Source organism: Ahaetulla prasina, chromosome 6 (assembly GCF_028640845.1).
Source record: "Ahaetulla prasina isolate Xishuangbanna chromosome 6, ASM2864084v1, whole genome shotgun sequence".
Classification (NCBI taxonomy): Eukaryota; Metazoa; Chordata; class Lepidosauria; order Squamata; family Colubridae; genus Ahaetulla; species Ahaetulla prasina.
In genome coordinates this window covers 25,571,127-25,700,991 of record NC_080544.1, presented here as the reverse complement: position 1 = coordinate 25,700,991, position 129,865 = coordinate 25,571,127, and the positions used below count along the sequence as shown (strand labels likewise).

The 129,865-nt window shown below is 42.9% G+C and overlaps 1 protein-coding gene across 3 annotated transcripts; it reads left to right on the top strand.

Moving 5' to 3' along the window:
• The first annotated feature begins 29,999 nt into the window (after nt 1-29,999).
• Nucleotides 30,000-68,084, top strand: DNAJB12 (DnaJ heat shock protein family (Hsp40) member B12). 3 transcript variants are annotated; one of them, XR_009155722.1, is made up of 9 exons: nt 30,008-30,462; nt 42,391-42,565; nt 43,776-43,921; nt 49,028-49,207; nt 52,310-52,389; nt 54,563-54,672; nt 62,017-62,189; nt 62,929-64,641; nt 65,604-68,084. XR_009155722.1 is itself a non-coding variant. In XM_058188268.1 (9 exons), the coding sequence occupies exons 1-8, from the start codon at nt 30,330-30,332 to the stop codon at nt 63,048-63,050; spliced, it is 1,119 nt and encodes a 372-aa protein (XP_058044251.1). In that variant the 5' UTR covers nt 30,010-30,329; the 3' UTR covers nt 63,051-63,080; nt 65,604-68,084. The 3 variants fall into 3 exon arrangements, 2 of the variants coding, with proteins under 2 accessions (XP_058044252.1, XP_058044251.1); XM_058188268.1 differs by having other exon boundaries at nt 30,010-30,462; nt 62,929-63,080; XM_058188269.1 differs by lacking the exons at nt 62,017-62,189; nt 62,929-64,641; nt 65,604-68,084 and adding an exon at nt 57,233-57,867 and having other exon boundaries at nt 30,000-30,462.
• The last annotated feature ends 61,781 nt before the right edge of the window (nt 68,085-129,865 follow it).

Genomic DNA, 129,865 nt, shown 5'->3' with positions numbered 1-129,865 from the left:
GAGAGCATTGCAATAATCCAACCGAGATGTAACCAGAGCGTGAGTGACCGTGTATTATGATAGGGCATGTGAGGTAAAACCAGCTAAAGTTACCTTGTAATTTTTCAGCCTTTTTTTAAAGTCTATTTGAATATTCTCTGACTTATTGCTTGTATTTTGAGTATTTATTTTATTTTTGTTTTATTTATTTATTTTGTCAAACACAACAATATATATAAGTATAAGCATGAAATAACCACACAAAATGAATACAACCAAAGGGAACGTTAGAACAGGAATGGTAGGCATGCTGGTGCTCTTATGCACGCCCCTTACAGACCTTTTAGGAATGGGGTGAGGTCAACAGTAGATGCAGTATGACTGACTGCATTCTAGTATGGAGAGAGTAGACAGCATTATGGGTGGCATTGCAGAGTTTCTAAAACGGTCCTCAAATCTTCAAAGAATCATAGAATTGTAAGGAACCTGTGATGTCATCTAGTCCAAGGCTATGCGTAGTACCAGATCCACTAAAGCTTTATGATGGATGACTCTCCAGCTTCATCTTAGCATTAACCATTGAAGGAGAACAAACCATTTTCTAAGGCACTCTATTTATTAGTTGACAGCCCTTACCCTCAGGAAATTTCTCCTAATAGCTATCTTGAGTCTACTTCCTTCTCGTTTCAAATCACTGCTTCTGGTCCTGGCTTCCAGGACAGCCAAGAACAAATCTAGAAGGCCCTCTTCCTTGTGTCAATCGTTTAAATGTCTGGAGATTGCTCTCTTTTCTTCCCTCAGTCTTCTGCTCTTCAGACTGAAACTAGTGGTCCACGTAGAACGTGATTTCTAGTCCTCTCACCATCTCAGTGACCTTCCCCTCAACATGTTCCAAGTTGTCAATATTCTTTTTAGATGATGTACCCAAAACCTTATGTTCACTTTTGTTCCAATGTTAAAAGCAAGAATAATCACTTTAAGATTTCAAAATATCATAGAATTGTTTTTAGTTCTCTAAAACAGTTTTCCATTTCTTTCAGGCTTGGAAGCTATTAATTAAAATATATATCAGAGAAACTTGGCTCAAGAGACCAAGCTCTAGTGATAGAAAATTGTGTTTGAATTAATTTTATTATTTTTTGGCCCTTAGTCTCTTACCAAACTCTATAAAATTTTTTGGCATAATCCTTAGATTCTACAGCATACAGTTTGATAAACCCTGCTTTAGCATGCAAAGCATATATTGAAACTCTAACATCTGTGAAGGGAATGGCCATGCAGATAAACCTCAACTTACAAGTGGAATTAAATCTGATGTAAAGTTAATTATATCATCACTTTTTCTACCTTTTCTGTGGCAGTTGTCAGGTGAATGCCCCTGTTGTTAAATAAATGCTGCAATCATTAAAGCCATTTTAGTCAGCGGGCATTTTTTGCCAGAAATGAGAAGTAAATACTGGTTTCCAGCAAAGAAAAATCACAGTCATTTGATTACTAGATGTTGCTAATAGATGTAAATCAGGAGTGAAATCCAGCAGGTTCTGACAGGTTCTGGAGAATCAGTAGCAGAAATTTTGAGCAGTTCGAAGAACCGGTAGAGGAAATTTTGAGTAGTTTGGAGAACCGGCAAATACCACCTCTGGCTGGCCCCAGAGTGGGGTGGGAATAGAGATTTTGCAATATTCTTCCCCTGCCATGCCCACCAAGCCACGCCCACCAAGCCACATCATGCCCACCAAGCCACGCCCACAGAACCGGTAGTAAAAAAAATTGATTTCACACTGCTATAAAGACAAGCCAGTACCCCAAATGCAGTCATGACTTGGGGGGGCAGCTATCAGAACTTCAAAACTGGGTTGTAGTTACATTTTTGGCAGTCTGTTCAAACAGTCATCAGTCAAGGATTACTTTTAATCTTAATCAGTTATGCTGGTGACTAGAATAGTTTTCTCAATTACTTCAGGCTGCAAAAGGATTGTTCAGTGGTCACAGTAACTGGCCCTGTTTAATCATTTCATTCCTGTTGGAAGAAATATCCCTCTGATTCAGTTTCAAGCTGGGAGAAAGAGGCTGGAAACATGGAGGCTGATTGGAAAGATGGTTTAATGATGAACAGAACCAACAGCAGTCCTGGGTCAGCTGAACAATTGGTTTGATGAGTACATGGATTTTTATAAGTTTCAGAGATGATGCTGGGGGGGGGGGTGTGTGCAATGTCTGAAATGCCCTTAGAAGATGGTGCAATGTAGGGAGCTCTGTGTCTTCTGCTAAATGGTAGTGGGTTAATCCTATTATGTCCTGAAGGGTCATGTCCTGTTTTTCTAAATCTCACCACCCTGAAGCTGAAGGGCTTTTGTTTTGTAGATAGGCTGGCCCAATCTTTCTTAATGGACGCAAAATATCTGCTGGGGCTATTAAGAAAGACTGAGTCTGCTTCCTGCCTCTAAAAAAAACCACGTTTCTCCATTTCTCATTTAAGGAAATATAATATTCTGCCTTTTTAATATTTCTCAAAATATTTCAGTCTTCAAGGAGGTGGGGGGTGTTTCCCATGTTCTGAAACATCACTATTCCTGATGCAGATGGAAATTTCCGGCAAAAAAAAAAGCCCATCGTTATGTCAGTATAATTTATAGATAATTATGAAGAACTGCAGTAGTTTCCCAAGGCTTAAATAAATGCCTTGAGCAAATTGATGCAAGTGAAGCTGAGCTATCAACATTCCCAAGGGAGTGTGTGTGTGTGGTTATATATGCACATACACACACAGAGTGTTATATATATGGTGTTATATATATGATTATATGGGTAGATAGATAGATAGATAGATAGATAGATAGATAGATAGATAGATAGATAGATAGATAGATAGATAGATATAGATATAGGTCTTTGGTTGTTCGGGTTTTCTCCCGTGTAAAATTGGAAGTGTCTTGGCGACGTTTCGACGAAGTCTCATTCGTCATCTTCAGGCTTCAGCTTCGTGCTTCTGGGAGCAATGAAAGAAAATGGCACAGCCCTCCTCCCATATATAAAAGGCACCACAGACAGAATCAGCAAGATCCTCCACAAACATAACATCAAGACAGCATTCTGCACAAACCAAAAAATATCCACCATCCTAAGAAACCCCAAAGACAAAATTGAGTTAGAAAATCAAGGAGTATATGAAATCCCATGCACCGCCTGCCCCACCACATACATTGGACAAACCAACAGAAGAATAAGTGCACGCATTGAAGAACACAAGAACTCATTCAAAAAAGAGGAACCAACTTCTTCCCTGGTCCAACACTTTAAAGTCACAGGACACGATATTGACTTTAAAAAGACCAGAACTATCGCCAAAACTGAACACTTTAACAACAGAATAATCAGAGAAGCCATCGAGATAAACGCCCACACAGCATGAACAAGCGAGATGATACCTCCGCCTACCAGCCATTTGAAACCTGCCCTTATTGACAAACGTGTCCCTAACACGAGGAATGACACCAGACCCACACTCACGAGGTCCACACAGGATGTCACCACCACACATCCACCCAGAAAGCACACCCAAACCCACACTGATCAGGAAGCACGACCAAGGACCAGAAGCCAGACCGCAGCTGCAACATTAGCCACTTCAAACCCCTCCAATCCATACATGCAGCAGACTGACACCCACTACGAAGATGTAGCACGACCACGAAGCCAAACAGCAGCAGTGCAGCTCACCAGCTCAAATCCCCCTGCAGCACAGATTAGACTGAGCACAACCAAGCCCCACCAACACAGGACACACCCCAGCCAATCAGAGCACAGAAAACCCCATCCAATCAGAGCACAGCCAAGCTCCCACCCAATCAGTTCAAACCCCACTAGCAGTTAAAAGGAAGAAACAGCTGCGATCACACATTGCTCCCAGAAGCACGAAGCTGAAGCCTGAAGATGACGAATGAGACTTCGTCGAAGCGTCGCCAAGACACTTCCAATTTTACGGAGAAAACCCGAACAACCAAAGACCTATATACAAACACCCGTGAAAACCTCAGAAAACAAATATTGCACCTCTACGGGAGAAATCCACCATCTGACCAGGACCTATGAAAACTAGAAGTCCAAGAGCTTCCATTTTATGTGACCTCGCATTCCTCTGAAACTGCCGCGATGAAAATTTAATCCCCAAATGCTTCCAATTGAAATTCACTCCAACTCTGCAGCCACCAAACGCATCCTAAAAGAACAGAATTGGCCTTAATCAGAAATGAACTTCACACAAAAGATTCCTCCTAGATCAAATCAACAAAGATCTCCTCACACTTCACCTCAAACTCAGCAACAAGATGCACCCGCACTTTGGGACAAATCCAAAACAACTTGCCGTCTGGAGCCGAAACACAGACCACCCTCAAGACAGACACGCACACCAACAAACTCCGAAGACTACAAGAACGCCAGAAACAAACCCCTCCACCCTCACAGCAACACATGAAACAAACAGTGCATAACATCTCAGATAGGATCCTCACCAAAGCTGAAACCGATGTCCTTTCCAAAGGATTCAACTTTGCAGTCACTCCCAAATACATCCCCACTGAGACCATTATATGCGAGGTTGAATCCAGCCTGACCAAAATCAACCCCGATGACGCTAACAAAACCAGACACAAAATCACCAACACCCTCTGCAGCAGCAAGCCACCCAAAAGCAACTTACCCAAAGAGGAACAGACAGCACTACTTAACCTGAAAAAAGATACCAGCATAATAATCCTACCAGCAGACAAGGGCAACGCCACGGTGGTTATGAACACATCTGACTACCAAACCAAATTAACCAACCTACTCCAAGACCCTGCATACAAGCCCCTAAAACAGACCCCACCACCTACCTAGAAAAACCACTAGATCCAAAATAAAAGCCTCCCCATCAGCGAAGAAATCCAACAAAGAATCATTCCCAGAGAGAAATCATCCAGATGCCCTAAGCTCACGGCCTCCCAAGATACACAAAGAAGGAACCCCACTCAGACCCATAGTCAGCTCCATAGGCTCACCTCTACAAAACCTAGCCAAATTTCTCGCCAAACAACTACAGCCCTATGCAGAATCCATCGCTCACACGTAAAAACTCATTCCAGTTCATAGAGATCATAAAGAAACAAAACTTACAGCCCAGCGACCTACTCGTGAGCTTTGATGTCATATCCTCTTCACCCAAGTGCCAATCAAAGAAGCCTTGACAGCTATCCAAAACAAATATAACCCCCAAGCACATACTAGATCTGACCAACCACTGCCTATCCAACACATACTTCATCTATAACGGACAAAATACAAACAAATAGAAGGCGCACCCATGGGATCACCCTCTCACCTGTCATTGCCAACCTCTACATGGAACACTTTGAAACCCAAGCACTAGAAAAATCTGATCACAAACCCAAACTCTGGCTCAGATACGTGACGACACCTTCATAATCTGGCCACACGGGAAAGAAAAACTTGAAAACTTCCTCACACACCTCAATAGCCTACACCCCAAAATACAGTTCACCATGGAAACAGAAGTTAACAACCAACTTCCTTCCTAGATGTCTTAGTCTACAAGAAACCCAATGGCTCCCTAGGACACACCATCTACCAGAAGAAAACACACACAAACCGCTATCTGCATGCACTCTCACACCACCACCCAGCACAGATCAACTCCGTAGCCAAGACACTCATCTCTAGAACAAAATGCTTAGCTGACGAACAACACCTAAAACCGAACTACACACTCTCACAAACGTACTAACATCCAATGAATTCCAGAGAAATAAGATTACCAAACTAATCCAAAAGAACCCCCACTAAAACCCAAGACAGAGAGCAAGAAAATGGCACAGCCCTCCTCCCATATATAAAAGGCACCACAGACAGAATCAGCAAGATCCTCCACAAACATAACATCAAGACAGCATTCTGCACAAACCAAAAATATCCACCATCCTAAGAAACCCCAAAGACAAAATTGAGTTAGAAAATCAAGGAGTATATGAAATCCCATGCACCGCCTGCCCCACCACATACATTGGACAAACCAACAGAAGAATAAGTGCACGATTGAAGAACACAAGAACTCATTCAAAAGAGGAACTAACTTCTTCCCTGGTCCAACACTTTAAAGTCACAGGACACGATATTGACTTTAAAAGACCAGAACTATCGCCAAAACTGAACACTTTAACAACAGAATAATCAGAGAAGCCATCGAGATAGAAAACGCCCACACAGCATGAACAAACGAGATGATACCTCCGCCTACCAGCCATTTGGAAACCTGCCCTTATTGACAAACGTGTCCCTAACACGAGGAATGACACCAGACCCACACTCACGAGGTCCACACAGGATGTCACCACCACACATCCACCCAGAAAGCACACCCAAACCCACACTGATCAGGAAGCACGACCAAGGACCAGAAGCCAGACCGCAGCTGCAACATTAGCCACTTCAAACCCCTCCAATCCATACATGCAGCAGACTGACACCCACTACGAAGATGTAGCACGACCACGAAGCCAAACAGCAGCAGTGCAGCTCACCAGCTCAAATCCCCCTGCAGCACAGATTAGACTGAGCACAACCAAGCCCCCACCAACACAGGACACACCCCCAGCCAATCAGAGCACAGAAAAACCCCCATCCAATCAGAGCACAGCCAAGCTCCCACCCAATCAGTTCAAACCCCCACTAGCAGTTAAAAGGAAGAAACAGCTGCGATCACACATTGCTCCCAGAAGCACGAAGCTGAAGCCTGAAGATGACGAATGAGACTTCGTCGAAACGTCGCCAAGACACTTCCAATTTTACACGGGAGAAAACCCGAACAACCAAAGACCTATATACAAACACCCGTGAAAACCTCAGAAAACAAATATAGATATAGATATATACCAAAAATGGCAAGAGACACTTCCTTCCTTAAGCGCTACTGCAACAGCTCTATTGTAAGGTGTAGAACAGAGGAAATTCTAATTTCCAGATAAGTATCAGAGAATTGTGCTGCAGACCGAAATGTGGAGCTTGTGATTTTTCAAGGGATTTACCCGTTTATTACAGCAAAGAGCTCTCAAGCCTACAACATCATTATTGCTTCAGAATTTAAGCTCTGGAGCTTCTTGTTACTTTAAACAGGAAGGAGAGATTTTACAAAACCAATTTTTGGATTAAGTTTGAATTATGCTTTGAGTCGAAGCACCTAAAGTTTAGAAAAGCACTAAAATGCCTCCTCCCCTCCCCCTGAAGCTGCCTTAAAATAAACACATTCTTTTTTTCATATTTAATACAAAGTATTCAAGAGTTAAAATGCAAACTTGCAAAAAAAAAACACCCAATGAAGAACAGAACAAAACTCAACAGGACAAAAACAAAAATAAGTGCATTTTTTTTAAAAAAGAAAAAAATACACATGCATAATTTTATTTTACATTTGAACCCAATCCAACATGAATTGGATGTCACAAGACCTTTTAACCAGTGGTGGAATTCAGTCGGTTCGGGTTAGTTCGGCGAACCAGCTGTGACATTGCTGGCTGGCCCTGCCCCTCTCCTCCCCACCCCTTCCAGAAGTCCCTACATGGCCTGTTTTTGCTCCCAGGAGGCTGCAGGGACATCTACTAGGCCCAAAATGGGGCATGAGGGCGTGCAGCGCCCCCTAAGGCCCATTTTTGCTCCCTGGCGGCTGCAGGAGGCTGAGGGAGAGAACCAGTAGTTAAATTATTTGAATCCCACCACTGCTTTTAGCTAAGAGGCTTTTTTATTTTATTGTGTTTTAAAGTATTGCAATAAGGCAACAGTTGCTTTTTTTTGCGCACCTAACTTGTTTATAAGGGCACAATTAATTATATATTGCAACTGCTGCTGCTCCTGCTCCTGTTATTTCTACTAAAAATTGCACACCCCTGTCATGATGGGCCTTGTCTGTTCAAAAGTATACTTTAGCATCCTCATTTTCTAGAAAAACAGGAAGTTGCAGACTTGACGTAAAAAAATGTGAGCTTGGCACATCCCAACTGCTGTGTGTTTAAATTCACTTAGCAACATTTTAAAATAACAGAGACAAACAGTTTGTCGTAAGGAGTAATTGTCTTCACTTGCCGTCTTAAAAATCTCTCTTCCTAAGAATTAACAACCACATAGATAAGACTTTCTACCAGATGACCTGTCCCCAGCCTGGGCCTTCAAGTTTTCCTGTGGAACACCCATCACTCCAAGGTTGAATTCAAGGATCAATGTAATAAAACTATTTTATTTGGCATCATAACATACTCATGCTTTTCGTTTAAAAATTCAGTGGTTTAAGAATGATTTTGCTCAGTGTGAGAGTCTGTATAGCAATATGGGAAGACAAAGATATACACACACAGAGAGAGAGAGAAGATTGAAATATTTTGAGGAATATTTTAAAAAGACAGAATATTATATTTCCGTTAATGAGAAATGGAGAAACATGTTTTTTTAGAGGCAGGAAGCAGACTTAGTCTTTCTTAATAGTCCCCAGCCAGTGGTGAAATACAGCTGGATATATCTGGCTCGCGTGAACCGATAGTGCCGACTCCACCCACCTACCGGGAGATCATTACGTCCCGTTTTTGACTCTCTGTGCATGCACAGAAGAAGCAGGTGCAAGCATAGCGAGCATGTGCAAGCATGCGCTCACATTCCCAAACCAGTAGCAAAGGTAAGTGCATTTAACCACTGTCCGCAGCAGATATTTGTGCCCATTAAGAAAGTTTGCGCCAGTCTATTCAGAAAGCAGCCCCAGTCTCCCTGCCCGCCCCCCCAAGCAGAAACTGAGGAGGCCACCTTTTAGAAATGCAGATTTGGTAATCCATTCAAGTCAGGATATTTTGAAACTCCTTGGCAGAATGGTAGGATTAGAAGCAACCCAGAGCAGTCCAAAGCCCCTTCCGTATACCACCCCCCAGTCCAAACTTCACCTGGGAGCTCAGATAAATGATAAACCAGAGATTAACCAGATTAGCTCAGACAAGCACCTAGGATTTGCATTTCCCCTTTTGCCTATAGAGCCAGCTATGACCCTTACATGACCCCCCATAGGAATCTGACAACAGCCAATGGAATATTAAAGGACATGTTGTTACACAGGAACAGGAAGCTCAAGCCCAAAGAAGGTATGAAAACCCCTCACTCTCAACTCCATTTTGTCAGCTGCACCAGAAACATCTGCTTGGTGGTTCTGTTCATCATTAAACCTTCTTTCCAATCCGCCTCCATGTTTCCAGTGTCTTTCTCCCAGCTTGGAACTGAACCAGAGGGATATTTCTTCCAACAGCAGACTCTTCATTTTCTGAAGAACCACGGCTGTTGAAAACATCTGTTTCTTGACACATATTTATATGCACTGTGCACATAGAAGACTCCCCCCAATGCATCATGTAGATCCACATGAAGGGTTAAAACCAGTCAAGATGACACTACAACCATGCCATGAAACTATACCTTTTTTCCCCCCACATTTGTCATACGCACTTAAAAAATGGGGAAGGAAAGCTTAAATTGCACAACTGCAACTTCCATCTTGACTTTTTTCCTCCTCTGGAGACACCACGCCAGCACATTCTTCTAATGCCCTGGGGGCATTTGCTACAGAAATGATTGCATATTGTGTTGAGTTCCTTAAGGATAAAACAGTCCCACAAACTCCAGTTGCATCTGCTGTTGTAGTAAACAGCTCACATAGAGACCGGTGCTCCTTATGTAAGTAATCTGAATCCTGGGCTACTACTGCCATCGCTCACTCCTGGTTAAGATAGCTGCAAGCATTCAGTTGAAGGTCATGTCTCCAGCAGAGCTTCTGAGAGGCTCAGAAATGGTCCTTACAAGAGCACCTCTGCCATCTGGTGGCCTAATAGATTCATAGCCCCTTTTGCTAAGACTGAAAGATGGCCCTTCTTTTTATTAGATTTACACTCCTCCTTTTCTTCAAGAGTTCAGGGTGACGTGCATAGCACTCTCACTATTCTTACACCGCCATCCATATAAAGCAAAGCTGGCTGTGGAATTCTGGGAATTGAAGTCCACCCATTATAAAATCCCCAAGGTTGAAAAACGCTGCTGTAAAGTATTTAGGGCTGAGAGTCATAGAATAGAATAGAATAGAATAGAATAGAATAGAATAGAATAGAATAGAATAGAATAGAATAGAATAGAATAGAATTTTATTGGCCAAGTGTGATTGGACACACAAGGAATTTGTCTTGGTGCATATGCTCTCAGTGTACATAAAAGAAAAGATACGTTCATCAAGGTACAACATTTACAAACACAATTGATGGTCAATATATCAATATAAATCATAAGGATTGCCAGCAACAAGTTATAGTCATACAGTCATAAGTGGAAAGAGATTGGTGATGGGAACTATGAAACGATTAATAGTAGTGCAGATTCAGTAAATAGTCTGACAGTGTTGAGGGAATTATTTGTTTAGCAGAGTGATGGCCTTCGGGAAAAAACTGTTCTTGTGTCTAGTTGTTCTGGTGTGCAGTGCTCTATAGCGTCGTTTTGAGGGTAGGAGTTGAAACAGTTTATGTCCAGGATGCGAGGGATCTGCAAATATTTTCACGGCCCTCTTCTTGATTCGTGCAGTATACAGGTCCTCAATGGAAGGCAGGTTGGTAGCAATTATTTTTTCTGCAGTTCTAATTATCCTCTGAAGTCTGTGTTTTTCTTGTTGGGTTGCAGAACCGAACCAGACAGTTATAGAGGTGCAAATGACAGACTCAATAATTCCTCTGTAGAATTGGATCAGCAACTCCTTGGGCAGTTTGAGCTTACTGACCCAGTGAGGTATAGATCCAGTGAGGTTCCGTGCCAATGGATGGACCAGAATCTATGTTTCCTTGCTCCAGGTCCACGCAATGCCACGATCGCTCTTCATGTCAAGCGGTACAATAGTTTGCCTTGAATGTGAAGGAATGGCAGTTCTGGTAATTTTAACTGCAAGTGAATTCCCAATCCAAAAAAAAAAGATCCCTGTTTCCAAAAAAAAAAACCTGATGGAGAAAGTGGAACCATACTGGGTCATGTTGAATTATTATTGATACTCTGCATCTCCACGACAGATGTGATGCTCTGGTACCCAGAACATCCTATTTTCAGTTTACTTATTCATGGAACACAAACACGAAGGATGGTGTCAGAAATCACAGCATCATCAGAATGGAGCTCGAAGGGATCTTGGAGGTCTTAATAATAATAATAATAATACTAATAACAACAACAACAACAACAACAACAATAACAGAGCTGGAAGGGACCTTGGAGGTCTTCTAGTCCAACCCCCTGCCCAGGCAGGAAACCCTACACCATTTCAGACAAATGGTTATCCAACATTTTCTTAAAAATTTCCAGTGTTGGAGCATTCACAACTTCTGCAGGCAAGTCGTTCCACTTATTAATTGTTCTAACTGTCAGGAAATTTCTCCTTAGTTCCAAGTTGCTTCTTTCCTTGATCAGTTTCCACCCATTGCTTCTTGTTCTACCCTCAGGTGCTTTGGAGAACAGCCCAACTCCCTCTTCTTTGTGGCAACCCCTGAGATATTGGAACACAGCTATCATGTCTCCCCTAGTCCTTCTTTTCATTAAACTAGATATACCCAATTCCTGCAATTGTTCTTCATATGTTTTAGCCTCCAGTCCCCTAATCATCTTTGCTGCTCTTCTCTGCACTCTTTCTAGAATCTCAGCATCTTTTTTACATCGCGGCGACCAAAACTGGATGCAGTATTCCAAGTGTGGCCTTACCAAGGCATTATAAAGTGGCACTAACACTTCATGTGATCTTGGTTCTATCCCTCTGTTTATGCAGCCCAGAACTGTGTTAGCTTTTTTAACAGCTGCTGTACACTGCTGGCTCATATCTAAATGGTTATCCACTAGGACTCCAAGATCCCTCTCACAGGTACTACTATTGAGCAAGGTACCACATGTACGGTACCTGTGCATTTTTTTTTTTGCCTAAATGTAGAACCTTACTTTTTTCACTGTTGAATTTCATTTTGTTAGATAGCGCCCAATATTCAAGTCTGTCAAGATCCTTCTGTAACTTGAGTCTTCTAGTCGAACCCCCTGTTCAGACAGGAGAACCCATACCATTTTTGACAAGTGTCTGTCCAGTCTGTTCTTCAAAACTTCCAACGATGAAGCACCCACAACTTCTGGTGGCAAGCTATTCCACTGGTTAATTGTTCTCATTGTTAGGAAGTTTCACCTTAATTCCAGATTGCTTCTCTCCTTCATTAGTTTCCCTCCATTGTTTCTTGTTATTATTCTTCTATCATAAACATAATTATTTTGTAGAACTACCACTTTTTTGTGTGTCTTCATCCCTGTTGACTCCTGGTGATTGCCTGGACAAGTTTTCAGAAGTGGTTTGGTCTTGCCTTCTTCCTAGGGCTGAGAAAGGAAGGCTGGTCCAAGGTCACCCGGCTGGTTTCATGCCCAAGGCAGGACTAGAACTCACGGTCTCCTGGTCTCGAGCCTTAACTACTACACCAAACTAGCTTTCATTCTTTAGCTATCTTTAAAACGAAAAGTTCTGGTAGATGGATAGGGTGTGGGAGAAAACCAGTTTTCAAATAGATGTCTTGGTGACTTCAATACCCTTTTGGCAGTATTGGAAATACAGTCTAGTCTTTATTCCCTCTCAGGATGCTGGGATATGTAGTGTCGACAGGGGTGGTATTCACTTACCTTCGCTACCGGTTCACAAATATGAGCACACACGCCACCTTCACGCATGCACAGGACCTGCCAAGCATGTGCAGGACCTTCCAAGCATGTGCAAAGCATCAAAAATGGGACATAATTACATCTGGTTGGGTGGATGGAGCCTCCTGCTGCTGCCACTACCGGTTTACCCGAACCGGATAGAATCGGCTGAATACCATTACTGAGTGTCAAGCAGGGTGGATTTAATTCAAGCAGGATCACGATTTAAATCACAATTTAAATCACTAGTAAAAAGGCTTGATTTAAAACAACTCGATTTAAATCATGATTTCTTTTGGATCCAGAGACAAGAAGCATACCGGTAAATAAACACATCTAAAGCTTTATTATTAGCTTAGGCAAACAGATTGAAAAGCCTAACATAAAAAGCATATATACAAACCAGATAATATCCGAATCTCTTACAAGTTGCCAGAAGTTCCTTAATAACGATGCAGAGGTACCCCTAGGGCAGCCAGTTTCCACAGTACTCAGTGCTAGGTTCCATACAGAAGTTCATCACATACAACACAAGCCCAAGATTTTTCTCAAAACCTGGCCTCATGACTTCGTGGCCTTGCTACAGTCAGGAGACTGCAAGTTTTGACTTGACTGGTTGAACACACATGACTCTGGGATGGGAATCGAAGGTCTGAGAGTTTCACAGCTTTCAAGCTATGTGAAAATTTTCCCTTTCTCCATTATTCAGGGTGAAAAACAAGCACGTTATCTGAAAGTGAGGTCTAAATGGCTTAGGACCGGGGTATTTGCGAGACCGCCTTCTGCCACCGATTGCCTCCCAACGACCTGTGCGCTCCCACAGAGCGGGCCTCCTCAGGGTGCCGTCAACCAAACAATGTAGGTTGGCGGCCCCCAGGGGGAGGGCCTTCTCTGTGGCGGCACCAGCCTTATGGAACGAGTTACCTCCGGGGTTACGCCAACTCCCCGACCTCCGGGCCTTCAAACGTGAACTAAAGACTTTATTATTTCACCGAGCGGGACTAGCCTAAGAATGTATTTTAGCGAAATTTGAATGGGTTTTAATCGGTCTTTGACCGTTTTAGTGATTCGGCCACTAAATATTTGTTTTTAAATTGTTTTTAAATAGTGTTTATTTATTATATTTATATTATAGTGGTATGTGTATTTTAATATTGGCTGTACACCGCCCTGAGTCCTTCGGGAGATGGTGCGGTATAGAAATGTAATTATAAATAAATAAATAAATGAATGAATAAATAAATAAATAAATAAATAAATAAATGATTAGAATTTTCTTAATGTGGAGGAAAAATCAAAACGTGATACTAAACTTCTTGTGATGAGCCGGGGCAAGGCACAGAGGCAACACAGTCCGCTGATAGTTCAAACTGCCCCTTTATTGCTCCAACTTTCCTCCAAACTCTCCCACATTATGGCAAGTCCAAGACCAAAGTGATCACAGACACACACTCTCAGCAGCCTCTTGGCTGCAAGGCGTCCAGCAAAACTCTGGGAGCACAAAAGCTGCAAAGCAAGAAATCCAGTGGGGCAAGGGAATGAGTCAATGAGTCCAGGAAACAAAGCAACAAGGCAATGGTTTCAGGAAGCAAAGGAAAAAGGCAATTAATCCAGGAAGCAAGAAATAAAGCAAGAAGTCCAGGAAACTCCAAATGTTGGCAATGGCACACAATACTCCATGAATTCAGCATTTGTTCCCGACAAACGCCCCTTCCCACAGCAGCTCCTTAAGTCACAAGTTGTGCCTTGTGAAGAGGGGCGGGGCACTCTCCTCCCAAGTCGTCAGGTTGGCCTGCACTGTTCCCACTTCATCTCCTCTATCCATGCTCAGGGATCAGGAGGGGGCGGTTCTTGCTCATCGCCTGAGCTCCTTAGCTCCTCATTTCCACTGCCTGCCCTCTGTTGGTCATCCTGGCCTCGTTCCTTCCTGCTAGCAAGCCGTCCCACTCCTGAGGGGGCCCTGGCCTGCTTCCTCCCCATATTCCTCCGAAGCCAATGAAGCCGCCTCCCTCAGCTCCAGCTGCGTCTCATCTTCCTCAGCAGATTCAGGCTCCGATGGGGACATGACACTTCTCCAAATAGTCTTCCGCATTGCCACTACAGGGCGGTACTGCTGGGCTTCCCTGATGATTTTCTTCCCAAATACTAATCAAGCCGCAACTTGGTTAGATCTAGAATCACCTGCGGTACACTTTCAAAGTATTGGACAAATGAGGGCTAATACCATCATGATCTATCACTCAGGGCAAATTATGGCCCGCTAGGCTAACAAACTCATTTGCTTCCCTCTCAGCAGATTTCTTCCCGTCTAGAATTAGAAACAAATTCAGATTGTTCTCTTTACTAGGTGCTCTGTCTGCATTACTGTTTCAAAAGCAGCACTCTCCAGCGTCTCCCCTTGTGTATGAAAAGGCAATTTAGGAGTGTTGATTAAGCACAGCTCCTGCGGAGAAAGATTGAGGAGAGTGCCAAGAACAGAGAAAGGGAAGCAGGAGCCTGAGACAGAAAACACGCCACTACGATGTTCGAAGGCAGTGCTTTCCAAAACTGGATAAATGACCCCAAATTGGGTAAAGATGGTTTTTCTTTGGGTAACGATACATGAGCCCATTATCCATCACAACTGGGACATTTAAATTGACTTAAAGCAGGGGTGTCAAACTCGATGTCATTGAGGGCCACATCAAGATTGTGTTTGACCTTGGGAGGAGGAAGGGGGCGTGGCCAGCTTGATGTCACTCATGTCAGGGGCGCCTGTGATGGCCCGAGTTCTCTGCCAGTGAAAACGGGTTCCCAAGCTCCGTTTTTGGCTGGGACGGCCTCCTGTAGCCCTCTGCCAGTGAAAACGGAGCTCAGGAAGGCAGAAGCATCGTGAGCCAGTCCCTCACTGTTTCCAGGGCAGAGCTAAGTACCCCACAGGCCTTGAGTTTGACACCCCTGACTTAAAGTTTGCCATTTGTTCCGAAATATATTCGACATTTCCCCCAAAGTATTCCGATTAAGATAAAAATGGATGAAATTACCCAGGGTAATTTATTGAAATGACGTAAAGATGATGCAGTGACATTTTTATAATAATACAGGTAGTCCTCAAGTTATGATGATTGAGTCAGTGAGTTTGAAGTTACAGTGGTACCGAAGGATGGGACTTACGGCTAGCGCTCAAGGTTCTTAAGACATTTTGATAAGCAGTTTTGGATAATGAAGGGGGGGGAGTTTGGGCAGCACTGCTAAGGCGTGGAATAGCATGAACATTGAAGGGAATAGCTTCCACTCTAGCAAATAACTTGATAATTGCACTTGACATCCTGCTGTGTCTAAACACAGATTCTAATCCGAGTTTTATTAATTGGGGTCAGCCTGAACGAGCTGAGTGACTTTGCTTCCTCTTTGCAAAAAGCTAACCAACTCCATGCAGAGCTCAAGTATTGCAGTCATTGCATTCATCACTTGAGACTTTCAAGAAGAGTTTGGATTGCCATTTGTCAGAAATGGTGTAGGGTCTCCTGCTTGGATGGCGGGGGTTGGACTAGATGACCTACAAGGTCCCTTCCAACTCTGTTAATCTGTAATTTGCAGTCCCAAATTTTATGATTCTGCCACCGTCTTTTCCAGGAAAAAAAACCCTCCATACTACTCTTAGCATATTCCCTGTAGATTAGTTTTGCTTGTCAACCCTTCTCTTCTCGGTTAATAAGACCCTTCACAAGGATGATATATCATCACATATTTTCTATCATCAAATTTTATCTATAACAATCCCATTATGGTAAATAGATGGGAGATAGAGATGTTCTGGAAGCAAAATTGTTCCTTTTTAAAAAAAAAAAAAGTATTTGGATAACTTTTCCATTCTGATAATAGGGCCATTAACTTGCAATATGCCATGAAAATCATAAATCCTTCCCTGGGATCTCTGTTTTGAATGTGAACCAAGGTGATCTCTTTGTAGAAGTTTCCTGATTGCTTATTTGCACCCTATGACTATCATTAAGTGTTGTAAGTGCTGAGAATTGTTGATGAAGGTATCTTTTCTTTTATGGACACTGAGACCATATGCACCAAAACAAATTCCTTGTGTGTCCAATCACACTTGGCCAATAAAAAATCCTCTTCCTATTCCTAAGCAGAAAAGAAATAATGCTAGACTTCCTCTATCAGACTAAGTTATGTATCTTATGATTCATGACATATGTATTTTTGATGACTATATGATCATGATTCATCTCTTACATCTTTTATGTACACTGAGAGCTTATGCACCGAAGACAAATTCCTTGTGTGTCCAATCACACTTGGCCAATAAAAAATTCTATTCTATTCTATTCTAGAAGGAGAGCAGCAATCATGTAATGATGGGTTGTTAATGTGGGGCTTTCCTTTGCAGTATGAGTCCATCCACTTCAGGAGTGTCTACAAAGCGAGAATTTTAAAAAGTCAAGGTGATGGACACAACATTGCAATAAAAGCTTTGCCTCTCCTCCTCCTGGGTGCTCTGGAGCAGGGGTCTCCAACTTTGGCAACTTTAAGATTTGTGGACTTCAACTCCCAGAATTCCTCAGCCAGCAAAGCTCTGGAGCTTCAGTTGGACTGTTGCAGTTGCCATTATGCCTTTTTTTTATTATTATTACAGGTTCTAGACCAGTGATGACTAACCTTGTCGTCATGTGCCAAAAGCGGGGGGGAATTCGAGATGTGTGTGTGTGTGTAGCATGCGTGCGTACCCACACTCATAATTCAATAACCGACCTGTGCGCTCCCACAGGGAGGGACTCCTCAGGGTGCCGTCAGTCAAACAATGCCGACTGGCGACCCCCAGGGGGAGGGCCTTCTCTGTGGGGGCTCCTGCTTTTTGGAATGAGCTCCCTCCAGGGTTGCGTCAACTCCCTGACCTCCGGACCTTTAAACGTGAACTTAAAACCTTTTTGTTCCACTGTGCGGGTCTGGCCTAACGCAATTTTTAAATGTGGGGATTTTTATGTGGGTTTTATGACAGTTTTAACTATTGTGGCCAAATTTTAGAATAAGACAGTCTGTTATTAACAGCAGCTGCTTGCAATTACTGCAGGTTCAAGTCCCACCAGGTCCAAGGTTGACTCAGCCTTCCATCCTTTATTAAGGTAGGTAAAATGAGGACCCAGATTGTTGGGGGCAATAAAGTTGACTTTGTATATAATATACAAATGGATGAAGACTATTGCTTGACATAGTGTAAGCCGCCCTGAGTCTTCGGAGAAGGGCGGGATATAAATGCAAATAAAAAAAAAAATTATGTTGTTTTATCCTGGCTGTAAATCGCCCTGAGTCCTTTGGGAGAAGGGCGGTATAGAAATCAAATAAATAAATAAATAAATAAATAAATAAATAAATAAATAAATGTGCCCTGCGCATGACCACCACCCCCTCTTCCCCCCGCTTTTGGCACGCGATGGCACGGTAGGACCCTTTTTTGCCCTCTCCAAGCTCCAGAGGTTTTCTTGGAGCCTGGGGAGTGGGAAAACGACCTTCCCCACCCCTCCAAGGCCCTCTGGAGGCCAGAAACCGCCCGTTTTCCAACTTCCAGTGGGCCCAGAAGGCTGAAAATCAGCTGGCCGGCACGCACATGCGTGCCAGAGCTGAGCTAGGTCAATGCTCACGTACCCACAGATATGGCTCCGCGTGCTACCTGTGGCACATTGACATAGATTTGCCATCACGGTTCTAGAGACTTCTGGTGGGCTTGAGAGTAGAAAATGCCATGGTCATGGGAACAGAGAAAAATGTTGGATTCCATCTCAAAGTTTAGAGTTCGGGGAGTAACCCTCAATGCATATATGCAATGCATCTCTCAGTTGTTCCTTCTTCCCTTCCCTTCCTTAGTTTGCTCCTCCAATGTGGCGGGGGAGTGGGGAAATCAGGGCCATAAGTTCCAATTAAATTGATTTATTGCTCATGCTCCACACAGAAATCTAGTCAACTGAGGGTTAGCACTATTTTGGCACCAGATAAGAGTTGACAGAATTCAAGAGGGATTGGAATTAGATCTCTTATGTAATGTAAAGACTCTAGATCAGGACTGCCAAACTCCCAGCCCACGGCCCGGATGCATCGTTGGCCACGCTCATGCCCGGTTTAGCAAAGCGGGGGAAAGTCCTGATATGTCACGTGATGCTGCCGTGGCAATGTGAGTTTGACACCCCTGCTCTAGACTGATTCCTCCTTTGACTCTGCCTTCAAGCTCTGCCACTCCTTCTGCCCCATCTGGGCATTCTTTCTCCTTCCTCTCCTGTGACTTTCTTTCCTCTTTCCAGCAGTAGCAAATTTTCTCTCCTTCTTTACGCCAGGAGAAGGCTCCTGGAAAGCGGCATGATTATGGCATGGTCCTGGATCTCTCTGTGAGGATCAGGATATGCATCAACTATTAATTGGATATAATGAAGGGAACAATAGGACAGGAACGGTAGGCACTTTTGTGCTCTTATGCATGCCCCTTATAGTCCTCTCAGGAATGGGGTGAGGTCAATAGTAGACAGCTTTTGGTTGAAGATTTTGGATATGTTGGATATTTTGGATATGTTGGAAAGATTTTGAATATGTTGGAAATCAGTGATTTGCCAAGACCTTCAACTCATCAGACGCTGAACTCATCTGGGCATTTGAATCAAACTGAGCAGTATACAAGTGACATGTCCTAGAGAGAGGTACAGCACAAAGCCCAAGTATTTGGAACGGGGGACCTGCTCTATTTTATGTCCTTCAAAAGCCCGACCCATTTTTATTTATTTTTTAAAAAATACAACCTTGTAAAATACACGACCGTTGTTTTTCATGATTGATCTGTAATGAACGCCCGAAAGACAGCAAAGCTCCTGCAGCTCTTCTGTGGCCTATTTTATTTCTGATAATAAAGCTGCATTGTCTACATAAAGTAATATAAGCGGTAGTGGGTGTCAATTTTTTTTTATTACCGGTTCTGTGGGTCTGGCTTGGTGGGTGTGGCATGGCTTGGTGGGTGTGGCATGGGAAGGATACTGTAAAATCTCCATTCCCACCCCACTCTATGGGAAGGATACTGTAAAATCCCCATTTCTTCCCAATCAGCTGGGACTTGGGAGGCAGAGAATACATGGGGGCGGGGCCAGTCAGAGGTGGTATTTACCGGTTCTCCAAACTACTCAAAATTTCCACTACCGGTTCTCCAGAACTGGTCAGAACCTGCTGAAACCCACCTCTGAATATAAGAGATGGGTTTCTGTCCAGTTTAGGGGATGAAATGTTCCCTTAAGGGTATTAGCCGTTGTGTGTTGATATAATTATTTTTTATTTTTTATTTTTTGCATTTATATCCTGCCCTTCTCCGAAGACTCAGGGCGGCTTACACTATGTCAAGCAATAGTCTTCATCCATTTGTATATTATATACAAAGTCAACTTTTATTTCCCCCAACAATCTGGGTCCTCATTTTACCTACCTTATAAAGGATGGAAGGCTGAGTCAACCTTGGACCTGGTGGGACTTGAACCTGCAGTAATTGCAAGCAGCTGCTGTTAATAACAGACTGCATTAGTCTGTTGAGCCACCAGAGGTCCCTAAAGACTAATGAGGCCAAAATACTCATTATTTGTGTCTGATGCTCAGCTATGGGAAACTTCATCTCCAGACAGGCATTTTTATACAGTGCACATAGAAGGATGAGTCATCTCCATCGATGATGATAGAAGCTTTCAATTTCCTCTCGAGACATTTTCTTGGAAATAGACTCAAAGGCTTGCTTAAAGTCAACAAACACACCATAAAGAGCTACTTTTGGAGCCTGGTAGTTTTTCTCTGTCAGGGGAGAAAGAACCTGTCCTTGGTCTGTTACTTGTTCAGAAAGTGGGCTGCTGTACGAGGTGGTTTTCCGCCAATTAATCTTTCCAATAAATGCACCTGGCACATATATTGATGATTAAGCTTAGAAGGCTCACTGGACCAGGGGTCTCCAAGCTTGGTAATTTTAAGTCTGGAGGACTTCAACTCCCAGAATTCCATAGCTGGCTGCAGAATTCTGGGAGTTGAAGTCCGCCAAGCTTAAAGTTGTCAAGTTTGGAGAGCCCTGCACTGGACAATCATTTGCTTGGCACATCCTTTCTTTCCTCCCCCCCCCGCCCAGATGGTGACAATAACAGCTGTGCCTCAGTCGCTAGGAATAGTTGCTGTTTTATTTATTTTTGGGTGAAAAAGACACCCAGGATCAGGGTCCATTAGTCAAAATGAGAGCATACGAGAGCAAAAAATGTTTTGATGTCAATGGTTAGGGGGTGGAGTGGAGTAGTCCAAAAATGTTTAACTCCATGCAAAACTGAAGATCCTTCAGATGCTTCAGTTATGCAAAACTGAAGATCCTTCAGATTTATTTATTTATTTATTTTGATTTTTATACCGCCCTTCTCCCGAAGGACCCAGGGCGGTGTACAGCCAAGTAAAATTCAATATATAAACATTAAGAGAAATTAAAAAGCATATTATAATGTGGCTGAAATTTTAAAACAATTTAAAATCTTAAAATATAAATAACCCTAATAATCAATCCATGAAATTAAAAAGATATGAAATTAAAAAAAATAAAATAAAATGATATTGGGGATGCTCGACTGCCATTTCAGGAAGAAAAGGAGAGAGGAGTAGAAGGAGGGAAGAAAATAGGTAGGAAAGAGTAGAGAAGGAGGAGGGGAATAAGAAGGTTAGATAGGGTGGAAGAAGGGTGGAAGAAGGGAGGAGTGGAGAAGGAGGAGAGGAAGTAGTAAAGTGAAGGAGATGAAGGATGGGAAAGTAGTAGAGGGTAGAGAGGGAAAGTAGTAGAGGGTAGAGAGGGAGGTTGTGTAGAAAGGAAGTGGCAATCGGGCAGGCCTGAATCAGTTATAAATAAAAATTAATGATTAATGATGGATAATAGTTTGTACATAAATATGATGTTGGAAAATGGAAATAAAAATTATTCAAAAAAAATTAAATAAATAAATAAATAAATAACCCCAATAAAATTTCAGTCCAGTCCTGCTTGAATAAATAGGTGCGTTTTCAGCTCACGGCGAAAGGTCCGAAGATCAGGCACTTGACGTAAGCCAGGGGGAAATTCATTCCAAAGCGTAGGAGCTCCAACAGAGAAGGCCCTTCCCCTGGGGGCCGCCAACCAACATTGCTTGGCGGACGGCACCCTGAGAAGGCCCTCTCTGTGGGAGCGTACGGGTCGGTGGGAGGCATAAGGTAACAGCAGGCGGTCCCGTAAGTACCCGGGTCCTAAGCCATGGAGCGCTTTAAAGGTGGTAACCAGAATCTTGAAGCGCACCCGAAAGACCACAGGAAGCCAGTGCAAACTGCGCAGGATTGGTGTTACATGGGAGCAACGAGTTGCTCCCACTATTACCCGCGCAGCTGCATTCTGGACTAACTGCAGCCTCCAGGTGCACTTCAAGGGCAGCCCCATGTAGAGAGCATTGCAATAGTCCAAGCGGGAAGTGACAAGGGCATGAGTGACCGTGCATAAGGCATCCCGGTCAAGGAAGGGGCGCAACTGGCGCACCAAGCGTGCCAGTGGAAGGCCCTCTTGGAGACGGCCGCCAAATGATCGTCAAACGACAGCCGCCCATCCAAGAGGACACCCAAGTTGCGCACCCTCTCCGTTGGGGCCAATAACTCACCCCCCACAGCCAGCTGCAGCTGCAGCTGACTGTACTGGGGTGCTGGCATCCACAGCCACTCTGTCTTGGAGGGATTGAGCTTGAGTCTGTTTCTCCCCATCCAGACCCGTACGGCTTCCAGACACCGGGACAGCACTTCGACAGCTTCGTTGGGGTGGTCCGGGGTGGAAAAGTACAGCTGAGTGTCATCAGATGCTTCAGTTATGCTTAGAACTGGTCTTGGATTTTATTTTCTGCAAAAGTGCACCTACCGTCCCTGTCGTAATATTCCTTTTTACTTACTCTTTTCATGTATCCAAATTATGCTTATACTTTTACCTGTTATCTTATATATGATTGACAAAATAAATAAAATAAATAAAATTCCTGAGGAAGGGGGAGAAGTACACACGATGTGTTATGTCCTCCCCCCCCCCAAAAAAGCCCCTTCAGCATGAATGCCAAAATAAGGGGCAAGGTGAAATTCAGGATGGAATTTTGTTTTACTTAGAACGATCGTAATTTCTGGAACATCCAATTCTGGATCGCAGGAAGGGAAAAATCCTGATACGGGTGGTAGAAGAGGTGTTCTGTATCCTTCCCTACCTCGGAGTAACGAGTTGGCCTTCAGCCAGTGGATTCACGGCTCTTATCAGTCCTGGCAGAGAAATCGCAGCTGCTTGCCAAAGTTCAAACCAAATGACTCGCACAGTAAGACTTCAGCTCTCTTTGAAATGGTTCAGCTAATCTTTTGCTTCCCATGGAGTGAGAGCAGTCCCAAAGCTCCTTATATATCCTGTGGGGTGGGGCAGAAGCCCTTCCCTTCGATGACGCCGCCTGTCTAATCTTCTGAAGTGTGGGTCGATCCAAGTTTGATTATTATCAGCTGTGTCTGAAGGCGTAGCCGGGGGAAGGGAGGAATCAGGGGATGATGGCCTCATTACATCCTCCGACTGGTCTGGCTCTGGCTCCTGGAGCCAGACCAAAGACATCGGTGCTCCCGAGGTAAGCCTTACCAGCCCTTCCCCCTCAGTCTCGGAGTCACTTTCGGGCATGGGGCCAGGTTCGGGGGCTGGAGTCACAACAAGAGGAGTAATTCAGTGGTTTTGGTAGAAGATGAATCTGATCATGAAAAAGCATTCCTGGATGAGATTTGGGGCAGAATTTTATTTTTAGGACAGCTTCTGGTTTCTTGATTTGTGAAGAACTAATGTTTGGACCCTGGCGTAGGAAATTCTTGATGTTGATAATAGGTGTGCTGTTTGAAGGTTTAGGGAGAAGTTGAGGCCAAGCTCAAAAATGATTTTCTGACTTTCCTACTCTTTTGGGATCCATTCTTATCTCTGGCATGATTTTCCTCACTCAATACTGAAAATTAAATTATGGTTAGGGCTGTTGCAGCTGAAAACATAAGGAATTTATTTCTGGTCTGTTTTCCCCCTGCTCTTTTGAATCTGAGGAGACTGGGCTCATTTGCAGAATGAATATTTCATAACCTATAAATTGGTTCCCTCCTGGCTCCCTCTCAGATGCCCCTTTGATTCCATCAGAACTGAGGAAAATAATAATAATAATAAAGAACATCTTATCTTAAACAGAAGGGAGAGCAAAATGGGTTAGAAACAGTTGGCTTTCCGTGAAAAACAGTTGGGTTCTCCACCTAATTGTCCATCATAGTATTTCTCAACCTTGATAACTTTAAGATACTGGCTGGTGCATTTCTGAGAGCTGAATGTCCACACATTATAAAGTTGCCAAGACTGAGAAATGCAGGTCTAGGACTAACATAATCCAGACAAAAACAGCCCTGTGAACGTTCTTATGATGTAGAGCAGTGGTGATTGAACACCCAAAATACAATGCAAGCGCCACCCCCTCCCGTGCATGTGCCGTGCCCCTGCGCGAGTCTCCCCGTGCCCCATTTTGGGCCTGGAAACCCTCCTGCACCAATCTGCACACACCCCATGCATGCACCTCACCCCCTGAGCAAGCGCACACGCGTCCCCCGCATGCCCCCTGCCCGCAGCACATGTGCAGCAGAGACCCAAGGGCTGGCTGGCCAGTGGAAGGCCTTCGCGCATGCGTGGCGGATCTGGGCTGGGGTGACTGCTGCCATGCCCGCAGAGAGGGTTCTGCGTGCCATCTGTGGCACGCATGCCATAGGTTCGCCATCACAGGCCTAGTGTCGCTTGTTGAGATGGGCAGCTATAGAAATCAAATCTATAAATAAATAAAGGCCATGTATAAGCTTGTCAATGTTCCACTGCTTGTCAATGAAAGTTGTTTCCCGCCCCCCTAATTCGGCTTTGTTTCAATAGCATGACTTTCCTTTACAGTCATATTTAACTGAACCATTTTTCAGACCTCCAGGATGGAGCTCTCTCGCTCAGAGCCATCTGTCTTGTTGAACCCCTTGGCAACCAGCAATTAAAAGCAAGGTCTCCCCTGGCCAAGGGGCCATGGCTGCTGATGACTTCCTAATTTATGGATCCAGCAAGGCTGGGGGGGGGGGAAATCTGCTCTTCAGTTCTCCCAGCAGCATTTGCAATCTGTTCTGCCTTTGGCCCGTTCTTGGAGGTGACCTGTTCTGACAATCTGCTGATGCTACTTGGTGGTTTCATTTCTGAGCAGTCTTCTTCCATCAGCCTGATGGGACTGAGAAGATACCATCCATCTTAATAAAGACAGTAACCTTTGCCAGGGCAGCCTGAATAAAATTACTGTCTCTTTTCCACTTTCTTTCCTTAAGCAACATTCCTGAAACTTTCTGCCATGGCAGGTGTGCCCTTATCAGCGCCATATGGAAGCCCACTTGGAGTGCAATGAGCCACCTGGTTTTCTTGGTGGCCAGTAATATTGCTGCCAGTTCACTTCCACTTTGCCCCCCCAGGCATCTGTTCCTTTCAATGTTGTCTAGCTTGACCATCTTCGAGTGACATTGTTGTGGTCCGCCAGTAGCCTGCGGAGCTGGCAATGGAGTGGACAGCGATGAGACTGAGGAAGAGCATGGGCCAGTCCTGGGGGCTGGGGAAGGCCTGGATGAGGGCTCTGCATAGGAGGCTGAGGTGGGGCCAGGGCCATTGGGGAGTGATGTGAGGACTCCAGAGACTCCAGAGGCTGACAGTAGTGAGGCAGAGGAACAGGACGAGCCTGTTCCTAATGCACGCATGAGAAAAGCTGCCAGAAGGCAAGAGCAGCTCAAGCAAAGAGGACAACTCAGGAGTAGGGCCAAGAGATGATTGGCCTCTTCCATAAGGCTTAAAGGACCTGCAACTGTGTTTGGGCTCTTTGCTGGAAGACAACGTTGATATCTTTGTCTTGCTGCATTTGTCTTCTGAACTTTTGCCAAGAAAGGCCTTTGACAGTTTGCCTAATTGGACCAAGGTTGGTGATAGGACTGAGGAATTGTGTTGGGAGGAATTTGCTTTAATTTAGTTGAACTATGCTGAGAATGAAGTAATTCTCAGCTGTTCGAATAAAGTTTGTTTGTTTTTACACTGACTGAGTTTCCTACTACCTACTTGGGCCTGGGTCACAACAGACATAGAAATTGAGACTAGCATACCCCTGGCTGCCCTGGTATTGAAACGTGGTGCATAGTAACCAAACGGTTGTGTTTTTGAATGGAAAGAAGATGGTTCCCAACTGTTTTCACACAGACAATGGTCTCTGATCCTTTCCAAAATAATTGGAACAAAAGGAGGGCAGTGTGTTCTGCAAATACCAAAACAGGATGAATTGACCCATCAATAAACTTGCTAGGGGTTAACTGAGCCCCAGGTAGGCCCAGTCACACTCAATATCTCTACTCAGTCTTATTGCGGAAATATCTTAACTTCTGTTCATTCTTTGTCTTCTTTGCTAAATCAGCTTTCTTGAATTTCTCTTTCAAATACAGGGATTATGACTTTGTATCTCAGGGGCTGCCACAAAGAAGAGGAAATAAAGCTATTCTCCAAAACACCTGAAGGCAGGAGAAGAAGCAATGGATGGAAACTAATCAAGGAGAGGAGCAACCTAGAACTAGGAAGAAATGTCCTGACAGTTGGAACAATTAATCAGTGGAACAACTTGCCTCCAGAAGTTGTGAATGTTCCAACACTGGAAGTTTTTAAGAAGACTTAAGATGATCATTTGTCGGTTTCCTGCCTAAGCAGGGGGTTGGACTTGAAGACCTCCAAGGTCCCTTCCAAATAGCAATAGCACTTAGACTTATATACCGCTTCACAGTGCCTTTACAGCCCTCTCTAAGGGGTTTACAGTGTCAGCCTACTGCCGGCAACAATTTGGGTCCTCATTTTATGGATGGAAGGCTGAGTCCACCTTGAGCCTGGTGAGATTCGATCTGCCAAACTGCAGGCAGCCGGCAGTTAGCCTGCAGTACTGCACTCTAACCACTGCGCCACCGTGGCTCATTCCTATTCCTATTCCTATTCCTGTTCCTGTTCCTGTTCCTGTTCCTGTTCCTTTTCCTATTCCATTACCACGGCCAGACATGAACTGCAAGAATCCTCATTGCACCGAAGTGCCCAAGTCCTCATTAAATCTGGAACACAAGAGCCTTGCTTTCTCTCATTCTCATTTGCCATTTGGACTCTATTTAATTCAGTTGAATAGGTTCTGAACCCCATCAGCTTTGGAATTAATTCACCTCTTTAAGTTCAACAGCTGCTAATCCAGGGTGTGCAATCACCTTTGGCCTGTGGCAAGCGCAGGGAGTTGCGGGAGTTGACTTAACATGCCTACTGTGGGAGGGTTTCGCAGCGGAAATTTGCTGGCGAGACCTGATTGCTGCTTTTCTGTCCTTTGAACCTGACCATCTAATTTGAATAGACATCTCTGAGGCCGTACAGCCTACAGAAGCTCCAGCAACTTCCTTTTTCTCTGGTGCTGTGGTGGATTTTCCTCGCTGCCAGCCCATGAATGAAAAGAGGCTCTGACTGCCCTTAGAAGTACGAATAATCTTCTTCCCTTGATTCTGACCTTCAGATTGAAGGTGTGCAAAATCCGCTGGGCTTTGTCACTATTGGGAGTAAATCAGGTGTGGGCTGACGGGGGTTTCGCAGGGGTTCGGGAGAACCTCTAGCTAAGGTTCTGTGCCATTCGGAGAACCCCCAAATCCCACTCCTGGCTGGCCCCACCCACCCGGCTGTCGCTACTTCCTGGTTTTAGCCAGGAAGTAATGTGTTTTGTACCTCCTGCGCATGCGCAGAGGGTGTGTGCGCGCATGTGACGCGTGGCGCGTACACTTCTGAACCGGTAAGGAAGGTAAGTAGATTTTACCCCAGGGGCAGGCCTTAAAAAGCATCCGGAAGCTTCAATTGGTTCAAAACGCAGCGGCTTGCATGGTTTTGTGCAGAACCGGGTGTGCCCATATCACCACTCCTGCGGGAGCTGCATTGGTTGCCCATTTGCTTCCAGGTGCAATTCAAAGTGCTGGTTGTCACCTTCAAAAGCCTTCATGGCTTGGGACTGGGTTATGTGAGGGACCATCTCTTCCCAGTTACATCCACCTGTCCCACAAGAATGGAGAGGCAAGGAATGTCATGGGTCCTATCTCCTGAGGTACATCTGGTGGGACCCAGAAGAAAAGCCTTCTCCGTGGTGGCTCCCTCCCTTTGGAACATCATCCCTGCAGAGATTAGACTGGCCCTTCACTTTTGCAAGGCTCTAAAGACTTGGTTCTGCCAGGAATCCACAGTGGGATGGAGACCATCAAGTGGTTCCTTTGATTGTGTATTATCTCCAGGGGGTGGGGTGGGAATATTGGTTTTTATTCTTGTGTTTTTATTGTATGTAAGCCACCCTGAGTCACTGAGAGTGAGTGGGCAGCTGTATAAATCTTCTAAATAATTAAATATCTATTTGTAGATTTATTTTTAACTGTATCACCCTTAGACTTACAGATTCCCAAAATGGAAGAATGGATGATGAAGTTAATGGAACTGGCTGGGACGGCAAAATTAACTATCTTGGTTGAAGGAAAGATTTGTCTATGTTTCCATGTGGAGACCATATAGAAAGCAAAGGAAAGGCTATATTAATTTTGTGATTTGATGAAATGTTTATTATAGAAATACTGGGGGTTATTGAATTTTAGATCTAAAAATTAATGTATTTCATATTTGTACCTGTACTGAAGAAAGTTGGAAGTTAACCAGAATCACTGCCATCCAAGAGCCTTAATGAGGGTCAGGAATACTTTTCAAAACATGCATAAAATATTCATATGTTAATTATATATACATACAGCAAAGCTACCCTCATGCTTTTCAACTTTCCCACTGTCTTAGCACACCAAGGGAAAATGTTAGAAGGGAAGAGAGCCTTTGGCTGCCAACATACCAGGGGTGAAATCCAGCAGGTTCTGACAGGTTCTGAAGGACCGGTAGTGGAAGTTTTGAGCAGTTTGGAGAACCGGTAGTGGAAATTTTGAGTAGTTCGGAGAGCCAGCAAATATCACCTCTGGCTCGCCCCAGAGTGGGGTGGGAATGGAGATTTTGCAGTATCCTTCCCTTGAAGTGGGGTGAGAATAGGGATTTTGCAGTAGCCTTCTCCTGGAGTGGGGTGGGAATGAGGATTTTGCAATATCCTTCCACTGAGTGGGATAGGAATGGGGATTTTGCAATATCCTTCCCCTGGAGTGGGGTGGGAATGGAGATTTTGCAGTATCCTTCCCCTAAAGTGGGGTGGGAATGGAGATTTTGCAGTATCCTTCCCCTGGAGTGGGAATGGAGATTTTGCAGTATCCTTCCCTGGAGTGGGGTGGGAATGGAGATTTTCCCCTGCCCCGCCCATCAAGCCACACCCACCAAGCCACGCCCACAGAACCACTAGTAAAAAAAAATTGGATTTCACCACTGCAACATACCCATGTGCTCCTTAACTATCAGCCCCAAATCAAGAGGGACAGAAACTGAAACTTTGATATTGACTTAAAATAGGCTAACCCAGGGGTCTGCAAACTTGGCTCTTTTGAGACTTGTGTACTTCAACTCCCAGAGTTCCTCAGCCAGCTGAGGAACTCTGGGAGTTGGCTAAACTGGCTGAGGAATTCTGGGAGTTGAAGTCCACAAGCCTTAAAAAAGCCAAGTTTGCAGACCCCTGGGCTAACCAATATCCACAGACGTTGAATTGCTCATTGCAGCGGTGATCATTAACAGGGATGATCAATGGAAGCAACAGTTGCCCAAAATCCAGGTAAGTGGGATTACATCAGCACAGAATTTCTCAACCTCAGCTCTGAAGATGCCTGGACTTCAATCCCCAGAGTTCCTCAGCCACAGTTGTTAAAGTTGAGAAACGCTGGTCTAATGCAGAGGTCTTCAAACTTGGCAGCTTTAAGACTTGTGGACTTCAGCTCCCAGAATTCTCCAGCCAGCATAGCTGGCTGAAGAATTTTGGGAGTTGAAGTCCACAAGTCTTAAAGCTCCCAAGTTTGAAGATCTCTGGTCCAGGGGTCTCTAACCTTAGTAAATTTAAGGCTTGTGGACTTCAACTCCCAGAGTTCCTCAGCCAGCTTTGCTTTGCTGGCTGAGGGACTTTGGGAGTTGAAGTCCACAAACCTTAAAGTTACTAAGGTTGGAGTCCCCTGCTCTGGTCTAATGCGTTCCTAGATTGCATGCATCTCTTAATGCAATTTGGAAAAGTATAAATTTCCTACGTTTAAATCCTTCCAGTTTCTTTCTTTCTCGCCTGGTGAGCAGAGCAGTTTTTCTGCCACTTCAAAGCGAGAGGCAGGTATCCAAATCCATCCCTTTTCTCAGCCGCAGATATTATTATATTTTGCACTGCCAGGCTATTGGCGAGATTATGACATCCTGCGGCGCGGCTATTCCAAACAATACGGCCACGTTTGCCGCCTGACAATTGGGGAGTTTCCAGCAGGGGACGCTATGACCGTATCATCGTGCGCCGGCGCCTTGCACCGCTACCGCCACCATGGAATCCAACAGGGACGAAGCGGAGCGTTGTATTGTTATCGCGGTAGCCGCCATCAAGGCCAACCAAACGGAGAAGGCCCGCCGTTTTTTGGAGAAGGCCCAGCGGCTGTACCCGTCTCAGCGGGTCGGCGGTGAGCGGGACACGGGGAAGGGGGCGGGGGGGGGGAGGCCTAGACGACTGAGGCCTGGGGTAGCCGGCCTGACCTCTCACCCGTACTGCGCGTGAGCAGAAGCGAGGGTGGCGCGAGGCACCCTGGGACTTGAAGTCCCCCTAACTCGCCGTGAAAGGCAAACGCGCCTTGTGAAGTGGAGGGAAAATTTCATAGCCGGCGCGGGGGATGAGGGGAAACCCTGGACTCAGTGAGCCGGGTTTATGTTGTGCACGAAGAGAGCGCGTCGGTTGTTGTCATTCCCTAAGTTGAACGGAGAGACTACAACTCCCAGCGAGCATTGCGCTGAGGGTGAAGGGGGCAACCCCGCACCTGAGGGACATGGATGCCCCCCAATTGGAATTCCCCGCTGCCTGTCCGTGGAGCTTCTCTCCTTCGGTTTGGGACAGGCGCGGTTTAGGCATTCTCTGGCCGCCTCTGCTGGGGGATCCGTGACCCACCTTTGCCAGCCCCTTCCCTAGATCCGCTGGGGGATTGTAAACACCCCCCTCCCTCCTTCCCCACGCCTCTAGCCTCGGTCCTGGTTCCTGGGAGCCTTTCAGATGATCTGGGCCTGCTGGGCATCGGCCGGGGCAGTCGGGTGGGCAGAAATCAGAGGAAGAGCATTTGAGTGGGCAGAAGTCAGAGGAAGACTTTTTCAGCTGAGTGGGCAGAAGTCAAGGGAAGACCCCCTCCAGTTGGGTGGATAGAAGTCAAAGGAAGACCTTCTCCAATTGGATGGGCAGAAGTCAGAGGAAGATCCTCTCCATAGTTCCCATCACCAATCTCTTTCCACTTATGACTGTATGACTATAACTTGTTGCTGGCAATCCTTATGATTTATATTGATATATTGATCATCAATTGTGTTGTAAATGTTGTACCTTGATGAACGTATCTTTTCTTTTATGTACACTGAGAGCATATGCACCAAGACAAATTCCTTGTGTGTCCAATCACACTTGGCCAATAAAATTCTATTCTATTCTATTCTATCCTCTCCATTTGAGTGGGCAGAAGTCGGAGGAAGACCTTCTTCAGTTGGGTGGGCAGAAGTTAGAGGAAGATCAGAAGGGCAGAAATCAGAAGTTGGGTGGGCAGAAGTCAAAGGAAGAGCTGCTCCATTAGAGCGGGCAGAAGAAATCAAGGAAAGACCCCCTCCAATTGGGTGGGCAGAAGTCAGAGGAAGATCCTCTCCAGTTGGGTGGGCAGTAGTCAAGGGAAGACTCTCTCCAGTTGGATGGGCAGAAGTCAAGGGAAGACCCTCTCCAGTTGGGTGGGCAGAAGTCAAGGGAAGACCCTCTCCAGTTGGGTGGGCAGAAGTCAAGGCAAGACTCTCTCCAGTTGGGTTTGATCTCTGGTGGACACATCAGTGTAATGTTCATGGTAATGGTATGAGAACCATTTGCTGTTCGCTTTTCCCAAGGTATTTTTTGGAATAGTCTTGTGTAGCCTACAACTGTTTTCCTAGTCTTCTGTCCACACAGACTTCTCCCAACTCTACAAAAATTTCAGCGTTAGCCAAGATGGGCTGGATGCTGCCCCCCCCCCTACACACACATTAGATGTGTTAATGGGGACAGGAGGTCTAAAAATTGTGCTCAGTTGCCTAACCCTGCTTAGTTTAATCACTTTTAATCACTTCCCTCCCACACTTGAGTGGCCTTCTCATTCCACTGGGGAAGTATTGGAACCAGCAACATATATATTGTATCCCAGACAATATATTTTACCTTTTGAGTATGTACATACGTACAGTCGTTGTAGGGAACTATCGCTTGTGCACTTCCCAGAGATAATTTGAAAGATGCTGGAATATTTCTACTCTCTGTTTGTAAGCAGCCTAGATTTGTGTAGATAGGTAGTTTTCAAATAAATCCAATATTTTATTCCAAAATTTTAATAGTTGTTCTAAGGTGCCGTTTCCTTCCAATCAATCCTTTACCTCATTGCCTCAGTCCTCCATGTAGATTGTCTGAATAACAGAATAGTAGAGTTGGAAGGGACCTTGGAGGTCTTCTAGTCCAACCCCCTGCTCAAGCAGGAGACCCTGTACCATTTCAGACAAATGGCTATTTAGTCATTCATTCTTCTTAAAAAGCCTCCAATAATGGAGCATTCATAACTTCTGAAGGTAACACTAATTAGTGTCTGGCGACCCTATTTCTGCCTTATCTTCTCCCTTTCCCATCTTCTTTGGCTTTCCTGCTTGATTATTCACTTTCCACTGGCTTCTTGGACCACAGTTATATTTGAGCCCTCATCCTTCAACTGAAGAGCTCTTGCTGCAAATTCTTAGTTCTTTAAATAAAGCTTTCTGTCGTAACAGTGATAAATGCAGACTTACATATCTCTGATGAACAGCTATAATAAAAACCATATAGAATATATAGATACAGAATACCACTATACCAGAAAATATTTAAATGCATTGTATAAATTCTGCCTTTCAACTTCTCAAACATCTCAGGAAAGACAGTGATGAGTGCCTCCCTCCAGAAAAAGGGCTATGCTCTGAATAGTTATTCTTTTTTTGTTAGATTTATATTCTGCCTTTAGATGAAGAGCTGAAGTTGGTGCCCTGTGAGATAGGTGTCTGGGCAGCGAGGCCCACATCGGTCAATGAGCTTCTGTGGTTAAGGGTGGACTAAAACCTAGATCCCACTTTAACCTCTAATCACATGGGCTTATATACAGTGATGGGATTCAGCAGTTCGCACCACTTTGGGAGAACTGGTTGTTAACTTTCTGAGCAGTTTGGTGAACTGGTTGTTGGAAGAAATCATTAGGACAGAGAACCGGTTGTTAAATTATTTGAATCCCACCATTGCTTATATATTGATGTTTTTTGGTCCACTGGTATTTGCAACAGCAGTTAGATTTGGCTATTACAACTCTTTAAAAAAAAATCTGAAGGCTGCTACATCCAACAATTTATTTTATGTATTTACCGAACGAGTTAGGGATCAGATTGATTATATGTTTTCCAGTCAGTTACTTTGAAATACATGATCACTTCCACTTTGATTACACTTTTTCCCCTTCCTCTCGTACCTTATTTATTCTCTTCAAATACTTACCCAGAGGGGAGTGATTTGGTGAAAATCCATCAAGCAAAATACTCCTGCCATCTTCCCACTTGTAATTATGAGAGAAGGCTCATCTACATGCAGAATTGTGTGTATTTACAAATTTTACTTGGATTGTTTGCAGTGTAAATAAACTAGGAAAGCACCATGAATTGCTATATTCTCTTTGTGGTATGTTCAGGTTTTTGGTGCTGATTCTTTGGAAGAAAATATTTTATTTTAGAAATTCGGAAGAGCTGTAGCCTCTAAAAGGATAATAGCTCGTTGAAATGAATTTTAACTGATGTGCTTTGAATGTCATAGGCTGCTATTCTGCCTTAGATTCCTGCTACCGAAGCTATTACAACAATAGGACTTAGACTTGTATGCCACTTCAGTGTGCTTTTACAGCCCATTCTAAGCAGTTTACAGAGTCAGCATATTGCCCACCCCCCACAGTCTGGGTCCTCATTTTACCGACCTCGGAAGGATGGAAGGCTGAGTCAACCTTAACTACTACAATTATTATTACTGTTTTCGAGCACATTTTTAAAACATGTGCAGTTTTATATTGATTTTTACCTAATTGAAAACTGCTCGGTTGGCAAAACAGCTACGAAGCATCGTGAAGGCTTTAATAAGACATTTTTATTATGTAAAAGTATAATTATATGTTCTGAACAAACCAAAACCAGTGTTAAAACCTTTGGAAGTAACATGTCGCACAGAGAGATTTAAAGCAATCTGATTAATCCCTTGCATAATACATTATTGCAAGATGTTTTAGAACTGGGTTTGTTTTTTTTTAAATTCACTTTCTAAGGACATGAAAACTCCTGCATTGTGCATCTCAGTCATCCTCAGAAGCAGCCTGTTAATTTAAACTTTTTGTTTGGATGCTATTTTCAATTATTGATGTTTAAAAAAAAAAAAAAAAAAAGCCTGTAGAATCTGGCATAACCAGAACTGCCTGTAGTAATGATCATAGTGCTTGGACAGGTTTAAGGTTGTGCAGATGAATATCAGAACTTGAAGCCTGCCCATTTCCAAATCAACAGACGGCGCACTATTTTCAGGAGACGTGTTTGTGGCAATGGCTGAATTTCACGAACATGTTTTCTTGCTATTTCCCATTGCAGCACAGGTAGACCTCGACTTAACAACAGTTCATTTCATGACTATTCGTATACTCAGATGTTTGAGTTTTCAGCACGCTTTTGTGCTGAAAACGCCTCGCTTATACTCGAGTATAATGCTTATACTCGAGTTTTTTCTTCTTTTTCACATTATACCGGATGGCGCAAACTTGGCGGGCTTTGCATTAGCTGAAGCCCTGCGGTGCAGTGAGAGGGCGGGGCGGGGGAGCCGTCAGCCTTCTCCGCTGAGGGAGGAGGGTTTCCCGACTGGTAGCTGCCTCATTTCCCACCCTCGGCTTATACTCGAGTCCCCAGTTTACCCCAGTTTTTTGGGGTAAAATTGGGGACCTCGGCTTATACTCGGATCGGCTTATATTCGAGTATATACGGTATTCAAAGCTACAACTACCCTGAAAAAAGTGACTTATGACCATTTTTCACACTTACAACCGTTGCAGCATCCCCATGGTCACGTGGTCAAAATTCAGATGTTTGGCAATTGACTCCTTTATGATGGTTGCAGGGTCATGGGGTCATCTTTTGTGACCTTCCGACAAGCAAAAGTCAATGCCAAGTTCACTTAACAACCCTGTAACTAACTTTTTTTTAAATTTGCATTTATATCCCGCCCTTCTCCGAAGACTCAGGGCGGCTTACACTGTGTTAAGCAATAGTCTTCATCCATTTGTATATTATATACGAAGTCAACTTATTGCCCCCAACAATCTGGGTGTTGTGTCTTGCCCGCCCTCAGAGCAGCCGGGGCCTTCTTACCTGCTCCCAAACACTGAGGAATGTATGCCTCCCGGTCCCAGTCCTGGCTCCATGCCCAGACAAACTGCAGAAGAAGGAGCACCTCCCGGCCCCAGCCCTGACTCCATGCCCAGGCAAACGGAGCAGCTAGACCCCTCCCCCTCCTCCACAGCATGTGAGCCTGAGGAGGGTTTATTACCAACAGCTGATTGGTGTGACCCTCGCATCAGAAGATTGGATAGGCGGAGGCAACAGAGGGAAGGGAGGGGCAGGCCTTAATGAGTGCTGAGTCATGGAGCCACACCCCATGGCCTATATAAAGGATCTGCTTTCTGGCAGTCTCTGAGTCAGGCAAAAGTCGAACTTATCTTGCTGAAGTCACTCACTGGTCTCCTGCCTTCTCTGAGGACTTTGCTAGGACTTTGGGCAGAGCTGCAGAGGCAAGCCTGATTCGGATTTCCCTGACCCGGCCGTCAGCGGAGGAGTGGGACACGACACTGGGTCCTCATTTTACCTACCTTATAAAGGATGGAAGGCTGAGTCAACCTCGGGCCTATTGGGATTTGAACCTGCAGTAATTGCAAGCAGCTGCTGTTAATAACAGACTGTCTTAGCAGTCTGAGCCACCAGAGGCCCTTAACAACAGCAGTGATTCACTAGGGCAAGAAAGGTTGTAAAGTGGTGGGGAAACTCACTTAACAAATGGCTTACTTAGCCACTGAAATTTTGGGCTCAAAATTGTAAGTTCTAGACCATACTTAAGAATAGTCTCACCTACAGTAAAAAGTAAAGGTTCCCCTCGCACATATGTGCTAGTCATTCCCGACTCTAGGGGGCGGTGCTCATCTCCGTTTCAAAGCCGAAGAGCCAGTGCTGTCCGAAGACGTCTCCGTGGTCATGTGGCCGGCATGACTAAATGCCAAAGGCGCACGGAACACTGTGACCTTCCCACCAAAGGTGGTCCCTATTTTTCTACTTGCCATTTTTACGTGCTTTTCGAACTGCTAGGTTGGCAGAAGCTGGGACAAGTAACAGGAGCTCACCCCGTTACGCGGCCCTAGGGATTCGAACCGCTGAACTGCCGACCTTTTGATCTACAAGCTTAGCCACTGAGCCACCCTGACACCTATAATACATAGCACCTGAGGGTAGAACAAGAAGCAATGGGTGGAAACTGATCAAAGAAAGAAGCAACTTAGAACTAAGGAGAAATTTCCTGACAGTTAGAACAATTAATAAGTGGAACGACTTGCCTGCAGAAGTTGTGAATGCTCCAACACTGGAAATTTTTAAGAAAATGTTGGATAACCATCTGACTGAGATGGTGTAGGGTTCCTGCCTAGGCAGGGGGTTGGACTAGAAGGCCTCCAAGGTCCCTTCCAACTCTGTTGTTATGTTATGTTATGTTAACATAGCACCAATTGAGACATTACTCAGTCACCGAGTCTCAGCTGTCCCTTTCATGCAATAGCAACAGGTGATGTTCCAAAAAGGAGGGAACTGTGTTTCTTGCCAGTTCACATTATTAGCCCTCATTATGAGCGGTGCAGTGACCTAGAGGTGGAGCTCTCGTCTCACAATCAGGAGGCTGTGAGCTTGATCCTAGGTAGCAGCAGATATTTCTGTCCATGGGCACAATGAGTAAATATCAGCTGCAAACTCTGCATTGGCGACAGGAAGGGCATCCGGCCAGTAAACACTTAGCTCCATTCAGTTGCCCCGACTCCACCCCAAAGCAAGGGATTATGGGGTCATCGAAAGACAAACATTAAACCTGTGAGACACTGGCCCTTCAATCCTCAAGTCCTCTTCTGATCCATATACAAGTAGTTCTTGAGTTACGGCCATTTGTTCAGCAAAGGGCCAGGCTAGGTGTGCTTGGTCAGCAAAGGGGACAGGAAAATGGTAAAGATCAGCTGGGGTGGCAGAGCGCAGGGAGGCATGGGCCTTGGAGTGCAGGCTGTTCTGGTGGAGGGGCTGCATCTAAGTCACTGCACTACAGTGTTGGGGTAGCCAGGGCTTCCCAGGAGGGCTGCAGCTTCACATTGCAATGCGGATCAGAGGCTCCTTGTAACTCCAGAGCTGCAGTTTGCCAAGAAGCTCTTGGACCACAGTTAGGCGAGGAACCTCTGAGCCAGGTTGTGGCCCTTAGGGGGAGATGCAGGACGGCCCAAAAGGTCAGAGATAGGAGTGAATAGGGGATGGAGGGGAGTTGAAGAGGAGGCAGTCCCTTACCTTAAATGAACTGAGTCTCAAGGCTCAGAGGGGCCAAGCCAAAAATGGCTTGGATTGGCGTGGATCCTCGGCTAATGGCCAGTGTGATTTGGTTTACGGCAGCAACAGGGAGTGCCAGGATCACTGTCATTAGGGAATGCAGTCATGTGATGTCATACATTATGATTGTATCACTTTAATCATGGGAATTCCGTGCCATTGTAACTTGAGGACTATATCGAAAGGGAGGGAGAAATAGAGGATTCTTACGACAGTGGTGCTCCAGATCTCTTAATGACTGTTTCCAGCAAGCTCATATGGGCATTAAGTAGCATTACAGACAAGGTGGCATTTTGTGGCCGCCAATCTAAAACTAATGACTTTTAAAACGGTGTTCTAAATCTTCACAGAAACGGTTAGATGCCCTGGTTATTTCCTTCCCAAGCTTAAAGCATCAAACTGTGAATAAGAAAGTGGCAAGCTTTTTTTTTTTTCATGACATTGTGCCACCTTTAGCTGATCTGCATATGCTTGTTGCTTAGCAAAGGACGGACTAGCATATCTTGCTGGAAATGTTGTTGAGTAGCCCTTTGGAGTATGGTAATACCTACAGTGGTGCAGTGGACACAATAAGTAGAAAATAACCCAGGAAGGATACAAAACAGTGTCAGTTATTTCAAGTCACCGCAGGAGAGTTGCTGTAGACCAGGGGTCTTCAACCTTGGCAACTTTAAGACTTGTGGACTTCAACTCCCAGAAGCTGGCTGAGGAATTCTGGGAGTTGAAGTCCACAAGTCTTAAAGTTGCCCAGGTTGAAGATCCCTGCCATTGACAAATCAAACTGCACAACTTGTGTTCCATCTGGTTTTTAATCGTACGATAGACTTGTTGGGAAAAGTCACGAGGGCCAAGTGCATTTTATGATAGTTTCACTCCTTTTAGCCAGGGAGTATTGTTAGTTGTGTAAAAGTATGTTGGAATTGTAATTCAGAAGCATATAGAAAACTGCAGCCTTCCCTATCCCTGCCATAGTATCATAACTCTGTTGGAAGGATTAACGATGAATGGTTCGCCTACAGCAGGCTCTCTAAATTCAAAACATACCACTTAGTTTAAGTGGATCAGGTGCTACGAAGTGGGGGGAAATACTCTCTCTTAAAACTCTGGAAAATCATAGCCAATCCAAATGGACAAAACTAAACGATCTGTCTCCAAATAAAGCCATTTCATAGAGACTGGCTCGGCTTTTGGTTTATAATGTTAACCAGAGCCCATGACTATTATTATCGTTCTCCAATTAATAGGGGAAAATGAATTTTTAAAATTGTTTTAATTGCTGTCTTTGAATATGGCTCTGCAAGGACATTAATGTTACGGCAAAGCTGTATTGGAATGGGGCTGTTATAAACTCTTGAGATTCACGTTCTTTGCCAAAGTGGAATTAAAGTTCTAAAATTCATCAATATTACATCAGGTCTTTGTGCATTTAGAGAGCTGGCAGCCGCTGAGGTTTTGGAAATGGATGTAGCTAATATTCCCTCTGCAATTATCCCATTAGATGCACTCTCTTTTTTCCCTTTATTTAAAACATTCTGCATGTAGCCTATAAAAATCCGGACAACCACTAGATCGGTGATGGTGAACCTATGGCACGCGTGCCACAGGTGGCACGTGTAGCCATATAGGTGGGCACACAAGCTCAGCTCTGGCACGCATGTGCACACTGGGCAGCTGATTTTTGGGCCTTCTGGGCCTACCAGAAGTAGGGAAACAGGCTGTTTCCTGCCTCTGGAGGTTCTCGGGGTGGTGGTGGTCCATTTTTTCTCTCTCCCCAGGCTTCAGAGCCTTTCTAGGAGTCTGGGGAGAGCGAAAACGGCCTTCCCCACCCCCCAGAGGCCAAAACAGCCCATTTGCCACCTTTTGGTCCCACATAAAATTATGGGTGTGGGCACCCGTGCACGACACCCCTCCACCCACTCTTGGCACGTGATGGCAAAAAGGTTAGCAATCACTGCACTAGATGGTAGCATGGAGATACAGAAGACTCATTGTTGCTTTCTAGTGGCTAGTCAGATTTTTGCCACCCAGATAAGTGTCTTCTGTGTCCCTCTAACCCAGGGGTCTGCAACCTTAAACACTCAAAGAGCCATTTGGACCCGTTTCCCACAGAAAAGGAAACACTAGGAGCCACAAAACCCTTCCCGTGCCTGGCTATTTTTTGAGCGGCCACAAAACTAGCATATGCAGTTGAATTAAACATTCTGTTTTCTTCTGAAACTTTTCTTTTCTTGGATTTATCCATGGTTGGCCTACTAGGGCTTGAAAAACTCAATAAATCGCGTGCCGGCGAGTTTTGCACATTGGTAGTTGTGACACATATTTTGAGTGACGGAGCCACAGCCGAGGGGTGAAAGAGCCACATGCGGCTCTAGAGCCGCAGGTTGCTGACCCCTGCGCTAACCGTTTCTATGGTATTGAAACAACTGTTTCTAAGGTCTACTCATAACATTAAACCAGAATATAATTAGTTTCTGATGTGATGGGAATTCACCCTTGATATTTTAGTGTTTTTATGTTTTGTTCAAAGAAATGTGGTTTCAAAGATCCTGATGACTATGTATAAACTCAACATAATTCTTGTCATGAAGTAGGATAAGTGAGGATCTTACCAGCAGTATTAATTTAGGTGTTCTGTTTGTTGCTGAATACTAGTTGCTTATTTGTTCTGATTTCCTGTTTTTAATATGCATTTTTTTTATTGATTTAAAAATGTATGTTACTTATCTTAAACACATTTCTAGCAGCTAACTCCCTGTCTGCAAAAACCCTGGTATAATAAAAATCACATAAAATACTAGGCAGAACTAAAATATTTGTAAGAATTAAATGACTATATGTTAACGTGTTATACAATTTTAATTCTGGAAGGTGTGCCATTTCAAGAATAGAATAGAATAGAATAGAATAGAATAGAATAGAATAGAATAGAATAGAATAGAATAGAATAGAACAGAGAATGAGAATGAGAATGCAGCTGCGCGGGTGATAGAGGGAGCCCCTCATGGCTCCCGTGTTACACCTATCCTGCGCAGACTGCACTGGCTACCTGTGGCCTTCCGGGTGCGCTTCAAGGTGCTGGTGACAATCTTTAAAGCGCTCCATGGCATAGGGCCGGGCTATTTACGGGACCGCCTACTGCTACCAAATACCTCTCACCATGCGCCTCACAGAGAGGGACTCCTCAGGTGCCGTCAGCTAGGCAGTGCCGTCTGGCGACACCAGGAAGGGCCTTCTGTGGGGGCTCACCCTCTGGAACGAACTCCTCCAGGACTTCGCCAACTTCCGGACCTCCGAACCTTTCGTCGCGAGCTTAAAACACACTTATTTATCTGCGCGGGACTGGATTAGATTTTAAAGTTATGGGTTTTAAGGGGTTTTTATTATTTATACTATTTTAAATTTGGGGCAATAGAATAAGTTTTTTAATTGTTTTTTAATCTGTATTTATATGTATTTTAACTGCCTGTGAACCGCCCTGAGTCCTTAGGGAGATAGGGCGGTATATAAATTTGAAAAATAAATAAAATAAATAAATAAATGAGAATGGGATTAGAATAGAATAGAATAGAATAGAATAGAATAGAATAGAATAGAATAGAATAGAATAGAGAATGGGAATAGAATAGAATAGAATAGAATAGAATAGAATAGAATAGAATAGGGAATGGGAATAGAATAGAATAGAGAATGGGAATGGGAATAGAATAGAATAGGGAATGGGAATGGGAATAGAATAGAATAGAATAGAATAGGGAATGGGAATAGAATAGAATAGAATAGAATAGAATAGAATAGAATAGAATAGAACAGAATAGGGAATGGGAATAGAATAGAATAGAGAATGAGAATGGGAATAGAATAGACTAGACTAGACTAGGGAATGGGAATGGGAATGGGAATGGGAATGGAATGGAATAGAATAGAATAGAATAGAATAGAATAGAATAGAATTTTTTATTGGCCAAGTTTGGACACACAAGGAATTTGTCTTGGTGTATATGCTCTCAGTGTACATAAAAGAAAATATATGTTCATTAAGATATGTACCTTATGATATAAGGTACTTAATGATAGTCATAAAGTACAAATAAGCAATCAGGAAACAATATCAGTATAAATCGTAAGGATACAAGCAACAAAGTTACAGTCATAAGTGGGAGGAGATGTGTGATAGGAACAATGAGAAGATTAATAGTAGTGCAGATTTAGTAAATAGTTTGACAGTGTTGAGGGAATTATTTGTTTAGCAGAGTGATGGCGTTTGGGAAGAAACTGTTCTTGTGTCTAGTTGTTCTGGTGTGCAGTGCTCTGTAGCGTCATTTTGAGGGTAAGAGTTGAAACAGTTTATGTCCAGGATGTGAGGGGTCTGTGAATATTTTCACAACCCTCTTAAGGGTATCGGAAAGCAATCTTTCTTTTTTGAGTTTCTAATGTTTTCCAATATATCTTGAAATCTGCCCATGAATATCATGCACTTTTTTCACTTGCTACTCAAAAAAGAAATGGAGAAACTTCTGGAAGAAACCGAACAAAAGCTTAAGGAATGGTTGATAGGTTGTAATGAAAAGATTTGTCAATGAGAACGAGAACATTTGGCAATGACTGGGGGGGGGGAGAAAAAAAACATAAATTTGTGAGAATGGAATCGCTGGATCTATGCTGAACGTTTTTCTTTGTAGCACTGTTGGACTCGCTCACCAAGAGCAAACAGTCAGCCGATGACCATTCGCAGCCCAAGGAATCCTACAACCTCGGCAGTCAAAAAAGGACCGAGGATTTTGCTTCGGCCAATGGAGAAGCCGGGGGTGATACCAGCAAAGGTTACACTCAGGATCAAGTAGATGCAGTGAAGAGGTAAGCCTTGGTTAAGATTCTGACCAACAGACCACACTTACAATCATAGAACAAACTTGTCGGTTGTAGTTGGAAGAGCAACTGTGGACTGTAGCCAGTGGTAGGATTCAAGTAATTTAACAACCGGTTCTCTGCCCTAATGATTTCTTCCAACAACCAGTTTGCCAAACTGCTCAGACAGTTTAACAACCGGTTCTCCCGAAGTGGCGCGAACTGGCTGAATCCCACCTACTGGATTTCACGGCAAACTCATAGAATAGACTACTTTATTTGGCCGAATGTGATTAGACGCACAAGGAATTTGTGTCTGCAGTGCAGAAGCTCTCAGCGCACATACAAAACAACAGAGTAATAATGATGATACCAAAAAGAGAAGATAGCAGAAAAGATGAGGTGGTTAAAAATGCAGCCGTACTAAATGGGTAAATTATACACAAGGCAGTAATGCATATGGATCAACAGCAGCCTCAGTCTTTGGGTAAAGACCAACTGGTTAAATGTTTGTTCCCTAAAAATGATTTGTTTGGCTTCTTATAATTTGCTTTTTTAAATTACAATCAATGTGGCTTGAAGTGGAACAATACACTGCTGTTATAGAAAATAATAATTTCAGTGGTTTTTTAAATCTAGATTTGGGAGAGGGGGATTACCGTATTTTTTTAGAGTATAAAACGCAACTTTCCCCCCCCCTAAAAGAGGGTAAAAATTTGGGTCATCTTATACACCAAATGTAGCCCCGCCCAACCTCTCAAATGGAGGTTTCAAAGGCTGAAAAAAAAAAAAGCAAAGCACAGAGCTCACAAGCAAGGAACCTGTTGCTAAAATTCACCCCTGGGAACAGCTGATTGGGAGTATTCCGGGAGACCGATCCAACCGCCAATGAGCTTTTTTCTTATTTTCCTCCCCAAAAACTAAGGTGCGTCTTATACTCCGGTGCATCTTGTACTCCAAAAAATACGGTATGTCTAAAAGGTTGTTGTATTTTTAAAGCTTTCCTCTTCTGCTTACCTTTAAAATAATACAGGTGTGTGCCACTTGAGGGCACCGTTTTCACAGGCTTGAGTCTGATCTTCGGTCCAATATTTGGGTTCTATCCAGCAGAGGGAAGTAAGGGACTGGACTGCTGTGAGTTTTAATTCAGGAGAAGCAGAACCTGCAATTTTAAATAGATTGTCAAATGAGGTGTTTCATCTGTCTTTTCAACTTTTAGGGTGAAACAATGTAAAGACTATTATGAAATTTTGGGCGTCAGCAGGGATGCCTCTGATGAGGATCTGAAAAAGGCCTACCGGAAACTAGCTCTAAAATTTCATCCTGATAAAAATCACGCACCAGGTGCCACAGAAGCATTTAAAGGTAAAAAAAACCAACCCTTTTTCTTCCAGGAGGGGCATCTCTTTGCACCCTGAAAATTGTACCTTTTAGTGATGGAAGTCCCCCAAAGGGGGCTGTTGTTGGTTTGTAATCATTCAAAGGGAAGTGGGAAGGGCCTCTTGCTGTGTTAAATGCTCTTAAAACTCAAGTAAAAAGTTGGAAAATAAATTACATGTGATTATTCACTTTATGCATTTGATACAGAGACTTCTCAATCACTTTTTATAGCTGCTGCAAGACAGGGTAGCAAACAAAGCCTATGAATGGGTTGGTGGCATTTATTGAAATCCCTGCGTGCATAATTAAATGAAGAGCCGGACTTATCGATGTGCTTAAAAGAAACAAATACCCAACTGATTAAAAGTTTTATCTCTGTGCTAAAGGCAAGCACATGAAGACTGCTATCTGATACTCCCTTCTCCCTGAGTTAAGCTCCATTGCAAATTGAGATGTCTTCTTTCTAAAGAGATGATGAAAGACACTCAGTATGGCTACAGTCTTAGGTGCATTTAGATTTACGTATAAGCATAGGACCCGGAATGTGCTTGTCATAAAGTGTCAATCAATCTGAATATATCCTGAACACATGGGATTTTTTTGTCTGAAAAGTTACATATGGGTTTATGGTGCCCAATGCTGTAACAATTAAGATTATGCCTAAATATTAAAATGCTGAAATGATCCCTCCGTGATCTTCATACTTAATTAGTGTCTTGGATTGCAATTAGAAATTAATGATTGAATTCAAACACCGCTTCAAAACTGAGCGTTTTTATTTCAGTTTGTCACCTGAGCAAAATATATATATTTTTTTCCAAGCTGAAACTACTATTTTTGTTTCTTTGTTTGCTTTCAGTCTAACGCACCTCACTGGGTTATTGCGGGAAAAATACGAAGACGAAGGCATGTTGACATGTTCACCACCTTGAGTTATTTGTAAAATAATAAAGATGGCTAAGGCGGAACTGAACTTAAAACTTTATGTCTCCTGCTTTCTAGCCTGGTGCCTTAACCATTAGACAAGTGATGCCGAACCTTTTAGACACGAACTGCCCAAACTGCGGGTGCGCGCATGCACGAATGCACACAGACACACAAACGTGGGCAGACATGCGCATGCGTGAATATGAGCGCACACATGCATGGACATGCGCGCATGCGCAGCAGAGACCCAAAGACCAGCTGGCCAGCAGGAGGCAGGGCATCCCAATTCCCAGAAGTGATCTTTTTCTTTCGTGAGTTTCTGTTTTGTCGTTTGCAGGGAAACCTAAGCTCATGAAAGAAACCGCCACGGAGATCTGACCTGAGGTGATGGTACTCATGCCAGCAGAGAGGGCTCTGCGTGCCACCTCTGGCATGCGTGCCATAGGTTCGCCATCACGGCACTAGACCAAACTGGCTGTACTTTTTGAGTAATAATACTGAAGGGTTAATTGCAGCTGTGAAATTGGGAAGCTGTATTAGGATTTGGATCACAACACTGTACTTATTTGTTATCTTTTACATTATGGGCTAGGTCTAGGGCTAAGAATGGAATGGGATGGGATGGGATCAGGGGTGAAATCCAGCAGGTTCTGACAAGTTCTGGAGAACTGGTAGTGGAAATTTTGAGTAGTTCAGAGAACCGGCAAATACCACCTCTGGCTGGTCCCAGAGGGGGGTGGGAATGGAGATTTTGCAATATCCTTCCCCCAGGTGTGCGGAGGGAATGGGGATTTTGCAGTATCCTTCCCCTGCCACACCCACCAAGCCACACCACGCCCACCAAGCCACGCCCACATAACTGGTAGTAAAACAAAATTGGATTTCACTACTGGATGGGATGAGTGGGATGGGATAGGATAGGATAGATAGGATTCTTTATTGGCCAAGTGTGATAAGACACACAAGGAATTTGTCTCGGGTGAATAAGCTCTTTGTACATGCAAAGTAATAATAATCATAATAATGATACCAATAAGAAAGCTAGTCAAAAAAAATGAGAAAAATAATAGTAATACAGCCATACTACAGCGGGAAATATACCTGGACATAAGATTTAGGCTTAGCTTCCAACTCTTCTTAGTTGGAATCAGATTAAAACTGTTCTTGTCTAGACATCCACAGTATATCTAGCACAAAACTAACACTACATGGGTTTCTTCATTTGTAGACTTTAAATTATTATGTTTAATGAAGGGTTTTCCAAGATCCATATATCACAACTGTGATGTATGAACTAAATAACACTTTAGCCTCCTTTTACTGGACCATCTTCCAGGAGTTTATCTTTAGCTAAGCATGTTTTATTCCTCTTGTTTAATCTTCCGAGAGTTTAGTATTCTCTCTCTGGAGATGCCTTGGTTAATGTTTTTCAGTCACTCATGGCAGTTGATCCTTTAATTTTCCATTTTGCAGTGCCAGATGATAATGGTGTTATTTTTACATTTTAGACCTTGCTTAAATTAATCATGCTTCTTCATTTTGCAGAGTAAACCCATGTAAGCCAAATTCAGCATATAGATAGTTTCAGCATCTTTTAAATAGCTGTATTGTTAATAAATTACAAGAGTGCAAGAATGCACCTAGCTTTGATAACATGGAAATATTATACTTTTACATTTTTAGCACATTGTCTTTTGAAGTTTCAGGATTTTGTTCCCCTTTAGAATTCCTTTTCAGTTAAACCATAGCCTTGATCAGTCAGGCAAAGAAAATGAATATGTCTTAACACTCCATTGAAAACCATTAGACCAAACATGAGATGAGTACACACCAAATTTAGCCATATTTCTCAAAGATAATCTTGTTCTTTTTCATCAAATATTACATTGACGTTCCTTCACACAGGTCCTTAGTCCCTGGCATATGTCATGTTGTTTGTTTTTAACTTTTGTGGTTATAATTTATTGCCAATTTATTCCTCTTCTGGTCATGCCTTTTTTTGTAATGCTGTGAAAACTGTCAGGTTTTTTGCAATATTGTGCTTAATCATGATAGCATAAGTCTGAACGTCTGATAATTATGGATGGGAACTGAAGTCAAGGACAGTGCCCTGTAAATGGGAAAATTAATTTGAGGAATAAAAATATTAGATATAATTTAGAAGAAATATAATTTATATTAGCAATGAACCTGAAATCAAAGCAAACAACAGCAACAATATGATTACACAGATGAATTGGGATTTGGCCATTGTATTTTTCCATGATAATAGTAATGTTGATGGTAGCTTCTGTGCCTCAACTAATTATAAATGTTTTATTCACCCTGAGTTCATTTCCATTGCTTCACAATTCTTGCCATTTACTTTGCTCCCTAGCTGTTTTCTGTTAACTTGCATTTCTAGTTATTCTGAGATGAAGGTATTTCCTAGAATAATTTTTCCAAAGAAGAATATTAAAGAAATCATAGGGATGCAACCAAATTGAAAGGTCGGTAGCAAAGGAAGGGAAAGTAAGCATCAAAAAGAGAAGCGTGAATAAAATGCAAGGGTTTAGTGTGAATCTTCATTAATCGTACTTAAATCCCGTTGGAATCAGTGTGTAGATTTCCTCCCCCATGTATTTTGTACTTGATTCCCAATGATTGGTTCAGTCTAGGTCCTATATTAAGCTGTGTTTCATTTCGTTTCTGAGGAGCTGCCTTTTTAAAGATTCATCAAAAGCCAGTTCATGCTATAAGGTTGCATTTTTAACCAGTATTCATTTTGGGATACATATATCATGAGTCTCGAGCCAAGCTTCAAAAGAAATCCAATTAATTATTAAGAGCTTCATGTCTGCACGTTCCCAAGTGAAGCCAGCTCTGACCCTACGTAATTTACACTTCAGTTATGACCCCGTTTCCCCCCCCCCCCAGGGTGTGTCATCAATCAGCAAAGGAGCAATTTCGAGGGTTGTAGAGGTCACTCCCCTCTGCTGCTGTAGGTAACCCTGGGATACAGCCTTGAGAGAGATAAATGTGAAATGTGCATCTGTCTTTGGCTGCTGTGCCATTTCCCTGGTTTCCCATCCCACCCCCCCTTCAGCCTATGGCAACTCGAGAGCCGGCCAGGGATGTTTTGCGAGTTGACAACAGCTTTGTATAATGTATAAATTATTGGCAGGACCACTAGAGAAATCATGTCGCTCGGTTGCCTGGACCTCAACTTTAATAGTATGGCAAAGACTTGTGAGAAAGTTTCAGACCTCCCAATCCATAGTTGCAGCCTGAAAATAATTGGAACCTGCTTGCAATCTAATGTTAAACAACAGACGAGAAATAATACTGTGCAGCACTAATCACCTGATAAGTGCAGTGGTCACGTGACAAAATGAACATTTGAATAAAAGCTCCAGACCATAGTCAGAAAATCCAGTCTTTGCACCAGCGATGCAGTCTTTCTTTCCTCTACTTTTTCCCTTGGAAATATCCTTTTATGGAACAAGTTGAACTGAGTTTCAGAAAAAGGATGGGATGTGCTTATCATTATTTATAATTCAAACGGTTTCTTAGGTTCTCAAGACATGTGATGTAAATTCAGTAATCTTTCCTCTAGAAGTAGGATGAACGTCTTCAGAACGCTAGAGCAGGGGTCTCCAACCTTGGTCCCTTTAAGATTTGTGGACTTCAACTCCCAGAGTTCCTCAGCCAGGTTTGCTTTGCTGGCTGAGGGACTCTGGGAGTTGAAGTCCACAAGTCTTAAAGGGACCAAGGTTGGAGACCCTTGCGCTAGAGGCCACAGGCTGAAAGAAATGGTGTTGTGGGTGATGGATTTGAATGTAAGGTGGGACATGCTGGACATTTCTTGATTTGTTCCCTCATAATATGAGCTGTGGGGGCGCAGTACTGCAGGCTACTTCTGCTGATCACTGGCTGCCAGCAGTTTGGCAGTTCAAATCTCACCAGGCTCAAGGTTGATTCAGCCTTCCATCCTTCCAAGGTGGGGAAAATGAGGACCCAGATCATTGGGGGCAAGAGGCTGACTCTGTAAACCACTTAGAGAAGGCTGGAAAGCACCGTGAAGCGGTATATAAGTCTTAATTGCTATTGCTATAATCACCATTAACACCTTAGCTATTGCCAAGGGAACGACGATGACGATTTCCTTTCTTCCTTACATTTTAGCCATTGGGAATGCATACGCGGTCTTGAGCAATCCAGAGAAAAGGAAACAGTATGACCAGTTTGGAGATGCCAAAGTCAGCTCTACGCGACATGGTCACGCGGACTTCAACCGAGGCTTTGAGGCAGATATTTCTCCAGAAGATCTCTTCAATATGTTCTTTGGTGGTGGTTTTCCCTCTAGTAAGTCATGGATGTTACGTGCCCGGCTGACAAAGGAAAGGCTGTAAGGGAAAGGGGGTACCTCGGAGTTGGCTTTTCTCCTGTTTCCTCAAGGAGGAAAATCCAAGATGGAAGACTGGCTCATTTGTTATGCCAGAGGAAACAGTTCTCATTGAAAGATCTAGGCCAGCCTTTCTTTGACAGGGCAGTCTTTCTTAAACTTCCTTAAAATTATAACGGGACTTTGACAATGTATTTAACAAAAATATATGTGTGTGTCTCCTGTCATCCATCATCAACCAGCTCATGGGTCTATCCAGTCGTGGGATTCAAATAATTTGACAACCGGTTCTCTGCCCTAATGATTTCTTCCAACAACTAGTTCGCCAAACTGCTCACAAAGTTAACAACTGGTTCTTCCGAAGTGATGCGAACTGGCTGAATCCCACCACTGGGTCTATCCAGCTGGACATGATGGGAGTTGCAACCTCCAAAAGATTGTCCATGTGTGTGGGCGGGTGTTGACTTAGGTCTATAACGCTATGAAAGTTTCTAATAGGTTTCAGATGCTGGACAAATAACAATACTGTTAGAAAAATGGTTATCAGAGATAAAATCAGAGTCTTAAGGCCGTGGGTCAGGTTGCATGAACATTTGGAGAAGAGAAGTATTTTAAAGTTACTTTCTGTTCCTCGGGGCCCAGACATTGAGAATGTAACCTGATCTAAGTGTCTTCAGGCTAGTAGCGGACGTGCAGCGATAGGCAGGAAAGGGCTCCTGTTGGGTGAGTTCTGTGCTTTGCTATGGAGAAGGAACATTCCATTCCTCACACTGTTAAAGCATCAGTTGAGAAAAAGAAAAGCTTTTTTGCTGACTTGAGCTTTCTTCTAATCCCACCTAAGAGGATGGGTGATCACCTTTTCGGGGATCTAGAAGGCATCTTTCTGTGGATAAAATTGTCTAGACTAGGGGTCTCCAACTTTGGCAACTTTCAGACCTGTGGACTTCAGTTCCCAGAATTCCTCAGCCAGCTTTGCAAAGCTGGCTGAGGAATTCTGGGAATTGAAGTCCACAGGTCTTAAAGTTGCCAAAGTTGGAGACCCCTAGTCTAGAACACTGGTTTGGGTGGTAGAGACCAATTGAGGTTGCCTTCTTGTAGCATGTAGCTCAGCTTGCTGGTTCGCTTGAGTTGTTTGGAACAATTTGCTAATGCTTTTGATCGCAATTGAATGGAAATAACAGAAGGAGAAAAAAAAAATTCAGGATCTTGCAAACTTTATATACCCTTATGTGGAAATCTAAGCCATGATGCAAAATGTCCTCTTTTGATGTTGGTGAACAACCCTCACGTTTTGTACCGAGATTCAGTATTGGAGCTTTTATCGACATTGACGCAGAGAAAAAGTTCCACTCTTTCAAATGATGTACCACAATGGTTTTCCAGTTTCCGCCCCCCGAATCATAATACTAATCCACCAAAAAAAAATTACTTGTTGAACAGCAATGTAGATTTACGTTCAACGTCCCAAGTAATCCACAAAGGTGTGTTTTGTGAGTTACACACACACACGCACGCACGCACGCACGCACACCTTTGAGCATTTTTATAACCAGAATTGCCGGCAACTCGGGAATTGCATGTGTCCGTAAGCTTGTGGCTGTGTGCAGATTTCAGCTTCAGAATCACCTTGAAAACTAAGCCCAGCATCCAGATAATATTCTTTGACTTTCCGCTATCCACATCGATGACCATCTAACCTGTTGATAACTTTTTGTGGGCTCCCACCTTCCATCCCAGCAGGTTGCCATGCTCTCTCCTAAACATTTATTACCTGCACGGCATGCCTTGGCTTGGCAGTTGAAAGCATTGAACGCCCATTAAAACAGGAACCACTTCTAGAGCAGCACTATTGTGAGAGATTCGCGGATAGATAGCTAACTGAGCGGGGAGAAATTTCCAGGAGGAGGGCTGTCCCGACTTTACCAATTAAAACTTTGCTTTATTGAGTTCTGTCCGGCTTATTGGTTTTTATTTTTTAGTGGAGCGAAGGGTCAAGGAGGAGATGTGGACATCACTGGTCCACTCCAAGTGAGGGGAAAGGGAAGGGAGGATCCGGCAGCTAAGCGAATAAAAGGAAAGGAATAAAACAATAGCAACTCAAATCTGCAGGTTTTCGAGAAGTGAGGAAGGGGTTTCCTGAGAGGCTGGGGGGCATACTTACCTGAGTCTCCCTGGCAGGCTCCACCTTTAATAGAGAGCCCAAAGGAAGAAGACGCTGCGATTACAACATCTCGGTCCGCAACAGAAAGCCTCCGAGAGTGGTGGAGCCTACTTGGAGAGAACACCAGGGAGAACCGCGTGAGATTAACCTCCTCTGGGAATCCGCACCCTTTGGCCATGGAGTTGGGGGCCCAGAGCGGCCATCTGAGGTTGCTTATCTTAACAGCCAGATGGTGCAGCAGGTGGGGGAGAGAGAGAGGGGTGGGTGGGGGGAGGAAACGGCTAGAACAAGGGACTCCAACCTTGGCAACTTTAAGACATGTGGACTTCAACTTCCAGAGTTCTGGAAGTTGAAGTCCACAAGTCTTAAAGTTGCCAAGATTGGAGACCCCTGGGCTAGAAAAGTCCCTGGACTTCACAACTTTTACCGCCACTTTATTCCCCGAACAAAAAGGCTTATGACTGACACCAAGAGCGTTCCTTGGAGAGCGGAAAATAAAAGAGTCAGACGATGCTGAGGCTACTTACTTGAATCTCAGTGATTGCAATTTGGCTTCTATGCTTCACGGCCAGGAACGGAGTGTTCAGCATTTTATAAAAGCCAGTGCCCAAATAAGCTCCCCTATCTCACCCCGCCCCAAAAGAACCCAGTCTGCCTTTGTTATTGTTACAGTTACCGTTCTTCCATTCATCCGTTATCACCTTCTAAGCTTGTCTTTCCTGAACTTGCTGGCTACAACATCCACAATTCGCAGACAAATAGACGAAGCTGGATTGCGTTCAGTTGAAAGCACCCTGTTAAACTTAACTTTAAAAGAGGGACAATTAGGAGCTTCCCTCGAGGATATTTGGCCAATGGACAGTCTTCAACCATTCTTTAAAAAGTCTCTTTTCTCTCATAGGTAACGTACATGTATATAGCAATGGCAGGATGCGGTATACCTACCACCAACGGCAAGACAGACGAGAACATCAAGGCGATGTAAGTCGAAACAAGGCAGAGGGAGAAATTAAAATATTTCAACACATGCACAGATCTGTTTGAGTCAAATGGCATTTTGCTATATTGCTTGAGTCCATTTTTTTTTCCTTTGCTAATTCCAAAGTGCAGGAGGATGCTGGCTTTTTGGTTTGTAGTTAACTGTGGCTTTCAGAAAGACAGTTTCCATTGCTATTTAGGTGTAGGAGTACAATTCCTGCCTAATGCTAAAGTAACAGCATTGCCGTGCTTTTGTAATGCATTGGGCCGAGAGTCTTTGGAAATGTGTTTTGAAAATGATCTCTGTTTTGTTGCAAAGACAGTACATTGGATGCCCATGAGTCGCTTACGGGAAAGCTGCAAACAGAAAAGTAAAGACTCATGTCTTTCCACTAATCTTCCTTAGCACCTAATATTGAGGAACAGTCTGCCTCTGATATTGGAGTTAGCATGGAGTCATTCTGATTGCTATCTAAAACCGGACTCATCCATCAGAAAATAAAAGCTATGAAGCAGAACGTCATTTGTTCAATGTTGGCCTCTACCACACAGTCTCTAGAGCAGGGGTGTCAAACTCAATTTCATTGAGGGCCGCATCAGGGCTGTGGTTGACCTTCGAGGCGTGGTGTGGTGTGGGGGGTATGGCCAACTGGGTGGGCGTGGCCAGCTTGACGCCACTCCCCAAATGGCTGGCATGTTTCCTCTTCGCATTGAGTAGACCAGACCAAAACCACACTGGCCCAATGTTTCCTCTTTGCATTGGGTAGACCAGGCTGAAGCGATGCAGGCTGGCCCCCTACATTTTCCAGGACAGCCCCGCAGGCTGGATCTGACCACATCGCGAGCCATATCCAGCCCACGGCCTTGTGTGTACACCCCTGCTCTAGAGTCATTAGGCAAGACCTGGTTCCCACCATCTTAAAATAAGGATTCATACCCATTCATAAAATAAACCAAATGTCACAGGTGGAACTTAGAGTTGCGTTTTTATCAGAATATTGTTTATTAGAGGCTATGAGGAGTCCTTAGTGCTCTCTGAGCTTGCTTATTTTCTTGAAGACATTTCATTACCCTAACTAGGTAACATCATCAGTGCTATTAGAGGACATGTCTGGTCCATTCACCGATCATTATTTTGCTTCTGGAGTGCCCCAGTCCAGATAGGGCAGGAATATTTTGTTAATTTCCAGAAGTTAATCTTCTAGAATGAAGAATGGAACATGTAGAAACAAGGCAAGGCAGAAGTAGAGAGCCAGTTGGGCCTAGTGGTTAAGGTGCCAGGCTAGAGAACAAAAGTTTGTGAGTTCTAGGCCTATTTTAGTCATGGGTGGCCTTGAGCTAGTCACTCTCTCTTTCAGTCCAACTCACCTCACAGAGGAGTTGTTGTGAGGAAAATAGGAGGGAGGTGTATTGGATATGCTTGCTGCCTTGTTTGTAAAAATAATAAAAGCAGGATACCTAAAACGGGACTAACCTAAGTCCCTTGCACTTCCTTCCAGTTTTTTTTCCAGAGGATTTAATTTCTCTCTGGAACGGAGTTCAGGGAAGATCAAAAACTGTGAATAAGCATACAGTACTTTAGATCGGGCCCAGTACTTCATAGAATCGTTTAGAAAGCTTCTGGGTTCAACAAGATGCTTGATCATAATATAAGTTGATTTTGTTTTACCAGGTTGTGCGGACCCAACCAACTGTAGTTTATTCAACAAATCATGGTAAAATCATGCCATGGCTTAGTCTGTAATACAGACACAGCTAGTACATGCAAAACACTTTAAGCATTTGCTGACTTGGTATGAAACCATAGGGCCTTTCAGAAGCTAGTCTTCACACACTGTGCTAAGCCATGGTTTGACTAACCACATGGTATTGACTAAATCAAATGTGAGCAAATCCACATGACTATCCAAAAGCCATAAATAAAATTTAAAAAGCACATTCTGAGCTACCAAAGAGGCAAGATTTGAACCAAAGTTGTTAAAGGTAAGTGGTTTGGAGCAGGGGTCTCCAACCTTGGTCACTTTAAGACTTGTGAACTTCAATTCCCAGAGTTGAAGTTGATTCTGGGAGTTGATTCTGGGAGTTGAAGTCCACAAGTCTTAAAGTGACCAAGGTTGGAGACCCCTGGTTTGGAGGATGCAAATGACTGATTTTTTTTTCAATTCTTTCTTCCCAGGGTGGCCTTGGGCTGTTTGTCCAGCTGATGCCTATCCTCATTCTCATCATTGTGTCTGCCCTCAGCCAGATGATGGTCTCCAGTCCACCTTACAGTTTGAGTCACAGACCGTTAGTGACCATTATTCTTTTACCCTATAGTTAACTTGGTTGGACGTGGTGGCTCAGGGGCTAGGACATTGAGCTTGTCGATCGAAAGGTCGGCAGCTCGGCGGTTCGAATCCCTAGTGCTGCCATGTAACGGGGTGAGCTCCCGTTACCTGTCCCAGCTTCTGCCAACCTAGCATTTTCGAAAGCACGTAAAAATGCAAGTAGAAAAAATAGGGACTACCTTTGGTGGGAAGGTAACAGTGTTCCGTGTGCCTTTGGCGTTGAGTCATGCCGGCCACATGACCACGGAGACGTCTTCAGACAGCGCTGGCTCTTCGGCTTTGAAACAGAGATGAGCAACGCCCCCTAGAGTCGGCAACGACTAGCACGTATGTGCAAGGGGAACCTTTACCTTTACCTTAACCTGGGTGGAAGGCTTTTGGGAAAGACTTAAGAGCAAAGGTTTTATTGACCAGTGATTGGTATTCTTTGGCGTGTTTTTCCTATCTCTCTTTGTTTTTTTCTTGGTTTCACACCATGCCTGCTGGGATAAGATTGCTTAAGCCAGGAGTCTCCAACCTTGGCAACTTTAAGCCTGGCGGACTTCAACTCCCAGAATTCCCCAGCCAGCTTTGCTGGCTGCCGAATTCTGGGAGTTGAAGTCCGCCAGGCTTAAAGTTGCCAAGGTTGGAGACCCCTGGCTTAAAACATCCAGGTATTTATGTGGTAAACTTTTACATGTAAATTGTAGGACTTCACAGTCTATGGGAGTAGGACTCATTTCGTTGAAACTTGACCCAACCTATCCTCTCTCTCATAAAGGGTACTATTTCACACAAAGAAACATTTTTGTGGCATCTGAAATCCTCCATAGATTGACTGTGCAGATAGATGATATTGACCGTGTAATCAGATGGATGCCTTTTGGCTGCCATTTTCTGGGTCAGGAAATCCTCAGTGTGGAATGTTTCTAGTGACTCTTAAATGCTGAGGCGTCAATGACAGAAGGAGGGGATATTAAGTAGGGTACATGCCCCCCAAGTTATAGCCCTAGGGTTTCTCGTATATGTCAGAAAAAGCAACTCCTTGAATTCTAGGAAGGTTCCTACCAATCAGTGTTTATGATACCAAGAAGGATGGACCCTATTCATGAAAAATTGTCCAAAAAGGAAAGTAGAAAAGAAAGAAATGTGGATCTTCTGTAAGAATAGGCTGCTTCCTTATTGTATGAAGGGCTTTAGGTCAGGGGTCTCCAACCTTGGCAACTTTAAGACTTGTGGACTTCAACTCCCAGAATTCTTCAGCAAAGCTGGCTGAGGACTTCTGAGAGTTGAAGTCCACAAGTCTTAAAGTTGCCAAGCTTGGAGACCCTTGCTTTAGGTGGTTCTGGCAGAAGATCTGGCTAATGGTTGTGCAATTGTCAGTTTTACTGATGGATTGACATGCCGGATTGACGAAGGTAAGGCAGGAGATATTGCCTACAAAAAAACTACTCCTTATTCTGTGAAGGACAAGATTTTTGGATATTGAGTTCTGTGGGTGCTTTTCCATTCTTTCCACACTGTCATCATTCAGTGACGAGTTGGAAGCTGGAACCTTGAGGCATAATCTGATTCCTCTGCAGGTCCTTCTCCAGCCTGGCATTGAATCAGCCAGAAGGGAAAGAAATGTGGGCACTTGAGCCCTTGGACTGGAGAAGGCATCCATCCTTTGACTGATAGGTTTTGGTTCCAAGTGGTCTGCTGGTAAAACAAGTCACAACTAATAGACATATGGGAGTGTATAAATCTCATATATTGCATTGCATCGCCATGCTTAGCTGGGTTTTAGGAAATGTTGACTGCACAAGAATTATATTTTTTAAGGAGATGGTTAGGTGTGAACTTCCCATATCTGGTGCCATTCTAAGGTGATTTTTTTAAAAAAAGATTATAAACTGTATACATTCCAATTGGCACTTTTAAATAGTCACGCTCTGAACATCCTTACGCTAATTGTTTAAATTGAAACAGCACATTTTTTTGATAAAATACTTGCTTTTAAGGATTCCTGAACCAAACCGGGATAGTCACCTTTTAGTTTGCAGTTCAAATTTCTCAAGTTCTGCATTTCTTAAATGTCGAATTCAGAAGCCGAACTCAGATCTCAAAGCGCAGACTCAACCAATCAGCTTTTTGAAATTCAGCATTTAACAAATGCAGACTTCATGAATGTAATCTCCCAAGCTTGAAGCCGGCTCTCCCAATCAACTTTGTCCCAAAATCCATAAAAAGAAATATTTCACCACCAAAAAGATGTGCATAGTCTGAACACCCAGAATAAAGGATTCTAAAACTTGAATATTTTTAAAATGCAATTTTCTTTAAAAAAAACAAACAAGCTGTGTGTGGCATTGTCATTCTTTGAAGCTCCCTCTAGCTATTCTACATAGCAACATCTTGCTGTGATCTTCCATAGATTGTTATCAGCCGGTGGCATGACTGTATAGGCTCTTGTGCAAGACCACAACCTTGATAAAAGCTCTTAGTAGCTTTCCATGTCATACTCTGGAAGAAGCCAAGTTATTTCTCTTTGTCTTTAGATGCAGAAGTCCTCTGGTTCCTGAAACTCACAAGAAACCTTCCCTTTGTTCAATCCACAGTTCCTTCCTCAATAGCTTGTTTGCTGGATCATTTATTGATTGGTCTTAGACCCGTACTTTTTAAAAAGTCAATATAGGTTCTACATTGTTCTAGGATAAAATAGACAAGAGAAAATACAGTAATAAAATACATGTGTGTAAGAACAAGCATTCAGATAAATATAACACTTTTACAGGACATAATGAATTCTTAGCTCAACTGCCTTAACTATGAACTTAGCAAATCTGCATCACAATGTATATATTAGAGCCCAGGAGGAAATAAGACAATCTGAGATCCAGATCCCAGAATGCTGTTCTTTCAAGTGGGGATGTTAAGTACTTAAGAGGGACGTGTCAGTCAAACAAAACCTGAACAATATCATGTATTGATATAGTGTATGTAATAATTATGTATATAATGGCTGGGGCACTGAATGTACACATTCTCTCATGATATGGCAGGTGATAGTGAAGGTGAAGTGTCCATATTTGGCCATGGGATCCAACAACTGAAATCTTGCTCTAGAATAGCCCTTCTAGGCAGTGGTTAGAGTGCAGTACTGTTGACTGCTAGCTGCAGTTCAGCAGTTCAAATCTCACCAGGCTCAAGGTTGACTCAGCCTTCCATCCTTCCGAGGTGGGTAAAACAAGGACCCAAATTGTTGGGGGTGGGGGGGCAATATGCTGACTCTGTAAACCGCTTAGAGAGGGCTGTAAAGCACTATGAAGCGGTATATAAGTCTAAGTGCTATTGCTATTCTTGAGAATTCTTGAGAAACTCATTGATAGGTATTTTTTTAAATTAAAAAAGAGTTTTCTTCTTAGCAAAACCAACTTCAAGAACCATTTTTTTTTCTTTGCCAAAATCTCAGTGTCATTTTGCACACTGATTGATATCTGGGACTCCTGTTTACAAATTTCCAATAAAAGTGAATATTTGTAGCTCGAGGTTGACCTGAGGGGGTTCCTTGGCTCTCTCTGAGCTGGGTTGTTTTCTTACAGACTTTTCATTACCCAAACTAGCTAACATGTCATTGGGGAACTTATTTGGGTTAATGAAATATCTGCAAGAAAACAACCAAGCTCAGAGAGCGGCAAGGACCCCTCATTAAAAAATTCCCTTGCCTGGGAGACAATTGAGAGTAAATATTGGGTGTGAACAGCAGTGGGTTTCACATTTTGTTGCTACTGGTTTGTCCTGTGCACGCGTGCGCACCTTCCACACACACATGCACTTTCCGTGCATGCGTCCGGCCTTCCACACATGCGCTTTGCTCTCGTGCACCCCTTCTGTGCATGCGCCCCATCTCAAAACCGTGCCTAAATAGGATGGCATAGAGCTGGGGCAGGTGGGCAGGCCCAGCCGCGATCTCCGCTACCGGTTCCATTGAACCGGTACGAACCGGCTAAATACCACCTCTGGGTGTGAAATAACGTAAGTCAGTTTACCCAGGAACTTGATCTGCTAGACGTATTTTGGGTAGCCTATCAGGATCCATTGATTAAATCCTCTGCCAGTCATGTGGAAACTTTATTATTCTGTATGCGTGGAACGGATACCCGTTTGCTTTGATCATATGAGCGGATGTGTTCTTATCCATTCCCAGGATGCTTCTTAAACAATGAGTCTGAACTTGTTCAAGTGAGGTGACTTTTGTAAGACCCCCTCCCACATCCTTCCCCATTAGAAAGGGAGACCAAATGGATTGAGTGCACCGGCTCACCGCAAATAAATCTGCAGAATTAACCAAATGGCAAACGTTTTGGAAGCAATGCCATCCACTGCCTGAGCAACTGAATACATTATACATGCACTGCACCAGCCATTTGGCACTAGAATATAGCAGATGATAATATGAATAGCCAGAAGGGGGCAGTGCTGCCTTATCAGTTCTGCCTTCCGAGCAGACAAAGTTGTTAGAACAACCTGATCTTGCCAGCTGCCTTGGTGGAGAAAAATGTATTGCTGCTAAAAAAAAGGCTGGAGTTCAGCCATTATTAAGTGGTAAATTTAATCCTTGCTTGAATCCATGTAAAGAAAACTATCAAATGGGGGGGAAAAAGATTTGTCTCCAATTCACATGCAAAATGCTCAACTGTATATCTGTCCTGGGTTAAGAGGTCGTCTTCTGACACAAGGCCCAGGGTATTAAAAAGTATTTCATTCTGGATGGCATCAGTGGGGGAAAGTGGTTAGGAACATGTACACATTGGCAGCCAACCAGAGATTTAAGTGTCTGTTGCAAAGGCAAAAAAGCAACATCCCATTTCTAAAAATCTCACCACGTGTAGAAGAAATCTCTTAGTATTCTCGAATGTGATGCAGAACTACCTGTGATTTAAGGAGCAAATACGTTTTTGTTTTACAGTGCTACCTTGGTACTCAACTGCTTTAAAACTCATCGAATTTGGTACTCAGCGCATTTTGACGTGAAAATTTTGTCTCGGTGCTCATTTGTATGGTACTCAATGCACAAGTTAGAATTTATTGATGTCGGTTGCCTTGTGACTCACTACATTATTCCTTATGGTAAACATTCATATGTTACTCATAGCTTTTGGTACTCATTGTGCCTCCCAGGACCAATTAAGAATGAGTACCAAGGTATCACTGTATGTAAACGCTTATGAATGCTTATCTTATTCCAGAAGAAATAGCAATTGTCTGTTTGAGAAAGTGCCATCTCTGCAGAGGATACGGTATAAGTAGGGTGAGTTGGATGGGGTTCCTGAATAGAATAGAATAGAATAGAATAGAATAGAATAGAATAGAATAGAATAGAATAGAATAGAATTCTTTATTGGCCAAGTGTGATTGGACACACAAGGAATTTATCTTGGTACATACGCTCTCAGTGTATGTAAAAAGAAAATATATATTCGTCAAGAATCATAAGGTACAACACTTAGTGATAGTCATAGGGAAACAGTCAATATAAATCTTAAGGGTTATAACTAGGTTATAACTATAACTAGGCTAGGAAAGCCAAAGGCACTATTTCTATGTAAACATCTAGCAAGTAGATTCACAAGAATTCCTCCCTCAAAAAAGCTACTCAAAATCTCTTGGAATTAGATGTGATCAGAGTAAAACGAACAGATGGAACTAAGCATAATGTAGAGCGATAGACATTTCTTCCATAAAAACAATATTTGCCGTTTTTAGCTCAATTTTTCTGTAAGAATGAGAGCCTGGCACTTAACTCTTCTGAAATGGAGGGATTGCATCCTCAAGATACCAAGAACTGGCTCTAGCTTTGCATAAAAACACGGCTTCTTACCTGAAACAAAGAGAAGGAATAATTTGCATGACCCAAAAACTGGGGGGGAGGGGGCGCAATTAAGACAGTGCAATTAGTGATTTGCAAAGCCTGATTTAGATTATCATTTCTATCCTAAAGGTTTATACATAGCCTTGAGGGCATTAAAATAAAAGTGTTTACTAAACATGGGAGCCGCTTTTAAGAGCAACTAATTTCTCACGTCAAGTGCTGAGAAACTTGGGGGGAAAGGCCTGTAGACATTCTGAAACGTGAGAATTACAGAATACTTTTCAGCAGGAGGAAAATGTCTTCTCAGCAGATTACTTTAATCTAGCCCTGTAGCACAGAGAGGATCAGGTTCCTTTTTTCTCTTTCCAAAGCAATAAGGGGAGCTCCCTCTCTTTTCAAGTTAGCACAAGCTGTTTCTTTCGGGGTCCCTGGCATAAGAGAGAAGAACGCCCCCCGTTGCTTCAGCCATAGGACACCCAATTGGTTGTATCAGAAATATGTCTAGTTGTGAGCATCTGCAGCAGGTTAGTTCAGACCTTTCCTTAACTGGTGACACACTTGCAGAACAAAGGCCTAAATTGAAGGTAGTTTTCTCTGTGGTGTCAGCAGGGGTAGGCTGCTAAGGGTTCGTGAGAACCCGTAGCTTATGTTATGGCTGGTTCAAAGAACTTCCAAATCCCACCCCTGGCTGGCCCCACCCACCCTGACCCTCCCCTCCCAGGATTCTCCACGCAGTCCATTTTGGGTGCAAGATAAGTGTCCACATGGAGGCCTGGGGGGGAACGGGCCTCTGGAGGGCCTCTGGAGCCCAGGGGAGGCAGTTTTCGCCCTCCCAGAGGCTCAAGGAAAGCCTCCAGAGCCTGGGGAAGGCGAAAACAGGCCCCCTACCATGGTGCAGGAAACCAACTAGGCCACACCCACCATGTCCACGCCCACCGGGCAGAGAACCTGTTGCTGAAATTTTTGACGCCCGCTCCTGGGTGTCAGTAGTGGTTCAGGACATTGGAAAGAGGTGACAAAATGGGATTTTTCAGGAACAAACCATTGAGATAATGGAGAGTTTGTTGAGGCAGTACTCCTTCCTCCATTCCAAATCACTTTTCATTATTCTTCTACAAAAGCTTATGTCCATTAATATCCACTGTTTAGGCTCATTCCGCCCTCAATTTAATTTTCCCTTCCCATGAAGTAGCTAGAAACAGCCTGCTCTTAAGCTTTACATTGTTTCTTCCTGTGGATAAACTACCCTAGCCCAGTTTATGGATAATCTAAATTGATTCTCCTTAAAGGGCTTGACGACTATACTCTGTTCTGCATAGCAGAGGATAAAGGAAGATTTGGGTATCACAGTTTGCTTTTGGGTGGGATTGACCAGTATGGGGTCTTTGGTCTCCTTATCCAAGCAGGTGTTCCTTTGTGTGTGGGCAGGTGTGCAATTTTGACCGTTGCTTTTGTCCTCATTTCCTCCAGGTCAGTGGGCCATGTATTTAAACGAACCACTGAGCATTTGAAAGTGTCTTACTATGTCGGCGACAGCTTTGCAGAAGAATACACAGGCACGAACCTTAAAAATGTAGAGAGGAGCGTGGAAGATGATTATATTGCAAACCTTCGAAATAACTGTTGGAAAGAAAAACAGCAGAGTGAGTCGCTCAGCTTTGAAGACATCGGGCAAAGAGAAATGGGGGATCAAGGCATTGTAAAGTGCATTTCAAGAAATTCTGGGTTATCGCTTGCTCCTTTATTATATTTATATCCCATCCCTGTAAATTGAGTCTCACAAAGATGTTGGAAAGAGGTTATTGGTAGTTAAAATGAAGCCACCTTTATAAGTGAGATGCATTTGACAATTTAGCTGTTGCAGCTCAAATGTTATTTATGTGTGCACACATGTACAAACAGACCCTGCAAAGAGCCATTGAAGCTTTCCAGAGGATATAATGTATTTATGCTGAGGGGAAGAATGTTTGACTTGTGTTAGCATGTCTTGCAAAGTGCTCCTTTCAAATGCTTTATGCAGCCCTATTGATCATTACAATCTGCACTAATTCCATTGTCCTGTTTCCCCGAACTTTAGAGTTTCAAATATCTAAATGGAACAATAGTCCCCAAGCTTTCCATCTTTGCACTCACCTCCTTTAAAATTTCTGCCTAAGCTAAGCGGTAGCTACAACTTCTGGGGCAGAGTTTAGCGGTGGATGAATATTTTTGACAACTTCTTTTGCAGCTTTCTGCTCAGGATGGCAGGTGACAAAATGAGGTAACCACATAGTCTGTCCAGTGAAATGCACAAAGTAGATCAGAAATGCAATACAAAGTAAAGAGAAAAGTTGCAAGCTGCCAGCACTGAAACTTTAATGATTTGGCTTTCTCCTTTTACAGAGGAAGGCTTACTTTACCGGGCCCGTTATTTTGGTGATTCAGATCTGTATCAGAGAGCGCAGAAGATGGGCACACCCAGCTGTACCAGGCTGTCTGAAGTTCAAGCATCAATGCATGGATAGCTGTGGCAGAAACAGTCCATAGAGACCTAAGTAAGAGCTGGTGATTTCTATTTCTGGGACTGGGAAGTTTGGCTTAGGACAGTGATGGTTAACCTTTTCGGCGCCGAATGATGAAACCGGAGCGTATGCGCATGGCGGAGCACCGGAACCTGGAGGAGAGCAGCTGGCTGGTGCGCATGTACATGCCAGAATCCAGAAGAAACCAGCTGGCCACTGCGCGCATGTGCACAACAGAACCAAGAAGAGCAGCTGGCAACGGCCCACAGAGGGGGTTTAGGAATTCTAATTTTCCAGCATAATTTAGAATCCAAAGCTACTTTCTTGTTTTGTGCTAAATCATGGTTAGTTTTAGCAGCCAAATAAGCAAGTGTTAGTCTTGCAGACCCAAAAAAAAGAGAGAGAGATCTCTTTGGTCATTCTTAGATCATCCTCTCCATTCTTAGCAGCATTTCTTTTGCATATCTCTCTGAATTAGTTTCATGCTTGGTTTGGATACAAAACAAACTGGGAATAAACAAAATGCTCCTGTTTACGCATCATGCTAAGCCATAAATCAGGGGTGTCAAACTCACGGCCCGTGGGCCAGTTACATCACGTTCTGGTCATGCCCATCCCCGGTTTAGCGAAGGGGGGAAAAAGTCACGATATGTCACCTGACGACAACGTGACGCTGCGAGTTGGACACCCCTGCCATAGATTCGGTTTGAAAGCCAACATGAATCATGGTTGCAATGGTTTATTGCCCCAAACCCGTTTTTTAATTCACTGACCCCATTTGCCTGTTATGTTAAGACAAAAAAATTAGATGGCATAACAAACCAACCCCAACGCGTGACTTCCTATACGGTCTCTGGTCCCTCTCGATGCTCATGTGCTCTTGATCATCATCCCTTTGCCAGGGCATTTAGCTTAAATTAAATAGTTGCACTTTCCCTACTCTCAGCAATGTCTCTGGTTGGTGGCAGATGGAGTGGATTCCAAAAACTGGAATTCTGAAACTAAGTTTTGAACGCCTCAAATGGAAGTCTTTCTAGGAGATGGGTGTCAAACTAACGGTGTCACATTGACGTTTCGTGACATTTTCCCCCTTCGTGGAGCTGGGGTGGGCGTGGCCTGTGTGTGATGCATCCGGCCCACGGGCAGCCAGTTTGACACCCCTGCTCCAGGATGTTAACCCCACTAGTTAATGGGACTAAGATGGCGGTTTAGGTGCATTTATGAGTTGGATGTTTTGGCTTAGCCTGTAATGCAGAGATAGCCTGCAAGATTTTAGGCAGCATGAATGGCAGTTGTACTAGAATCTTCCAGGGCTCTGCCCTCCCTCCCAACTGGAGCTGAGCCAGATTAATGACCATTGTTCGGGTGTAAGCAGGCTAAAAACTAACTGATCTCTAGTCGCACAACTTTCCGTTCTTTTTCTTTCTATGGTGTATGTTTTATTTTGAATGTGAAAAGAAAGAGTTAGAATGCAACTGGGGTGTATTTGACATAATGGTCTTCCATGCTAAACATACACCTTCCCCCCTTCCTTCTGGAACAGGTTTGACTTGAATTTCAGGTGATCCATCCCAACTATAGCTATGCTTCCTCGGTGAGAAAAAGATTTTAGTAATATTTTTTTTTTAGAAATGTGGAGAGACTTACCAGACTTCTATTCAAGGCATCCTAGATGTCTGAGGCTGTTACCCTGAGTTTTTCTTTTAAGACTTCTGTTCCTAAGAACAATGTTCTGAATGTGGACATGTGTTTGGGGATAAAGGGAGAAACATTTGAAGAACACCTGAGAAGCCTTCTGCAGATTATTTAGTCTTGCACTTGTCTGCAGTGATAGCCTTCAGTGTTCCTTTTCAGGAGAGCAAAATAGTCAAGATGGCAGAAAGTCATACAACTGTGTAAGTGAAGCTGCTCCAATTTTTGTAGGCATTCAAGGAGCCTTTGTTTTCAGTCAATGTAGTTACGGCCATCTTGACTTTTTTTTTTAAAAAAAAAGTTACTCTGAAGATGCCCCGTTATGCATTTTTATTTCAATGTATAAAGCCAAAAAAAGGGACAGTGGCTAAGACGCTGAGCTTGTCGATCGAAAGGCCGGCAGTTCAGAGGTTCAAATCCCTAGTGCTGTGTAATGGGGTGAGCTCCCCTTACTTGTCCCAGCTTCTGCCAACCTAGCAGTTCGAAAGCATGTAAAAAAACGCAAATAGAAAAAAAAAGAGCCACCTTTGGTGGGAAGGTAACAGCGTTCCGTGCGCCTTTGGCGTTTAGTCATGCCGGCCACATGACCACGGAGATGACTTCGGACAGTGCTGGCTCTTCAGCTTTGAAAGGGAGATGAGCACCGCCCCCTAGAGTCGGGAACGACTAGCACATATGCACAAGGGGAACCTTTACCTTTAAAGACAAAAAAAAAGAAGAAGTAAGAATCTTCTTCTAGAAGAAGTAAGGCTTCTAAATTAACATTTCCAGTTATGCCAGTCTGTTCTTTAATGGAAGTGCCGGTCCTGTTGCTCTGGTAATTGACTTAGAGACTGATGATGCTTCTGCTGTTTTTCTTCTCAGACTCTTCAAATGCCTGAAGACTTTGGGGGAAGTGCACTGAGCCAAGGAGACAGACTTTCTATTTAAAGAATCAGTCCTTAAATTAAAATGGCATTGGAGTATTAACAACGCACAACTGCCCTCTCCTCTCTTTCTCTGTCCAGCATTAGACTTGAACATCTCTTAAGGAGGGAAAAGACGGCTGGTCTTTTTTTTTTCCTCTCTCCCTTCCTCCAAAAGATCCCATCCCCCACCCATCCCCCATCCCCCAACAGTTGTTGAGTTGCTTTGGTTTCCTTTCGAGATCTTCAGAAAATCAGGAGCAGTGGAGAAAGTTCTGCAATTGCACTAGTCACTTCAGAGAGCAAGGGAGGAACTGGAAGAGCTAGAAATTAAAACAAAATTAATTTTAAAAGACACTATTTAGAATTTAACTCACCATTGTAAATATGTTGTACTTCTAAACTATGCAGGGATAGAATTAAATTATTTCAATTTTTTTTCCCCTTTTCCTTTTCCTTTTCTTTTCCTTTTTTTGCTGAACTTCATAATTTACTATCTCTGAATTCTAGCTTCTTTTTTCTTTTTTCCGGGCCCTGGTTCCCTTTTCTGGCCCAATGTCCTGTTTTCTATCAATGGCAATCTTATCTGACAATACAAATGTTTTATATTTTATAATGGCTTGGACTTTCTGGGGTGGGTGGGGGAGAAACAAAAGTAAATTTACAAACCCTGAAACTCTTTCCTTTTCTAAATGTGAAATACTGAGCCCAGCAGATATATTTTCTACGGACATGTTTTGGATTTTGCGACATACGGCGGTTTTGCTCAACAACTCGTTCTTCCTAATAAACGGAGAACAAATGGTCTCAAATTATCTCAAAATGATCTTCAGTTCACCAGGAGGGCTTTTGCTTTGTGGACTTTATTATTATTATTTTGTTAGGTATTGCAGACTTTATTTTTTTGCCTTGCAATCAGGGTTCATTTTGCTACCCAGAAGTGCGCTATTCTTTCTTTTTCCCCCCAAGTGATATGCCCATCTGCCTTTTCTGCTGCTCCCCAATCGGATTTCCTCTTCCTCTACAAAATAGTTTTTCTTTGTCAAAATGTTGCCGCTGTTTTCATTCCAGGAACCTGCTGTGCGCCGGTGCGGCCTACCAAGCAATGATGTAGCTACATGCTTTTCCATTTGGTGAGACTTGGATGGCCCTTCTCTATAGAGCAGGGCTGTCTAAGCTTGGCAACTTTAAGATTTGTGGACTTCAGCACCCAGAATTCTCCACACTGGTTGGGGAATTCTGGGAGTTGAAGTACAGAAGTCTTAAAAGTTGCCAAATGTGGAGACCCTGCCTTCTCTAGAAGTAAGGAAAGGCTGTGTAGCAACAATGCTTGTAGACTGGTGAGAATCTTCCTCAAGAGAACGGGACTTATGTCCTCTTCCTCAGGACATCCTTGTCCAATCAGCTTTTGCTACTTTCCATTATTTAAGCAACCGAAAGAGGCAAAGAATAATTCTTATTACTTGACTGGGCTGTGAAGGCCAACCTTTCGTTTGGAAAAAAAAAAGCTACATAATGCCAGACTTTTTTTTATCTTTTAAGTCCATACAATGCTGTCAAAAGAGCCTTAAAAGAAGTTACTTCAAAGAGCTGAGCCATTCACCAGAGTTAACAGTTAATGCTCCTAGTACCAATAAGCCTCATCCTCTTGAATTAGCAGTAATATGAAGATACTTCCACCTCTGCAAGAGGTTTTGTGTTTTCATTAGTCAAAAAAAAAAAAAAGGATTCCTTTTGCAGGCATGGATCTACTCCTACCATCAAAGCAAATCAGCCATCAGGATCAGGGTAATACGTTAAGAAATGGCTTAGTTATGCCAAGGAAGTAGCATTACCATTAATTACTTCACACTGGAACCTTCTTTATGTTGCTGTTAGTTTTGTCCAGAAACCTTTATGTTATTTTGTTGGCGAACATCCATCTAAAGACTTGTTCAGAATTGTTTGTGTACCAGATAAGAGCTGATGGATTAGGGGTGGTCTAATAATTGCGTTATTTCTTTGGCATCGACAAAATGGATCTTGATTTGAACTGAGTTGCTGGGTTCCCCCTTTTTTCCTGTCATAAGTGGCCATCTTAATGGACAAATCCACAACATCTGTCGGCAGTCCCAAGGAGCTGCCTCCACCCTCCGTTGTCCCGGGAGAACAGATCGTGGCTCAAAACCTCAGCTCTCCTGATTCGCATTCAGTGATCCCTCTGGCCATTTTGAAGGATCGCTTGCCCAGCGGCACGGCGCAAAATTACCAGCTTGCAAGATGGCAACAGGCGCCCCAGGCCATAACAAATCGGATCTTTTTTTGATTTTCCTAAGTAGATAGCTGGGGATGAATGAGCAACGTGCAATAAAAAAAGCATAGGTCTTGAAAGATATTGAAGAAGGCTGTATTTCTTAATAATATAATTGTACATCTATAAATAAAGATTTATAAAATGAAAGCTTGCCCCTAGTGTTTGTGTCACCGTACAAGCAAAGCGGAGTCATTCCACTAAATGCCATATGATGGGTTCATCCCAGCAGCTGCCTTTAAACTGAATTGGTGCTTGCTTTTGGTTATGAATATATTTCCTGGCTCCAGAATAGGCAAAGCGTATTTACAAGAATCCATAGAGACTGAGTATTCTGCTGATCCAAAGGACATAAACCTTAGTAGCTCTTTTTGTGAAAATGGCTGTCAGATTACCTAATGAAAAATACTCTTTCTTCCCCCGATACCATTTCAGCCACAATGTCTCCTAATATTTTAGCATTCTTAATGGTACCATGAATTCCAGAGATCCCAGAAACAACAAATTGTAACTTTGCAATTAGTTACAATAGTTGTTATAACTAGTTAGGGGAGTTGGGGAGGTGATTCCCACCATAGAAGATTGCTCTCATGCTTCCCACCAAGCGAATGGTTAATCCTGCCATGGAATTAAAAAATAATTTTGCAGAGGTGTTGGAATTTACAAGCTACCTCTGAAACTGAAGAGGGGTATTTCTTGTTATAAATTAAGGGGGGAGAAGCTATGCATAATGCCTCACCGGGTATTCCAGAATATATAGACAAGACTTTTAATCCTCCAAGGACAAAATTAGGTGTATTAATATTGGCGTTTCTTCCTGGGATACCAAAGAGATTGCTATCAGATATGTTGGCTGTTAAAATGTGCGCTCTCCCCAGGGTATGGATCCAGGATGTGATAAACAAGATTACCGAGACTTAACAAGTTCATTGATCATGATTCATATTCACTAGATTGCATGGAAATGAGTGATACTTCCAGGTCATGTGTGAATGTGTTCTGTGACTGAAACCCTCAAGAGGAAGGTGATGGACCTGATTTGGGTGTTTATATCTGTATAAATGATAAGAGAACTGTAAGAGAATTCTAAAGCTAAATGATGGTTACATGATTGACGATAGAAAAGGTTCATTTCTTGAACCACCAGCTAAGTTCACACCTACTTTTCATTTGCTTTTGACAGCTTGTGAAAACATAAACAGCAGAGGTGGGAATGCAAGAATCTATTCTCACCTCCACTCACACATATTTATACACCATGAAAAAAATGAGTCAAAATACACTTTCCTAGGCCCCTCTAGTGACATTACTGGAATAGCAATAGCACTTAGACTTATATACTGCTTTCCAGTGCTTTTCAGTCCTCTCTAAGAGGTTTACGGAGTCAACATTGCCCCCAATAATTTGGGTCCTCATTTTATCCACCTTGGAAGGATGGAAGACTGAGTCAACCTTGAGCCTGGTGGGATTTGAATTGCCATCTCAGCAGTCAGCAGAAGTAGCCTGCAGTACTGCACTCTAACCACTGCGCCACCATGGCTCATATTTCCTGCAGCCGATTAGCTCATCAGGGAGATAGATTGCAGACTCAACCTGGAAGAAAACAAACCACTACTGTAAGAGAAACGAAGAGGATATGCAGATATCTAGAAATTTTCCAGGAAAACAATTGAGTGATATCAATACTCTGATGCAACTTCGTTGGAAAGAAGATGAGCTGTAATCCCTGATGGAAATTGAATATGATAGGAATCGCTGAAGTTTGATGAGATGATTCCCAAAATTGGAATGTACCAGTGGAAAGATCCCATTACAAGTAGTCCTCAAATTATGATTACAATTGTGACCAATATTTTGTTCACTAATTGATGTGGCTAAGCAAGTCATCACATGACCAGACCCAATTTTAATGACCATTTTCACCATGGTCATTAAACACATGTGGCTTCTCCATTGACTGTCAGAACCTAATTGAGAAGGTGGCAAATTTCAATCATCTGACCTCAGTGGTAGCATGGCAGTCATAACTCTGAGGACTGGTCATGTTACATTTTAGTGCCCTTATAACTTTAAACCAGGGGTCTCCAACCTCGGCAACTTTAAGACTTGTGGACTTCAACTCCCAGAATTCCACATATCTTAAAGTTGCCAAGGTTGGAGATCCCTGTTTTAAACCATCATTAAGTGAATGCTTATAAGTTAAGGGATCCCTGTAAGTAGAACAAATACAAGAGAAGTAGCATTATATGCCACACATCTACACCTTCAAAAAAAAAAATATTCAAGGAATTGAACAATGGCTGCATGGGGAAATAAAACTAAGTGGAGAAAGAAATTCAGATGGCATTTTAAAGAGCAAAAATGGATGATGTTTTTTCTGAAGTTACACCCCTTACCGGAAAGCAAGAAATAATAATAATAATGACTTCAACTACCTGATATCTGAAGGGGGTAAGAGTAATGGGTACTGTACTGAAAACCCATTACTTACTGTAATGGGTTTACAGTAAGTTACATTACAGTGAGCTTCAGGTGAACATAAAATGGAATATATTGATGCCAACAATCCTTCACAATGCCATGAATGACCCACTGGAATAAGCATATTCTCTTTTGGAGGCTTTTAAGCAGATTGGAGAGGTTACTTCCTTATGTTCTGAAATGTTCTGGCAGTGAAGTTAGAGCCTAACTTAAAGAGTTTACAATCCACCGCCAACTTTTTATACAGACATTCTGGACATTATCCTGAAAGATTTTGTAGCACTTCATATAAATAAGACTTCATGAAATATTTATGGGGAGAGCCTTCACTCTTTAATAACTTACCTCTGTGCTACCCTTGAGTATCATATCATGGCAATGCAAGTCATCTTCAACTCACAACCATAACTGAGCCCAAAATTTCCATTGCTAAGCAAGACAGTTGTTAGGAGAGTTTTGCCCCATTTTACAACCTTTCTTGCCACGGTCTTTAAGTAAATCACTGTAGTTGTTAAGTAAGTAACAAAGTTGTTAAGTGAGCCCGGTTTCCCCGTTGACTTCGCTTGTCAGATGGTCACATAACACAAAGTTTGAACGTTGGGAGAATATGTGGAGGAAAGGTTTAAAGTTTACCTTAAATTATAACCTAAAAGAAAACTTCTGTAAGATGATGTATTATTGGTACTTGACCAGGGGTGGGTTTCACATATTCTTACCACTGGTTTGTTAACACACATGCTTGCTTTGCACGCGCATCTTCTGTGCATGCAGCTGGCCTTCCACGCATGTACCCGGCCTCGAAAACGTGGCTAAACAGGACGGCATTACATCTAGGTGGGTGGGCAGGCCCACCCGCAGTTCCCGCTACCAGTTCGCCCAAATCAGTCCGAATCGGCTGAATACGGAAATTCAATAAATGGAGAAAAAAATGGGGTTGCTTGAACACCATAGCGGAAAATATTGAACTGAAAATGAATACAGCAATAGAGAGAGAAAGGAAGAAGGAGTAGGGAGATGGAAGGAAGGGAGAAGAGAGGAAGGAGGAATAGAAGAAAGGGAAAAGGAGAGGAAGAAAAGGAGGGGAAATAAGAGTAGGAGAGAAAGTTAGATAGGGAGGAAGAAAGGAGGAGGCGGAGAAAGGAAGGGGAAGTAGAGAAGGAGTAGGAGAGGAAGAATGAAGAAAGTAGGAAGGATAAAAGAAGGGAAGAAGGGAAAAGAGAAGAGAGGGAGAAGGAGGATTGCTGTAAAACAAAAAAGATGAAATGGGAGAAAGGCAACCCCGAACATGTTTAAATTTATCAGGATGCAGAATGAATTATGAAAGTTAAAAGAGAATATATATGATTAAAAATGTAGAAATTAAAATCTGAGGGCGGAAGAAGATGATGTTTATATAATAAGTATAGAAGTATTAAGATTTAAAAAATATGGAAAAAGAACACTTTGGCAGAAATTGTAATTAGGTAAAATGTATTTGGATATGACAAGTTGTATAAGATATGATATGGTCAATGCCCTGTTCATAAAATATGTGAGTGGGTGTGAAAGAAAAAAAATCAATAAAACTTGATTAAAAAAAAAAAGAGTACTCTATGTGCAGAAATGGAAGGTCATCTCGATCCCACAATGGATGAATGGCTGCAAAAATCGATGGAGTTAGCAGAGATGGCTAAATTGACTGCTTTGATTAAAGGAAAAAAAATTACAAATACTTTTATTTCTACTTGGAAAATGCCTCTAGATTTTGTGCTTGAGATGTAAAGATGTAAAAAAATGAAACTTTGATTTTGGGTTTTACCAATTAGAAAGTTTTGTAGTTATAAAAAGGGCTCGTTTAAATAGTTTAAACTATTATGTAAAAGCAGGGGTGAAATCTAAAAATTTTCCCTACCAGTTCGGTGGGCGTGGCTTAATTGGTGGTCAGATGGCTGGGTGGGCGTGGCCAATAACAATAAATAATAAATAATAAAAATAATAAACAAAGTATAAAAAAACAATAACAATAAGAGATACCAAATACCAACTTTCACACTTTACACACACACAACACAACACAACACAACTAACACACACAATGTAAAAACAGCTGCACTTCACACTTCACACAGCTACAAAAAGCTCAAAAACCAACTTTCACACTTTACACACACACAACTAACACACACACACACACACACACAATATGCCACATACAGCTTTCTGAGATTTTGTGTGCTTGTGTAGTTAGAGTGAAACACTAGAGAAACACACAAAATCTCAGAAAGCTGCACAAATATTTTATTTTATTATTTTATTTTATTTTATTTTATTTTATTGTGGACTTCAAATCCCAGAGTTCCTCACCCAGCAAAGCCAGCCAGTTGATCACCGAGGAAATAGATTAGCTGAGCGATTGATTCCGTCTGGCTGAAACTGAAACTGCTTTCAGGCTGGAAAGAGAGCCATGAATTCATCAGTAATCAGGTAAGTGCCTTAGAATCTGTATTCTTACTTGTAGAAAACAAGTAAGGTTCTGCTGATGAGGAACTCAGGTGAGATCGGCAAAGGAGACTTTAATTATTTTTTTTTTTAAGTTTAAAGTCTCTGCCGGTCTCAGCTGAGGGGCGGAATGTCAAAGGCTTTTTTTTTACTTTTAAAGGCCTGTTTCGGCTGAAGCAAAACCGGCTTTTAAAAGTAAAAAAAAACAACCTCTGCAGATGGTGTGGCTCAGCAGAGGCAGGGCGGGCGGGGCCAGGGATTTTTGCTACCAGTCCTCCGAACCAGCAGCCGCCATCGCTACCGGATCGCGTGATCCCATCTGATCCGGGAGCATTTCACTCCTGTGTAAAAGTAAAAAGCTGAGATTGGATATTAATGCCTTATTCTACTGCATGGAAGGGAGTCTGAAGTCAATGCTTTTTCTTTCCCGTTCCCCTTTTCTCTTCTTCTTTTCCTTCCCTGTTTTTCTTATTATTTATTTTTGTATTTTCTTTGTATGCTACATTATAAACCAATAAAAAATTATTTTAAAAAAAGTCACATGAAAATGGGGATGCTGCAACAATCGTGTGAAAAATAATCATAAGTCACTTTTTTCAGTGCCATTTTAACTGACCATTCACTAAAGAAAGAGTTGTAAGTCAAGGAGCGTCTGTACAAATAGTAAGAGGTATTTAGCTTCCTCTATCTTAACTCCAGGAGAAGATTCCATAATATTCTTAAGCATCTGCTCCCTCTGGGTTTTCCACTCTGGGTTTCCTTAGGGCAGGGATGGCGAACCTTTTCGGTACCAAGTGCCCAAACCGGAATGTGTGTGCATGTGCGCACACCGGAGCACCGGAAACCCGAACACCAACTGGCCAGCGCACACATGTTTTTGGCCATTTTTTTTGGCCGTTTTCAGGCCAAAAACAGCTTGAAATGTTTTTCCAACTGAAAAAACAGTTGGAAAACAGCTCAAAAATGGCCTAAAAATAGCTCAGAAAAACAGCCTGAAAACGGCCCGAACAATGGCCTGAAAATAACCCAGAAAATGGCCTGAAAATGGCTCAAAAATGGCCTAAAAATAGCCTGGAAAACAGCCTGAAAACGACCTGAAAAATGGCCTGAAAATACCCCAGAAAATGGCCTGAAAATGGCTCAAAAATGGCCTAAAAATAGCCCAGAAAATGGCCTAAAAACAGTCCAAAAACAGCCTGTTTTTTGGCTGTGTTTGGCCATTTAGGGGGCTGTTTTCAGGCCGTTTTCTGGCACTTCAGCACCCGCGAAGACAAGCATGTGTGCTGGAAACGGGAAGAACAGCTGGCGATGGCCACGTGCCCACAGAGAGGGCTCTGCGTGTCATCTCAGGCACGCGTGGCATAGGTTCGCCATCATGGCCTTAGGGTGATCAGAGATACAGAAGTTGTTACCTTGCCTTTAATCTAGTGGCAGGGACAGCACAACCACCACTTTGTGCTGATTTCATTTGTGCCAATATTGTCCAAATTACTTACATTACCACACATATTTTCCTTGTACCCTTTAACCAATTGAGTTTAAATAAGCTGAAGGCAGGTGGTTGTACTGGAACACTGGATGGGCCATTTTTAGGGTGTCCACTGCCTCTTTTTCCCCAAAGCTCAAAGAAATAGAATAAAATGTTGCTTAATGAACCAATTACACAAACCAGCTTCCTTGAGTCTTTTTTTTATTGATTGATTTCTGCCTTCCCTTTATCAAACAGGCCATTTTATTTGGTCGCCACGATGTAAAAAAGATGCTGAGACTCTAGAAAGAGTGCAGAGAAGAACAACAAAGATGATTAGGGGGCTGGAGGCGAAAACATATGAAGAAGGGTTGCAGGAACTGGGTATGTCTAGTTTAATGAAAAGAAGGACTAGGGGAGACATGATAGCAGTCTTCCAATATCTCAGGGGCTGCCACAAAGAAGAGGGAGTCAAGCTATTCTCCAAAGCACCTGAAGGCAGGATGAGAAGCAATGGATGGAAACTAATCAAGGAGAGAGGCAACTTAAAACTAAGGAGAAATTTCCTCACAGTTAGAACAATTAATCAGTGGAACAAATTGCCTCCAGAAGTTGTGAATGCTCCAACACTGGAAGTTTTTAAGAAGATGTTGGATAACCATTTGTCTGAAGTGGTGTAGGGTTTCCTGCCTAGGCAGGGGGTATGGACTAAAAGACCTCCAAGATCCCTTCCAACTGTGTTTTTCTATTCTGTTCTATTTCCTTTTTCTTCTAGAGGAAAAAATATACCAGGTACATATTACAGGAGGAAACAGTATGCATATGAATCACTATCCTGAAGAGGTGTGGAGCGGACTTGTGCAATTGTAGGTGGGTCTTGGAATGACCTGTTTAGTTACTAATCAATCAGCCTTCTTCTGAAATAGTGTGAAACTTTTGTCCAAAAATAGCCTAGCTGGTAGGTTAGCCTGAAGGAGGAGTTTGTCAGCTCCTACTCTTGCATAACAACATCCCTGGCAGACTTGCTCAGTCTAATCATTGGAGTAGTGGAGTTTCCCCAAATTGGTGATTCTGGAGAACTTCAACCTACCTTTCCTGGGCAAGGCGCCTGGAGCAACCGAAGAGCTCATGACCATGAACCATGGACCTGACCCAATTTACTGAGAGCCCAACATATATAAGGGATGGCACTCTGAATCTGATTGATGTTTCAGGACAGACACAAAAAGATCTGAAAGTGAAGAGCATCAAAGTTAGCCCCTAATCATGGAGCAATATCTCTGGTTTCTATGGAGCTTCACAGAATGATCCTCCTCCAAAGACCCTAATGCATCAGTCTCCCCCTAAGTGCCTAATTGATCCAGTGGGTTTTAGAGAGGGATCTAGTGGCCATTTTAGTTGAGACCCAAGTTGCACACTGGATTAAGAGGATGGTTAGGACCAGGGGTGAAATCTAAAAATTTTCCCTACCGGTTCTGTGGGCGTGGCTTAATTGGTGGGCGTGGCTTGGTGGTCAGATGGCTGGGTGGGCGTGGCCAATAACAATAAATAATAAAAATAATAAACAAAGTATAAAAAAACAATAAGAGGAACCAAAAACCAACTTTCACACTTTACACACATACAACACAACACAACACAACTGACTCACACATAATGTAAAAGCAGCTGCACTTCACACTTCACATAGCCACAAAAAGCTCAAAAACCAACTTTCACACTTTACACACACACAACACAACACAACACAACACAACACAACTGACTCACACACAATGTAAAAGCAGCTGCACTTCACACTTCACATAGCCACAAAAAGCTCAAAAACCAACTTTCACACTTTACACACACACAACACAACTGACACACACACACACACACACACAATACCACATACAGCTTTCTGAGATTTTGTGTGTTTGTGTAGTTAGAGTGAAACACTATAGAAACATACCAAATCTCAGAAAGCTGCACAAATATTTTATTTTATTTTATTATTTTATTTTATTTTACTGTGGACTTCAATTCCCAGAGTTCCTCAGCCAGGAAAGCCAGACAGCATTAATCACTGATGAAATAGATTAGCTAAGTTTAGATTAGTTCTGTCTGGTGCTGAAAGCGAAACTGGGGCTTTCCGGCTCCGAGAAAAGCTATGAGGTCGATCAGTAATCAGGTAAGTGTCTTAGACTCTTTTAAAAGGAGTTTTTCTATATGTTTTCTACAGAAAACATGTTTTTTAAGGTTCTGCTGATGAGGAACTCAGGTGAGATCCCCAGAGTAGCCTTTAAATTTTTTTTTAAGTTTAAAGGCTCTGTCGATCTCAGCTGAGGGGTAGGATCCTCAAAGGCTTTTTTTTTACTTTTAAAGGCATGCTGAAGCAAAACCTTCTTTTAAAAGTAAAAAAAAACCCTCTGCTGATGGTGGGGCTCAGCAGAGGCAGGGGGGGGGCAGGGATTTTTGCTACCGGTCCTCCGAAACAGCAACTGCCATTGCTACCGGATCGCGCGAGCCAGTCCGATCCAGGAGCATTTCACCCCTGGTTAGGAGTCTTGATCAAATTGCACTAAAGCAACTTCTCCCCTTTCAAAGATCCACCACATTCAAGGAGATGAAGCAGCAGAAAAGATACTTAGAACATCACTGTAGGAACACGTATCTCAAGCCTGACCAGATATTGAAAAGAGTTCAAGTTCAACCCTACACAGTGGTGGGAAGTTTATGTTTTGCGATATATTATTTGCTATAGATATTGCATTGAAAGTAGAACAGAAAGCTATTCTGAAGTATATGACTATTTACCAGAACAGAATGGAAAATGGCGAATGCCTCAGTAGAGACCGATAGAGGGTTAACAAATGCTTTTATTTGGAACAACAAATAAACCTCTGGTGGAAACAACCATGACACTTAGGTTATGGTCATTGTATGATATTCTAACTTTTGTTTGAGAAGTAATATGATGTGACAAAAATCAAGGATTACCAAGCTGGAGAAGAACAAAATGGAAATATAAGTGAGGGACAAGGATTATCACTACCAAATTTTTAAAAAGAGTTTTTAAGAAGATATTGGATAACCATTTGTCTGAAATGGTGTAGGGTTTCCTACCTAAGCAGGGGGTTGGACTAGAAGACCTCCAAGGACCCTTCCAACTCTGTTATTCTATAATTCTAAATTCCATTCTTTCCAAAGTAGAGCAGAGAGAGTGCTCTGTCTTGCAACTGAAACTAAAATGGCCTCCATCACTCTTTGAACCAACAGAAAACCACAGTGAGATATAATTTACAGCTCCCCACGTTTTTTGAAACCATAGGAACAATGCCAACAATTGGTAGGGTTCTTATTTATGGTGTGCATGTTAAAGGCAGAAGTTTATAAATTGCCCCAGTTGCTCCCTCTTCTTCCACCAAATGTCACCAACAATCACTTACCTTAAAATGAGATGGAGAATGGGTAAGAAGCAGGCTTTGACCAGCAAATTGAGCCATGTATCACAATTCCCTCTGATTTTGAACAAATATTTTTGTGGGATGAGTTCAAAAGGAGCCTGATCATTTGTTAAGTTCAGTTAATAGTTGGCATTCCATCTGGCACAGATTTAGCACTATTCCAGTGAAGTGCCTGTGTTGAACAATAACTAATAAATGTCTAGAAAATGAGGGTGGTGTTGTGGCCCACCAGCGGCCAGCAGAGCTGGCAGCAGATTCGGACAGTGAGGAGGTTGGGGAGGAATGTGGGCCAGTCCTGGAGTCTGGGGAAGGCTCGGACGAGGGCTTTGAGTCGGAGGCAGAGAGGGGGCCAAGGCCATCTGGTAGTTCTTTGCTGCCTCCAGAGTCTCCGTAGTCTGACATCAGCGAGGCAGAAGAACAGCAGGAGCCTGTTCTCAGTGTGCGCATGCGCAGAGCTGCCAGAAGACAGAACAATTAAGAAAACAGGGTTGACTTGGGAGTAAGGCTTGGACATGATTGGCCCCTCCCATTAGACATAAAAGAGGAGCGAACAGGACGTGAGCTTTTGCAGGAAGCAATTAGTTCATCTGGTTGGTAAAAGCTTTGGGAAAGTTCTGTTTGACTCTGTGCTAAGTTTGGCCTTGTCCTGTGTGTGGCAATTAGTTCTCTGGCAGCATTCCAAGGGAGATAAAGTGGGTATTTGTAAACACTCCCCTGAAAGACTGTTTGAGAAGCCTTTTGGACTGGGAATGACAATAATTCACAGCCATATGAATAAAAGAGGTTTGCCGGGACTAAGATTGCACTGTATACTTTCTAAGGGAGCCTAGGTCAGAACAGGTGGGATGTGCTCCCCCAAAAAACCTAAAAGGCGTGCTGAACTGGTAACTAGAGACTGTCTGGAAATTTTGGGAATTGAAATCCACACATCTTCAAGTTGCTACAGTTAAGAAACACTGCCCTAGAGGCCAACCTGGGTGCACCATGATCCAGGTGGTCAGTGAAGTTATCTCCAGTAAGCTAAGGGTGATTCACAGCTGACTCAGTTTGAACTAAATGTCAGGTGAATGCAACTTCATGAGGACACAGAAGACAACAATAGCCTACCATTGTAGTACTCTCATTCTCATAGCTTCAAAATATGTACTCACAAAAAAATACAGAGAGGATTTTCTATCTGGTACCTATTTGCTGGTTTTATCCTGCAGGCACCGCAAACAAATGTTGGTGGGGACCAACATTTTGAAAAACCAGGAAGGATATGTTCCCTGCATCCTGCTTAAAAATTATTCCTATATATGGGCTCCACCCAGAAAAAAGAAAGAAAGAAATATTCCACATAGTTGTTTTTTTTGGAAAAAGTTGTTCATTTTTTATTTTTCTTATACACATACAGTATTATAAATGTACATTTTCTTATTTATAGATAATCATACATATTCTCTCTAAAGAAAGCACAAAAATAAAATATTTTAATTACCTTTGGAGTTGCTCTTCTATCCTTTCTTTCCCTTTGTTTTACAACAAACCTTCTTCTTCTCTTTTCCCTCCCTCCTTCTCCTTTCCTACCTTCTTCCTCCTCCTCTCCTTCCTCATACTTACTTCCCTTTCCTCTCCCTCACTCCTCTTCTCTTTCCCTTCTTTCTCATCTTCCCTCCTACTCTTATCCCCTAACTTATATTCCTTTCCTTCTCCTTCCTTCCATCCTTCTCTCTCCTTCACCTTCTCTATCTTACCTTCTATTCCTCTCTTCTTTCTTTCTTCTTTGTTGTATATTATTTCTCTTGTTTGGTATCTGAGCAACTCCAATCTTCTGCTAATATATACTTCCTTTTCGATTTCTTTTCTATTTTACCCAATCCATCATTTCATGATTGTACATTTATATCTATAATCATCTCTTCTTCATCCCCCCTCCCCCTTTTCCATCTATTTTGGCGATATCTGGGTTTCTATTTCTCCATAACCATTTTTCTCATTTATTTTCCGTTTATTAACATTGTTTATCTATTTATTGTCTTTTATTTCTGTCTCTTTTCTAACCATACATAAAATCTTTCCCACGTCTTGAAATACACCGATTCCTCTTTATCTTTTATTCTTAAAGTTAATCTATTCATTTCCGCACAATCTAAGATCTTTTTTTATCTTCTTTTATTTTATTTATTATTTTATTCCACATAGTTAAAGAAGGACTTATTCTTTCTTTGTGCCTATTTTGTTTTATGTGGCGATTAAAAAAAAAAATCCCAATCAGCAAAACAAAACATAATTATTGAAAACGGTGCTATTTCTTCTCAAGATATACAAATAATATACAAATGGATGAAGACTATTGCTTAACATCGTGTAAGCCGCCCTGAGTCTTCGGAGAAGGGCGGGATATAAATGCAAATTAAAAAAAAAAGATCTTATCACCTTCAATGAAGTTCTTAAAGAATAATTGGAAGAATCACCAAAAGGAATTCTTTTGTGGGTATTTAAAAAAACACACACCAATGTCTTTGTATAGAGCTCTGTTTAAAATAGCTGACTTCCCTTCACTGAAAGGACTCCAGAAATCTACAATTTCATTCCGAGAGAAATCTTTGGCTCTCTTTTCATTGTTCTTATCTTGATGGTAGCGCAACCTCCAGTGGCCCAGAGCTTCAGATCTTGATTGAATGAACGACAGTGGAGTGGCTGATATGAATCAGGAAACAGCCCTAGGAACATTCAGTTTGGCATGATCTGGAAGGGTGGAGAAGCAGCTTTTTGACCTGCCTTTGTTAAGGGAGGAAATAGAGGTGCCTTGAAGTAAGATACACTTCCTTGTTGGCCAAAGCTGCAAGCTAAGAGATATTCATAGAGGAGGAGGGGAGTGGGGAGAAGAGGTGGTGAACTCCTGGATTAACAAGCTCTGTTGAAATAATTGAAACCTGACCCAGAAGCCTTTGTCACACACTGTATTGAGATATTTTAGCACCTTTTTGCTTTATGGTAGGGACATAGGATGAATAATGGACGGGAGAAGACTGAAGATCTGCAGTGCAGAAGGTGTGGTTTTCTCTAACCCAAGTGCCTTTATTTCTGAGCTTCCACTAATTCTTTCTTAGAAATGTCTCTTGGGGACTCAGGCAGGATGCTGTTCTTTGGGCTGTCTTTTTCCAGTGGTTCATGTAGCAGCAAAGAGTGTAGAATTGTGTGTCTGGCTAACTGCCAGCCCTGAATCTAAAAGTTTAATTGTGTTGACAGGGAGGGGATTATAGCGAGAGAAGATGGAAAGTTTAGCCTACTAGGACACCCTCCTTTCCCACCCCCAGCCCCCAATTTTCTTATGCAAAGTTGCAAAACCAGAATGTGAACAGATGGAAACCGGTCAGTGACTGCTGTGTCCTTCTCATTTCTTTTCTTCCTTTCCTTTCCTTATTCTTCAATGCAGGCAGTCCTTGACTTATGACTGCAAATGGAGCCTGGAATTGCGGTCGTTAGGTTGAGACATCACATGACTAGATTTGAAGTTGCAACCATTTTTTTTTACAATGGCCGTTAAGCAAATGCTGCGGTTGCTAAGTGAACATGGTGGTCATTAAGGGAATCCATTTCTCTCCATGAGCATTTTTTTTTTTTTTGCAGGACACCAGAAACAAATACTGGAAAACAGCCAAAACGCTCACAAATTGCAGTCACGTGTCTGTGGGATGCTGCAAATTTGCCATAAAGGCGAGCCAGTTGGCAAGTAACATAACATAACATCAGAGTTGGAAGGGACCTTGGAGGCCTTCTAGTCCAACCCCCTGCCCAGGCAGGAAACCCTACACCATCTCAGTCAGATGGTTATCCAACATTTTCTTAAAAATTTCCAGTGTTGGAGCATTCACAACTTCTGCAGGCAAGTCGTTCCACTTATTAATTGTTCTAACTGTCAGGAAATTTCTCCTTAGTTCTAAGTTGCTTCTTTCTTTGATCAGTTTCCACCCATTGCTTCTTGTTCTACCCTCAGGTGCTTTGGAGAACAGCCCGACTCCCTCTTCTTTGTGGCAGCCCCTGAGATATTGGAACACAGCTATCATGTCTCCCCTAGTCCTTCTTTTTGTTAAACTAGACATACCCAGTTCCTGCAACCGTTCTTCATATGTTTTAGCCTCCAGTCCCCTAATCATCTTTGTTGCTCTTCTCTGCACTCTTTCTAGAGTCTCAGCATCTTTTTTACATCGTGGTGACCAAAACTGGATGCAATATTCCAAGTGTGGCTTTACCAAATGTATTCAAGTGATTGCAAGTCTGTGTGTGTGTGTGTGTGTGTGTGTGGGTAGCAATTGTAATTCTGAAACTGGGTCATAAATAGCTCTGAAATCCATTGTAACTTCAAACAGTCATTAAGCAACTGTTCGTAAATTGAGGACTACCTGTCCTGAATTGATGGTTCAACTATTCTTAGATATAGTTCAAGAATCTATATATTAGAATGTGCAGAAATGAAGAGATTAACACTTGCAATTAAGGAGAAAGAACAAACTGAATATTACAAGATATGGGAATTATTTTATCAATGGTTAGAGAAAAAAATGGAAGCTGGAAATAAAAGGAGAGTAGAAAATATGTTACGATAGAGATGTAAACAATATGATAATTGTTATTATTATTAGAAGATACATTAAGAGGGGGAAATGAATACATTTACTAAGCTCAATTGTTCAATATACTATAATTGTAAGTTTAGAGAATTAATATCAATGTAATGAATGATGTTGTGAATTTTGATGGTTATTGTACAGAGATATTTGTACCCAAATGACACACTGTTTAAGGGAAGATGGAATGTTTATATTAAAAATTATTTTTAAAAAAGAATCAATATCTCACCTAACCTCTAGTTCCTTTAGATCAGAGGTCTCCAACCTTGGTCCCTTTAAGACTTGTGGACTTCAACTCCCAGAGTCCCTCAGCCAGCAAAGCTGGCTGAGGAACTCTGGGAGTTGAAGTCCACAAGTCTTAAAGGGACCAAGGTTGGAGACCCCTGCTTTAGATAAGGGACTAGGTAGCTCTTTGGATTAATGGATACATTGAAGAGGCTTAAAAGCGTTTGTTGAGGGTTCCTATAAGATGGCTGTCATGAGGGGGAGGCATGTCTTATTCACAAAATGGCTTCCACAGGAGGTACATCAAGCCACCAGACACCCATTAAGTACATGATTACAAACTGATGAGAATTATCTTCACCACTCCTTTAAGCCTCCAAGGAGGGTCCTTTGCTAATCTCTGTCTCCTCTACCTCCCCTACGGTTGGGCACCCTTCCATATAAAAGCCCTGGATTATAGCCAAATTGCTCTCCCCCCCCCCCACTGTTTTAAGATTGCCTTTGGGGCCTTGACGAAACTCAGAGACATTTTTTGCAAGTAAAGATACCACCAGGAGCTGAAACTTCGCTTTACATCAGCCAGCCAGTATTTCCACTTATTTCGTTTCCTTTTAAAAGATGAACAACTGTTGAACTGGATGGGTGACCCAGGCTGCGTGTCTGTGATTTCAGCTCTATAAGTCAGCTGTGTTACAAAGACCATGAAAGTCCCTGAGTTTCAGCCAAAATTTTATGCAATATATATATATATATATATTGCTCTCTTTTACTTTCGAGGTTGTTTATTTTAACAGCGCCGTGCTGCTTTGGATTGTTTTAATTGGTATTTTGTAACTGTACAACATGCTGCGTGTTTTGAATAGTTAGACAGCATCAAGTCCATATATTATAAACAGTCGCAAATTCTACACAGTATGAGACCAATCCTAGAAATCAACCTACCACTTTTAGGGTATATTCAGAATACCTCACTGCCAAACAATCAGAATCTTGGAAGAACCTTCCCCAATCAAGTCTCAAATATGTTAGGACCGTGTTGGTGAACCTTTTTGGCACTGAGTGCCGAAACGGGAGCGCACGCGTGGGGGGAGCACTGGAAATCAGAGGAGCAGCTGACCAGCGCACACGCACAGGAGCGCCGGAAACTGGAGCAGCAGTTCCCTGGTATTGTTGTGTCCCACTCCTCTGCTGACGGCCGGGTCAGGGAAATCCGAATCAGGCGTGCCTCTGCAGCTCTGCCCAAAGTCCTAGCAAAGTCCTCAGGGCAGGCAGAGACCAGAAAGTGACTTCAGCAAGATATGTTTAGACTTTGCCTGACTCAGAGACTGCCAGAAAGCAGATCCTTTATATAGGCCATGGGGTGTGGCTCCATGACTCAGCACTTATCCAGGCCTGCCCCTCCCTTCCTTCTGTTGCCTCCGTCTATCAAGTCTTCTGACGCGAGGGTCACTCCAGTCTGCAGCTGTTGGCAATTGACCTCCCTCAGGCTGTGGAGGAGGGGGAGGGGTCTAGTTGCTCCGTTTGCCTGGGCATGGAGCCAGAGCTGGGGGCTGGAGATACTTCCTCCTCTTCAGCCTGTCTGGGCATGGAGCCAGAGCTGGGGCCGAGAGGCATACTAGGACATTCCTCCGTGTTCGGAAGCAGATAAGAAGGCCCCGGCTGTGGTGAGATCGGACGAGACACAACAGGTATGCATATGCGCACCGGTCACCTGGTCTTCCAGTTTCTGGTGCGCATATGCGTGCAAAGACCATGCGCACCGAAACCCAGAAGAGCAATGGGCGACGGCTGGCGTGACCATAGAGTTGGCTCTGTGTGCCATAGGTTCACCATCACGGTGTTAGGACTGCAAGTTCCAGGGTGCCCAACACATACGCTCATCAGGAATTTTGGGATTACTCATCCATGCACATCTCAAGGATACTGGGTTGAGGAACATTGGCTTCCAGTGTTGTGTTTCTCCTTCTTCCTTTTGTTAGCAGTGAGTTTACTCAAAGAGTTACTCCTTAGTGTAGTTGGGTTCAAAACAAAGACTAAACACAGGAGGGTGGGTGAACCTAGCAAAGGTGCCACCATCGTGGTTCATAGGTGCCCTTGAGAGGCAAGGAGAGGCAAGGAACAAAACATACACCATACTTGTGTGCAACGTCATAATGCAGTTTGAAAGCATAGAGCAGTGATGGCTAACCTTTTTGCTATCACGTGCCAAAAGTGGGGGGGAGCGCAGTGGGGGGTCATGTGGTGTGTGCCCACACCCATGATTTAATGTGCTCAACCCCCCGTGCATGCGCGTGTGATTCCCCCCCCATGCTCCCCACGCTTTTGGCACATGATGGCACAATGGGCTCGGTAGGCCTGTTTTTCACCCTCTCCAAGCTCCAGAGGCTTTCTAGGAGCCTGGGGAGGGCAAAAACAGCCTTCCCCATGCCCCCGGAAGCCCTCCAGAGGATGGAAATGGTCCATTTCCTGATTTCCGGTAGGCCCGGAAGGCCTGAAAATTAGCTGGCCAGCGCACGCATGCACGCTGGAGCTGACCTAGGGCCACACTCGCGTGCCCACTGATATGACTCCACGTGCCACAGGTTCGCCATCACGGGCATAGAGTTTGCATAGAGCTGACATCGTAAAGCACATTGTGTTATTTTTGGCATCCTTGTGGTTAGGGAAAGATACTGTGATTTTCTCACTAATACATTTTGCGTCTCTCACTAACACATTTTGCGCCTTTCCTGCCATTCCACCGTGAAAACAAACCAAACAAACAGCCAGACAGCCAACCAATCAACCAACCAACCTGTAAGTCACTGGTTGTATATTTTAATCTATTGTACAGCATTATAGCTAGCAAGAGTATCTGCAGGAAAGGATCAAAAAAGTCAAGAAGACTTGTGGTGACAGTTGTACAACTGAGGCCCCAACCTTTTTAGCTGCATTGCATTTCAAAAATGCTTGCCAAAAAATAATGGGGTCAGGCTGGCATGGTGCAGTTGTGGCCATCATCCTCATTTTTTATTTTTTTTTTGCTACCTGTCCTCCATGGATGGAAGAAGGAATCACTCAAAGCTACTGGTTATGTAAAGAAATACACGGCCTGCAAAGCACATTCTTCGTGTTTTTATTCCTGTTTGGTACAAACACTGGGATTCTGCATAATACAGGCTGGGATATACTGATCGCCAACATTTTTGCCTTGTCTATTAAACCCCTGCAGGCTTTGCAAATGGAAGCTGCCCATCCTTGGTGGACCTGAGCCAAGGCCTGTGTCTTGGAGGGTTCCAGGCAGCTCTGTGAGCAGCTGCATAGAGCCCCACCCCCCCCTCCCAAATTTCTCTAGGGTCTTTGAACAAGCAGGAATTCATTTGGCAACCTCTGGAGTTTCCCACTGTATCTGAACTGTATCTGCTGACTCGGTGGTTTTCTTCTCCTTGCATTGGCCAGCTACAACTGAGCTTGTGCTGCTGAGTTTTCCTAACTCTTCTACTTCCTCCAAGCCCCCCACTTCCCCTCCTCCCTCATTTCATCTTCTCCATGTGAGACATGAGCTACGTGACATTTTTTTCCCCTCAAACTTGGAGCAGTCTTTCTCGCTCTCCCCCCCACTCAGCCCCCAGCAACAATAAATCCTGCGAAGCAGCTTGGCTGCAATTGCTGATACCCATCTGGAGGTCTCTGTTGCGTCAGGCGTCTCATTGCTAGCTTAAGTTTGACTTTGCTTTGGTTTAGCCCTCTGGTCTGACTTGAATTATCTGAATTTCTTCTATTCTTTGCCCTTTGCATTTTACATCATATTAAAGAACAACTGTGACACACTTTAAGGTGTTTTTTCCCCCCCAAAATGTAAACATCAGGTTTAAGGTATTGCCATTTGAACACCAGGATTATATTTAATAGAATAGAATAGAATAGAATTTTTAATTGGCCAAGTGTGATTGGACACACAAGGCATTTGTCTTGGTGCATATGCTCTCAGTGTACATAAAAGAAAAGATATGTTCATCAAGAATCATAAGGTACAACACTTGGTGATAGTCATAAGGTACAAATAAGCAATCAGGAAACAATATCAATAGAAATCGTAAGTGTCTGAGCAACAAAATTACAGTCATACAGTCATAAGTGGAAGGAGATGGGTGATGGGAACGATGAGAAGATTAATAATGGGGCAGATTTTGTAAATAGTTTGACAGTGTTGAGGGAATTATTTGTTTAGCAGAGTGATGGCGTTCAGGAAAAAACTGTTCTTGTGTCTAGTTGTTCTGGTGTGCAGTGCAGGGTAAGAGTTGAAACAGTTTATGTCCAGGATGTGAGGGATCTGTAAATATTTTCACAGCCCTCTTTTTGACTCGTGCAGTATACAGGTCCTCAATGGAAGACAGGTTGTTAAAGAACTAAGCAGACCATCCACTAGTGACAAATAACGGGAACAAATTTCCAAATTAGTGTGGAAATAAATCTTTTTCATACTTTCCAGGTGTAAGTAAGCAGTGTGCAAGTATTTATGTAAATATGTATGTTAATGCTTGGTTTGTGGTTTGGCCCAAAATCAATCCAGAAAACATCTAAGCCAAAATTCACCCCCCAAAAATAGTTGATGAAATTTCTCAATCATCCAGGTAGAGTTATCAGAAGGTTGTCTGAAGATATCTGGACCTAACTGAACCAGAGGTGGGTTTCAGCAGGTTCTGACCAATTCTGGAGAACTGGTAGCGGAAATTTTGAGTGGTTTGGAGAATCGGTAAATACCACTTCTGACTGGCCCCGCCCTCATCTATTCTCTGCCTCTCGAATCCCAGCTGATTGGGAGGGAATGGAGATTTTACAATCTCCTTCCTCTGCCACGCCCACTAAGCCATGCCATGCTCACCAAGCCACGCCCACAGAACCGGTAATAAAAAAATATTTTGAAACCCACCAATGAACTGAACCCAACTAAGATGTCTCTGCCTAACCGCCTTGCTGTGACTGAAGAAGCTTCCTGAATGGGCAGTGAAACTATCTCAAACTAACAACAAAAAACTCATCCCAGTTGCAATGATTCATCTTCAACCTTCAGACACAAAAAAAATAGGATAATTCTTGGAATGGATTGTTGAGAATATAGGAGGCAAAATGGCAATTTGGATGAATACTCTTAACTATATGCCTCAAATAAAAATCTCTGTATGTATATATTTATATCTTGTTCTTTGGCATTATTCTGAAATGTATAGAGATGATAATGTTTCTCATTTCTAGCATTTTTTTCTTTCGGCACTTAAATATTTTAAAAGTGCAAATATTTTTTTAAGGTGCAACCTTTGAATCAAGATGTGATTGTGAATATATACATCATTTTACTTGGGGTTTAGTAAGGGAAGACACATTTTCAAATGTTGACATTGTTAGTGATTTTTAAGGTGTAACATCACTTCACATCTCAGAGTTATCTTATTTTATATTTGTAACACTGACATGTCTCAGGAAAAAATAGAGAAGGCAATCACACCAAGGATGAAGTCATTTCACAGCATTTCAGGATTCAGAACTAAGTAGCTGTGGATGAGCTAAAGTAGTTTGCATCTTTGAGAATAGCCAAAGAAGACCAAATGTACTTTAGTTTATGGAATGTGTAGGACCTATGTATGTATGTATATGTATATGTATATGTATATGTATATGTATATGTATATGTATATGTATATGTATATGTATATGTATATGTATATGTATATGTATATGTATATGCAGTTGTTGTGACCCAGGCCCAAGTAGGTAGTAGTAGACGTAATCAGTTCAAAAACAAACAGACTTTATTAGAACAGCTGAGAATTAACTCATTCTCAGCGTCATCCAAACTAAATCAAAGCAAATTCTTCATAACTCAATTCTTCAGTCTAATCACCAACCTTGGTCTAATTAGGAAAACTGCCAAAGGCTTTTCTTGGCAAAAGTTCAAAAGCAGAAGATGCTGACAAGAAATAAATGCAGCAAGACAAGGAGCAAGGCTATCAACGTTGTTTTCCGACAAAGAGCCCAAATGCCGTTGCTGGTCTTTTAAGCTTTATGGGAGAGGCCAATCATCTCTTGGCCCTACTTCTGAGTTGTCCTCTTTGCTTTAGTTGCTCTTGCCTTCTGGCAGCTCTTCTCATGCATGCATTAGGAACAGGCTCCTCCTGTTCCTCTACCTCACTACTGTCAGCCTCTGGAGACTCCGGAGTCCGCACATCACTCCAAGATGGCCCTGGCCCCACCTCTGCCTTCGATGCAGAGCCCTCATCCGGGCCTTCCTCAGCTTCCAGGACTGGCCTATGCTCTTCCTCAGCCTCATCACTGTCTGACTCAGTTGCCAGCTCCGCAGGCTGCTGGTGGAGCACAACAGCAGTGGTGGGATTCAAGTAATTTAACAACCGGTTCTCTGCCCTAATGATTTCTTCCAACAACCAGTTTGCCAAGTTGCTCAGAAAGTTAACAACAGGGTCTCCCGAAGTGGTGCGAACTTGAAGTTAGTTTTGAAGTAATAGTTATGTATCAATTAATAATTATTTAATGATTAATTTATCAGTTTTAATTGGTGGTCAAGGACCAACACGTGAAATAAATATTTAATTATTGTTCATTTCTACTTTTTTATAATGATTTTTCCTGTTATATTTACATTTCAAAAACATTAAATGTTAACTGTCTTGTACACATTACTAAAACTCTTGTGTCTAAATACAATTTAGACACAACCTACAATTGGGTGAAACAATGCAGGACAATAGTTTTTGAACCAAGGTTATCTCAAATGCTCAAATTTACAGAACGCATCCAAAATCCAGGACCCATCACTCTTTTAGGATTGAAACTTGACATATTTGTGGCCTCTTCAGTGCCTCAGAGCTACCATGCTGCTGTGCCGCTTGATTGTCACCTGGTAATTCTGGAGACCAGTCCAAACATCAACCAGCAGAGACTGATCAGCCATGGTCCAGCCAGCAGGAAGTCAAAAGTCACTCAGATTCCCACTGGTTTTTTGGCCTTGTTCGTTCCGTTTCTTTGTTTAGGTAAGGAAATATCTCTGCAACAAGATAGTGCTAGCTAAAAACCAACAACATAATAATATAACTATATCCCAATTTTATAATAATTTTATAATAATAGTGAACTTTAGTATAGATATCCAAACTATTTTGCATGTACACATATAAAGATAAAATAAAAAAGTAAACCACTAAATTAAATAAAAGTAAAAGGTAAAGGTTCCCCTCACACATATGTGCTAGTCATTCCCAACTCTAGGGGGTGGTGTTCATCTCCGTTTCAAAGCCGAAGAGCCAGCGCTGTCCAAAGATGTCTCCGTGGTCATTTGGCCAGCATGTCTAAACACCAAAGGTGCGCGGAACGCTTTGACCTTCCCACCAAAGGTGGTCCCTATTTTTTTACTTGCATTTTTTATGTGTTTTCAAACTGCTAGGTTGGCAGAAGCTGGGACAAGTAACAGGAGCTTACTCCGTTACGCAGCACTAGGGAATAATAAAAGTAATAAAACCTAAAATAAGAAGAAATCATTTTAGCAAAGGTTGAAAAAAGGATGAAAAAAACTCGCTATACTAAACTAAAAGAAATCAAGTTAACAACCAAACTCCTAAATATTTAACTTATCTCTTTTTCTAAGTAAGCAAAAATGTATATAAATGAACAGGGAGGTGGGTGGTACATAAAAGGTAAAGGTAAAGGTTCCCCTCGCACATATGTGCTAGTTGTTCCCATGTCAGTACGGGTGGCACATAAATTTAAAAAATAAAATCCGTTTAAAGATACAGTTACATAAATACTAGATGTGTATCAAAACAACTAAACTTATATGGCTTCCTTATTTTTTTTCCAAGATGTGATTCAATTTTTAAACCACTATTTAAGGCTAGAATGATATTCCCCAGTCCTGCCTCTTTGTTGATACAGGCTAATTCAAATGCGGAGAGTTGATAAAGTCCATTAAGCCAACATGCAGCATTAGCTGTTCCTCGATTCAACAATAATTTCTGTTCTGCTCCCTTCCCCTCTTTCTCCCTTGTGATTTCCCTACCATTGGTTGTGACATTACTTACATCCTGGGGGGTGGGGGGGATGAAAGGGGGAGTTTTTGATAGTATAAAGGGAGGAATGATCAAGAATCAAAGATGTACATGCAACCGATCCTAGAGATTGCCAAATGTCTCCTGGCCCACATTTTCAAATCTTCAGGAGCCGAGTCTGGCTGCAATTAATTGCGCTAACTTTGCAGCCAGACAGAACCATATAATTCCCAGTTGAAGAACAGGTTCCCCAGAGCAGCTTTCTGACACTCTGACAATGCTGGTAATGAGCAAAGGGAAGAAGAAATGCAGCTTAATATATGGGTATGAAGAACAAGACTTTGGAAAGCTTACTATTGTTTGGCATACAGTGTAATTAGGATTGCTGTCTTCTCCTCAAAAAAAGGCACTATTTACTGGCCTCCTGCAAACCTGCAGAACAATTCTGTTTAAAATTTAATCATCGCTAAAGGTTTAAAAACAGTGGGCTGACATCATAGCAGAACTGCTGCCTGTTGTTGTTCAGCAAGGCTCTGATGCCTTTAATTGCAACGTGCAGACAGAAGGATATCAGGGGGTCACAAGTAGCTTGGAGGTATAATGATGGAACACATCCATTAAGTTAAATCTCTGCTTAGTGGTAGATATTAAAGCAAGGAGCAAAACTATGTTTGTCAGCGATCTGGGGATTGAATATGGATTATTGAGAGTGGGATACAGAATAACAGAGTTGGTAGGGACCTTGGAGGTCTTCTAGTCCAACCGCCTGCTCAAGCAGGAGACCTATACCAGTGATGGCTAACCTTTTTGCCATCATGTGCCAGGAGACGGGGGGTCACGTACGTGTGTGCCCACACCCATAATTCTATGCACCCCACCCCGCGCATGCGCACGCGTCCTCCCCTGCTCTTGGCACGCGATGGCCCGGTAGGCCTGTTTTTCTTTCTCATCTGGCTCCAGAGCCTCTCTATGAGTCTGGGGAGGGAAAAAATGGCCTTTCTCACCCACTTGAAGACTCCTAGAGAGGCTCTGGAGGCTGGGGACAGCAAAAAACATCACTTCCTGTCCAACTGGAAGTTGGCAAACGGGCAGTTTCTGGCCTCGGAAGGGCCTAGGGGGTGGGAAAGGCCATTTTCGCCCTCCCCAGACTCATAGAGAGGCTCTGGAGCCAGGTGAGAGAGAAAAATGGCCCTTCCCCACCCACCCCCAGGCCCTCTGGGGGCGGGAAACAGCGTGTTTCCCTACTTCTAGTGGGCCCAGAAGGCCCGAAAATCAGCTGGCCAGCATGCACATGTGCGCCGGAGCTGAGTTCACGTGCCCACTGAAATGACTACGTGTGCCACCTATGGCACGCGTGCCATAGGTTCACCATCATGGCCCTATACCATTTCAGACAAATGGCTATCTAGTCTCTTCTTAAAACCTCCTAATGATGGAGCATCCACAACTTCTGAAGGCATGCCATTCCACTGGTTTATTGTTCTCACTGTCGGGAATTTTATCTTTAGTTCTAGGTTGCTTCTCTCCTTGGTTAGTTTCCATCCATTGCTTCTTGTCTTGCCTTCTGAGGATCCTTTGGAAAATTGATTTCCCCCTCCCCTCTTCTTTGGGACAGCTCCTAAAATATTGGAACACTGCCATCATGTCACCCATAGTCCTTCTTTCCACTAGACTAGACATACTGTTGTGTCTGCGCCCCCCGAGCCGGGCCCCCTGCCAGAAAGTGACTTGGAAAGTGAGGGGGAAGGCCCATCAGGACTTACCTCGGGAGCACCGGCTTTCCTGGCTCAGCTCCAGGAGCCAGAGGCAGGCCAGGTGGAGGAGATAATGAGGCCTCCATCCCCTGACTCTTTTCTCCCCCAGGCCATGCCTCCAGACCCAGCTGATGGCAATCAGGCCTGGCTGTACCCTAGGTTTCGTAGGCAGGAGAGGCGGGAACAACAGGAGCAGGGGTGGGGCAGGCCTAGGAAGTGCTGAATCATGGAACCACGCCCCACAGGATATAAAAGCAGCAAGGGCTGCTATACCTCTTCGTAGCAAGCAAATCAACTGCTTAACTAGAGCTGAAGTACTGTTTGTTCCTGGTTGATTCATCAAGAGAGATAACAGAGACACTTGGCAGATGCTCGCTAGTTTGCTGACAGAGCTGATAGTGCCGGCTAATTAAGTCATCGCTCGGACTGAGGCGAGGGGGACAGAACACATATCCAGTTCCTAAAACTATTCTTCATATGTTTTAGCTTCTGGCCAAGGCCTCTCATCCCCTTTTGGCTGGCTGCTACTGCAATTTCACCTTTCAGTCTCTCAGAAGGCAGCCCTTGGCCGCTTGGTGGTAACTTCTCTAGTAGTTTCATCCCCCACCACCACCCCTGGTGCTTGGCACAAATCCACAAAGCATTCTGCTTTCAATAAATAGCGGGATCCCACTTTCTGAGCCAAGCAAGTGCCAGCATCATTGGTTCAGTCATGCCCGGCCCTACAATGAAGCTGATGGTCTCTTCATGGGGCCCCATTTTTAATATTATGGGCGCGATGAGGGATCCCTGCCAGGGATCCATAGAAAGGGCTATGAGGTTGGTCAGACTCCTGAGTTGTACTCCTAACTTCTCCAGGGCTGGTTAGGCACCTAGTGCCGAAGAAGGGGGAACCATAAATGAGTCATGAATTCCCATCCTATTTCACTAGAGCAGTGATGGTTAACCTTTTTGGTGCCAAGGGGCCAAAGAGCGCCTGTGCATGTGTGAATGCACATGCACGAACTCCCAAAATGCAATGTGAGCACCCTCTGTGCATGCTCCCCACCCCTGTGCATGCGTGCACCCCTGCAGATATGCCCCGTCCCCCATGCATTTACCCCCGCCCCTGTTTTGGGTTTCAGTTTAGTGCAGGCGGCTTGCCAGGCCCAAAACGGGGCAGCTGTTTGGGGCCTGGAAAACCTCCTGCACCAACCTGCATCCCCCTGCATGATCCCCACCCCCCCGCACATGCACATGTGCATCCCCCCCGCACATACGCGGCAGAGACCCAAAGACCAGCTGGCCGGTGGGAGGGTTGCACGCATGCGCGGTGGAGTTGAGCTGGGGTGATGGCTGGCGTGCCAGCAGAGAGGGCTCTGCGTGCCACCTGCATGCCATCTGTTATTAGAAATTAAGATTTTTAAGGTGTTTTTTTTTTTTAATCAACATGCTATGCCTCTAAAAGCAGAGTTGGAGTTTAACTGTATTTCCTTCCTTTTGGTTTTGAGAGAGTGAACAGGATCTGTTATTCTCCCTGTTAGTTTCCTTGAGAGGGAACAAATCTTTCTCTTTGAAAGAAGCAGTGGTGGGTGCAATTTTTTAAAAGGAGGGAAGAAGAACCAATGAAATATCCACATTATATGACCTCTGCCGTCCCTCCCCCCCCCCCCAAATTTTAGATGATTTCTAAATTCCTAAGAGGGTGGTCACAAAAAAATATTAAATATTGGCATCCCCTCTCTCTTTTCCTATAATTGAAGCCTTCATCTCAGCATTTAGAGTTTACTGAAGTACTTCATCGCTATTATTTAGAACAGGGGTTTCCAACCTTGGCAATTTTAAGACTTTTGGACTTCAACTCCCAGAATTCCTCAGCCAGCTTTGCTTTGCTTTGCTTTGCTTTGCTTTGCTTTGCTTTGCTTTGCTTTGCTTTGCTTTGCTTTGCTTTGCTTTGCTTTGCTCTGCTGGCTGAGGAACTCTGGGAGTTGAAGTCCACAAGTCTTAAAGTTGCCAAGGTTGGAGACCCCTGATTTAGAATAATGATTATTTCATTATATCTTAAAATCTGTAGCTTGAATTGGATGCCAACTTTGTTCTTCATGCTTTAACCCCATTGAGATCAATAGGAAAGGAATGTCCCATTGATTTCAATGACAGTGAAGTGCTAGCAGGAGGCTGGATTCAACCAAATGTAAAAATTTTCCTTGAGTTCTGGCAAAAAAGCTAGACTTTTCTTGTTAAATGCTCTTCAGATAATTTGAATACAATGTCCATTGGCCTCATAGCTTAAAGTGAGTAAAAGCTAATACTCACCACAATCTAATCTTTGTGGAGACGTAACTTCTTTTATTATGTCCAAAGGATTCATTCTTAGATATACATATCCCAGATTACAGTTTAATTTATTACAACTGGAAAAAAATACAGCATAGTTCATATTGAAGCAACACAAAGGTTGACCAACTCTGCTTCATGTTAAATTACTTCTTCATCCTCCAGCATTTGTATTTTAATGGCCATCTTGATTCACTGCCTTCTGAATGAACACAGATTAAAATGTCCTGAACTAAGAAGTCATTAGGGTTTCATGAAAGACAAGAGCTTGGGAATGGGGGTGAGTTGATTTGTATGGGACAAATGACAGAAAATGACTTCAGGGTTGTCACATTGCACCCTTGAACTTTATTCTCCACTCCTATCTTCAATTCCACTTCAATTAAAATATGAGAAAGCGATACAATTTTCAAGTGAGCCATGTATCCATGCCATTATCATGGTACCCATAGTTTACAAGTTAACCCAACTTGCATGCTATGCTTGCATACATACTCAGCATGCTACGGGGTATTCATCAGATTCTTTGCTGAAGCCAAGGTATACAGTATATCTACCACATTCCCAGAATCAATTACAGAAATTTCCTAATTAAACATGACATAATCTGGCTGTCTTCTCTCCATGCTTTTGTGTCAGAGTGAATAATTGATATAAGTTTCGAGTTTCAATTTGGTGCAGCGTTGCTCTTTTAGCCGTGTTCTGTGTTCTACACACATTAAAAATTTGGGATTCTGATAATCTCCTTTGGAATGAACAGTAGCTCTCTGTTAAACTTTGTGTGAAAAAAGTATAAACTTTTTCTTCTAGTGCTGTAAATTTTGTTAGGATTAATCACTTCTGTTTTTCAAGGCTGATGTGCAGTATGGAAATATAGTAACTAAATTGGGATGGTTTTTTTGCCATTGCATTGCTTGATTTTTGTTTATTTATTTATTTTTTGCCATTGTTTTGCTTGATTTTTGTCTTTCTTGGTTTTTTTTAAATAATACCTTTCTTTTTTTGAAAAAAAAATTCCAAACATTAAAATACACAGTACAAGAAAAAAAACATAATACACACAAAAAAGTAAACAAAGACAGACGCATCAAAATTTCAATACTAGTAACAGCTTTTCTGCATCGGTTTCTCTAATTAACCTCTTTACACAAATTCTACTTCTAAATATCTCTATCTTAAACTTACATCCTTATTTAAATTATCTTAACTTCTAATCACAATTCGATCTCGTAACCAAAATATCCCTTAAGTTTTAATTTTACTCTCCAGCCAGGTATACCATCTATTCCATATTAAATAGTACTCAGTATCTTCCCTCTCCTTCATTTCCATAGATAATCTGTCCATTTCTGCACATTCATTTTTTTTTATTATTATAATTTGGTCAGGAGGGATATCTGGTTGTTTCCAATTTTGTGCTATCACAATTCTACTCGCCATCAGTATGTGTAATATGATATATTGTATATTTTTTTTCCATTTTCCCTTCCAGAATACCCAGGAGAAATAGTTCCGGTTTTTTTTCTATCTTCTGTCCTGTTATTTCATCCAGCCATTTTTTTTTTTAAATTTTACTCCAAAATTTCCTAATCTTAGGGCAGGTCCACCACATATGGTAGAATGTTCCTTGTTTGTGACCACACCTCCAACAATTTGGGGACCTGTTCGAGAACATCCTGGCCAATCTGGCTGGTGGCAGGTGCCATTGGTAAATAATACCTTTCTGATGTTAATGTTGAGTGCTGTTTTAGAGTGTCATCTCAACGATTAAAGAAATCCGATTAAAGAAATCCACTCCAATTGATCAAGTGTCAATGAGGCATGCATTTCAAACCTCAGAGGCGTGAACATTTCAAAGAAATCTCTTCTGAAAGCTTTCAAGAACAAATGATTTATTGGCAATGGTTATCCTGGATTATCTCCATCTGGGTTGTAAATGGTGGTGCCTTTCTCTGTTGACATTGACTCATTGTTGAAAAGGGATCTCTGTCTCTTTTCCTTTCTTCGGAGCAGCAGGAATACGAATTGCTGGAAGGAAGCCAGATTTTTTTTAAAAAACACAAACTCGCAGGAAGATATTAAGGGACAGAACATCTAAAACTAGGCCGAGAAATCTTTATGTTGGCAGTACATATTACATGGCCCAAGATACTATGGTCTGGATTCTGAGAATTACAAATGTGGCTGTAATTCAAGGAACTATCAGAATGCTCAGAGAAATATGTATTTCTCTGCCAAAGGGAGGAATCCACAAGAACCAGGCATTGGTCTTTGTGAAAACAATCTGGGGGCTGGAATGCTGTTTTCTAGGAATTTTTCAGTTCAGCATATGGTGGTAAATTAGAAATGATTTATGGGTTTCCTTGCCTCTGCAAACTACTGGCAGAGCAAAAGTTTTTATCTCCGAATGAAAGCCCAAGTGCATTCAAATGTGGGGCTTTGCAGGGAGTTGGCATTCATTGTCACAGAGGTCCATAAGGTGTGTGCATGTATGTGTCAAAAAAGTCAAGATGGCCGCACAGCTATGCAAAGTTCCATTGTGGGTTTTTTTTGTTTTGTTTTGTTTTTGCGTGTATCATGTGTCGCATGATTATGGCTGACATTTTGGCTTTGCTGAGCCCCTGTTAGATATTTCTGACTTCTCTAAAAACTTTGGGAGAATCAGCTAATTGTCTGCTTATTCTCCAAAGCTGGAAGGATCCTTGAAAGTTCTTCTAGTCCAACTCTTTAGCCATGACAGGAGATCTTATATCAGGGGTGTTAAACTTGATTTCATTGAAGACCACATCAGGGTTGTGTTCGACTTTGGTGGGCCGGGATAGGTGGGCCCAGGGTGGGCATGGCCAGCTTGACATCACTCATGTTGGGGACACCTGTGGCGGCCCGAGCGCTTTACCAACGAAAAAGGGCTCCTGAGCTCTGTTTTTGGCTGCGACAGCCTCCTGCAGTCCTCTGCCAGCAAAAACGGAACTTGGGAGGGCTGCGTGCGACCCTTGCAGGCTCCATTTTCAGCTGTAACGGCCTCCTGCAACCCTCTGCCAGTGAAAACAAAGCTCGGGAGGGCCGCATGCAGCCCTCCTGAGCTCTGTTTTCACTGTCAGAGGCACCACGGAGTGGTCCTTCACTGTTTCCAGGGCAGCCCCATGGGCCAGATCTAAGCACCCCAAGGGCCAGATCTGGCTTGCAGAGCTTGAGTTTGACATCCCTGCCTTATATCCTCCTGCACAAATGGTTGTCTACTCTTTTCTTCAGAACATCCAGCAATGGAGCACCAACAATTCTGGGAAACAAGTTGTTCCATTAGTTAATTGTCCTTACTGTCAAAAAGTTTCTCCTTAGTTCTAGATTGGATCTCCCACTGATAAGCTTCCACCTGTTGTGACCCAGACCCAAGTAGGTAGTAATAAACTTAGTCCGTGGAAAAACCAACCTAATTCGAACAGCTGGGAATTATTTCATTCCAAGCGTCGTTCAACTCAAAGTAAAACAAATGCCTCCCAACACAAATTCCTCAGTTATCTAACAAACCTTAGTCCAATTAGGCAAACTGCCAAAGGCCCTTCCTGGCAAACAACCAGAAGCCATAAAAACAAAGACGTATATGAAGCAGAAGACGGAACAGAAGATGCAGCTACAACATTGTTTTCCGGCAAAGCTGAAACACCGGTGCTGGTCTATTTTAAGCCTTATGGGAGGGGCCAATCATCTCTTGGCCCTATTCCCGAGTTGTCCTCTCTGCTTGAGCTGCTCCTGCCTTCTGGCAGCTCTTCTCATGTGTGCATTAGGAACAGGCTCCTCCTGTTCCTCTGCCTCACTAATATCAGTCTCTGGAGGCTCTGGATTCTGCACTTCACTCCCCGATGGCCCTGGCCCCATCTCTGCCTCATCGCTGTCCGACTCTGTTGCCAGCTCTGTAGGCTGCTGACGGACCACAACACTACCCATTGCTTCTTGAGCTATTCCCAGGAGCTTTAGAGAATAAGTTGACCTCCTATACCAGTTTTCACGTCCATCTTCAGTTATGATTCTGCTACAAAGATTAAATTATTTCCTTCCTTTCCTTCATGGAATCTTTTCTTCCAAGAGGATCTACATTTTACAAAAGTTGAGGAATATCTGTACCTGGTCAAGTGAATGTAACTTTTTCTGTATGTCAGGATGGGTTTCTGACAGGTTCTTAGATGACAACTAAGTTAGAACAGTCATAACTGAAGAAGCTTCTTGGATGAGAAGTGAAACATCTTCAAGGAAAAACAAAGAAAGTCCAGTTGCCCCCTGAAAAAACATCTTTGGGACAACCATGACCTGGATGACTAAGAATCTCCAGAGATGTCTTAAATGCAACAGTGGAAGATAAAAATGAAAGACATCCTTGAAAATTTAACAATTGTTTCTTTCCAGAAAAAAGTGATGAGGTTGGAGCAAACTTAAGAAAATTAACTGAGGGATATTATTATTATATTCAAAAAGTTTTTATTAGTCAAAAAAAAGGTTTATACAAATACATATCAGGTATGGTAAATTTTCATTTTTCTTATCTAAAATAAGAATTTTACTCAAATTTTTTAACACATACAACAGCCATATGGCAAGCAGGTAACACGAAGTAGCTAAGTTTACAAATTTTAAATACGTAATAAAGAAGGGTCAAGAATAAACAGAATATCGTACTAAAGAGAATAAGGAAAACCAACACAATCCCAAATATCTTTATCACTTCCTAGTTTTAGATCTCAGAACTCTGGGTTCAGCCTGACCCAACTCCAGGGCGCAACAGCGGCAGCCGCTCCGCCCATGATCTATAACCTCCCTTCTTCAATTCCTGGGTCATCTGATTCCAGGAGGCTTTGTGTTCCTCCACATAGGCCGTAGCCTCCGCAATTGTACTGATTTTTTCGTAATGCCCTCCCGGAAAATCATCAATCCTCTGGCATCAGCCATCTGAAGCCCACTCCTTCTGGTACAATTTGCTTGACAAAAATAATATTTCTTTCTTTTTCACGTACCTGTCTGGGAATCTGCCTCAGAATGGCTATCTCCTGCCCCTGTAAATCAGTGCCCCACTCCTATGTTTTCTAAAATTTCATCTCTCGTCTCTCTTCTCACAAATTTGACATGAACCTCTCTGGGAACTGCATGCGTGCGTGCATATTGCGAATTAACTCTATAAACTCGATCCACATCCCAATTCATGAAATCAACACCTCTCCCAAGAAATTCTCCCAACAATTTAGTCACAACATCTCTCAAGTCTTCTTGGTCCACTTCTTCCAAATTTTGAAACCTAAGGAAATAAGACATTTTATCCATCTGTAGTCCAAGCACAGCATTGCCTGTCGTCTCCTCTCTTTTCTGCACTGCCGCATCTCACCCTCAAACCTTCCACTTTCTGCTTGTTTTCTGCTGAAACTTGTTGAGTATCCTTTAAATCCTTTTGGATAGTCACAATTTCTGCTCTTATTTCATCAATTTCTTGTCCATATTAGATAACTTTTCCAAAATTCTCTCCATCTCTCCAGCAGTTGGTCTCTGACCTTTTGCCATTAAGGAAAAAAAAAATACAAAATCCTCAGGCAGGCACAGTATCCTTGTAATTTCCTCCGGATCCACCAGGGGGCACTCACAGGAGCAACGAGTCCAGAGTACAGTTAGTCAACCAGGAAGCCGAAGGGAAGTGATGTCATCAAAATTCTCATAGTGAAGGCGGAAGCTGGGCGCCACCACTGTTCCCCAGAAGGAGGGGGGGCCTCAAACCTTCCCTCCTAAATTTCTCCATCACCTCTTCTCTCCAGAGCTCCACAAAACCGGTAATCTTCTTATTTTAAGTTCTCCTCTCTCCAGAATAACTCGTGCTCCTTCCAACCGCAGGGGAGAAAAAACCCCCCCGCACTCCGGAGCACTCCACTCACGTTTACCGATATTCCCTTCCCTTCTCCTCCTCAATTCTTCTCCGTTCCCTGTTCACCACCAGGCTGCTGCAGTTATAAATCCAATGCCCCGGTGTCACTGGGCACAGCGGCCCAGGCGACGACCAAAATAATGGCCGCGGCCTGTGGCCTCCAAACCCCGCCAAGCCTAGGACGCGCCAGCATCGGTCCCCACAGTCCTGTATGTCGGCTGGGAGACCCCTGGCGAGCCGTCCGTGCGGCAGGTGTCCTTTTCGGAACACCTGGCCCCTGAGGGCCTCGGCGGCGGCCGGATTCGGGCGCTGGAGGCAGGAGAAGCCTTCCAGACGTCCGTTGCCGCTGGACACCGGAAGTCGTCTCTGAGGGATATTATTATTGATGTTACACTAGTAGCAACTTCAAGTCAATTTTGGTTAATCTCAAAAAGCACAGCAAAGTTGGATATACTTGGGTGGACACTGCAAACTAGATTGAGAAGTTCAACTTTGTCCCCCCAAAAGGAAATAACAAATAAAACAAAATTTATTTATTTATTTATTTATTTATTTATTAGCTCAGGGTTGAAATGAGGGGTCCTTCGTTGCTCTCTGAGCCTGATTTTTTTTCTTGCAGATCTTTCATTACCCAGACTAGGTAACATCATTAGGGCTAGTCAAGTAAAGAACAAACCACTTTTGTATTGTTGCCCAAATCCATCACATGGATGTGGCCATGAAATCACCAATAGGCAGCTGTACTTGCCAGCAGAGGTGGGTTTCAGCAGGTTCTAGCCAGTTCTGGAGAACTGGTAGCGGAAATTTTGAGTAGTTTGGAGAACCGGTAAATACCACCTCTGACTGCTTGCGCACCCCCCCCCCCCCATGTATTCTCTGCCTCCCAAGTCCCATCTGATCCGGAGAAAATTGGGATTTTGCAGTAACCTTCCCCTGCCACACCCCGCAAACCACACCCACAGAACCAGTAGTAAAAAAAATTGAAACCCACCACTGCTTTGTGGCCAGTAGTGTTATTTTATTATTTTCCAGCTTGTCAGTCTCCAGATTTAGACAGCATTTCAATTTGAGATTTTTATTAATTTTATTTACTCTTTATTATTCTAGCCAAACTTTGACCTGCCAAGCAAGATTTTTTTCTTTAAAAATAAAAATAAAAAGTCTTCAAGTCTTGGAAGACTTGAATTGCAACTGAATTTCAGTCTCATAACCTGGTTAACTCACTACTTTCCCTCAGATTAGCGGCAACTCCAAGATGGTTCTGGGTCAAGCTAGTTTTTCAGGAATGTCCTCAAGACAGGGTCAAAAAAGTCAAGATGGCAGCTGCAACTGTGCAAATGAAGCCCTACACCCAACTCCTTGACTTCATCTCATCACAAAAGCCCTTACTGACCGTTAATGCCATTCTTGTTATAGTACAGGTAGTCCTCGACTTACAACTTTCATTTGGTGACTTTCTGAAATTACAAGGGCACTGAAAAAAGGGATTTAAGACCATTTTTCCTATTTATATCCATTGCAGCATCCCTGTGGCCATGTGATCAAAATTCAGTTGCTTAGCAACTGACTCATATTTATGAGGGTTGCAGTGTCCTGGGCAGTAGTGAAATCCAAATTTTTTTACTATCAGTTCTATGGGTGTGGCTTGGTGGGCGTGGCAGCAGAAGGATACTACAAAATCTCCATTCCCTCCCCACTCCAGGGGAAGGATATTGCAAAATCCCCATTCCCTCCCTATCTGGGGCCAGCCAGAAGTGGTATTTGCCGGTTCTCCGAACTGCTCAACATTTCCGCTACTGGTTATCCAGAACCTGTCAGAACCTGCTGGATTTCACCTCTGGTCCTGAGGTCATGTGACAAACAAAATCAATGGGGAAGCCAGATTCATTTAACAATCAGATTAGGACTCGGCAAAATCTAGGAAGGTTTCCACATTTGCCTGTTCCTGGATCCCAGACTGAAACAAGAGAACCTGTATTTCCTCTCATACGTAAAAGTGAAATCCCGGTGGCATCAGGAAGAATTTTCCTTTCACTGCAGTGAAAGGAAGTTTTCATTGCAATTTCTCTGAAGGAGTTGTTTTAGATGGCTTGGGAGCCAATCTTGGCTGGGAAGTTGGATGCAATTCATTAAATCTTTTAAGCGGGCTGAATATCTTGAAAAATAATTCTGCAGATGTAACACAAATACTGTATGTTTACATATTATTTAATTCCACACAGCCATAACATGAATATAACCAAAGGTGAACTGGGTATCTCCATTCCTATTCCAACCTCTAGAAAAGAATATTTGTAGCTCAGAGTTGAACTGTAGGGTCCTTGGTACTCTCAGAGCTTGGTTGTTTTCTTGCAGACGTTTTATTACCCAGCTAGGTAACATTATCAGTGTTAGAAGGGAGCAGGGTTAGGGCTCACAAGCAGTAAACAAAATCCCAATCAAGGACCTACCAACACAGACAAACAATGAAATAGTAAACAGCCTAATCAAGAAACTTCCAAGAAGAAAAAACACTCCCACCAACACTGACAGAGCAAGTCGCTTGTATATAAACAGAGGCTACAAATCCCACTCCCTTCTAGCACTGATGATGTTATCTAGTTGGGTAATGAAACGTCTACAAGAAAACAACCAAGCTTAGGGAGTACAACAGCCCCACATCCTCACTTTTATACCCTACTGGCTTTGTGACCTTCAGGTACAAAATACAACCTATGGAGTAATAGGTAAATTGTGATATTCGATTTCAGATAGCCCATTGATATATATATTATTATAACGGTGCATCAGGACAAATAGGTGACTGTTTTCTGATCGTGTGAACTAATTTCATTTAATTGCCCAACAGTTTGTGTGAATAAAAGGAAGGGTAGAAAATTCTTTTTCCTTATCCCTTGTCATCCTTGAGGTGCACCCGGAGGCTGCAGCTAGTCCAGAATGCAGCTGCGCGAGTAGTAACGGGAGCCACTCGTTGCTCCCATGTAACACCACTACTACGCAGTCTGCACTGGCTTCCTGTGGTCTTTTGGGTGCGCTTTAAGATTTTGGTTATCACCTTTAAAGCGCTCCATGGCTTAGGGCCCGGGTACTTACGGGACCGCCTGCTGTTACCTCATGCCTCCCACCGACCCATACGCTCACACAGAGAGGGTCTTCTCAGGGTGCCGTCCGCCAAACAATGTCGGCTGGCGGCCCCCAGGGGTAGGGCCTTCTCTGTTGGAGCTCCCACGCTTTGGAACGAACTTCCCCCTGGTTTACGCCAAGGGCCTGATCTTCAGACTTTTCGCCGTGAGCTGAAAACGCATTTATTTATCCAAGCGGGACTGGATTAAATGTTTTACTTAATTTTAACTGGGGTTAGTTATTAATTTTTAGGTAATGGGGTTTTAACATTTTAATTGTAATTTTAAATTTTGGCCTATTTAAATAAGTTTTTTAATTAATGTTTTTACCTTGTATGATATTTGTATTTTATCGGGCTGTAAACCGCCCTGAGTTCTTCGGGAGATAGGGCGGTATAAAAATTTGATTAAATAAATAAATAAATAAATAATCCAGTTCTCATCAACACAGATGTAAAACCCACCAAAAGGAGGTGGCGCCATTTGCAACCATCACTCGCAATGAACTTCAGGTGTATTTCCAAGTGTGGTAAGCAACACACCCCACCACGTCTGACTTCATATGTGACATGGACGTGTGGTTCACGTGTTATTTGTAAAGCAGCTTATTGTAAGAATTCCTAAGACAAGAGAGACTTCTGTTCTGACCAAGTCGGATGGCACCCAGAGAGACAGGTTTCCTGGTCCCTGCCTGGACAGCTCATTTGAGAAGCATTTGGTTGTCTTGTTTGAGGAAGGCCCACAGTTCTGTGTGAGAAACGGTGTGGAGAATCCCAGGTTCAATCTGTGCAGTAGGCCTCAAAAAGATCAGGCAACAACCAGGCTAAAATGTGAGAGAACTGCTGTGTGAGAAAGTTTGCATGCTGGTTGATGGCACTGAACTTATGTTCTCCTTGAATGTCTTTCTCCTTTTATGAATGTGTGTTTTTCCTCTGTTGCTCCTTATCCGCCCTCGGACTTCTCTATCGGCTCTGCCTTGTTGTGTGTTTTCTGTTGTTTTTGTTTTTGCCGCTCTCCAGCAGGAACACATTAACTCGCCTTTTCTTAGAAACCTGTGGGAACAGCTCCGCCCCTGTTCTCTGCTCCATGTGTGTGTATCCTAGTCAAGAAATAAACAAGCCCTTGTTAGCAGGCAGCCGACTCTGCAGCCATTGTCGTCACAGCTGCCTCTCTGCTTCACAAACCCAGCTATAGAAGGGCTTTGGCTGGGAACACCGTGTGTTGCAGGAACAAATACAAGCCTGCAGGGAACTTGGTCAGGAGACAAGCTCAGGTTTGTCATTGGTACATTTGTGGGTTTTCCCTTTGCAGGTTTTTGTCCAGGCAACACTACTGTGCTTGTTGCTACAACCAAAACAGTCTAAGTAAAATTTGGTATTAAATCCACTTCCACTGCTGGATCAGATTTTTTTTTAAAAAACAAATCTCTGATAAAAATAAACTTCCTGACTCCGGTTGCTTCCTTTTGAATTAGATACTCTAATTCACATGGCACAATCCTTTCCGAAGGTTTAATCCAGTGGTGAAATCCAATTTTTTTTAACTACCGGTTCTATGGGTGTGGCGTGGTGGGTGTGACGTGGCTTGGTGGGCATGGCTTGGGGGCGTGGCAGGGGAAGGATACTGCAAAATCTCCATTCCCACCCCACTCCAGGGGAAGGATACTGCAAAATCTCCATTCCAATCCCACTCCTGGGGGAAGGATATTGCAACATCTCCATTCCCACCCCACTCTAGGGCCAGCCAAAGGTGGTATTTGCCAGTTCTCCGAACTGCTCAAAATTTCTGCTACCGGTTCTCCAGAACCTGTCAGAACCTGCTGGATTTCACCCCGGGTTTAATCTCACTGAACTTGCCTAGGTTTACTTCTGAAGGTTCACGTAAGACCTCCCTGTCAATCCTTAAACATTTCCACAAAATTGCTCTTGAATTGCCCAATGCAAGATTGAACAGAACTGTTTAGTTTTAATCCCCGATTGAAAAAAATTCCTTCCACACGATTTTTAAAGGCATGGTGACCTTTCTTTCTTATTGCATTTGGAAACCCATAATTGTCCAGGGAATAAAGATTTATGCTGATGGGTTTGGTTTTTTAGCTCCCCTGTGCTTTGCCTTCTAGAGTTGATGATGTATCTCTGAGACCATATTGTGGACTGCAACTTCTTCCAACCAGATGCAAGCCGAATGAATCTGACTTAAATTTCAGCTAGCTGAGAATTATGGAAGTTGAAATCCAACACATCTGGAATGGGCTAATTTGTGGGAGGTTAATGCACTGAGCTAGTTTGGTTTAGTCATTAAGGGAAGGCACCAGGTTAGAAAACAAGAGGCCATGGATTCAAGTCCCACCTTCGCCATGAAAGCCAGCTGAGTGTCTTTGGGTCAGTCACTCTCTCTCAGCCCTACCCACCTCACAAGCTTGTTGTTGTGGGGAAAAATAGGAGGAGGAAGGTGTGTTGGATATGTTTGCCGCCTTGAGTTATGTAAAAATAACAAAGGTGGCATACAAATAAATGAATAACTGCAGAAAAAACTATTACTATCAGCCTGCTTTCCATTAAGGACCTGTATACTGTACGAGTCAAAAAGAGGGCTGTGAAAGTATTTACAGGCCTCTCACATCCTGGACATAAACTGTTTCAACTCCTACTTTCAAAACGACATTATAGAGCACTGCACACCAGAACAACTAGACACAAGAACAGTTTTTTCCCAAACGCCATCACTCTGCTTAACAACTAATTCCCTCAACACTGTAAAACTATTCACTAAGTCTGCATTACTATTACTATTAATCTTCCCATCGTTCCCATCACCCATCTCCTCCCACTTACGGACTGTATGACAGTAACTTGTTGCTGTATCCTTACAATTTATATTGATTGTTTCCTAGTATGATTCAATTGCTTATTTGTACCCTATGACTTATCACTTTATCACTTAATGATAAAGTGCTGTACCTTATGATTCTTGATGAATGTATCTTGTCTTTTTATGCACACTGAGAGCATATGCACCAAAGATAAATTCCTTGTGTGTTCAATTACACTTGGCCAATAAAGAATTATATTATTCTATTCTATTCTATTCTATTCTAGTCCAGTCTAGTACAGTCCAGTCTAGTCTAGTCATGTGATAGATAGCATAGAGCTGCTTCCATAACCAAGAAAGAGGAATGTAGGGAGCTACAGTCCAGCAACAACTTTAGAACCACAATTTTCTTGTCCTTAGCATAGCAAGAATTCAAGTTATCCTCCAGCCATGAAGGTCACTATAATGCCTTGGGTTATTTATGATCTTTCAGCCTAACCAACCAAGCAAGACTATAATGATATAATGGGAAATAGACTCAATTATCCCACCAGGAGTGGATAAATGGGATATAAGGGGGGGGGGAAATAAAAGGTTTTGGTGGAAGAGATGACCACAGTTGAAATGTTCAGTATGCTTTGGATTCAGTTTGCTTGATTATGATGTGCTACCCCATTGTATAATTGTCAAACAGAACAATGGACAGTGAGATCAAGGTTGTTCCCAATGGAGGTCAGGAAACCCAGCCTTGGAAACAAGGGGAAACCCACAGGATTTAGAATAGTAAATAAAAAAAAAAAAGCTCCAAAGATGGATCCAAACTGGTTGGTAGAGTTTTTATTCAATTTGTTTCTGATCATCATATCCGGAGGTGGGGCCATTAAGGATTGGGGCCAGTACCTGTTTTGCTTCTTCAGCAATTCATTTCTCGGTTACCTCTGAATTGCCCTAGTAACTACAGCTAAAGTCCAATTAGTCCATATCTGATAAGGAGGTTCCCAACTAGGTATGAAATTATGGCCTCCCTGTGCTTGATCTTAGCCTCTGATATTCAGAGATAGACTCCTTGTCTAGTCCTGTTGTCTGCGCTGAACGATAGTAGCTTTGCAAGACAACTAGCAGGTGTTGTTCCAATGACATGACACCTGATCCTTATAATTGAAGGCATTAAGGAATGAAATTGCATCCCTTCCAGGGCCCATCACCATGTCACCACTTTGTTCCCTGTCATTCTTGGAAGTTGGAAAAACAGATTATAAATAATAGTAATTTAAGGTACAGGTCTTATCTATTGAAATAAAAAGGCAACATTCTCCTTACTTCTTTTCTAACAGTGCTGATACCTGAAAAATTATTCATTCATTTATTTATTTTTGTTTTTTTATTTTTGTTTATATATTCATTTATTTATATTAAGCAATCCACACAAAGCCAAGCAAAGGGCCCATCCAGTCATACGACCAATGATAACAGGATTGGGAAGCTGAGCTGATTGGTTTTCCTTTTTTTCAGATTGACAGCCATGTTTTTATTTCAAACGGTTTGCTTCTATTTGAGATGCTGGAGGTTTGAGGGTGTTCCATTCTCCCGCTGCTTTGTTCCTCTTCCTGAAGAGGTCTTGCCCAGACGATGCTGACACCAGGAGTTGGTCCTAGGTCACTTTCAACAGGGTGGACAAAATGAACAGGAGTGAAATTAACAATGAGATTCCTCATTTTTTTCCTTCTGCCCAGCCTGGGTCAAATCCATCTTGCATAATGCCAGGCTACTGTTTCTGTTTCGTTTTGGGAAAACTGGTTTTAATTCTTTGTTGTCCTTCTAAATGGACAGAAATCAAGACAATCACAGATGCTGACACACCGCTTCTTAATGGTTTGATAGTGAAAACGGAAGTATTATGAAAGTGGCCTAAATTGAACAGCCATTTTAATTTCGCTCAATAGACACACTAGGGGAAAACGGGACATGTAAAGGACTAGCCCAGTGATGGCGAAACTTTTAGAGACCAAGTGCCCAAACTGCAACCCAAAACCCACTTATTTATCGCATAGTGCCAACACGGCAATTTAACCTGAATAATGACTACATAAAATAATGATAAACAAGGCAGAGTTCAGCTAATTGTTCTAAGAAAAATGTGATGAATGCACTTTTATGCCCCTTCATTTTCTTTCTGCTTTTGAAATATTATGTTTAGAATAAAGTGACCAGATTTCAGCGATGGCAAAGCAGGACACCATTGACGGGGGTGGGGGGTGGGCTACGCACGTGCGCTGAGTCTTGCCACCTGCCTGAAGGAGGAGGAGCGGCTGCTGCTTCTCCACTCTTCCAGGCAGGCTCGGCTCTCCTCTCAGCTCTTCCAGGAAGGCTCGGCTCTCCTCGGCTCTCCTCTTGGCTCTTCTCTTCTCTTCCTCTCGGATGAAGTCAAGCGGCGTCTCTCCTCCCTCTTGCGCCCCCTTCTCCGCCGCCTCCTCTTGCGTTGCCACCTCCCATTTTCAGAATGGGAGTGAAACAAAAAAAAATTGGGACTTTTTGGAATTGCCGCAGGACACAGGACAAATTATTAAAAAGCGGGACTGTCCCGCCAAAAGCGGGACGTCTGGTCACTATAGTTTAGAAGCAATAAAAAAGAAAATCTTTTGTAATATAATTTCTCTCTTTCCCTCCCCCTCTTTCTCTCTTCCCCTTCCTCTTTCCCTCCTTCCCTCTCTTTCCCTCCCTCTCTCTTCTCTCTCTCTCTTCCCCTCCCTCCCACTCTCTCTTCCCCTCTATTAAGTTGGGTAAGGAAGAGACCCAAGACCAGACCAGTGACCACAGCTCTTTTATTTAGAGTGAGACTTCAGCAACAATACAGGCAGGATGCTCCTCTTTTATACACACCTGAAGCCAGATAGCAACCAATAGGATTTGAATCTTTTCCCGCTGAAATTTCCCACCAATGAGAGCATACACAACACCCTCCCTCTTTCTCTTTCCCTCCTTCCCTCTCTTTCCGTCCCTCTCTCTCTCTCTCTCTTTCCCTCCTTCCACTCTCTCTTCCCTCCTCTTTGTCTTCCCTCCTTCCCTCTCTTTCCCTCCCTCTCTCTTCTCTCTCTCTCTTCCCTTCCCTCCCACTCTCTCTCTTCCCCTCTGTTAAGTTGGGTAAGGAAGAGACCCGAGACCAGACCAGTGACCACAGCTCTTTTATTTAGAGTGAGACTTCAGCAACAATACAGGCAGGATGCTCCTATTTTATACATACCTGAAGCCAGGTGGCAACCAATAGGATTTGAATCTTTTCCCGCTGAAATTTCCCACCAATGGGAGCATACACAACACCCTCCCTCTTTCTCTTTCCCTCCTTCCCTCTCTCTTTCCCTCTCTCTCTCTCTCTTTCTCGCTCTCTTTCCCTCCCTTCCACTCTCTCTTCCCCTCCCTCTTTGTCTTTCCTACCTTCCCTCTCTCTTTCCCTCTCTCTCTCTTTCTCTTTCTCTCTCTCTTTCCCTCCCTCTCCATCCCTCCCTCCCTCTCCCTCCCCTCCATGGGAGAAATGTGACGGAGCTGGGCTGGGGCAATGGCACGCGTGCCCACAGAGAAGGCTCTGAGTGCCACCTCTGGCATGTGTACCATAAGTTCGCCACCACTGGACTAGTAGATCTAACACTATAACCATGACTACGTTTACTCAGTTGGGTTTTTTGGCCATTCACGAGTTATTTGGACCTCTAGAGATCCTGTCAGGACTGGAGTTGGCTGTGCTTAGAACTTCAGCAAAATGGCATCCAAGATAAGGCCCAGTCATGTAAAAATCCCAGAGCTGGATTGCTGGAAATTCATTTTTATTTACTAAACTATACAACTATTCCAGCTTCTGAAACTATTCTAACACCAGGTAAGCTTACCAGAGCTGGACTACACAAATAATTATTACTTGGCAACAAAGAATTAGGGTTTTCTGGATCTTCTTGTGCCCATCTACCTGTAGCTGTTACCCAGATTTCTTAAACCAGATCTGAAGTACTAGTGTAGTTCTAGCTTTAAATTAAAAGTGAAGATGGGGATGTTTGTTTATTATTTGATATAGTTTGCATCTTCAGTTTTTTATTGTGGTCTGAAGTACCACAATGGGTGTGGAGGATGGAAGCAATAGGCCTCCTTTGCCACAAATCTCCCAAAATATAGTGTGATATTGGGGGTTGACAATTTGATTTAACCCAGTGGAAAATCAGACATCTTTGTTTGCTTCGACAAAATTGACTAAAAAACACCAAATTTCTATTCCTATATTTAATGATTGACGCCAATTTTGTTTAGTGCTTAAGGCATCAAACGACAGATCAGAAGACTGTGAGTTCTAATCTCACCTTAGCCGCAAAGCCAGACGAATGACCTTATTATTATTATTTATTTTATTTATTTATTTGTCAAAAAGAACAAGGAAACAAGTAACAGTATAGACATAGACCTGGACACATGAAAAAAATTGGCACAAAAAAAAGGATATAAATAGACAAAACATAGCCATAAACATGTAGAATGATTACATATAATTGGGAACAGTAGGATAGGGACGGTAGGCATGCTGGTGCGCTTATGCATGCCCCCTTAGGGATCTCTTAAGAAACATGAAAGGTCCACGGTAGACAGTTTATGGTAAAAGGTATGGGGATTAGACAGACTAACAACAGGATCAGGTTGAGTGTTCCAGACTTTTACTACTCTATTGCAAAAGTCATATTTCCTACAATTAAGATTAGAGCGAATTACATTGAGTTTAAATCTATTGATAGCCCTTGTGTTATTACGGTTGAAATTAAAGTACTCATTTACAGCTAGAACGTTTTAAATAATCTTATGAACTAAGCATTGGTCGGAACGTAGACGACGTAGTTCGAGGCTATCTAGACCTAAAATTTCAAGCCTGGTGGTATAGGGACCTTGGGCCAGTGGTGGGTTTCAAATTTTTTTACTACCAGTTCTGTGGGTGTGGCTTGGTGGGCGTGGCAGGGGAAGGATACTGTAAAATCTCCATTCCCTCCCGATCAGCTGGGACTTGGGAGACTGAGAATAGATGGGGGAGGGGCCCGTCAGAATTTTTACTACCGGTTCTCCAAATTACTCAAACTTTCCGCTACCGGTTCTCCAGAACTGGTCAGAACCTGCTGAAATCTGCCTTGGGCCTGTTGCACTCTCTCAGCCTTTGGAAAGAGGCAATGGCAAACCATTTCTGAGAAACCTTGTCAAGAAAACTGCAGGGATTTGTCTAAGCCTGAGTCCTTCGGGAGAAGGGCGGTATAAAAATCAAATTAAATAAATTAAATAAATAAGCAGTCTCCAAGAATCGGGCATGAGTGAATGGAAGAAGAAAAGAAAAAAAGCTAGATGGAAACACTAATTCTCACTTGGAAAAAAAAAAGAGAAAGGCAGTGATAGATTGTGCTTATTCCCCTCTCACATGTCTACAAGTGTGTCCTTTGGATATTTAGATTTATCTAGAGAATCTCTTTCCCCTGCTAATATTTTAAATACTTTCTCTGCTTATATTTTATATACCAAAACTCATGATTCTGTATGAATAAAAGAGATTGGCATTAGAGCCATTTTTTAAAAAGTATGATCTATTGTAAGTGAAGGGTTTTCCTTTTTAGTTTTAGTTTTCCTGGGGGGGGGGCATTGTATTAATCTATGGAAAGTAATGATTAGATTTTATTTATAAGCTTGCAAGAATCTAGAGCACATAAAAAAAAACCCAGGAGTAATGGGATAGCAGCCTATTTTATATGCAGTTAGAATATTCCTCAGGCATTCTCGATACTTATACAGCTCACCTCAACAGCCTTTTTTCAGCAGCAGAAAAAAAAAATATATATAATTTTCAGTTGCCCAAATTCCCTGGTTAGATTTTCAAGCTTTAATCCTTCCTATGAAAATAAACATAAACACACAGCGATTCCCAACAGCTAATTGTTCCCTTAGGGAAAAAAATATATAGATGTGTTCGCTTTTATGCTTCTCGTAAAAGTGACGATGAAGAGATGCTGAGACCGCCAATTAAATGCGGTTTTCAAAATTGTTCCTTGCCTCGAGCGCCCTACCGGCAGAAAGAGAGAATATAGAACCTGAGTATGGAAATAAACCATACTCAGTTTCAAATTTCTTACTACCGGTTCTGTGGGCGTGGCTTGGTGGGCGTGGCATGGCTTGGTGGGCGTGGCAAGGGAAGGATACTATAAAATCTCCATTCCCACCCCAATCTAGGGGAAGGTTACTACAAAATCCCCATTTCTTCCTCATCAGCTAGGACTCGGGAGGCAGAGAATAAATTCAGTCAGAATTTTTACTACCGGTTCTCCAAAATACTCAAAATTTCCACTACCGGTTCTCCAGAACTGGTCAGAACCTGCTGAAACCCGCCTCTGAAATAAACAACTAAACCAGTGGTGGGATTCAAATTTTTTTACTACCGGTTCTGTGGGCGGGGCTTGGTGGACATAGCATGGCTTGGTGGGCGGTGGCAGGAGAAGGATACTGCAAAATCTCCATTCCCTCCCCACTCCAAGGGAAGGTTACTGCAAAATTCCCATTTCCTCCTGATCAGCAGGAACTCAGGAGACAGAGAATAGATGGGGGCGGGGCCAGTCAGAGGTGGCATTTACCGGTTCTCCGAACTACTCAAAATTTCTGCTACTGGTTCTCCAGAACTGGTCAGAACCTGCTGAAACCCACCTCTGAACTAAACCAACAACAGATAAATAGGCAAACTGTTCATGTATTTTCTTTGGGAAGAAGAAAAAAAATATGATTATAGGAAAAACTCTGGGAAAATGTTGAGGGGTTCTGAAGATGGGATGACTTCATCTGAAGTCATTGCAAAATACAGCTGGGCAATTATTCAACAAAAACTTCATGGGGAAGAGATTGGTGATGTGGCATCGTGCAAAAAGATGAGCTCAGTAACCAGTGTCAGTTTCTGTCCCAGATGCTCTCAAAAAGAATGAAAAGAGAGGAACGATCTTGGCTTGAGTTTCCTTTCCTTGCTGTCTAGCTTCTTCTGTTTTCCTCTTTTTTTAAAAAACAATTTTAAAAAAAAATATTTTATTATAACACAATGTGACAAACACATAACATACAACATATAAATGTATCCTCATTTTAACCAATGTTTCTTAGTGGTCTTCTTTCCATTTTATAGCTTTCCCCCATATCTCTCTTACTATTTTATTTTCTTCATTGTCCCTCTTCTTCTGTTTTTCTCGGTAAAGCAAAGCTGGCTGAGGAATTCTGGGAGTTGAAGTCCACAAGTCTTAAAATTGCCAATGTTGGAGACCCCTGCCTTAGACTACAACTCCCACCATTCTCAACCTTTGGCATTTCCGAGCGGGGAATTCATTGTCCTATGACATCTGGGGAGGTAGAGATGAGAGCTTGGTCTTCTGTTCAAACCCTGTGCTCCAAACCGTAGCTCTTCTCACCAAATTCGAGTAGTCCTCAACTTACAACAGTTCATTTAGTGACTGCTTGAAATGACACCAGCACTGAAAAAAGTGACTTATGGCCACTTTTCACATTTATGACCATTGCAGGATCCCCATGCTCTCACGATTTACATTCAGATGCTTCACAACCAGTTCATATTTATGACGATTGCCATGTCCCGGGGTCATGTGATCATCTTTGTTCGACCTTCTGACAAGCAGAGTCAATGAGGGGGGGGAAGCCAGATTCGCTTAAGAACCGGGTTACTCATTTAACAACTGCCATGATTCCCTTAAACAAAAGGTGGCAAGAAAAGTCGTAAAATGTGAATAAAACTCACTTTACGAATTTCTCACACTGAGTAACATTAATTCTGGGCTCCGTTGCGTGGTCGTAAGTCGAGGACTAACCGTACCAGTGAGTAAACGAGGAGAAAGCAAGGTAAGGGACCTGCAATAAAAGCCGTGACCTCTGAGTGTTGATCTGCTATTGTGGATTGTGCACAGACTAGTATCGCAAACACCCTCCCTAAGGGAGTTGGCAGGGAGAGACTCACATGAAGGGACCTATTCACCACACTCCACCTGCAGAGATGTTCCAGTGAGTAATTTCCTCTCTGTGGTTTATTGGCTTTATCTGTGGGAGTGGCTAATATCTCCTGATTCTCTGCTAAGCTGTGCGACTTGGCTGCAATAAAACACCCCCTCCTTGGATCACAGTATCTATGGAGGTGTGTCAAAATAAGGAGCTAAGATTCATTAAAAGTGTCTAGATTTTTTTTTTTAAAAAAGAACAACAGTTTTATACACAGCTGGATAGCGAAAAGCCAGGATTTAGGGCACCTTACGAAGAACTCTCTCTAAGCTCAGGCAACATATATAATAAAAATAGGTCAATGTTCCTTCTAACTCTTCCTTGAACCCGGAGGCAAACTATACAGAATAAACTGAAACAGTGCAAGAGAGCTGCAACAAAAAGCTGGAAGGGACCTTGGAGGTCTTCTAGGCCAGCCCCCTGCTCAAGCAGGAGAACCTATACTATTTCAGATAAGTGACTGTCTAGACCAGGAGTGTCCAAACTTGGCAACTTTAAGACTTGTGGACTTCAACTCCCAAAATTCCTCAGCAGGCAAAACTGTGAGGGGTCTGTAAATACTTTCACAGCTCTCTTTTTGACTCGTGCAGAACACAGGTCCTCAATGGAAGTCAGGTTGGTAACAATTGTTTTTTCTGCAGTTCTAATTATCCTCTGAAGTCTGTGTCTGTCTTGACATAGGAGAAAATGAACATCCCCAATACTTGGCTGTAATTGGTAGCTTGGGGCTTATTCTTGCCCTGAAACTGACTAGTACTCAGAGAATTCTGGGAGTTGAAGTCCACAAGTCTTAGAGTTGCCAAGGTTGGAGAACCCTAGTCTAGACTCTTCTTAAAAACATCCAGTGATGGAGTGACCACAATTTCTGATGGTAAGCTGGTGAATTGTCCTCATTGTTAGGAAGTTTCTCCTCAATTCCGGTTTGCTTCTCTCTTTGGTTCATTTCCAATCATTGTTACCTGTCCTGCCCACCGGTGCTTTGGAGTATAATTTGACTCACTCTTCTTTGTGGCAGTCTCTCAAACCCTGGAATACTGCGATCATGTCACCCCTAATTCTTCTTTTCTTTAGACTAGCCAAACCCAAATCCTGCAGCCATTCTTCATATGTTCCTCTTCTGGCATCTTGGAAAGTGGAGGCAGTTGGACTATAATGGGGCTTCTTCTTTCTCCAGAAGATCTGGTGAACTCAGGCCCCATTGGGGTGAGAGTGAGAGAAGCTCTGTTGGGGAAGAAACCATGCACCATACTGGCAATATTGGTAAATGAGGACCACAGAAGAAGGAAAAATGTACAATGATGCTCATCTGTGTTAGCACTAATAGCACTTATATACTCTCCATAGTGGTTTGCAGCACTCTCTGAGTGGTTTACAATGTCAGCATCTTTCACCCAACAACCTTGGTCCTCATTTTTCTGACCTAAGAAGGATGGAAGGCTGAGTCAGCCTGGAGCTGCTTAGGATCAAACTCCAGGCTTTGGGCAGAATTACCCTGCAATGCTGCATTCTAGCCACTGCAGCTCTTTATGGATGATTTGGACATAGCATGGATTTTAGTATGTTCTAACCAGGGACGCGGTGGCTCCGTGACTAAGCTTGTCGATCGAAAGGTCGGCAGCTCAGCAGTTTGAATCCCTAGTGCCCTGTAACGGGGTGAGCTCCCGTTACTTGTCCCAGCTTCTGCCAACCTAGCAGTTCGAAAGCACGTAAAAAGTGCAAGTAGAAAAATAGGGACCAGCTTTGGTGGGAAGGTAACAGCGTTCCATGCACCTTTGGTGTTGAGTCTTGATGGCCACATGACCACAGAGACGTCTTTGGACAGTACTGGCTCTTCGGCTTTGAAACAGAGATGAGCCCCGGCCCCTAGAGCCGGGAACAACTAGCACATATGCGTGAGGGAACCTTTACGTTTACCTAACCAGCCATGCCTACTTTTAAATACCCTATTTCCCTTCCTTCCCCCATGTTATTACTCTCCAATTGGTCACCCAGATGTCCATAAAGGAAGTACACTGATCCAACAGTGATGATTAGGAGACTGGAGACTAAAACATACAATGAACGGTTACATGAACTGGGCATGCCTAGTCTAGTGAAGAGAAGGACCAGGGGAGACATGATAGCAGTGTTCCAATATTTGAGGGGCTGCCACAGAGAGGAAGGGGTCAAGCTATTTTCCAAAGCACCCGAAGGCCAGACAAGGAATAATGGATGGAAACTGATCAAGGAGAGATTCAACCTAGAAATAAGGAGAAATTTTCTGACAGTGAGAGCAACCAACCAATGAAACAGAAGTTGCCTTCAGAAATTGTGGGAGTTTCATCACTGGAAGCCTTCAAGAAGCAATTGGACTGCCATTTGTCAGAAATAGTGTAGAATCTTCTTCTTGGGTGGGGCGTGGGGAGTTGGGCTAGAAGACCTAAAAGGTCCCTTCCAACTCTGTCAATCTGTTAAAAACGGTGAACAGAATCAAATCCAACAAACTGGATTTAGTTAATGTCACCTTCTGCAGCAACAGAGGATTTCATCTTTACCAAGACTAACATGGGTGGCTGCTAGATTGGCAACATATCGACTTTTGAAAGAGCAAGAAACCGAGTATCATCTTAATTAATTGACCTTCCCTGTCAGGATCTCCTTGTCTTAAAACCAGCAACCATTTTGTAGCTGAGCTTATTTCAGGTCTTAAAAATCTGAACTGAAGGAAACTATTCAGGTAGGAAATTATTTTATTTATTTTATTTATTTATTTATTTTATTTTGTCACAACAATATATGTAGGTATCATACAAAAAGATTATATAGTAAATAAACACATATATGGGTAAATATAAGGAGGTATAAGCATATATATAGGAAGAAGAAAAGAAAAACAATAGGACAGGAACGGTAGGCACGTTTGTGCACTTATGCACGCCCCTTATGGTCCTCTTAGGAATGGGGTGAGGTCAATAGTAGAAAGTTTTTGGATAAAACTTTTAGGATTATGGGAAGAGACCACAGAGTCAGGTAAAGTATTCCAAGCACTGATGATTCTGTTACAGAAGTCATATTTTCTGCAATCTAGATTAAAGCGGTTGACATTAAGTTTAAATCTATTAGTTGCTCTAGTATTATTGCAATTAAAGCTGAAGTAGTCTTTGACAGGAAGGACATTACAATAGATGATTCTGTGAGTTAAGCTTAGGTCTTGTCGAAGGCGACGGAGTTCCAAGTTTTCTAAGCCTAGGATTTCAAGTCTGGTGGGATAAGGTATTTTGTTGTTTTCAGAGGAATGGAGAACTCTTCTTGTAAAATATTTCTGGACACGTTCAATTGTACTGATGTCAGAGATGTGGTGAGGGTTCCAAACTGGCGAGCTGTATTCTAGAATTGGTCTAGCAAATGTTTTATATGCTCTGGTTAGTAGTGTGGTGTTTTTGGAAATATATGGGTAAATATAAGGAGGTATAAGTATAAACAATAGGACAGGAACGGTAGGCACGTTTGTGTGCTTATGCACGCCCCTTATGGTCCTCTTAGGAATGGGGTGAATTTATGGGAGGGAAGAATAGAGTACATTGTTGTTGTTTTTTAAAAAAATGGTTAGCATGCAGATAGGCAAAGAGACACCAAAAGACATTCTTGGTCATGAAAAGTATTGTGTGTGGAACTCCCAGAGATGAATCCACCTGTTTTTACTAATTTCCTGCTGTCATTGATTGTCATAAGCAAAACAGCCGACTAGTCATCAGAGAGCTGACAGCAGCTGATTGGAGGGATCAAATGGCCGGTTTCCTGCTACTAGTGGAAAACCTGTTTTCTACTGTACCTTGATTCCTAGGTTGCTAGGAATGAGCTAAAAGCCTTTGTGCGGAAGAGTAAATGTATATAGACTGTACAAAGTAGGTGCTCAGAAGTTCATAACCTCAGATATCCAAGGCAGGGGTGGGTTTCAAAAATTTTAACAAGGGGTTTTCTCTGCCGGGTTACTGGGTGGGTGTGGCCATGGTGGGCGTGGCCTAGTCAGCCTCCTGCACCATGGCGGGGGCGGGGTTTGCCCTTCCCGGGCTCTGGAGGCTTTCCCCGAGCCTCCAGGAGGGCAAAAACGGCCTCCCCAGAGGTCCTGAACTTCTGGTAGGTCTATTTTTCGCCCTCCCTGAGCCTCCGTGTGCATCCTGCACTTACCTGCATCCAAAACAGGCCGCATGGGGACTCCTAAGAGAGGAGGGGAGGGGAGGGGTGGGCGGGGCCAGCCGGGAATGGGATTTGGGGGTTCTCCGAACTGCACAGAATCTTAGCTAGAGGTTCTCCCCGAAGCCCTGCAAACCCCAGCAGCACATCCCTGATCTAAGGGAGCAATCAGTGTGGCACTTGAGATTAAAAAAAAAAGGTCTCCATTTTCCATGCTAGGCCCTTTGCACTTATTCAGTTTTACGCCCTCAAATTCTATCATACCACCATGAATGATCAAGGCTCTGCAAAATTAATTTGAGTTTCCTCCACTTTGTTTTCACCAGCAGAGATCCTCCATGCTTTTGTTAGTTGCTTCTTGCCTCCAGAGCTCCCAGTACTCTGTGAAAGCTAGCATCTCTTCTATTTTCATTCATTAAAAAAAAAAGATGAAAAAGAGAGATTTCTGTGCTTGTTTTCTGCTCTGCAACAGATGTATCTTACTAAGACATTCATGTATTTTTTTCCTGTTTCTTTGTATACCTCCATTCTAGGGGTTCTTCCTAAGAAGTAAAATGTGGGTTGTGACATATGTGTGCGGCAGGCAACACATATAATACAAAGCATAGAAGAAGACAAGAACACACACCAGCACTAAAGCTATAGAACAGTGATGGCAAACCTATGGCACCAGAGGTGGGTTTCAGCAGGTTCTGACCAGGTCTGGAGAACCGGTAGCAGAAATTTTGAGTAGTTTGGAGAATCGGTAGTAAAAATTCTGACTGGCCCCGCCCCCATCTATTTTCTGCCTCCTGAATCCCAGCTGATCGGGAGGAAATTGGGATTTTGCAGTAACCTTCCCCTGGATTGTGGGTAGATATGGAAATTATACAGTATCCTTCCCCTACCACACCCATCAAGCCACACCCACAGAACCGGTAGTAAAAAAATTTGAAACCCATCACTGTATGGCACACGTGCCACAGATGGCATGCAAGCCCTCTCTGCGGGAATGCCAGCCATTGCCCCAGCCCAGCTCCAGCAGGCATGGGTGTGTGCCTCCCACCGTCCAGCTGGTCTTCGGGACTCTGCTGCGCATGTGTGGGGCGCATGTGGGGGATGCGTGTGCGGGGGCAGTGCACATGCGTGGGGGCAGGGGGCATTGCATTTTGAGGGTTCACATGCACATGCCTCCCCGTGCTCCATTTTGGGCCTGGCACATGTGCGGGGGCAGAGCAAACACGTAGGGGTTGTTCGCATTGCATTTTGAGGGTTCGCATGCACACGCCTCCCCACACCCCATTTTGGGCCTGGCGCATGCGCGGGGGCAGGGCACACACGCAGGGGTTGCTTGCATTGCATTTTGAGTGTTCGCATGCCCCATTTTGGGTCTGGAAGTCCTCCTGCACCAACCTAGAAGCCAAAATGGGGAGGGGGAGGCCCTGGGGTGCATGCACGGGGGGCACACACATGCGCAAGGGGGTGCGCATGCACGGGGGCACTCTCATTGCATTTTGGGGGTTCAGGCACAAGCGTGTGCATTCACGGCCGTGCACGCATGCTTTGGGCACTTTGCACAATAAAGGTTAATGATGACTGCTATAGAAAGAAGAGAATGGAAAAGAAGCTAATTTAACCAGAACAGGAAAGAGGCAGTTTCTCAGCTTTGCAAAATGTCAGGTGTTGTGACAGGTGTTGCATGGTGGCCAGGAGCATCTCCTGCAGCTGATGATTACTTGTATGGTTCCATTAGCTGCAATCTGCATTTGAAGACAGAAGTCTGCAGCAATTATATCTAGTTTGTGGCTAAGCCTAGTAGATACAAGCTGCTCCCTTGCCCTTGCCTGAAAAATATTTTCTGATGAGCGCTCTTCAAGTTTCCTTCTTTAAATTTGCAACTCTAGAAGTTCTGGAACTCCTGAGTCAGGAGTCTCTCCAAAGATTTGGAGATGAATGGATTCCTGACCATGACAAAGAACGAAAATGTAGAAGAAACGGGAATGTCATTTCCACAGAGCTGAACTGGAAAGTAAGATGACTCTAAGTTCTAAAGAAGGGATGTCCAACTGTGGCAACATTAAGACCTGTAGACCAGGGGTGAAATGCTCCCGGTTCGGACCAGATTGCCCGATCTGGTAGTGATGGTGGCAGATGGTTCAGAGAATCGGTAGCAAATATCCCTGTCCCTCTCCCCATGCCCAACTGAGCTGCGCGATCATCAGAGGTTTTTTTTTTAAAACTTTTAAAAGAATTTTTTCTTCGGCCAAAAAAATGCTTTTAAAAGTAAAAACAATGTGATGATCTGATGATCGTGAGGCTCAGCTGGGATCTCAGAACCTTTTAAAAGCATTTTTTCTACAACCTCTTTGGCCAAAGAGGAGCCTTTTAAAAGCTTTTAAAGGGTTCTGACAATCCCAGCTGAGTTGCCTGATCGCCAGAACCCTTTAAAAGCTTTTAAAAGGCTCCTCTGGAGATATCAACTGAGTTGCTTGATCATCAGAGGCTTTTAAAAGCATTTTTTTACAACCTCTTCGGCCGAAGAGGTTGTAGAAAAAATGCTTTTAAAAGTAAAAAAAAAAAAGTTGGCCATGCCTACCCAGTCACATTTATTTATTTTTATTTATTTTATTAAATTTTTATACCGCCCTTCTCCCGAAGGACTCAGGGCGGTGTACAGCCAGAATAAAATACAAGATATATACAATTAAAACGAATTAAAATATAACAAATTACTAAATGGCTGATCGTTAAAAATGAATTTAAAATTTAAAATATCAATAAAACCCCAATTTAAAATCAAACTATTTATGCCAGTCCCGCTTGAATGAATAAATATGTTTTTAGCTCACGACGGAAGGTCCGAAGATCAGGCACTTGACGTAGGCCAGGGGGGAGTTCATTCCAGAGCGTCGATGCTCCCACAGAGAAGGCCCTACTCCTGGGGGCCGCCAGCCGACATTGTTTGGCGGACGGCACCCTGAGGAGACCCTCTCTGTGAGAGCGTACAGGTCGGTGGGAGGCATAAGGTAACAGCAGGCGGTCTTCCCCACCACCAAGCCACACCCACAGAACCGGTAGTAACACATTTTACATTTCACCCCTGCTGTAGACTTCAACTCCCAGAATTCTAGGAGTTGAAGTCCATAAGTCTTGAAGTTGCCAAAGTTGGACACCTCTATTCTAAAGGCAATCAGAATAGAGCTGGAAGGGACCCTGGAGGTCTTCTAGTCCAACTCCCTGATCAAGCAGGAGACCCTATCATTTGAGACAAGTAGCTATCCAGTCTCTTCTTAAAAACCTCCAGTGATGAAGTACCCACAACTTCTGAAGGCAAGCGGTCTTCAGACAAAGTCTTCAGAAAGACGCTTGACAGGAGCCTCTTCCCTGTGGAAAATAGCTGTATGAGCAAACATGTCTCATTGATTTTTCTTAAGTAGGCATAAGTGTGCATAGATGAACCTTTGCCCATCCTTCTCCCTCAGAATTACATTAGCAATTACTTTTGAATTGGCCAATGATATCTAGGGCTGCTTTGGCATGGGAGACATTTGGAAGCTGACTCAGCAGAGCAATTTATTTTGACTAAACAAAAATAATGAGCACAGGCTGAGGGAGCTTAAATAATTCTGGGACATCATTGTGGCTGAAAAGATAGACTAATACTGTCATGGATCAATTAAAAAAATGAAAATTGATGTGTTTCTGGTTTCACAGGCTTGTATCTTAGACCCTGAGAAGAACATAGTTGGATTAAGACCTACCTAGTCCAGTTTTTCTCTTTAAAGCAATCAGTCAGATAGCTGTGGGAACCTATAGAATAGAATAGAATAGAATAGAATAGAATAGAATAGAATAGAATAGAATAGAATAGAATAGAATTTTTTTATTAGCCAAGTGTGATTGGACACACAAGGAATTTGTCTTGGTGCATATGCTCTCAGTGTACATAAAAGAAAAGATACCTTCATCAAGAATCATAAGGTACAACACTTAATGATAGTCATAGGGTACAAATAAGCAATCAGGAAACAATATCAATATAAATCAAAGGATACAAGCAACAAAGTTACAGTCATACAGTCATAAGTGGAAGGAGATGGGTGATGGGAACGATGAGAAGATGAGAAGATTAATAGTAGGGCAGATAGTACATAGTTTGACAGTATTGAGGGAATTATTTGTTTAGCAGAGTGATGGCGTTCGGGAAAAAAACGTTCTTGTGTCTGTTCTGGTGTGCAGTGCTCTATAGCGTCGTTTTGAGGGTAGGAGTTGAAAGAGTTTGTGTCCAGGATGTGAGGGGCCTGTTGATCTTTTCACAGCCCTCTTTTTGACTCATGCAGTATACAGGTCCTCAATGGAAGGCAGGTTGGTAGCCATTGTTTTTTCTGCAGTTCTAATTATCCTCTGAAGTCTGTGTCTGTCTTGACATAAGAGAAAATGAACACCCCCAATACTTGGCTGTAATTGGTAGCTTGGGGCTTATTCTTGCCCTGAAACTGACTGGTACTCAGAGATCTCTTGGTGGCCATTCATAGTCTTACCCATTAATCCCCTCTTAAAATCAGTTCCATTACTTAACTGTGCAGCAACTGTAAGTAATTTAAGGTCACTAGCAACTTGTCTAGCTCCTAGCTCTTCACAAATCTGAATAAGACCTTGGGGATAATCACTGCATAATCTCTTTCCATAACACCATATTGAAAAGTTTTAATTCATTCCCACTAAGGGTTTTTATATTTTTAAATATAATTTTTTAAATAGATAGATGATAGACAGACTGACAGATAATAAATGATAGAAGATGGATGGATAGAAGGATGGAGAGAGAGAGAAAGAGGGAGGGAGGGAGGGAGGGAGGGAGAGTACTGTGGTGGCAGAGTGGTTAGAATGCATTATTGCAGGCTAAACTCTGCAGAAAGCACAGAAGCACGAAGCCAAAAGCACCAGCCTGAAGATGATGAGTGAGACCTCATTGAAACGTCGCCAAGATACTCTCAACCTTACACGGGAAAAGACCCGAATATGCCAAGACCTACATACCTATACCCGTGAAAACCTACGAAAACACACACACACACACACACACACGATAGATAGATAGATAGATAGATAGATAGATAGATAGATAGATAGATAGACAGACAGACAGACAGACAGACAGACAGACAGACAGACAGACAAGAGAGAGATGAGAGAGAGAGAAAGTCCCATGATGGCGAACCTATGGTATGCGTGCCTCTGGTGGCTCAACAGACTAATGCAGTCTGTTATTAACACAGCTGCTTGCAATTACTGCAAGTTCAAGTCCCACCAGGCCCAAGGTTGACTCAGCCTTCCATCCTTTATAAGGTAGGTAAAATGAGGAGCCAGATTGTTGGGGGCAATAAAAGTTGACTTTGTATATAATATGCAAATGGATGAGACTATTGCTTAACACAATGTAAGCCGCCCTGAGTCTTCGGATAATATAAATTAAAAAAAATAATAATAATGGTACACAGAGCTCTCTCTGTGGGCATGCACGCTGTCGCCAGCTGCTCTTCCGGGTTCCATTGCGAGCATGCACACAGCAGCCAGCTGCTGTCTTCCAAGTTTTGGCATGTTGGCTGGTGCGCATGCATGCGCCGGAACCAAGAAAAGAACATGTGCGCTGGAATCCGGAAGTACAGCTGACCACCACGTACATGCGCACCGGCCAGCTGCTCTGTTCCAGGTTGTGGTGCTCTGGTGCACATGCCCATGCGCATTCATGCACATGCGCACACGTGCTCCAGTTAACCATCACTGGTATATTCTTACCTAATGAGTAGTTAAATTTATTCAGGTCAGAAGCCCTTCAGGAGAGAAATTCCGGAATCTATATTAGAGCAATACACTTATCACATAATGATCAATGTTACAAAAGCATGTGATTTTTTACGTTGCCCCCACCAAAAAAAATTGCATTAAGTAGACTTATTGTTATTATTTAATGGGCCCACTTGTTAAAAGCATCCATGAAACAGACCTAAATCAAGAGTGGCCCACGACATCAGCAAATATTGTGGGCCCAGTTGGCAAAAAGAAAGCTCAGGACCATATTGGTTGTTAACATGCTGCAGTCGATAGACAGTGGCTAAGATGATGATGATGGTGGTGATGATGAAGATGAAGATGAAGAAGAATTAATGGGAAATAGGCAACCTTAGCCCCTCCATTTATTCTTAGATTTCTTTATTGGTAAAGAATCTTTCATGAAAAACATCCTTGATCTCTAAATGCTCAGGACCAACAGATTATTATCTGAGGGATTGGCTAGCTCCACTAGTTTCTACCATCCCATAAGATTAGGCAGAATGGGCACAATTAATAACTATCAATTAAGTACCAAGCAAATAAAGAACTAAAGAAGAATCCAATAAGTATCGATTTTCAAAGGGACACAGTAAATATCTAGACATACAAAACATCTAGAAATCAGTAGAAATTTCAAAAGTCCAGCAATTTCCTTGTGAATGATTCATTGCAAATACGTGATGACAGTCACACTACACAATATACTGCGGGCAGAGGTTTTAAGGCATTACTACACTGTTTGCTTTGATTGCTTCATAAGCTTCTGCCGGTTACAAGCAATTTTACAGGCTTCTGTGAGTCATCCTATAGCTGACCAGGGAATATTTGGAAACATCTTTAATGTTGTTTAAAAAATGACTTTGGTAATGACCAGGTGACCCAACACCAGGGGTGAAATCCAGCAGGTTCTGACAGGTTCTGGAGAACCGGTAGCGGAAATTTTGAGCAGTTTGGAGAACCGGTAGCGGAAATTTTGTGTAGTTCGGAGAACCGGCAAATACCACCTCTGGCTGGTCCCAGAGTGAAGTGGGAATGGAGATTTTGCAGTATCCTTCCCCTGGAGTGGGGAGGGAATGGAGATTTTGTAGTATCCTTCCCCTGGAGTGGGGTGGGAATGAAGATCCTTCCCCTGCCATGTCCACCAAGCCACGCCCTCCAAGCCACACCACAACCACCAAGCCACGCCGACAGAACCGGTAGTAAAAAAAGTTGGATTTCACCACTGCACAACACTGAGTTAAATAATAAGTAAATCTAAGGTACATTTTCAGAAATAAAGCCAGATTTTTTTTTAAAAAAAATAACTAAAAAAAAACATGGCATCCATTTCACACATGCCTCAATTCCCCATGCAAGATTTAAGGTTCTTTCTCTCTCCATCTCTCACAGACCTACTGTGGGCCCTCAACAAAGTGGAATTATGCTTATTTCAGGACCCCACAATCTGAGACAAGACTGCTTGGAGTCAGTGTCTTCAACAGATAGTACCAACTTTGCTGGTTCTTAGGTCTTATTTATTTATTTTAAAATTGGACCTTGTATTATTTAAGTTCAACCCAAGGAAGTTTTCAGGGTGTGGTCAGATAACTCAAGATTATGGCTGGATGGCACAATAGGCTCCACCTGATTCTGATGTGTGTTGCAAGTGCAATGCACACAAAGACCTGGTAGAGTGGCAAATCTATGGCCATGATCTTAATTTTTATTCACCATATCTTGCAGATACCCTTGCTTGGAAGAAATCTATATTTTCCTCAGAAGTCACCACCAACTGCATTTGTTTCGTGAGTGCCACATCTAGTCAAATCCTATGCAACAGGTGGTGAAGCACATGATTTCACGCATCTCAATTTCTCGTTGAGAAAGCATCGCAAAAGAGTTCTCTCGCAATCCTTGGAGAACAGCTGACAGTCTTGGGGACAAAGCCACGGTCGATGGAGAAAGCATATTGATTGGGGAACAACAACTTCTGATGTTCCGCCACACGTACCACTTGCTGATTCTGAATTATAGGCCTTCATTTATTCATAGGAGAAATGTTTCAGTTCATGTTATATACTCTTGACACACGATTGAAACGTCACTCTGCATATAAGAATGGGCAGGACTTTGATTGAGCAGTCACAGCAGTTATTTTGACTATCTGAATGCCATAATCCAAAGCTACTGTGACAGTAAACTATATTGCAAATATATATTTGAGGAGAAATTGCACTGGAGAACATGATTTTTTTAAAAAATATATGTATTTGCATCAGGGGTGAAATGTAAAATTTGTAACTACCGGTTCTGTGGGCGTGGCTTGGTGGGGGTATAATGTGACTGGGTGGGTGTGGCCAACTTTTTTTTTAACTTTTAAAAGCATTTTTTCCTCTTCGGCCGAAGAGGTTGTAGAAAAATGCTTTTAAAAGGTTCCTCTGACGATCCCAGCTGAGTTGCCTGATCATCAGAGGCTTTTCTTTTAAAAGCCTTTTTTTTGCCTTTAAAAAGGCAACTCAGCTGGGTTCGCCAGAGAAGCCTTTTAAAAGCATTTTTTTACAACCTCTTTGGCCAAAGAGGTTGTAATAAAATTCCTTTTAAAAGCCTCTGATGATCCCAGCTGAGCCGCACGATCATCAGAGTTTTTTTTTTACTTTTAAAAGCATTTTTTCGGCCGAAGAAAAAAATGCTTTTAAAAATAAAAAAAACAACCCTCTGCTGATGATGGGGCTCAGCAGAGGCAAGGGAGGCGGGGCCAGGGATTTTTGCTACCTGTTCTCCGAACTACCTGCCGCCATCGCTACCGGATCAGGCAATCCAGTCCGAACCGGGAGCATTTCACCCCTAATTTGCATGCACATGAGGATACATATTTTAGTATAAACATTTTAGGGGAGGGAAATTGTGGGGCAATATGGAACTGAGAGCTGAAATGGTTGAGCAGGTCCAAAAGTGATGAACCAGAACCTCGGGGGAAAAGAAACCTAAAACCAAACAAATACCTAATCTGTATGATGATCAAAATATGGAAACACTCTTCAGTCAGCATACAAATAGGAGCAGGATCTTGGCATAAGCCAGGGGTGAAATGCTCCCAGATCGGACGGGATCGCGCGATCCGGTAGCGATGGCGGCTGCAGGTTCGGAGGACTGGTAGCAAAAACCCCTCCCCCCCCCCCCCGCCTCTGCTGAACCGCACCATCTGCAGAGGTTTGTTTTTTTTTTACTTTTAAAAGCCGGTTTTGCTTCAGCTGAAACAGGCCTTTAAAAGTAAAAAACAGCAGAACCTTACTTGTACTCTTACTTGTAGAAAACATGTTTTCTACAAGTAAGAGTAGAGATTCTAAGGCACTTACCTGATTACTGAGGAACGCATGGCCACAGCCCGAAAGCAGTTTCAGTTTCAGCCAGACAGAATCAATCGCTCAGTTAATCTATTTCCTCGGTGATCAACTGGCTGGCTTTGCTGGCTGAGGAACTCTAGGATTTGAAGTCCACAATAATAAAATAAAAAATATAATAAAATATTTGTGCAGCTTTCTGAGATTTGGTGTGTTTCTGTAGTGTTTGACTCTAACTACACAAACACAAAAAATCTCAGAAAGCTGTATGTGGCATATTGTGTGTGTGTGTGTGTGTGTCAGTTGTGTGTGTGTAAAGTGTGAAAGTTGGTTTTTGAGCTTTTTGTGGCTATGTGAAGTGTGAAGTGCAGCTGCTTTTACATTGTGTGTGAATCAGTTGTGTTGTGTTGTGTTGTGTTGTGTGTGTAAAGTGTGAAAGTTGGTTTTTGAGCTTTTTGTGGCTATGTGAAGTGTGAAGTGCAGCTGCTTTTACATTGTGTGTGAGTCAGTTGTGTTGTGTTGTGTTGTGTTGTGTGTGTCTAAAGTGTGAAAGTTGGTTTTTGAGCTTTTTGTGGCTATGTGAAGTGTGAAGTGCAGCTGCTTTTACGTGGTGTGTGAGTCAGTTGTGTTGTGTTGTGTTGTGTGTGTGTAAAGTGTAAAAGTTGGTTTTTGGTACCTCTTATTGTTTTTTTATACTTTGTTTATTATTTTTATTATTTATTGCTATTGGCCATGCCCACCAAGCCATCTGACCACCAAGCCACACCCACCAATTAAGCCATGCCCCCAGAACCGGTAGGGAAAAATTTTAGATTTCACCCCTGGCATAAGCCCTGTGCTTAAGCTAATTGATGTATTCAGTTGAAGTTCCCTAAGATGTCCAGCTAGAAATAGTTGGGTACAAGTCTTCTTGTTAAACATTGGGACCTTCACACTCACACAACTGCACTGCGAGCGGGGAAGGGGAAAGAGTATGTGAGAGACAGATAGATTCTGCAATAATCATCTCTTCATTCAAGCATTCTTCACTACAGACCTTGACCAACCAATATGAAACAGAAAAATATATATGATAGGCAATAGGGCAATGATACTGAGTATTAGCTGACATCAGCTAATATAAAGCAGTACTAAGTACTTCACATGATCTTGATACTATCGCTCTGTTGATGCAGCGTAGGGCTGCATTGGTGGATTGCTTGATCCTGCTTTCCCCAATAAGGAGGAGTTGTTGTTGTTAGTTGCGAAGTCATGTCTGACCCATCGCGACCCCATGGACAATGTTCCTCCAGGCCTTCCAGTCACCTACCATCCTCTGGAGTCCATTTAAGCTCACGTCGACTGCTTCAGTGACTCCATCCAGCTATCTCATTCTCTGCCATCCTCTTCTTCTTTTGCCCTCAATCTTTCTCAGCATTAGGCTCTTCTCCAGTGAGTCCTTCCATCTCATTAGGTTTGAGGGCAAAAATTATTTGAGTTTCATCTTCAGGATCTGGCCTTCTAAAGAAGGAGTACTGACTGGTTTGATCTCCTTGCAGTCCAAGGACTGCAATAGAATAGAATAGAATAGAATTTTTTTATTGGCCAAGTGTGAATTTATTGGCCAAGTGTGAACACAAGGAATTTGTCTTGGTGCATATGCTCTCAGTGTACATAAAAGAAAAGATACGTTCATCAAGGTGCAATGTTTACAACACAAATGATGGTCAATATATCAATATAAATCATAAGGATTGCCAGCAACAAGTTATAGTCATACAGTCATAAGTGGAAAGAGATTGGTGATGGGAGCGATGAGAAGATTAATAGTAGTGCAGATTTAGTAAATAGTTTGACAGTGTTGAGGGAATTATTTGTTTAGCAGAGTGATGGCCTTCGGGGAAAAAACTGTTCTTTGTCTAGTTGTTCTGGTGTGCAGTG

What these genes read in the sequence shown, in the direction of transcription:
- DNAJB12 (XM_058188268.1), top strand. Translation starts at nt 30,330, where the DNA reads ATGGAATCCAACAGGGACGAAGCGGAGCGTTGTATTGTTATCGCGGTA. An exon ending in CCCGTCTCAGCGGGTCGGCG is followed by an intron (nt 30,463 to 42,390) that starts GTGAGCGGGACA and finishes TTTTCTTTGTAG; the next exon opens with CACTGTTGGACTCGCTCACC. An exon ending in TGCCACAGAAGCATTTAAAG is followed by an intron (nt 43,922 to 49,027) that starts GTAAAAAAAACC and finishes CTTACATTTTAG; the next exon opens with CCATTGGGAATGCATACGCG.